A 144,179-nucleotide genomic window follows, 5' to 3' on the forward strand; every position below is an offset into this window, starting at 1 on the left:
AACAAATGCAAATCACTGTCAAAGCTTCTAACTTGCACAAGTAACAATGTCACTCAATCGAAGTTCAGTCTCGATTAATTCTTTATATTCACTTTTCTTTCAAAATGGCACTGCACAATCAAATTTATGCTTGAACAATTTCTCCAGAGCTCTCTTGCATACAACAAAAGATGATTTTTACAATGAGGGGCACTCCTTTGTATAAGCAAAGGAGTTGAGAAAAAAGTGGAAACAACTCAACTAACATTGACCCAGTCTAACTAACAAGATAAATTATTGGATTACATGTCATTACACATGTAAATCACATTACATGTCATTACACATGTAAATCACATTACATGTAATTACAAAATTTCTTGCAATACACCCTCTCTAACTAAAAACATGAAAGAAGAAGAAAGAAGGTGGAAGAGAAGGAAAACAATTCTAGGGATTATTTTGAAGGACCTTGTACTTGACGATGTCCCAGATGATCACAGGACCAGAAGTTCCTATATTTTGTGTCATTGCATTCATCTTGATAATAATGGTGTTATGTCTTTTGATAGCCTCTAACTCTCTTTGATGAATTGTCCATTGTCATTTGAAAACTTGATGTGATCAAGCTTTTCTCGCTCAAGTTGTTGTGAATTCTCCTTTGTAGATTGACACATTCTAAAATCTCTGACATTTTGAAGACCTTCTCAATGATGTCTAGATGTAAACTCGAAACAAATTTCCACCAACACCTTTAACTCTTTTTTTGAAGCAAAATGCTTAGCACATTCTCTCACGAACTCAAGTTCCAAAGATGACATTGGGAAAGTAGAGACCACATGAATAGCTTCTTGAAAATTAAAGCATGTCTTTTTGATAGGTTGTCACTGTTATTTGAAGAAATTCTAACATTTCTTGAAAAGTACGCCGTAACATAAAGATAAAAACGTCTTCCAGTGAGATTAGATCCAGGAAAACCTTTGGATTTGAATTATAATGATGAATCCATGAGGAGTGGGTATTTGAAGTGCGAATTAGATACGTATGGAACACATGATGGCTAGAAGTGAACTAGAAAGCATATGTATTTTGATGGAAAGGGCCAAAGTTGGACTTGGAAGCCAAAGTTGGACTTGGAAGGATGGATTACATGTGAGCAATAATGGGTTTGTTGTGGTATGGACGAGAATGCAAGTTAGGATGCATATGGATGCGTGCAAGTGGTGACTTACATTTTTAAAATAGTGACCTTTACCAAAATCAGGTTCTCAAGATGCAATCACATGTAAAGTGATTTACATGTTATCATGACTTGATACAACCATGTAATTAGGTTCAAAGGATGAGATTACATGTAAGCAGGTTTGGAAAATAGGTTTATATGTAAATGCATATGAAGGATGGAATTACATATAATCGCAAACGAAGAATGAGATTACATGTAATTGCGGATGGAGAATGAGATTACATGTAATTGCATGTGGGGAATGAGATGTAATGTACTCTGGCATGTAATGATGGATGTGAAATGAAATGATGCACTTGCATGAAATGGTGGAAGGTGGAGTGAAGTAAAACACACTTATGTTCTTGGGAAAGAACTTGTAGCTTCTTCCAAAAGAAGAAAAATGAAAAAGCAAGCAAGCAAACAGTGAAAACAAGCACAAAACAAACACATAATTTTGGGTTTAAACTCAAACATGTCAACAAATAAGTTGTTTTCATGTGCAAATTCAAAATTAGAATTTGAGAAAATTTTGAACACTTAAAACTGAATGGTTTTATCCTATTTAAAGAGAATTTGCACTTTACATGGCATACATTTGGACAATGTGCAACTTCAAACTAAAAATTTCAAGCTAAAATATGCATGGAAATAGCAAGATAATCATGGATTGATGGGCAAGTTTGAAAATGTCTACTTACTTGGAGATCAAAAAGAAAAAATAGCAAGAATCATAGACTTCGAAGATTAATTCTCCTCCAAATTTGGATTCTCAAACAATAATTTGACTTCATCCACACTTGCATTCAACAAATATTAATGAACAATGAAGAGTCGAATTTGACATGAGAATGTCAAAAAAATGGTCTCCAAATGCAATAGCATGCATTAAACTCAAAAATGACCTCTTAATCCAAACGTATTGGCTGGAAATGCCAATTTTTTAGTTTTTAAAACACAAATGTGTCGTTTTCAAGCATAAATCTAGGTTGTTTTTGCAAAAATGTGGCAAAAAAATGCATATATTTGAGTCATTTTTCACTTGTGAATGCAAAAATGACTTACCCAAATGCTAATACATGGATCCAAATGCAAAAATGTGGCTCCAACATGCATAAAAGTGGATTTAAAAAAATTCAAATTTTTGAGTGTTTTTAGCAAAAACATGATTCATAAAAGGCATGAAATGAAGCTTTTTTGACATTAAAGGTAGAAATATGTTCTTTAATAGTATATATGTGGATTGAAACCTCAAAACGACTTCTATTTGAGCCAAAAAGTGATCAAAATTGTCCTAAATCTAGGTGTTTTCACACAAACGTGGCTAAAAAATGCATATAAATTGATAATTTTTTACTTGGATATGCATAATCATGACCCCCAAATATATATATATATATATATATATATATATACTAAAAAAATTCCCCTTTTGTGATGGATTTCAAGCCATTATATGGGCAAATCTAAGCATTTTTGATGAAAAACGTGTTCTTAGAGGAGGAAAACATCAAAACATCAAGTTTTTTGCCCTTGAATCTTTATTTTGGGTTCTATGAGGGTATATGCATGTCTTAAAAGCAAATCACACCTTTTGGGTGCATGTGCACATTTTAAAAACACTCAAATATACATGTCTCACCTTTTGGGGGTCATTGGATGTTTTAAAACACATGTAATGGCATGTTTTATGTGTTTTAAAATTGCAATTTCAATCAAAATCACACCTTTTGGATGCATATGCATATTAATGCAAATGTGTTTATAGACATGTTATGCACAACTTAAGTGATTAATTAAGCACATGTCAATGTATTTTGTGAAGAAACATTACTTATTTGAGACATAAATAATATTTACACTATATAGATAAATATATAATATGCAATATCATTCAAAAAGTAATATTTACTAAGAAGTTCTAATTAAAATTCAAAAATTAAATCAAATTATATAATTAATATAATCACTTAAGTGACAAAATAAAAAACAACTCTACCTAAAATTATAACATAAAGTGTTAGATACTTTAAGTGAAAAATTAAAAGAATAAAGTAACTTAAAAACATAACATAAAATGAATTTATGTTATATTTTTCAAAAAGTGAATGTGAGTTTCAAAATATAACATGAAATTTTAAATTTGTGCAGTTGCACCTAAAAGGTCCACTTTTTTAGCACTAAAATGGTCATATATTTTGATTGTCAACTCTAATTACGCCCTAAGATAGATTGAATTAAAGGGAAAACTGAAAGCAATAACTTAAGCAAAACCAAAGGACCAAGAACCAACAAACACACACTCAAAAATGAGAAAAGGGACATTAAAGGCTTCAAAAATCAAGCATAGACTCAACTAACAGAAAAAACTAAAAAGAGTTTACAAAAGCCTTTAGTAAGAGGAATCATTATATCAATTGGGGTCAATTGATTGATCAATACTAATTAATTAAATAATGAACTAAACTCAAAGAAATGTGAAACTAAGTTGAAAATTTTTTGTATTATTACCTACATTTTGTGGTGATAAAATGCAGGACAACAAAATGGAAGCATAAAGAGTTTCATACTTACTTGGTGCACAAAATGGAAGCTCAACCCCTTGCTCAAGCTCTTGGAAGCAAAAAAATCACCTCCTCTTCTTGCAAAATGAAAACCCCAACCAACTGCAACAAACTCCAACTTCACTAGAAAAACCAAACAAATGATAAAACAATCAAAATGTGGTCTCTTTTAACCTTTTAGGGCATTTGGAGAGATGGGATCCACCTGGGCGACCACATTGGAGGCATTATTTTTATGTTTTTTGTTTGACTTTTTTATTTATTTGCATGAAACAAATTGGGGACAATCGGTCATTCCTAGTATGGTTGGGGGATGTCTGGATGCCCCCTTTCCATACTAAGGATGACTAGTTCTCCCTCTATTTTTTCATGGGAGTTGTTGCATATTGGAAATGTCCCCTGGTTTTCATGGTAATTTGGAGATAGTGGGGGGACATTCCATACCCGCCCCCCCATACCGAAAGCTCGACGTTTTTTGCCAGAGATGCATCTCTGAGGTATGTAGCATTCTTCCTTCTTGATAATAGTGTATGGGTTGTTCTGCATTCTTGAGTACCTTTCAAAAGAGAATGTTGGTTCAATGGAAAGTCCAACTAAATAATTTTAAGCTTGATATGAATGTGAATGTCAAGCCTTTTCTTTCTACTTTTCCAATATCAACGGTTACTTTCTACAGTGTCGGACCTTGGGATTTGTGAATCATGAAAGTCCATGCCATAGTGATTGGTCTTTGCCTCCAATTGCCTAGAGTAATTGGTATTATTGGAACAATTTTTTGATCTTGTGGATTCCAGGGTAGCCCATTATTGTTATCAATTTTGGTAATGCAACTAAAATTCTCATGCCACGCTGCCTTTGGTCTTATTCCTAATTGTGATTTAAAATTTTTGTTTGGAAGAGTCCAACAAACTTGAATCTTATTAATCTTAGAAAACTTTGATATTTTATTTTTGTTGTGCAACTATTTGTGAGCAAGTTGGCTTCTTCTTCTTTTTCGTAAATAGTTTTATCTAATTTTTTCCTATGGAATTCTTTGACTTGTTTGTTTCCTTAGATTCTTTGAGAAAAGCTTATTGCATATTGTTAGTTATTAATCAAAAAACAAAAGAATTGATCCCAACCATCATAGTATTCTATTGGCTTTAAACTAATTCTACGAGGAGATTCTGAACTTTTAAACTATTACTTTAGCATAGTAGATGTAGGCTAATCAGTTGACATCCAAATTAAATGGAGTTTTAATTGATCTAGTCACTAAATTGGGGTAGCTCATTTTTATTTGTATTGATTGACTACATTGGTTTTAGATTGGGTATCCTTCATTATCAAACTATTACACAATCTAATACTGTACCCAAGAAAATGCAAAGGCATTTTGCAATGATTTTTTTGCAACATGAATAACTTTAAGAGAAGCAAAGGATGTAGATAAATTTGGCCTTGGTCACTGCTAGAACATGACCATTTTACCCTACCAAGCCAGTAGAGTACATACTGAGAATTTGTTACTGGTGCTTTTATTATAATTAAGATGCATAGAATGGAAGTAATATTTCATCGAAAATCCTAAAGGTAGATGTGGTTTCAAGTTTTTTTTCTTCTTTTCTTTTCTTTTTTTAACGGGCACGGGGGGCGGGGGGGTGCGGTTGTGAAATTACTGAATTTTTAAGTACATTGCTAAATAATACCTTACTTGAGCCTTTGAAGCCTTCTGCTAGCACTTTCAAAGCAGTTCTGGACCCTGTGGAATAGATTTGTTCTCCCGAGCCATGTAATGCCTACCCCTACTTGACTTTTCTATTGTAGTGTCAGATTCTTTTTACGTCAGTTTTTTTAGTATGTTTTATGATTATCAGTGCTTGCTTACCATATTTGATTAAATGTTAGTTTATACTTAGTTGATTATATGTGATGAGTTACTAGTTATTTAATGTGTTTATGATTATTTCGATGATGATATAGGTAAGTTTAATTAGTGATTTTAGTTATCTCATGATAGTTAGATAGATGGATTTATTATATGCAATTTCTATGGTTATTTGCCCCATACTTACATGTGTAGGTGTACATGTACCTTTTTTTTATTTTTGACATTTCTGATGTGGTGGAGAAAAGGCGTCGTAGTCACCTACTAGTCGGGATCTATATGATGTACCACTTCCTACCATTGTTTATTTAGTTTAGATTATATGTGTTTATATATGCATGGATTTTATGCAAATTGTAGGTATCGACTATCAGCTTCCCTGAATTGCCACGATGAGCGTACCCTATCACAGTATTTCAATGGTATAAGTGGGGAGATAACTCTTGAGTCTAAATCCTAAACCCTAAGCCAATTGTCCTAGACAGTAGGACAAGTATTTGAGTTAATTTACCCAATCGAATGTGTCAAGTGACGTGAATTTGTGATTTTGACCTTGGAATTTGATTATGTTCTTTGTCTTTAGTTAAGTTGTCATATTCAATTTTGTGGGTGTTTGATGATTTTCAATTATAATTAAATCATCTTAAAGATCATTTAATGATTTAATTTAATGAAAATTTAATAAAGAAAATTCAATATTTAATTATATTTAATTAATTGAGATATTAATTAAATAAAATTAATTAAATTTAAAGATAAAATTATAGTTCTAGTTGTGGCGTAGTTTTATTTATTTAATTTAATAATTATTATTTAGGAGTTTTATTTTAATAATAAGCTTTAAATAATGTTATTAATTAAGTTAATAAATATATTATAAAAAAAGGTCTCGTGAATTAATTAAATAAAGGAATGAAATTTAAAGATAAAGTTATGGTTCTAATTGTGGCATAGTTATATTTATTTAATTTAACGATAATTATTTATGAGTTTTATTTTAATAATAAAATCTAAATGATGTTATTAATTAAATTAATAAATTTATTATAAAAAATGCTTCAAAAATTAATTAATTAAAGAGAGGAAGTTAATTATTTAATTAAGATATTTTATAATTAAATATCTAAAAGAGTTGTGCATGAAAATGTAAAAGATAATAAAATATTAAAAGAAATTGATCAGCAAGTTCCCTCGCGTGATTGCACAATCAGAGCCCCAATTTAGAGGAGAACTCTTTGTCAGAGATCGAGAGCTCATTAAGCAAGAACCGAGATTTTGGAGAAGGGATTTCAGGAAAGGAAGTTTTCAAAGAAAAGGGATTTTCTTGCGTGCTTCATGCGATTGCGTCTTTGCGGGTTAGCATCAAATTGAGGTAGAATCTAATGTTTAATTTTGCAATAGTTTTAGTTTTCCAATCATGTCTGGATAGATCCATTCTCAGATAATTGTTGAATTATTTGATTTCTTTAATGAATCCCTGTTATGAATCTGAGTTTATTTTCATTTCAAAGTTATCTATGTTTGAGGAATGATTTTTTTTGGAAAACCCTTGTGCTTGTAAATTTTAATCAGTTAGGTTTTTTGTTTAAAAATTGAAATTTAGAATTTAAATTCGATTGGTTTATTTGGGTTTTCCTATCAGATTAAATTAGCAATATTTATAAATAAATAAATGGGGGCGAGCAAGGGGGTGGGGGCGGGTGCGTTTTGTTTTGTTTTTATAAAACAAAAATAATAATAATAATAATATATTATTATTTTGGTGGGCGGGGCCACCAAGCCCCCACCCACCCTTTTCTTTCCTCGATGACGTTTTGGTCACGGCTACACGCAACAAGTGTTGCTGCAGTCGTAGACCACTGTGGCAGCTTTTTTAGGCAAGGTCGACGAGCCTTTAAAATTGCAAGTGTAGTTTGTTTTTTTCAATTAAAATTTAATTTATTTAAATTTTAATGTAATTAAATTTTAAGTTATTAAAATTTTTAATTTTAATTTTAATTTAATTATTAATATATGTGATTAATCATTTCCTTTTTATTTATTAAAGTATGTTATTTTATTAAGTAGTTTCTTTAAAATATATGTTATTAGCAATTAATTTAATTAATTAATTTGTTAATAGGACGTTAGAAGGAAATTAGTTAATGAAATTATTTTTATTATTTAATATTGTTAAATTATTACTGGTTAATTATTTAATAATTATTATTTAATATGTGATCCTAATAGAGATGATAATTTTGTGATTTAGTGGTAATTGAGTGATCAAATTTAAAAGTGAATATGGGTTAAATTGTATGGGAGATTTTATAAACTTTATCGAATCGAAAACTTACATCGAAACGAAAACTTGAACCTTACTATTAACTCAAACTATGTGTTTTCAAAACCTTATGTATTGAGAAAGCTACATTGTATGTACTATATGCAATATGTGATTTACTATTATGGGTTTCGAGGTTGACTTAGCTTCGACTAGTCAGGATGTTTACCAAAGGCTTGGGGGTTTGTCCTGTGATGTCATGATGATGCTTTGGTAATGATCTTTTATACCCAAACATGGTGATGTGTCATGTGTATTCTATGAGGAACTTGTTCAGATGGTTGTTATTGCTTTCCAGTATCTCTTGTGTAAAACTGAAGTGAATGGTGTGACTATTCTAATATAACCTTTAGAGTCTTTGATCAGCTATCTGTGATTTCTCCCCAATTGCTTGTATAGGACTAAGGTGATTAAATGATTTCTTTCATGTTGTGACATTGATTTGGTTTATATGTACTTAATTTTGGGATCAGTCATGTTAGGATGACGATCGTATTGGTGAAATCTGTGATTATGATCAGTAATATTTCAATACTTTCCAATTGTTTGTTTAAGAACTAATGTTTGGTTTATAATCATTTGAGACCTTTAGCTTTTGTTGAGCTCAGGGTAGGTTTTATGTATGTCATGTTGGGAAGTGGCTTGTAATGGACGCTGAAGCCCTAAAGAGGCTAGCAGGTAACCCATTTTAGATTATTTTAATAAGTGATAACATTTCATTAAATGGATTTAAACTGAATTAATAAAATATTGGTACCACAGAAAGTCACTAGGGAGTCTGGAGTATTAAAAGACTATCGTGGTAACCTTAGAGATGACTTGTTAATATGCCTTATTTGTACGAAAGGATATTGATGCCGCATAGAGACACTAGGGGGTATGGAGTATTAAAAGACTAGACTAGATAACCTAGAGTTGGCTCATGCGATGACACTTGCCTACTTGCATAGTAGATATCCTACATGTCTATGTTACCTTTGGGATTAGTTATTACTTGTGTCTTGGCACCCTTTGAGATAGTTTGTCTTCAGGTGATTCCTTGAACCTAGAGGTTGGTTTTGACTTGTGAGTTTGTCTTCAGGTGATTCCTTGAACCTAAAGGTTGGTTTTGACTTGTGAGTTTGTTATCTATATGGGCTTGAATTTATCTCCTCAGCGCTGTGGGAGTGGACCTTTTTGGGTTCCACGAGATTATGTGGTAGTGTTTTTTCTTATACCATTGAGATTTGACCGTTGGATGTCGTTGTTGGATGTGTTTGTACAGATGTTACTTTCTTTCTTCTCATATAATTTATGATGGATGGTTATTATCTATTGTATTGTACTTTATTATAAGAGATCTTATAAGATGTATTTATTTTATGATGTATATTATTTCAACCTTTCATACCTTATGACCTGTACAATGGATGATTGTGCACTCTATTTATTGCCAAGTGGCATCTTATATAACTGTATATAATTTAAATGGATTCAAACTTGTAATTATTCTCTAATGTGCATGTGCTATATATTGTTTTTGGTATTAATTAAACTTAAATGTGATTCAACATCATGAGACCCTTAAGAATTGTAATCTGTTTTATGATATGTGTTTGTGTGTATATTATTGCTTCAATTATTTTATAACTGTTATTATTTATTATATATTTTTAAAAAATGTTAGGCAGACTCGGTGAAACTTCAGGGTATTCTCTTTGTTACAAGCCGACTACTACAGCATTTACAACAATTTATATTTACCTATGACAGTCAATGGGCAATTTTGTGTTGGTAATTTATGAAGTGGTAACTCCGGCAACCCGTATATTTTACCCTGTCCCTGCTAGCTGGCACTGCATTCTTATCCATTTTGTGTTGGTAATTTATGAAGTGGTAACTCCGGCAACCCGTATATTTTACCGTCCCTGCTAGCTGGCACTGCATTCTTATCCACTGTATGGCATGGCGACGGGTTGCAGTTCCCGTGTATCAGGAGCTCTTGGCATTCCTGGAATTTTTTTCCAAATGGGAGCTTTCAACCACATGAGACAAATCTAGTAGGCGGTGCCCACATAGTGAAAGCCTTTAATGGGTAATAAATATCTATAGGAGAGAAACATGGCAATATCACCTCCTATTCACTCCTTATAGTAAAACACTAAATCACAAAATAAGGAATGGTGCCCCTGATTCGTGCAAATACAATTAGGTAGTTCCTTATATTGAACATCTCCTTAACAGCCCTTGTAAAAATTTCATTGCAAGTCACAAATACATTGCATCTGAAGCTTGCCACCAAAACACTACAAATACAAAGTAGGTGGGCTGTGGGAACACAGAAACCCCCTGATTGCAAAATCAAGCTTAAGGGGATTTTCTCATAAATAATTTTATTTCTTGATGTACATCAACCTTAATTTTGAAACTAAAGAACTTTAGAAGTTGAATTTTAGAACAAAGCAGATATAATGTTTACAGCTGATTTACAAACATGTAAAATATGAATTTATTATTGATGATAAAGGAACATAGATCTGAAATAAAAAACGTCCACTTCCCCATAGGCGGTAGGGAACTCTACTCTATGCACATATCCTCCAAAGTCATGGTTGAGCGTACCTAATAAATATGCGATGTGCATTTCATTTCCCACTTTAAACAACTCAAAGTTAATACAGACATATTAACATCAAAGGAATTCGTGATACAGTTGATGACCTTTGCCGCTGTACCAAACAATTGTGTTTCACAAGTGTTGGCACCCATAACTTTTATTTGTCCTGCTGATGTGAGTTATGGAAGCAGATTTGATCCATAATCAGGAAGATACGAAGATTACATAAATATCTACAAAAGGTTTAAAGAGGTAAGTTAAATTGTCCAGCCCTACAAAAATTTACATCAGGCAGAAGTGAAGGGTGTGGAGAAATTTTGAACAAGAAAAACTTGTGGGACTATTACAACAATATCAATCCCAAGCAAAAATATGTGGCAAGAGGATTGAAGGCTACTTGTCATACACATGTACACTCTTAGTCCATGTGCAAGTTGTTGCAAAATGAAAGAATTGTGAGGTTATCAAAATGATGTTTCTCTTGAACAGGAGCTCCTTGATAACAGTGCATGCAAAATTTGCCATTGTCTTTCATATGAGAACCATGTTTAGTAGCAACAAATCTGGACATTAGCACTCGATGCTGAAATTAGTTACCGAGAAACACTGTGGAATACCATCCATAAGAATCTCAAGGAGCGTCTCTCTTATGATCCACTTCTTTTCTTAGTTGAAGAGCACTCAATTGTCGTTCTAACTGTCATTTCAGCCGCACAACCTTTTTTTCTCAATATTTATCCAGGCTAAAGAAAATTATATATAGGAACAGTTCTGGAGAGAATATGATTATGAGTTTCTCAATAAAGAATATAAATAATGAATACTAACCTGGACATTTATTCTCTTTCCTTCTTGTATCTCATGAGCGATATTTGTAACCCTGAAATTAAAAAAAACTCCATCAGAATGACACGTTTTCAAAGGCCTGAAAACTCACGTCTCCTTTGAAAAATCAAATTCTGGAGAGTAATTCATGTACCTGATTTGCAACTCAACTACCTTCTGTAACAGCCCTTGTTCCCTCTCTGAAGATGCTTCAATCTGTTTAATAATTCTAGCAGTATTAGTTTTTAAGTTCAAAATATTGCAACTTTTGAATCAAGAAATAATTTATAACTGCAAAGAAATCAGCCTTGGTTCCAAAGATATATTTTATAGACAATTTGTGTACAAAATAACCATAATCATCATAATATATGCACAAAATCATAATTGCCAGGAGACTCTTATAAGTACTGGTATGGGAAATGGGTATTGATGCCAGTACATCATTTTTTATAAAATGTAGGAAATAGATTCTCTCTCTCTCTCTCACACACACAGCTGTCAAGTTCAACAAGAGGAAAACTGAAATGATTAATTGTTTGATATTTCTTTGAGAATTAATATTATGACATAGAACTTTTGGGATTGAACGCAGATTAATATTAATTTAACGATCAATTGTTTCATATTTCTTTGAAAATTTACATGATGACGATTAAACACAGATTAATATTAATTTATTAAATATAGCACCAACTTTCAAGACTCTTTACCTCTATAGTTCCACAATACATATTGAAATGCTGTTACTCATACAAAAACAAAAATCTAAAATCCGAATTATCATATTGCATCATTCACTAGATAAAGTTCTACTCCCGTATTATCTATGTTGTCAATTTCTTGGTTCTCAACTACTATATTCTCAAGATACTCATCACTCTCAAGCTTAGGTTCCTCAGACCTTTGAGGCCACCTGTGTCAACCACTTCATCCTCCAAGAGTGAAGCTGTTCTATCATGTAAAATTTGGTCCCATTTTACTACATAATCCTCCTCGTATCTAGGATGTACATAACGGAGAAGGCTAAGTGAGCTATGGATGTAGTCTAAGTTTTCTACTTTCTTTGTTCCTGATTGGTTTATCTTCAGTGAATGAGTGAACCCATAAGAACCTCCAATTCCTCTACAATATGAAGAGTAGGCCAATTTTGAGAGCAATCTTACTGCAAATTATTGCAACTTAGATGTTTTACCTTCATGGTTCCACCGCCACACTTTTGCATAAATTATATAAGGCTTCCATACAAGAAAAATTACCTTGCTCACATGAAAAGTTATTCCATTGAGTTCTAATAATTGAAGCATCCTCACCTCAGCCATAAATATGTTGTATTGCAAGCCAAAACCCTTTTAACACCTCTTTATCTTCATACAGGGACCTCTTCTTCATCATTTATATATCACACCAGTTAAGATTTAAGGTACAAGGCAGCATAATGAAGAGGTGTGTTAAATTTGTTCCATCTTCCATGTACATTTTTTTCTACCGAACTATGTAGAGAATATCTCTATCATCTGTCATTTTCTTAGTTCTCACACACAATATATTTCTTCATAAATTTATTTAAAACATGGCTTGCCTAAATTTGGAAATTTAATCACCTAGAATATGGGCCAAATAAAGTTAACATCAATCAAAAAATAGTCATCAAGGACCGATCTATTGTTTTCCATAAAAGGAGAGTGGTGATCCTTACATATATACCATCTACATTTTTCTACCTTTCTCAATGAGATTTAATACCCACCAAAATATTCCAAGGAAAATATTAGGAAAAAGAAAACAAATTGTTTATGTGAGTTTTGTTCCACTACAATGCATAGAATCAAATACTTGATGTTTCAAGGAGAAACACCAAACACTCAATCCTCTCTTGATGTAAGGTCATCTCTCAAGTTAAGCTTGACAGTAAGATAATGAAATGACTTCAAGCTTCCTTCTTAATCGTGGACTTCACTTAGGTTTATGATGTGATATGCTGGTTAGTGGTTATCACAAAGGGACTTACTTTAATTCATTTGATGGATATCAACTCTTTCTCTTATAGAATCGACTTTACAATGTGTAATGAAAATATAGTTTTGATGTTCAAACCTTTTCACTTAAACTGGCTAACTTCTACTCCTAACTATGAATGCAAGGGATCATGGATAACTTGGACTCTACTAGATGTAATCTCGCTAGCGACTCCACCCACCTAGTGCAAGCTTCCATGGAGCACTCGAATGGTTTTCAAATCAATATCCTCTTTCCAATCCCATCAAATGGATGTCGACTAAAGATTGAACATCAATTGAAGTTAAGTGGATTCAATCATCAACTTATCATACAAGACACTCCTACCATCAGCAAGAGGCTAGTGGCCCAGATTTGATTGAGTCAAGCAATTAAACATCCACAACAACTTCCAGTCGACTAAACTACTTCAACATGAAAAGAAATCTACTCCAAGTGAAAGATTGAGGAAACCATGCAACACTTAACAAAATAATTAAGTAATCCACCATGAAAAACCAACAATGAATTATCAATTACTTTGACAAGCATTATAGCAACAACTTCATCAAGTCTCTTCCTTAGCTAATTAATTCTAGTCTCTTACGCTAAGAGCTCTCTCCTACTCCAATCTCCTAAGTGTTGACGATTGTAGCTGTGATAGAGATCTTTATCTCTGATTTTTTATCGTTATAACCATTATGATCATCTTCAGCTGAAGAAGAAATTTGTGATCATATTTGAGATAATATTAAAAAAAAGACATGCATCATGCGTTGAGGCGTGCATATGAAAATATGAAGAGTTTTATATTTGGAAGTTGAAGAGACCTTTAGTTGTGTAATGAAGAGTCTCTCTATATTTTATATATTGTATCAAGCAAAAAACATTGTACACTCGAATATTTTTTTTTCTATATCACTAAAAGTGATATTTTTGGTTGTGTGGTTTGGTTTTTCCCTTCAAGTTAAAGGGTTTGCTCAAGATAATCTTGTTTGTATCTTGTTTCCTTTTTCGCTCTTCCTTATTGCTATTTATTATAATTTCTAGGGTAAACTTAACATGGTATCAGAGCCTAGTTTGATTTCAGCAATGAAGGAAACCTGTATGTGTTGAATAATGTATCTATGATTTAGATCTTGATTCAGTTGTCCTGCTAGCTATGTTCATTTTCATGGTTTCATTGTCGCTCTCTCAATTTATTGCTCTCATAGTACTCTCGTCTTTGTCTTCTATTCGATTGCTTATTTCTTTTGCTAGTGGATAATCGTGTCTCTTGGCTTCTTATGATTGAAACGCTGAGTATTTCTCATCTTTCTCTTGTTGTGTAGAAGAGTCTTTATTTCAATCAAGTGTTTGATCATTTTGTGCTTCAATTATCAAAGTTGTTGTATTGTGTCTATCTAGCATTGATTGTATTCTTTAAGATTGTTAATTATTATTCTACGCATTGAGTTTTGATTGGAATCACCTTGCAAGGTCAATGTAGCTGCCTTCAATTTTTTTAAGCTCGAAGGTATTGGCAAGCTTAAGCGTCATTTTTAGAGATCACTTTTCTTGCATAGTCTTTTGGTTTGTAGAGATGAAGAGTCTCATATTCGTTTTATCATTTTTCTTTATTACAACCTGTGTGTGATTTTCAGCTCTAGCTTCCCAAGATTGTGAAGAATTCATCGGAGGCATATAAAATATTTGTTTTATTGGGTAGCTCTTTGGCGATTGATTGTTGATGAGTTTTAAATGTCAACCTCTATACATCTGGTAATGTGTAGAGAATACTCCCATTGGCAAGTGCATTGCGACCAGAAAGTAATGGCATCAATATCTAGGGCCATTAGTGTTTATACAATCTATGATGTCGAGGTCGGGATCCTTTGTTTTTGACTTTTTGTTGTTTATGTCGCATCGGTCATATCGTGCAAATTTTATTCTATGAGTTTTTATCATCATCGTGGTATATATTTCATTCAACATGGTCATCAGTTGCATTTCATTCTTTTTAATCTATTAATTTGTAGTTTTTGTGTTGTCATTTTCAAAATTCTATTTTGTTGGTTTTAACATCATCAATTTCTTTAAAAGTCAGCAGTTTCCATTAGTGTTGTTTCTTATTCTTGGATGTTTTCCCAGAGGGTGTGTATGAACATGTATCTTTGGTTGGGCTCAAACTATGGATTATTTGTCATTTCGTTAAGCAGACTCACTCAAGCAATATTTCATTATGCCTTGACTCGAGTTGTTTTCTATTGTCTAAATGAAGAGCTCTAAGGAGTATTGTATATTAACCACCATTGTGATCTTGCATCCAACTGTGTTGACTTGGCATCAAGTGTGTGCTATGGATTTGTTGGTAGTCTATTTTGCTGATTGGTTTCAACTTGGCTACATGCGGGTTTCAATACTATGCTGCAAATGAATATCGTCTAGTAATGATGTTTATAGTATCGGCGGTTTATATTTTGTAGTGGTCAACTCATTCATTGATATTGTTGATTCTATTTTGTAGTGGTCAACTAAATGGGTTTCCAATCTCATTCAAGGCACAATAAATGTTTAGGGGGTCTAAAAAGTCCAAGTGGCTTGTTTTCGATTAAAAAAAAGAGATGATGTAAGATGCACTTGGGCAACAAAAAAGTTACAAATCGGCCATATATAGCTATCGGAAAATCGTAGCAAAGGTAGATGTGGATCTTGTCTCCAAAATGCCTTTTGCATTTGTCGCTGACTATCTTGAGGAGATTGACATTGGAGGATGAAAGACCAAGGGCTTTGGACATGAGCAAGTCCGCCAGAGCTAGGTGGACGAGGTAGGACACTGTGACATTGTTGGCAGAAAGGGCTCTATTGCCTTCTCCCTCCTCTAATCCAATTCCCCTATTCAAACATACCTACAACATTTTCACTTTGATTGCCTTGTGTTGCTGCTCTTGGTTTTCCGCAAATTAAAGAGGGAAAATGTTGTTAGAAATAAATCATATCTACTCTCTAAATCACATACCTATATAGATGTACGTATGCATATAGGTACGGTTATAGATATAACCAAAGTAGCATGATGACTCCTTATATTTAATTAAATGTTTATAGATATATATAATGTTTTTAGAAAAGAAATCATAGAACAAATAACTTTATATTATTTCTTCTTCTCGTCAAATTGGCAACCATTCCAAGTTGACGCTCTTTCCTTGTAATCAGTGAGCTTTAAAAAAAAATGATCTTTAAGAACCGACGACCTTGGCAACTGATGATCTTGATAATCGATACTGAGACTGGAGCTATAAGCCACCGCAAATGCGAGTGAGCATATTGTTTTTCAAACTTCATTTCTGCACGAGAAGGTAAAAGATTGGCACTATTACCTTCCTCTCATTCCCCTTCTCTCCTCTATTATTCTTTCTCACTACTCCAGGAATACCTCAACCAGCATTCTTATCACTCAAGTGGTGTTCTAGGTCGAGTTGATTGCCTCGACGCTATATTCAGGTTATGAATGTTAATTCCTTGATCACTGATCAGCGTTATTGATTTTTGGTTATGTCATTGTTGTTATACAGTATAGGCATGGATCAACAATGTTTCAGAGTCCTAAACTAGCAGGCAGATCCTATGGCCTCATGAATATTTAGCATCTTTTCTTATCTTTCCCTTGATCATTAACTCGTGAGAGTTTTGTTACAAATTCTTAATGTGATATGCAGTATAATGATGTACATGCGGGTGTACGATGTATATCTGATATGGATTTCTTTTTAATCAATGAAACCATGTGAAAGGATCTCAAAGTGATTGATAATCTCCAGGGACTCACCAAGGCTAGTGAAGCCATAGTTAATGGGTGAAGAGGAGAGGTAACCTGTAAGAAGGAAACGAGATACATAATGATTAGAACTTCCATATTTGACAATTTTATTTTAAAAAGAAGCTATTAAAAACAAGTCAGCTCATGATTGTCCAATATTATACTCTGTTGTCAAGTCGAGTGGTGTTGATCGGGTTATCTGATGCCCATCTAAATTGTTGGCTAAGGTTGATTAGAGGCATGCTTGCCTATTTTGGATCACAAAGAGGTCGGTGGTGCCATCTGACAGAGCAATGGTTGGTGGAGGAATATCCTCGACCTTGCCTACTACTGAACGGACACTCTAACACCGGTAAGATCAGATGGCTGGACTATGGTGCCCCAAGCCTAACCTGAGGTAGGGAGGGCCTTTCTTGTAAAAGATTGTGTGGGGATAATATAAGGTCTGCAATTCGGAGTTTAAGCCTATGTTAATGCTTCTCCTCTTCTCCAAAAGCCGAGGCTTGTACAACACATCGACAGTTATTTCAATTACATGTATGCAATCTGAATTCTTATCTACTTTCCTGATTACTTATCAGCATAGATTTCACTTCTACTTTCCTTCCAAATGAATATTAAGAAGTTAGATTATATTATCTTTCTTTATAGTAGTAGCCATTATCATGATAATACTTTCTAGGCGTAGATATTTATTCATTTCCTTTATGTTAACATCTTAACGGCTATGATTTTAGGGCATGATTTTTCTATTTATAGTATAGGGAAATAATTTGAGACCTAACCCTAGGGCACAATTATCTATTTTCAGCTTTGGGAAAATTCGTATGTTATAGAACATCATGTAGAGAGTCCATGATGTCATCACGTTGAGAGATTCCTTGAGGGGAGTTGGGTGTCATGTTGAGAGATTCCATGACAGCATCACATTGAGAGAATATGTGATGTAAGTTGGTTGTGATCCTTGCAGGCCTGCCATGTAAGTTGGATGTGATCTTTGCAGGCTTTTCATGTTGAGTGATTTCATGAATATTAATAAGTTGCTTGTTCTTATATTGTCATGTTGAGTCCATGACTGATAAATTTATTAATGAGGGACTCTTTGTTAAGAGAGAATCTCAATTTGAGGTAAAAGCCCTTGGATTAACCCTCTGCACTAAGGCATAGTGAAATTATGCTATGCTGAGATAACATGTTTTTAATAATGAGATGAGAACTTGTCGTTGGCATTTTTTGGTTGCAGCTACGTGTGATTGCTATACCAAAGATCTCTCTTGCTAAGAGAGAGTGTTGAAGATTGTAGCTCTGATAGAGATCTTTATCTCTACTTTTTTATCGTTCTAATCGTTATGATCATCTTCAACTAAATAAGACATTGCGATAATATTAAATATAGAAACATGTGTCATGCATCATGCGTAGACGCATGCATATGGAAATATGAAGAGTTTTATATTTGGAAGTTAAAGAGACCTTCATTTCTGTAATGAAGAGCCTCTCTCTCTCTCTCTCTCTCTCTCTCTCTCTCTCTCTCTCTCTCTCTCTCTATATATATATATATATATATATATATATATATATATATTGTATCAAGCGAAAAGCATTGTACACTAAAATATTTTTTTTCTTTATCAATAAAAGTGATTTTTTTGTTGTGGTTGGGTTTTTCGCTTCAAGTGGAGGGGTTTTCCCAGGATAATCTTGTGTCTTGTATTTATTTTTTCTCTTCCTTATTGTTGTTAATCATAATTTCTGGGCTAAGCTTAACACCAAGCTCATGCCTTACAAATGAGGTGGTCTTGGCCTTTTATAGTAATTTCATTACAACAAAGGGCAAAGATCGATCCAGGATCATGGGCTAGGATTTAATCCTACAAACCATAATCAAGGTTGCCAAACCTATAACTAATTACACGAGGCCACCAATTCATGGGCCAATAGGAAAATTCCAATGGTTTTGATAGCCAATGAGAAAATAGGACACTTAGCAGGTTGTGATTGATTGTGCTTGAGATTAAAATTTTCCTATTGGAGGAGACAACTTAGTGACACCTTATCCTTATCATGTGCTTGGAGTCTTGGCTTCAAAAGTTGTTTGTCAAAACTGCAAATATCTCTTGCTTAATTGTTAGAAAGTATCAATATTTGAGATTATCTCCATCCTTTGAAATTTTCTCATGGTTTTGACTTGAATCACTTGCATCTACGTGAACCTATGAACTTGTTCTTTCTTGATTCTCCTTGAAGATCCTCATATAGCTGGATCTTCTTTGCTTTTCTGAATTTCCTCTTGATTACAATCTGAATTTGTGGATTGATAGCTTGAACATGAATCTTTCCTTCTCACTTGAGTCGTTGAGCTTGAGCCATCTCCTTGTACTACCCACTTGAATTTTGAGGCCTTCATCATCACCTTGCCCTCTACCTTCACCTTCTGGAATGACTTGCAAAACAAAGGTTAAGAGCATTAAGTTTGTGAAAAAATAAACTGAAAATAAAATCACATCAATAATAAACAAAATGGATCTCTTATTCAAATTGAGCCTTTCTATTTTCTTGCAATGATCAATGTCTCAGGTATTTCTAGAGGCTTGGAAGACAAAGTTCTTGGGTGGAAATTCTAAGGAAAGAGGATTTCAACGGTGGGAATCCTTTAGTCAAAGGATTTCCACCAAGCATAATTAAGAAATTCATCCTAATTTCAATTAGTGTTAAAATTCCTTTCTTCTACAACTCTCTGAGATCTACCCATTGGATTTGTCTTTCATTTTGCATGAGGAAAATAAGGCAAAAAAGAAAGGAGGAAATTCCAAGTTGGGAGGATTATTGTGGTAGGAATACTCTAGAGAGAAGATTTCCATGGTGGGAATTCTTTGGTTAGAGGATTTCAACCAAACATGATTTAGCTTCCTCTTCAACAATTTCCAACACTTCCCTTATTATCATTCAATTTCGCCTCAATTCATCATTCTTCACCTCTAACACTTGCTTGGAGTCAATTTTGGCACAAACTACAAAGGGAGGAAATTTTCGTTTGAGAGGATTAGTGTGGTGGAAATCCTCTAGAGCGGATTTCCACCAAACACAATTTATCCTTTTCCTTCAAGTATTTTGAACCTTTCTCTTGTTATCACTAAATCTCTTCTCAAGTGGCATCCTTCATCTCAACTCTTGTTTAGAATTAGAAAAATGGAACGGGTGGAATTCTTTACATGGGGGAAATCTATGGGTGGAAATCCTAAGCTCAAAGGATTTCCACAAAGTTAACTTAGCAATTTGTTGCCTTACATCTTTCCAAAGCTTCATCGTTGCCAATCAATGTCACTTCAACTCAACATCCCTCACCTCTAACACTTGCTTGAAATCCATTTTGGTGCAAAGTGAAAACAAAGAAATTTGTGTTTGAAAGGATTAAGGTGGTGGCAATCCTTTGACCAGAGGATTCCCACCAAAAATGATTTCCTTGAAATGGCATTATCAAAACTTATCCGATTTTGCCCCCTCCTTGACAATTTATTCCTCCATTTTTAGTCATGATGTTGTGTTCATGACTTAGATCAGATTTGAGTGCTTTAGAGGGTGGTGGAATTTTGGGCTTGGAAGGATTCATGTGGTGGGAACCCTAAAGAGAGAGGATTTCCTCCAAACATGATTTTGCCACTTGAACTCCCAAAACTTTCCATCTCTCACCCCTCATGCTATTCAGTTTCAAGTTAGCATGCCTTAGCATGATTTTGGATCAATTTTTAGTTGTCGAGGAGAAGGGAAAAAATCCTAAGGAGAGAGGATTTCCATGGTAGGAATCCTCTGGTCAGAGGATTTTCACCAAACATGACTGCAGTAATTATCCTTAGGAAAAATTACCATTCTTTCTCCTATTCGTCATTTTAATATTGCATAAATCAATTTGCTACCTTAGTAAGGATCCATCGTAACCATGTTTGCACGACATCTCTTTGTCCTAAGGAAAAATCTTGAGATTTTGGGGAGAAATGATAGCTAGTGGAAATCCTGGAGTTAGAGGATTTCCACCACTTTCAAATTTGCTCACAATCCTTCTCCTATCTCCCAAGCATGTAGACCTTTCTTACTTAGACTAAAACTCTACCCGTCCACTAGGACGTAGGCTATAAAAATACCTCAAAAGGGCATCAAAACCCTCGCACAAACCCCAAACAAATATTACTTCTTAGTAGGCCAAAAATTCTCAAACTCACCCTCGGATTTGGAGGCTTGAAAATGTTGCCAACTAAAACCACATAAGACGACTCCTACTTGCTAAAGCAAAAATAGGAGGGTCCCCATTTATAATGGGACAATGGTGTGAAAACTGTAGAACACAAATTTAACAAGTCTTTGAACAAAAAATGTAAACAATTGAATTTTCATTTAGACCTGGAACTGAGTACAAGTTGTTTTGTGGTTTGAATATATTTGCAACTCTCTCTACCAACGATGTTTCTCTATGTGGAGTCATGAAAAGATGATGATGATATTATTGGATTGAAGGGAGTTCCAAATCAAGTATGCAATCCATGCGAGCAACCAAATGACATTCTCAATTAGCCCTCGATTGACAGTGATTATTCATTAGCATCTTGGCAATGTTCCTGAGGTAGAAGGAATGATTGCACAACTATGATGTCTTTGTTGTCTATAATGTTGTTTCAATACATACTAACGAGAATCGCCACAATTCGGGCGACTTTGGCGATCCGAGGAAGCATGAGCGATTTTTGCTGACTCATTAAACCGGATTGCCAATTGTCTAGACAAAAATCGCTTGAATCATCTAACTCGACGTTTTTTTTGTCAAAAATTGCCAAAAAATGGCAAAATCGGCCCCAAAAGCTGCCAAGTTGGTAAAAATCACCAAAAATCACCAATTGTTTTTATGTATGTGATGGATTTATTGTTTATGTTCCCTGTTTATGTATGTTAGGCTTTAGCTTTTATTTGATGATGTTATAGCATGTTTAAGTTATATTCAATAAAGGGTGCATGAAATAAGTTTTAAATCCTTAAAATCTTTAAATTTCAAGGGTTTTTTCACTTTGTCAACTCGTAGCCGATTCATAGGCAATTCACAATTCGAGTAGGCCTTGCCAATTCTAAGTTTTGGTTCTTTCAATGTTTTTGTCACATCTAGACTCATGATTATGTTCTCTACAAATACTTGTCCTTCCCTTGGTCTGCACATCTGATTAAAGCAGTGGATCAAGATGCTATGATGATGTTGCAGAAATTGAAATCCTTTGTGATACTTGCAGATCCATGATCTAGTATGAATACTTGGTTTAGCATCCCAATGAATAGCATTTGGCACCTATTGTGAGGTTTTCACACAACCGCCCCATTGCAAATGGTGGCCGCCTCCTTCGTTTTTCTTGCTCGGGTTGTTGGGAACTTGGGGTAGTAGTTCAGTTATAAAGTTTTGGCATTGGGTTTTTGTTTGGGTTGAAGCAAAGATTTGGGTAAGTCTGAGAGATGGAACAAAATTGGGAGTAATGTTAAAGAAAAGCTAAAATTAGCTAAGTATAAAACACATCTTGGGCCGAGACATGTTTTGCTATCCAAGCAAAAGTTGTCTCAGCTTGGCCGAGACGTATTTTGCCACCCAAGTAAAAGTTGTCTTAGCTTGGCCGAGACGTGTTTTGCTACACAAGTAAAAGTTGTCTAAGCTTGGCAGAGGTGTTTCACTACCCAAGTAAAAGTTGTCTCAGCTTGGCCCAGACATATTTCACTACCCAAGTAAAAATTGTCTCAGCTTGAGCTAGAACTTGATTTTCTACCTATGTTAGTACTGTCTCATCTTAGAGCAGTGATCTTTAAACCTTTAAATGGGAGGTGGAGCCTAGAAATTTGTTGTAAATGTGTGTGGCCTTTTTATATATGGCATTGGGCCCAAAATTTGAGGCAAAACAACCTTAGAAAATAATGTATGAGCATGGGGATTAAATGCCTTGGATAAATATTTTAATTTCAAAATTGAGGTAAGACCCATTTGTTAAAGTTTTTAAAAAAAATATTTGATAAGAAAATGACGAAAATCAGAAATAAAATAAAATAAATAAAACAGAAATGGGTTTTAAATAGAGACAAGGTTTAAATTTACCTCGATTTTGCAAAATATGGATTGATTTTAAATGAATTAATTAATTCATCCATTGTTGCATTGAAATCAAAGTAACAAGAATCGGAATCGGATCGGAATCGGCAAGGCCGAATCGAATCGTGAATCGGCAATGAATCGGCGATGAATCGGCAAATTTGAAAAAACCCTTTAAATTTAAAGATTTTAACAATTTAAAACTTATTTCATGCACCCTTTATTGAATATAACTTAAACACACTATAACATCATCAAATAGAAGTTAAAACTTAACATACATAAACATGGAACATAAAATCCATCACATATGTAACTATGTTATCTAAAATGTAAATTGTAGGCTAGCTGAAGTAAATAGAAATCAAATGACCACAATGATTTAAATCATAGAATGTATGTAAGATGATCCATAAGACATCAAATCATAAATGTATGTAAGAATCTAAGATGAAGATCCATGAAAGTTTGAAACATATGTCTATCAATGATTCAGTATCAATATCTGTAAACAAAATATAAAAAAAAGGCTCCAGCTCAAGCCTCAGACTCATAGTCATCATCATCATCCTCAACATCATCCTGAAGCTCGGCTGCAGCCTCAGCCTCAGCCTCTGAGTATCCAGTCTGCCTAGTAGCAAGGCGTCTAATGTAGGTCCTAGAGGACTGCCGAGCCATATCTCCCGCATGTAAGATGGGCTCATGAACGTCGCTAGGGCCTGTGCCTGTACGTGCATGTGTGTGTCTACCAATGCCTAAAGAACGTGCTCTAGCTGCCTCAGCCTCTATATCCACCTGGTCAACCCACACACGGTCTTCCTCAGTGAAGACTGGATCCACAACCTCTGTGAGCCACTCTGATTCTGGATCAATCTCCTCCAGAATGATCGGAGAGGAGTTAGTGCCCAAAATCTGTCTGATCCTAAGACGGAGGTTGTAATGAACAAAGACAATATCATTCAACTTCTGCACTGTCAACCTGTTTCTCCTCTTCGAATGGATGTGCTCGAACATGGACCAACTGCGCTCACATCCAGAAGCGCTGCTTGGCTGACTCAGAATACGAATGGCAATTTTTTGAAGTTTTGGGGTTGTGGCCCCAAACATTTGCCACCATCTATTTGCAATAAGGGAAAAATTGAAAATAGAAACAATTAGTCTCATTTACAAATTACAAGTTAACTCTAAAATTACATAATCAACTTTAAGATTAGAATCTAGATTCATGAACATTGAATATATTATTTAATTTTTACCTGGTTGTAGTGTTGTCTGAGCATTTATGGCCATCCTGCCAGAGAAAAGTGGCCCCTCTTTATTGTTGAACTGGTCTAGCTCAACAATCGCAGCAGTGCTATCTTCATCGCTACTCAACCTCTGAATCACTGTGTATAAGCCCATGAGAACCTCCGCATCCACCTTGAACTCAGGACGGAAACGATATGTCGGATTCAGAAAGTAAGCTGCTGCATGGATGGGTCGATGGAGCTGATTCTGCCATCTCCTATCAATGATGTCCCAAATAGAGTCATACCTCTCCTGCAGTCCTGCATATTGGGCTCTGATGGCCTCCTTGGCCCTATCCATGCCCTCATAAATGTAGCCCATAGAGGGCTTCTCCCCATTAGCAGTTCGTAGCAAAGCTACAAGGGGCTCAGTGACCTACATATAAAGTAAAACAAAAAACTTGAGTCAAAACTTAAATATAAAATAATATAACTTAAAGTAAAAGTAAAATACTAAATATTAAATTGCAATAAATTTACCTGTAGGATTTCTCTAGCGGGTTTCCAAAAACCATCCTCATCAAACATGCAATCCGCCACATCTATCCCTACAGTGGTCGTAGCATAGGAAGAGGAAATCCACTCCCGCCCAACAAAAATGCTCCTCAATTCATCCTTTGATGTCAACAAGGACTGCAAGGTGATGAAATTCGAGGCAAACCTCATGATACCTGGGCGAGCTAACTCTTTGCCTTCTGTGTACTTCCTCATTGTGCTAAGGACAAATGAATGATTATAAATGAATTTGCATATTTTTTTGCCCTTTCCACACATGACTTGACAAACTCAAGTTTGCCAATTTCCTCCAACATGAGGTCAATGCAATGTGCCGCACAAGGGGACCAAAATATGGTGGGGTGCCTCTCCATCAAAAGTTTACCTACAACAATTTTAAGTCAATTAGAAATTCAAATTTCAAAATTCAAATAAATTTATTTTCAAAACTTGAAAAGTTAAAAGTTTACCTGCAGCAACATAACTTGCTGCATTATCCGTCACCACCTGGATCACATTTTGTTCTCCCACCTCTGCTATGACTTCCTCAATAGCCTCACATAAGTATGTGGCATTTTTTACATGTGCGGAAGCATCAATGGATTTGATGAACATGGTATATCCTACAAGTAACAAAACAACGAATTAGAATATTAAAATTAAATGGATCATCAACAAATTAGCATTCAACAAATCAAAATTTACAATTATGTATGTAGGAAAGTAGAATGATCAATTACCTCCACAGGATACAAGAAAATTGAGGAGTGTTCTATTCCTCCTATCTGTCCAACTATCAGTCATGATGGTGCAACCCTTTGCAATCCACTCCTTTCGGTTCTCCTCGAGCTCAGCCCTCATGTCCTCTACCATCTCATCCAAGAGGTATCCGCTCAACTCAGCCTCAGTTGGGGCTTTAAACCCCGGACCACAAATAGCAACCGCATCTATCATGTTCTGCCAATAAGGAGCCCTGTCACAAATAAAAATTTAGATGTCAACGACTCAAATTATAAAACAAGTAAATATAATTAAAGTTTTACTTTTACTTTTAATTTTAACTTTAAAGAAAACAACGAAAAAAGAATCAATTACCTGGCTGCAATAAATGGAATGTTGCAAAAGTACCAAAATTTGCATATCTCCTTTCTGGCAGCATCATGAATTTCCTTGTTCAAACCCATGCCCTCAAGCGTGGGTTGGGAACCAGGAGTAGTGCGGGGCACAAAGTAACTATCCATTCTGTTTTTCCGCACTCTAGGCTGCAATAGGTTGGTGTGGGACTCTGTCTCAGTATGTGACCGACTAGCACTAGCACGAGCAGAAGAACTAGGATAAAAAGGAGGCCTAGAAGAACCCTCTCCAACACAACCTACAGATGCAGAAGCTGATGCAGATGCAGATGTGGATGCGGCTGCAGATGCGGATGCGGGAACATGGGAGCCAATACCCCTTAACCCTTCAAGTTGCATTTTCCTATTGGCTTTGTCTTTTTCAATTTTTTCTAATGCCATTAAGCAAGTGCGTTTTGCCTCAGGAGTTTGGTGAGTGCAAATTGTAACATCGTGTCCAGGTATAGCAGCAATGTGGTATTTCAATCTATAAATACCCCCAGAAGTTATTTTTTCTTTACAAAAAATACATTTTGTTTGATATTTGGTTCTTCCAGGAAACTCTTCGTTATATTTCCAACATTCATCTTTTCTACCCATTGCGAATTTGCAAGAAATGAAAGCAAAGGCTGCTGCAATAAAAATTTATATGTAAAATATCAAAGTTTGAAGCTAATAAAAGCTACAAAACAACAAACCCTAGTTTGCAACTTAGTAAAAATAAAGAACATTCAAGATCTAAACTAAAAATCTTGAAAACTATAAAAATTTAACAAAAAATGCATAATACACTAACATGCAAAAAAAAAAAAAGCACTTACCTCTTGCAAATGAGTTGAGAAGTGTTGAGATTGGCTCCCTAATGCTCCCAATGCAATTGATGGCCTCCCCAAATGGATTGCTGATCTCTTTTGTGCTCTTTCTTCTTGCCGGTTAGAAACCTATGGGTTTTCTTTTCTCTTCTTCTCTCTCACTTTTCCTCTCTTCTACTCATGTTAAACAAATAGAAGGCCCTTTAGGGTTATAACAAAGAGAATAGGTCAAAAACAAAGTAAAAAAAATAAGCAATTTTTTAAAATTTTACAACTCTATACTTTATTGGCCGCGGGCGATTCATGCCGATTTTTCCAGGCAATTCATGCGATTTTTTGGATGAATCGCCTGAATCAGCGATTTAGGCGATTCACCTGAAGAAATCGGCAATGGCGATTTCCGACTCCAAAAAAATCGCCATTGCTGAATCTAATCGCTAAATCGCCGATTCAGGCGATTTTATGGCGATTCTCGTTACTCTGATTGAAATTATCCCAATGGCATCGATTTTAACAAGTAGAAATTAAATTTAATAAAAAACAAATCATAAATGGTAATAAAATTAATATTTTCCAATTAAATTTGTATTCACTCATTAAATTGTTTTTTGGAAATTAAAATGGCAAGTTTGTGATGATTTTCTAAATTTAATTACAATTATTATTTAATATTTGATAATTATTTACAAGTGGTTGTTTCCCAAAATGATGAGGTGGTGTTGTCTGCAATGGGCTTTCTTCTCATGGATCCACGTGTCATTCATCCTTATTCAATTGTTATGGATTTAAAAAAATTCATTGGCCCATAAGGTGGTGCTTAATTGTAATTGGGTGAGCATTTAATATTTGTGGCAGGTGGTTATAAAACCCTAATTAGGGCTTATGTTGATTAATCTAGGCCCTTGATTTCAAATCAATCTTGGCAATCTGTTGTATTTGAGCTCCCTATATAAGGAGTGCTACCCTCATTTGTAAAAGAGGACTTTTTGGAGAATTATTGCTATATAATACCAAATTTTCTCTACTTTTCATTGTCGTGCCTTGCATGTTGAATTGTTGTGATCAAGTTTGTATTAGTGCATGGTGATCCATGTTTCCTCACTTAGTTTAGGATTTTGTTTCATGTTGTTTACAGGTAGTTTAGTTGAATGGAAATTGTTGTGGATGTTTACTTGCATGACTGGAACAAATCTAAGTCACTAGCCTCTTGTTGGTTGCAAGGGAGCCTTGCATGGTGAGCCAATGAAAATACTTACTTCAATTGTTGTTCAATCTTTGGTATGCATCCAGATGATGGGATTGGAGAGAGGATATAGAAGTGAAAATCATTGTGTATTCCTTAGAAGCTTGCACTGGATGGGTGCAGTCACTAGCAAGAATACATCTAGTAGAGTCCAAGTCATCCATGATTCCTTGCATTCATAGTAGAAGTAGAAATAGAAATAGAGGTTAGAAGTTTAAGTTGGAGTTGAAGTGGAAAGGTTAGATATATTTTCATTGCACATTGTAAAGCCAAATCTTTAGAAGTGCAAGAGTTGATATCCATTGAATGATAGCGTGAGTCCCTTTGTGATAACCAAGATATCACATCATAAAACTAAGTTAAGTACACGATTAAGAAGGAACCTTGAAGTCATTTCATAATCTCACTTTGCAAGCTTAGCATGAGAGATGACCTTATATCAAGAGGGGATTGAGTGTTTGGTGTTTCTCCTCGAAACATTAAGTATTTGATTCTGTATGTTGTAGTGAAACAAAACTCACATCAACAACACCTTTGACTCTCAATCTCTTTATTGCTGCAGCTGTTGCACATCAAGGTGCGCCAATCTCTCTTGTCTATCCAGTCATAAGGTGGTTTCTATTTACTTGAAGAGGTAGTGATAGCTTATTGTAATTCTGATCTTTGTCTCAGTTCAAACCAAATGGTTTCACAAGAACTGTGGCACTTATTTCAGTCGGGTGATTCGTTTCTGATTGATGAATACTCCTTAGGTTAATAACAATCTAAGATTTGAAGCAATAGAACTCATGCCTTTTCCTCAATCCTTCTTTGCCTACTCTAAACCTCTGCAATGGTGTCACCAGCGATTTAACACAAGGACCCATACTCCTCTCAATTTGCAACTCAAACCAAAGGGGATGCAATTTTGTGTCGCCACAGAAACTTCATGAAATTGGAGATGTGTGAGTAGACTAGGGTGACATTGCACCACTGAAACTGCAAGCAATCTTAAACTCTAAACTTATAAATGACATAAGAAGCCAAACTATCGATGCACAATTGCTCCTCCAAGAGCTCCTTTTCTAGCACCTTCACAGAAATTCCCTCCAAGCTATTCGAATTTCAAATTGGGCCCTTTTTGAAGGGAAAACAATACAATGGCCACAAATAATAAATAATAATGTAATTCATTGGACTCACCAATTAATTAATTGTTAATTACCTTATTTTAATTAATAGCCAATGGGAGTCGAGTAGGTTATTAATGAAACTCTCATTGGCCTCTATCAATTAGAATGGAAACATGTCAACCACTAAAACTTGCTATTATCTTTGATTCAACTAAAAGTAATTGGCCTGCTTGAGAAATTCAGTTACAACGATTGGAATTCCCCATTATTTCTCAAATAGACTATTAGTCTCAGCAATTCTGCAACTCAAAACATTTTTTTGCGCATTTAGCAATATTACAAGTTTCCAAACTATGCATCAATGACCCTGCAAGGCTACATTGCTGTATTACAGCCCAATCTCAACTGTTTAGAATAAGATATTGCATGTTCTAAGGATATTTTTGTTTGACTGTAGGAAAGGTGTTGCACATTGGAGAATTTTTTCTGTGATCATAGATGAAAAAGAATAAAAAGTAGATATAACAAGTGGAAACTGGGTACCGAACACGTGACCTGCCTATAGCTTGGGAGAGAACCTGACTCCCGATATTGATATACCTTGAGCATTTATTTTGTTATCAATTGGAAAAACTTACAAATATGTATCACAATCTAGTGTAATCTTGGAATGTGGCTCTAAGGCAGTTGATGTTTTGGTAGCATTAGTAGGATAAACCTGTGAGATCAAGGAGAAATATATATATATATATACACACACAAGTATAATTAAGTTTTCCATTATATTAATCATATTGATGAATAGACATGTCTCATGAAGGGACACGTCTATTCTCTTGGTTTATGCCTCATGCAAATACAAGAGGACACTATCATTTGGAAAGTACATACCAAACATTATGGCAGTGCTATTACATTTGCAGCGGTTCTCAGAAAAACAACATGGTATTAGAGCAAGGCTGCAAATGGAAGCAAGTGGTGGAGAAGAAAGCAAATACATTTGATAAAGAGCAGCAACAACTATATTAGAAATTTGTGCAGTGAAAGTTGGATATGGCTTGTTATATCAGATTTGACAATCATAATTAAGCTCTAACAAAAATTAAGTGTTCAATGATATCAACCTTGGTCTGGTTGGAAGTTCTGAGATTCGTATCTGTCTAACACATTAATATATCCCACATTCTGCATGCAAATAGAGAGATAGATGCAACAAAAGGCAAAATAGAATTGAAGGGAGGGAAGCAGCATTCCAAACAACAAGCAAAAGATGAGAGCCCCACATTACCGACCAAGGCAGTCTTGCAGCAAGATTGACACATGGATTTCTGCCACAAACCACTTATAAGTCTACAACAAAATTAACTATCCATTATTTGAGTGTTACAAGTGCATACATAGACTTCAGCTATATTATGTGGTACAAATGGCATTAAAATAGGCATTGAAATGGTTTGAAAAAAAAAGTCGGATAAATATGAATGATGCAATTTTAAAACAATTTGTGTATATGCAATTGCTATCCACCATTTTGCATATGCTGAGAAGAGACACAAAATCCTCCACATCGTTTTACTTTGTTGGCAAGGGGTTCAAGAAATTCATCGACCCTAGCATTGGGTCCTAAGACCAGACCCATTCATTTCTTAGACCAGTGGAAATACATTTAACAGGATAGATAAAAGTATAGGATTAGAGAGAATATAGCGAGAAGGGCAACAAATGAAAGCGGACTACCGTAGAAAGGTATCATCCACACCGAACTTGGACATTAAATCGGGCAACGTGTGCAAGAAGGATTGAGCACCTTGGGCCAGTAGCATTCAGCGTCGAAAACAAGGAGAGACATATAGACACTGTAGTGATGCAGATGAGGATCAAAACCATTGATTGGATTACCGCACCTGAACACCGTTGACCGAACATACTGCATCGAGTAAGAAGGCTTGGTGCGATCAGAAAGATGTCTTTTTTTATTGAGATCCCCTCCATTTGTGGATAGAAATCATGTCGAGTCTTTATATCTTATAAGGGTTTGGGAAATATCACCCCACAAGAGCACCATGACACAAAAGATGAGTCTGGCCTTGATTGTGAAAGTCATTACATGTGGCATTGACCACAGACAATGCTTAGTTGGATGAAGCAAAATATAGAAGGTGAAAACACATTATTGCTTTGACAGTGCGAAAACATTACCTGTAATGTAGATTCTGCCTATGTGGACAGACATGGAAACATGGATATTCACAATTAAGGGGACGCGACAATAAGAAAAGTAAACATAAGGGGCACAATGATGTTGAATTAAGAGGACTGACCGTCCTATATATATGCACAATGATGTTGAATTAAGAGGACTGGCCGTCCTATATATATATATATATATATATATATATATATATATATATATATATATATATATATATCAGTTCTATGTTAAAAATTGAATTTTTGTTGGACTTGTTAGTGCTCCCACTTTTGTCATTTGGAAGACGTTAAGATCTTGGAAGTAATATTTGTGTGAGGTCAGATTCATAGTTTGGTTTTATGAATCTTATATCTGCTTTAGCTAATATTGACTATTATTAATTAAATTTGACTTGATTCCTAAAATGTTATTTTGGGAAATTAGAATGTTGACTAAATATCTTATAAAGTGGATTGTTCTAATGCTGGAGTTTATAAGTGGTGTCATGTGTTGGTGGATTGAGAGGTCAATCAGTTCAAATATATATGTTAAAAGAAATGAGATGGAAGGATAAAAGAATATAGAACAAAAGGTGAAGATATGGAAATATAAAATAAGAGCTTTTCTGTGAAGATATTCATATTTATATAAAGAAGTTGAAATAAAGTCTATGAGAAGCCAAAGTATGAGTAATCCAAGCGCATCATGAAGAGGTGTTATTTCTAGAGATAAGTATTTTCTAATTATTATATTTTGAGAAATACCGTTATTTACTTTTGTAATCTCTCTCTTGTTTTTCTATATGTATTATAAGAGCTATTTGCGTTGATGTTTTTCGAGAATGTTGTTGCAAGAAAGGGAAGATTGATTTCAGACTCAGAGGGAGTTTGACACTTCTTCAAAGGCAAAGTAGCTTAGAAGATTGATGTTTAGAGAGAGTCCGACACATTTGTCTGAAGAAGCAAATAGAGGATATGTTTGAGTTGATCTTTGAAGATCTTGATCATTTCAGAATCAGAGGGAGTTTTGACTTCATGTAAACTTTTGGTATCATGCATGTGATTGCATGATTTAATGGGCCTACCCCCTGTATACATCATGAGGAAGTGATGACTTCCAAATGATGTCACTTGTATTTGTAGAAGTTATTAAAAGGTGACGATATTACAATAACTTAATTTTCTATTATGATGGATAGCTTACGATGTCTATACAGATCATGATAGATTAAAGTTAGCATGGTGGTTGTTTATGGTACACATTATGAGAATGCGTGTGCACATACCTTAAAAACATTTTTTTGTACATGGTGAATTTAATGCAAATTGATGTTCTAGAGGCCATTACATAGAGTTCTTGATGAATATCATGCAACTTGATGTTCAGGAGAGCATTACTCACAATACTTGGTGAATATCTTGCATCTCAACATTCTGAAGGCCATTACTCAAAGTGTATTTGGTGAATATCACATATTGTTATTCTGAAGGCCAATACTCAAATGTGATATCAAAATGGTGAATATCATATGTTGATATTCTGGAGACCATTGCCTTACAGAGTACATGGTGAATATCAAGTGCTGATATTCTGGGGGCCATTACTCAGAGTTTTGGCGGACATCATATGTTGATATTCTAAAGGCCAATACTCTTGATATCATATGTGATATCAAAATGGTGGATATCTTCTGATCAAAGATATCTTTAAAATTTTCCATACCTAATATTACCAATGGTGTAATATGTGTCTTGTGTTTATCCTCCCTAGCTAAGAGGGAGTGTTGATGTTTTGATAGCTTTAGTAGGATAAACCTATGAGATCAAAGAGAAATTAATATAATTATATAATTATATATATATATATATATATATATATATATATATATATATATATATATATATATATATATATTAAAGTTTGTCATTATATTAATCATATTGATGAATAGACATGTCTCATGAAGTGACATGTCTCTTCTCTTGGTTTATTCCTCATACAAATACAAGAGGATGCTGGCATTTGGAAGGTACAAACCAAACACTATGGCAATGCTATTACATTTGCAGCGGTCCTCACGAAAACAACAGGGCCAATTCCAACAAAGGAAGAACTTAGTAGCTTATAAGAAAATTCCAAAAATGGCTTGTAATTAAAAGCTCTTTAAAGCCTTTTCAATATTTACAAATTTTTCCTGGGAAAAAAAGAGTAAGGCCTCCAACCAGAATAGTATATCCTTCTCTTATAGTCCAATCTTGGTCTCCAAGAAAACTATTACAACAAGCCAATACAATTGCACTTCAAAGCGTTGACCCTTTTGCTGCATGGGATGTAGGTGGCCGAGTTAATCTGCAATAGTGGAATAATATCCTTGCATCATCCATAAAGGATTCCACTTCCTTCAAAGATGAGAATTCTACCATTACCATTGAGCATATAAATAAATTGCAAATATGCGTGCAGTCTACGTGTTGTTGCCCAGAATATAGGCCTAGTTTGCTAGTAGCATCATTCAAAGGGAAAGTTCTGCATTGATTTAGAAGAATGATCCAACTTCAAAATCAAATTATGATGAGCTAGGAAGAAAGTTTTACAACGAGAGAAAAGGAAAAAAGAGAACAGCTTCCTCTAATGGAACTATTGACTACTATCAAAGAAGCATCGAGTTTGTTTCAGACTTCAACGATGGATTGAAAAAATGGGGAAGAATAGAGGTCTTTCCATTGAAAAGTATAGCCTATTTACCTTATCTAAGAGCATTCAATCCTGAAAATTGCAATGATGATTAAGATTTATCTTCTATTTCAAGGCTGAATACTACAACGGGTAGAAATTGTATTCTGCACTAGCACAATATTTTGAAATTTTGAATTTGAATATTTGAGAGTTATTGACATATGTAATCAGTTGATTTATGATAATCAAAATAAGCCTACATATTCTCTTGATTTAATACCTAAGATAGTCATGCCTTATTTAAGTCTATTTTGTATGTCTATGTAATTATTAGCCGAGACCAAGTTTTTGAACTATGGTTGAATTTTACCAAACACACCAGAAATTACTGATGCCACTTAGAGGAGTCAATGTAATACTGACGTTTATAGGGTAAGATAAATGATCAATGAGGCTATGCAATCAAGAAGATGAATTTTCGCATACATATTTATTAAAATAGGAAATCATGAAAAGCAAATACCCTGCTTGGAGAATATAATGTGTGGTTAAACTCTTATATCAAGAGGAAGGATGAATATATTTGGCAGTTATACTTTTAAAAGCTTAAGCAGATCTTGCTTTATAATCCCATTAAGAATCTAGCTCGGGGGGTATACAGGAGCTGCCAAAGATAAGCTAAACAAGCATTAGGCATTAGCAGGACACTAATAGTATGTATCCCTCTATTGACCCAATTTATGAATGGCTGCAATCCTCTAGAAGATGGGAGAGGAACCTGATCTCAAACAGGGCCCTGTTGATGTGCACCAGTCATGGAAAGCAAGTTTTCCTGGAATTCCTCCACATTGCAATAACTAAGGCTACCTGGATTTTTTGTAGATGCTGGAAGGGTTTCGACATATCCCACTAAATAGTCTTATTGCTCATTGTCAAATTTCCATAGAAAGTTGTTGACGGTAATACTTTACTTAATCTTTTGAAAATTCAATGAATGCTTCTGGAATTTTCGATAGACCCCAGCAAGGCTTCTAGATATCTCACTAAATAGTCTTATTCATCAGTTTCAAATTTACATAGAAAGTTGTCGACATAGTAGTTTACTTAGTCTTCTGAAATTTCAATTTATGCTTCTAAAAAATTTGATAGATGCCCTAAGGGATTCAACATATCTCACTAAATAGTCTTATTCATCAGTTTCAAGTTTTTCATAGCAAATGTTGGTGGTACTAGTTTACTTAGTCTTTTGAAATTTCAATGAATGCTCCTGGTGGTATGTGAATTGGTGTCAAGACTATTGCTTGCTGGTTTTTTCATGAATTATTAGATCTATTTATAAAGTTTGAACCTTTTTCTTAAATACTAATATTTTGGAAACCAAAACTTCTTCAACATAACTGCCTACGTGTAACAATAGTAACTAAGGCAATCTTGCAAGGAAGATACTGCAAAATATAAACCAACAAATTCAGCAATGAAAATAAGATAATACACAACAGCCTCTTCTAAATATATTTGAACACAATTATCTTGTTTGAAAAGACATGGCAGGAAGTAGCACAGACCGTTAAATTGTCAAAACCATTACAAGACGATGGCTTGGAACCAAGATTGGAGAAGTACGCTGTCACAGAAAGAGAAAAGGAGTTATCAAAGTGCATGACATGAATCCCAAGCTGAAATAATAAGCATAACATTGATAATTCATAGTGGAAAAAGGCAAGCATATTTGTGAACCTGTGGAAAATTTTCCCTGGCTCAGAGACTTAATTAGGTTAACAATTTGTTCCTGCAAGAAAAAGGGACAATAAGATACTATGTAAGTCATGCACAAGTTGCTTAAGCCCAGCAACCATTGAAAACTACAAGGAAACTAATATATCAAGAAATCAACTTTACCCTTTGTGTATCATTGCGTTCTGAAATATTCTGCATAAAGGGAAGGATTGTAGCCATCGGTACATTAGATGTAGAACTTGTTGAGGAAGGCACGGCCATTGGCTGAGGCATAGTATGAAATTTATAAGAACCCATAAATTCAACATGCAAAGCATTAACAAATGAGCCGCCGACGAAAGATTGATATTTTAAAAATACTCTGAACACAATATTTTACTGTTATGCAGCTTTAGCTTTTAAACTGAAATAAAGGTAGTGACAGTTTTTAAGAGATGAACAGTAACCATTGCGAACTATGGGCAGGAAACTATATTATGTACTTGTATTTTATCAAATATAATTGTTATTAATTGATATTTTAGACAAAAACAATTAATCAACCATAATGAAGTTGGCATCACGGAGCAATACAGTATAAACCAATGCAACACAAGCACAATGCATCAATGTACAAATAAAAATTAACTAAACTAATTAGTAATTAACTATTGTGTAATATTCCTCTAGGTTTTGTTACATAATTTATAAGCATTGCATCAAGCAAGAATGCCAGTAATTTTTAGCAACAAAAGTAACTGAATAAGCAATATCTGTCATGCCAGAAAACTTAGGGAAGAAACACGACAAAAAGCATTGTTGAGTGATGGTAGCGGGTTGCAATTGATAAATAGAGCTTTGAAGAGCAATGATCTCTTAGGTTCTTTCGTCTAGTTCCTCTTCTTGTGTGAAAATGGCAACCTTAGCTCCCCGTCCTCCATTCATCTTCCCCTCTCACCCTCCTATACATTCCATAAAGAATGCTGTTGCCTTTCCTCTCCTACGTTTATTTGAGGAACCTCCTCCCTCTACTCCCAAATTGTCCCTTTGTTATGTGAAATGTTCTGTTTCTATTTGCTACTAAATTCTATAGAACAAGATAATAGCAATTTTTATGATATTATAAGTATCTAAAATGGAAGGAATATGGAATAAGCAGAAATTCACATACATACATACATAGTAGTGTAAGGTACAATCATTTGTTGAGGGAGGATTCAAAGAACAATGTGCTTCCCTGACAATGCACCCACATGACATAAGACTTGCTATCAAACTGGTTACATCAATATCAAATTCTGACAATGATCAATATAACGAGTCAGCTTGCTAACAAAACATTATTGATTTCAATGGTGTATATTATGATTTATCTCTCTTGTTAAAGAAATTAAGAGTACCTTCTAATGACAGCAACAAGAAAAGAAAGAACGTGGCAAGAAGAATTTGGAAATGGAGCAGAAAGAGGACATCCCCAGAGCTGCAATAGGTGGTAAACTTGATGAACTTGCATATTGTGACTTGATCTGCTTCAATTCTCCATGCAAGGCATAAATTCATTTGTCCTCAGCTTACGTATGTGGCTGCTTCAAGTTCACATTCCTGCAACCACTTCATCATTTTCTAAACTCCTGAAGCTTGCCTTTTGCTTGTACAAACTCCTTAGCGATTGTTAGTAAACAGTTTTTCTCATGAATGTTTATATGTAAAAACGGAGAAAAAGAATGTAAACTAACAAATGAATTCCTATAGAAGAGATTCAGGAATTCTCTGCTTAATGTTTCTTCAATGAAAACAGGCGCAGCTACCTTTATTATAATGAGAATTTTTGATCTAATAGACTCAACAGAATGACCTTTTCAGGAAAACGATCTGCTGAAAGTGTTGAATCAACTTATTTTATCTCATCAATACAAAACAAACTTTAATGCAAAAGAACCACTCGATTTTAATTATCAAGATGATCCACATAGTTGAAAATTAAACCATCGAGCAAGCAAATTCGATAAAACTAACTTCTCACAGCATCCCAAGTTCTGAATTGACAATTTCAAAATCAATAACAGACATAGCCAAAAGCTTAAATAGTATCTTCAGAAATACTGATTTAAATAGGCAGATAATAGTATCTACTTACAAAGCCTTTAACCATAAATCAAACTGTAGAGTTTCATTGTATCTTCAGAATTCTGAAATGCTACTTCTAAACTGGGAATAAAACCATAAACAAAAATAGTTTTGTCTATCGATCTGCTGGAGAATTCTAACCCCCATACCATACTAATTATTACATATATATAGGCATGGGGCTGGACTACTACCAAAATTACCCCGCCAAGGGTTAATTGTCTTTGAGTAAAGTAACTGTTAACTGAAATGCAAGAAAAACAGACGGCAAAATAAAACTTAACTAAGCGATTAAGTGTAACCGCTTGTCTTGATCAAGTAGCATTGTCTCCACTGGCCACACCTTTCGCCGTTTTCCACGTTTCATAGGCAGTCGAAAAGGCTGAGATAACGGATTGATGTGGCAAACCAATATAGGTGAACCTTTGCTTCCAGATTTCTTTCATCTTCTTCAGTTCAGCAACCTTTTCTTCATGCATTTCCAAGTGCTTTAGATTGATGATTAATATAGCCTCTGTATGCGCCACGTTAGAAAAGTCTTGCTTAGCTAGTGCCTTCTTGTCTTGCCATTCTTGAAATTTCTTTTGGACTTCTTTGATTATCTCATCCGATTGGGCAACGGAGTCGTCTTCTTTTCCCATGAACTGTTTGGCAAACCATTTAAGGTCATTTTGAATAATCTGGTGTATAACCTTAAGTTCTTGCAACGCTTCTTTAGTTTCAGTTACTCCTTGTGTCAGTGCTTCATTCCTCCATTTGATGCAATCTATGATGACATACAGGGCCTTTTCGTTTAGACCAGCTACAGGGCATTCAGCCTAGAACTTCTGTAAGCCGAGTTCTTGCACATCTTCCAACCACATCACCACCTTTACCCAATTATTCTTCTCTTTTTCATATCCTTCATTGCTTGCATCCACCTTTTTAGCAATGTTCGATATTTCCTTCGAAGCATGGTCTAAGTGACCTATGTGCTTTACGGTGTCATACAAAACATCCTGAACCCATTCCCCTGCTACTTTCGCTACCGCTTTGCACTTATGCAGATTCTCCAATGATTGCTGATTAGTCACAGTGGACACATCAACGATTGCTGACATTTCACTGATTGGCCTTGCTTCAGGATGAAGGATAGCATTAATATATTGTGCCAAGTTTTTGATTGTTTCCTTCGTCTCCTACTTATCTTGTCCATCCTTCCATACCCTATGTGCAATCTTCTTATTGGATGCTTCAAAGAATTCCATGTCTACTTCGCGATTCCCTTTTCCCAGGTCAACCTTTGTTATCTGGTAGTCTTGAGGGACCACGGAATCACGTAAGCTTCCACTTGGTGGTGTAGCTATCTCTGCTGCCCAACTTCCTGAATTCTTATCAAAATTAATCCTTGCCTTGGTTCTAGCTTTCTTTACTTTAGGTGTTTTACCAAGACAATTACTAAGCAAATCATCAATAGGCATGGATATTGGGACTATGCTTCTTTTCTTCTCCATTGATGTCTCTAACCATTTAGGCGTAGCCTAATCTTTTTCTGTAGCAGGGGAGCATTTGACCAAGGTGAGGTTACTCTCCTGGCCTTCGGTAGTCACTAACAAGTTCTGGGATTCAGGTACATTATCTGCCATAGGTGAGTCTTCTGCTACCTCCAGGTCAACGGTTATGGTGTTCTTACTTCTGACGGTTGATGCCTTCTTTGTGCTTGAACGGGTTATCCTCTTGCTTTTTGGAGTTGCCTCTTGAACTTGAAGTTGAAGTGATTTAGGATTTGCTTCAACTTCAACTTCAACTGGACCTGCAACAGAATTAGGAACACCTCGATTAGTTTGCCTGTTGGCAGTCTTTTTATCTTTGCTTTTTGAAAACTTCCCAGAAAGGTCTGGAGTAGCCACTGCCTTTAATTTTATTCACTTGACGGTTCTAGCTATTACATCTTTAGTACGGGCATAGATATCATTTTCTTCCCTCTTTTCCCAGTCAATTTCAGGAATGGGCATGCATTCAATCTAGTCAATATAAAATTGATCAAGCACTTCTTCAGAATCATCATCTTTTAGTCCATAAGTATCTAACTCCACATTAAACATAGTGATCTATTTAATGGTTAAGCGTGACCACAGTCTTTTCCTTACTTCAAATTCATTAAGGCAATTTGACCAAAAATCTTCTAATTGTGGGGAATGGACCAGGGATATTGCACTCTTAACATTGTTTCTGACAAAGCCAGTATAGTCAAAATCTAACCAAGAAATGAAAGGCTTAAAGCATAAGTGGGTTAATGATTTTGCTGACAATATGGCTTCTTTCAGACTGGGGCATCTATAATGTCCAATCTCAATTGGGAAGAATACTGAAGAAGATCTTTTTGAAATCTGAAAAGACTCAACCACAGAAACAAATTGCCTACACATCTCAGATAACACTACAGAGTCTGAACAATAACGTGGTAGCTTTAAAGATTCATCAGAAAAACCACCCACTCTGATATATGTAAATCTGGGGAATTGAATGTAATAGCAACCATAGATTTGCTCAACCTGCATAGCTTCTTTTGACATCCTATCATTCTCCTGACCTTGGAGTTCAAATACCAATTTCCCTAGAAAGACATCATTTACCCTTTTAAACTCTTTGTATAATGTAGTTTCTTGAAGATCGCCGTAATATTGGTAGATGGGCATGTCATCAACCCAAGGTGCATGTGGAAGATAGTCCCATTCTTTAGATGTCACTAGGATGTAAATTAGATAAGAAGACAAGAAAAATGGACCACAATTGTTAACAGCTATTAAACCCCTATGCAGATTTTCTGCTATCAGGTCAGACCAATCAATGAATTTAACTCCTTCAATGATCTTCTGTATGAAAAAGTACATCCATGACTCCCAGTGGAATGCATGCTCATTTCCCTTAATTCTATTCAGCAAAAGAACGATGTCTGCAATTTCTTTTATAAAATGCTCAATAGTCAACAGCTTAGGCAGTCTAGAACCTCCCTCTGCTGGTTTCAAAAGCCAAGACTGAGCTATCTTGTTATCATAGCTGCTTTTGTTTTCGGTGTACAGGCGCTCAGCTTCTTCGAACGTCCATGGCTCGTAGGGTTCCTTGTGAGGAATCCTAAAGGCCGAATGAACACTGGTTCTATTGATTCTAACAATCACTTCCCCTGAGGCTTGCTTAATGCACCCGGAAACAAGGTCATAATGGCTTGCACATTCAAGGACGAGTTTTGGGTATGTGATAGCAGCGGGAAAAGCGGCAGCTTCTAATAATCCACTATCAACTAGCTTCTGGTAAATAGGGCTTGACTGGGTGTTCTTGGCTCGTTCAATTACCTCAGATAAATTTTTATTTACCAAAAACGTGTCACGAATTTTAGGCAGTGAACTGAGCAAAGATGGCTTCTCTAACTTGGGCATTTTGGGGCGGAAAAGCGTCATGATTGCTAAGAAAGACAGGTTTACAAGATACGGCTTGAAATATCTCAAAACAAAGCAAACACAATTTGAAAAGCAAAGGGTTATGGAAATGCACTTACAATTTGGCAGAGACACAGCCTACAATTCGCCCTTCTTACCCGATAGTGCTGGAATTTCTTTGGAGAAAGTGGAATGAGTGGAAAAGGCTAAAATGAATGCATTTAAGGAATGATTTGTGCGGAAGATCGCAGGACAGATTTGGCAAGTAAGTGCAATAATTACTCATTCATGTGACACGCATTGCAAAAAACACCGCGTGTGCTTTGTTTTAAATACTCCATCAAATCCACACGTATAATGTTATGCTAAGTGATCATGACATGACAATTTTAACCCTTAATCAAATCTTGCCATAGCCGAACACGTACTGCCTTAAACCCCTTCACTTATAACTTCGCATGTCTTGGGAAGTGCTATACTGGGACCCATCTTGATTTGGCTCGAAAAGTTGAAACCTGCTTATAATTATCGTTAGTGTGCAAAATCAACATTGAAGTTGAAGTTGAAGATTTGGGTGGTCGGGTTTCAACTTCAACTTCGACTTTACTAAGGCCGACTCGAGAAAAGAAACTGGGCTTGACATATGAAGACAGATGCGGACTCGAACTTGAAGTTGAAGTAAGCTAAAACTTCAAGTTCAACTTCAAGAAAAGAAGACTTGTGACCGAAACATTCAAGGGCGCGAGAAAAGTATAAGCGCTAACAGCGATCATCAATTTGTCATCAAGCTTAACAACCTTATTAACCTGTACCTAGGTGAGCTGAGTTTGTTAGTTTAGGTTCTCCTGAAAATAGACTTTCTGGTCATGGAATATTGCTTCCGTGCTGCCCTATCCATGATAAATATTGTCATTCTCTGCATAATAGTGCTTCCAAAAAAGATTGCAGCAGAAAATATTGATGTCAAAAGACCTATTTAATGATGTCTAGAAAACCCAACCTTCTTTGCATAAGATAGATGATGAGATGGACTAAAGGAAGGGACAAGAACTGCTCATGCATTTTGAGAGTATCTTGCTTTGGCTATCCTTCATTAGCATAATTGCTAATGAAGTCAAGATGGCAACCTTCTCGCACAAACTGTGTAGGCATAAGACCTCATCCATAAATTGTCAAATTTGAGGTTGTCCAGCCACAACATCCAAACGACCCACCACCTTAGAAATGCACAAGTGCTTGAACCATGGGTCCATTGACATGCAAGAACTGAGACAAACTCTTGTATATATTATCAAGATATGGGGATTGATAAAATCAATGAAAATTCAACTAAAACATGTGAACTAATAGGAGGTACAACCTCAAGGTCCACCTTTCATTTGTCTCCGTTTATGACAATAAACAATATCACTTTCTATCTCTGATATATACAATAATATGTATGCTGAAGTGAATTGATATTTATTGCACTTAGTGCAATGATCCTTGCTTTGTCAAATATGGCAATATAACCATGCAATCGATACGTAATGGTATTGCTTATAGCAAAATAAATTGCTGTCTTTGGTATAACTCTTATAGCATGCAATTTCTGATCCTTAATTATCACTTATAGAAATATAATTTCTGTTTCTAATGTAATCCTTCAATCCTTGCAGTCAATTCTACTTATTTCTTAAAGCAATAATTGCTATGTCTGATGTGCCGATATGTTTATGCAATTCTGAAGATGCTGCTATATCTGATACAGCGACTAATACTTGCAACAAGGTGCCGTCTCTGATCTTTCTTAGGGTGTACACAGCCAACAATGCCGATAGGCTATCACTAGATATATAGCACATCCACAAGGGGTAGTAAACAAGATAAATTCCATGTTGATGATTGAATGATGATGGTAAATGCTTTCTTATGACTTATTTGAGGAATGGTACAACACGATGCCAAAGGATATGTGTCCTTAGTATCTCCTTTTCCTTAATCCTTAACACACCTCTTCATGATTGATCTCTGCATCCCAATTCTTTTAGAGTAATTACCTTTCTTCATTACTTAATCACACCATTCCATACCCGATTGATTATCTTATGTAGATCAATCAGTTCTTCTCATTAATTGACACCTTGTCATAATAGATTGCTGAATAATTACATACTAAGTAGTCCTTGCTATTAACAGTTCCTTGTTTATCCATTAGTATGATTAACCAATGAGTCAAAATTAACCATCATTTAGATATTCTGTGCTGCTTGTCCAACCTAGCCAATTGCTAATATCATTCTTGATTAATATTGATCTCATTTGATTGATTGCGTGTATACTTCCATCATCGTCAATAGTCTCTAATTGTCTCCATTAATCATACTGACTGGGTCCCTAATTATATCGACTGATCAATATTAGCCATGTGATTGTATCTGTATAGGAGCATAAGATATTGTGGTTGATACTGTAATGTGACTGTCCCTATACTCCTAAATTTATTGCCATTTCATTCTTGATATACTTAAATCCATTAGAGTGTGAGTCGCCGTAAAAACATTTGTGAAGCCTAAGAGGAGCAACTCATTTGCAATATGATGCAGAAAGGAATACCATGATATTGATCTCCTAATTACAGCGGGATCAAAGAAACATCCCTGGAATTACGGCCGTAAGTAGAGGTTCCTGATACATATTTCAGTGAGCATTCTGGTTGGCTGTGGGTTGATTAATTTGGAAGCTATGGCCATGAGTAGAGATTCCTGATACATATTTCAGTGAGCATCCTGATTGCTTGTGGGTTGATTCATTTGGAAGCTATGTCTCATTTTTAGTACACAACACCATTGTTTATCAAATTTCTGGTTTAATCTGATAGGATTGTTGTATTCATATTACAATATTGATCATTGCTAGGTCAATATATCGTAATTCCTTTTAGTTGCTTCTATTTATTCATTAGTCTCATTAATGCATTGATAACAAGTCTTGATGTGATCCAAGCAATAGGCTGTTGTATATCACAGTCCATTTGGTCTTCATACATGTATTGCTCATTCTTTTAACTTATCATCATATCTAAAATTCTGTTGATTTTCCCGATGGTTTGGATGCTGGGATTATCAACTTTGAACTCTTACTCCCTATATACAATTTGCTATTAAGTTCTAACTCTTCCCTAACTTGAGGTGCTCAACGCTTGTTGCCCTTGACCCCACCTGTAATTTATTGGAAGGAGGGGGGACATCACAGTCTTCCCTCCAGAAATGCTTGCCCACAAACATTCTTAAAACCATGATTCCTGGATCCCAAACTTTCAAAGCATAATTTGGTTGAGTAGTTTTCTGTAGATAGTCAGGAGGAAGGACATCCTCATGTTCTATATAAGTACTTTTACTATATCCTTTGTGGGTCTTCTTGATTTCACAGAAAAAATAAAGGAAAACCATCATACACGACCAAATAGGTCTCTCTTACATTCTATCTGGATTTCCATGTCATTCATAGTTATTACTGCTGAGGAATCGAAGTTTGCTAAAGCAGGAAAATTATAACTCTATATTATTACTTCCTCTTTTTTGTAAATGTACTTTGAACAGTTCACCTATAAAAAAATGATGTTCACATACATTAGCAGCATTGTAATAAGATAATAATTTTCCTGATTTTGTAAATAATTCACAATGTGAATAATCAATAAATATTCCATTTGAAGGCACAAAATCATAACTCTTGAATAAGTTCCATGATAGTCTATTAGCTAGTTAGTGCAGAAAGAAAGCGTGTAAGGCATCATGTGTTGTAAACATTGTCATTGATGTCCTGATATATAGAGGATTGGAAATTGATTGCAAAGGAGTATGGATGAGATTGCTGGCAAGATTGTCGTCATGATGTCAAAGGAGAGGTAACATCACAATGATTTAATGAGTGTCATCTAATGACTATCAGAATTGGTTGTGCAAAGTTGTGGAGACTATCAATGCTATTGGTGAAACCAATTGCAAATGGACTTGTCATTTAGAGAAACAGAAACCTTTGGAGGTTGTGACATTAATGTGAATGTTATTGAAGATCATAAGATCTGCATTCTAATGCAAGTATAAATACAAAATGTGGAAAAGAAAATAAGCAAATGACTTAAAGAATTGAACAATAGGAAAAGGGAAGCAGTGCAAAGGGGTTGATTGCTCCTCCTTTTCCAAATTGCACATTTGAAGGAAAATGTCCCAATAGGCTCAAGTAGGTCCTAAGCGTTGAATGGGGCAATGATGCTTTGCTAGAAATGTGTAAAGTGAAAATAGAAAGAGATAAGATGTAATGTAAAAGGGAAAATAGATAAATAGAGTCAAAACTGGAAATTATAGACTGATAACTGCCAGAAACCAAAATGAGCTGAAGCGGGGTCCAAACTGTTGTACTAACCAAAGATTTCAGTTTGGACTGAAATTGCAAGGTACAAAATGTTCCAAATGTTTTGTATCTAGGAGTAGAATGATTTAGATGTTCTGTTCCAGTGACTTTTTGTTGAAGTTTTCAAGAACTTTCCAGCAGTTCCTGATTTGCCCAGAAAAGTTCCAACAACTCTATAACCTGTTCCTGCACACAGAAAAATGGGGAAAACATTGGGTAAAAGGGGTTGGCCTTGGTCAAACCCCTTTTTAGGAATCAAACTTGAAAATGAAAGGAAGTTGCATAAAAGAAAGTATGTAAAAAAGGTAAATGTTTGACTCACCTTGCATAAACCCTCATGGATGGATGTAGAAATCGCTCATACCCATGAAGATGTTTGAATGTGTTTGAATTTAAGGAGTTGATCTTGGAATGTACAATAAAGTCAAAGATGCCCTCAGAAATGCATTGATCTATGAACGCTACTCCTAGATCTTCAATGTAGATATGCTCAATAATCAGTTGCAATGAAGGAGAGATGAATGATGAATGCGAATGGAAGAAAGGATCTTCCTGCTTGATTGAGAACTCCTCTACTTGGCCATCATGGGAGAGAAGCTTTCTTCAATGAAGAAGATTGGCTTGAAATTGAGTTCAATGCTTACCTTCAAATCTTGAATCCAATTGCTTGAATGCTTGATTGTGCTTACCTTCAAATCTTGAACCAAATTGAGGAGAGATAGAGTGTTTATATACCTCATCCTACATTTTGGGATTCAAAAATAAGCCAGACTTACCACGGGATCTAATTTCCCACTAAAAAATAAATTTAGGCCAAAACAAGCAGGAACATAGCATCTTAGATATTATGTTCTTGGGTACATAACGTTTGAAATGGTATGTACCTAGAATTTTGTGCTAAATTTTGGATCAGGTGTTGGGATGGTGGAAAAGTTGCAGTTAGTTTACCTTTCTTAAAGACACTGTGCTTTAAGGAAAGAAATTGTTATAAATAAGTAGTGGCTGTAATCTCTAAGAGTGGAAGACTTTGAGCTTCAAATTTTATTGTTTTGTTATATTTCAGAATAATTAGTAACACATTGAGCCTTACTATTTATCTTGAACCTTTCTTGAATCAGGTCAATCACAAGAGACTTTGGGCTCTTGTTCTTGATCTACCGTATATAATTGTAAATTGTTGTCTTAGGAGTTGTTCTTAAGTCAACTATCGAGTCACCAATATTATCATAGCAATAGGCACTTTTTGTTTGAAGGTTATAGTTGTTTGAAAATCATTCCTCAAAAAAGGGGAATTGATTAAGAGTACCATCCTTTTGTGATTTCAGTTGAGTTTCTATTGAAGCCTCCTACGGTAAGAAGGGAGCCTCCCCTATAGCTGAGAGGAGAGTTTTATCTCATTGTACATTGCCTAAAGATACAATTTTGTAAGTTGTAGTCTTAGTCAAATAATTTAGCCAACAAACACCATGTAAGAAAATGTGACCTATCAAACGCAATTTTAGAGGATAGTCTTGAAGGATTCCCAAGCATCTAAGACAATTCAAATAGAGGATCAATGATCATGAGTCAAAGCCATACAAGGAGGTGGATAAGTGACTCAATGATTGAGAGCATAAAATGTTTTCAAGACTAAGTTGGCCACAAAATGTTCAAAAGATGGTTTCCCAATTAAGGCCACTATGATGCAAAACAATCAAGAATACAAGTTCTTGAACAAGATGCCTTTGCCAAGCCCGGATTCTTCGAAATGCTAGTACCTTGTAGCAGCATGAAGACCAGACAGAGAATGATGTAAAATAGTTGTGTTTCCAAATTCTTAAATTAGTTTCAATCATTTAATTACGTCATAGGCATTTCTCATATGAAGAGAAGGCCCTGTTTTTCAAAATCAATGGTCAAAAAGTAAGGGAGAGGGTTGGACGACCATCACATCAATCTCAACCATTAAACATGCCTAAACCATTATCCTCAGCAAATGGTTTAAAGGGTACATCCAAAATCCTCAACTACTCACAAGAGGACATCAAGCATTTACTGCCGAACATATTGACTCCATCGGGAGTACAAGTACGTGTTCAAAGACTGTTTACTGCACGTGAGATGAGGGTTATTTGCCAACTAATTTCAAGGAGCCTATACCATTGTCACATATAAGTCCCTTCTGCAGCTAAATAGCCAAATCCTTTGACGAGATGAGATTTTTTTACTGAGAAGAGGTACACGGAGAATGCAAGAAGCATTTGGTAAATTCTTAGGCCCATATTCATTCACCAATCTTGCAACATACAAAATATTAACATTTCTGATTTGTTTCAACCATTATGTTTTTGATTCTGACTGTTAACTTCACCAAGGCTTCATCTTTAGTCAAATGGCATGTACTGCAAGCATTGTTCTAAGAAAGATCCCATTTACTTTCCGACTCTATGGAAATCCCCTGCATTTTGTCAATCCAATCTTACTTGATCTATATCCCACTGCACAGATTGAGAATCGACAATAATTCAGAACCAAGTTCAATGGAAGACCAGGGGAGGTTAGTTCTAGCTGAGAAATTTGGTGAGAGAGGCAATGGCAGAGAGTTTTGTGGTATTAATGTCTATGTGGTCTCAAAGACCTTAATTTGGGCTTCATGTTAGCACTCTCCCGCTTGACCCCCACCCCCTATCACAAGCACACCGACCTCACTCATTAAACATCTCTCTCTTTCTAAACAATGTTCTTTGGATGCCCAGGACATCATGATGTTGAGGGGACATTGATAGAAAAGATGGAAGAGTGAGGATGGGCTTGATACATTCTTAGAGCTCACAAATGCTTCATACTTTGTAGAAATGATAAACCCTTATTATTATCTTAAAAATTGCCATATCTATCTCATTTGCTAAATTTATATATGTAAGTAAAGTAAATTTATAATTTTGATAACAAACCTACACAAAAAAAGACTTGCAAAACCATCTCTACCATATTTCATGATTTAGAGGAAAATGAGAAGTAAGGAATGTGGGTTTTATAGTGACTTTAGATCCTCATCGTATTGTCTATGAATTGTTTTTGCAGTCCTCTTTGGAAACATTGAGCATAAATTACATCCTCTTTGGAGACATTGGACATAAATTACATGAATAGAGAGAGTTAAAGACAAACTTATCTCAAAAAACCTTAAGACGGTCTTCCCTTCTGGCAACAAGTACCACTTTTTCTCCTTTCTTAGCATTTCGATAAGCCATTTTTAGCTAAACAGAGCACAAACTTAATAGATCTCATATTTTAAAAAACAATTGTAGACATCTTAGTTGCATTTCTTTGAAATACTTAATTATCCAACTCCATAAGATGAACCACTTCTGTATGTATGAGTTAAAAACAAATCTGAATGGGGCCCATACATAATCCTCAATATAAAAGGAGGCACAGGCAATGTGATGAGCAACAACTATAATGAGGAAATGACACATTTCTATCAAATCTATCTTATCCATAACTTCCAGAAAGTGCCTAGAATGGCATGAGAATCTTCAAGATATTAATTGGAAATGTGAGAGGTCTTGTGATCAAATTCCAATGATTTAGGCTTTAGTTACAAACTTTAATGATCTATTCCTCAGCAATGTCCATCTATTCTCGATCTCAAATCTCCTTAACAAGATGGAATATATAATTGGAAGACATGCACTTGAATTGATAAGTGAATGTAGCATCCCCAACTTATTATTTACATGAGGATCTTTATAAGTGTTTTGTTAATAGAAAATAAGATTTCATGATTTATCAACAAGTATGGATACTATAGTTATAGTCACATTTATATCTAGATAGATTACCAATTTTTACACTTGCAATTTTTTTATTATAGCACTTGCTTGCTATCATAGTGTTTTTCTTTTTTTCAAAATATAATTGTAATGGTTCTATATCTACCTTATATTTTATTTAATTTTATATTTTATCTAATTAAATGATTCAAATTTAGTAATACATTGATAAGTAATTTAATTTAATATGTTATTTGATTTTTATTAATATAGAGCAAAGTTAATGAAGATTTAGATTAAAAGAATAATACCTAATTATATACAAAGATGTACAATCAATTATATTTACCATTCACATTGACCAATTCTGGTTTTACTCATGTTTTGCTTCTTATAAATAGATGTATAAGTTGATTTGAAGCTATAATTGCTACTTCTTATAAAAAGATACTTCTCTTTCAACAATAAGACAATACCTTCCTCCAATTTGAATTACACATTTTATGTTTCCCTCCCACATATCTTCAGCGTACCCATTGCACACTAAAGTGTGATTGGTAGTCAGTAATTCTTTCATACCCTGAAGAATTATAGGCGTACCCCTTGCACCTTCTTTTGGTGCAAGTGCCAGTTATAATTTCATTTTGACATATTACATGTAATGTTAGAAATTGAAATTGCAAGTGATCATATCACTTGAAAAGTTGTGATTGCATGCAATAACATTGCGAGTCAAAATACAATAGAAATTTTAATGTTGAAAAAGTCAACTACAGTTATTTGGGGAATAAGGCTTAGTTGAACTTCTCCCATTTTTTTTCTCTCAACCACTATCTATAAATAAGAGAGGGTGCTTATTGTAATTTTAATCTTTTGGCAATGCAAGAGAACTTTATCAGTTTTTATGTGCGCTCTTTGCAAGTAAATCAAATTGCTTTCAGACTTTGTGATGATTTAAGGAAATAACATTTTCTGAGTGTTGTTTTATTGTTCAAAAGAGATTTAAATTCAATATTGCAGACTTTGAGTTGTGTATTCCGTTCAAAGTTATAGATTGGCCTCAGATTTGATCTTGCAAACTTTGAGTTGCTTATCACATTCAAAGCCATTGCAGAACACTCGGACAAGGAGATAACTCATAGACTTCGTGTTGCTTTTATTTTTTCCATTTGTGCATGTAAGGTGAAGTCTACACTGGAGACTTTGAGCTGCACATATGTTTCATCCTTGTTCCTAAAGTCATATGAGAACTCATTGAAAGACTTTCAGCTTTTACAAGCTTCTTATTTTTAACTGTGTTGAATTGTACTTGAGATATTGTTGTAAAGAAGGAAAAGTCTATTATTGAATAAGTAAACACGACAAAAGAATACCCACTCTAAAAGAAGAGAGTACGGTGAATGTAACACCCATCAATTAGCTTAGTGTCCATAATCCTAGGTTTTAGTTTAGCTTTAGTTATTTTTAGTAACAGTAGATAAGGGGAGCCTTCCTTTAGGATTAGGAGAAACTAGCTCACATGTTGTGCTTGAAATTACTATTTTGCAATTGAGAATCTAGCTCACATGTTGTGCTTGGAATTACTATTTTGCAATTGATCCTTCAAATTGTTAGTTGCAAAATATCCGCCCAATAGTCAATCTCAAACAATTGGTGATAATTTGGTAGTTGCCAATGGTTGGCTCTCTCAACCAAGGTCAACCTGCCTATACATATCTTGTTGTAAATGTAGTTGAGGACTACATATATTTTTCAAACTGTCAATTGCAATATATCCACTCAATAGTCAATCTCAAACAATTGGTGATTATTGGTAGTTGTCAACGGTTGGCTTTCTCAACCAAGGTCAACCTGCCTATACATTTCTTGTTGTAACTGTAGTCGAGGACTTATTGTATGACTTTATGTGAACATTGCATATCTACAAAATGATAATAAAGCCGTATATTTCTAGAAAATGCACCACATCTCTAGGAAAACCCTTCCACAAGCTTGTTCTCAAAGGGCCCTCAACAAGCCTAAAAGTTTTAGCTTGGCATAAACTCGACAAAAACTCTGTTAGGATTTATCAGATACAAATAACAATTATATACAAATATAACCAATATTAGAAAATAATAAATCGCACAAAAGAGAACACAAGAAACAAAGATTTAACGTGGTTCACCCAATCCCTGGGCTACGTCCACAAAACAACAAGTCCAATATTCTTATTATCCAATGATTACAACCCAATTATAATCTGTAATCCCTTGCAGCTCAATACCACCACAAGAAGTTACAATCTCATCATACATCGTAAAATCAATAACCCTAAGCCTTTTTATACAAGATTTTGCCACTTACAAAAGTAGGGCTAGAATAAACTAACCAATAGAAAAAATATAACACTCAATGCCTTTTACAATATTAAATTCACTTTTGGCTTCAAAGGCGCTGCCCCTTGACCCTGCCTTGTATCGCGACAGGGTGCGCTAACCCCAGGTCCCTACAAGGGGCGGTGCCCCTTGATCTGCCTAGGGCACTACCTTAGGAACCCACAACGGGCGTTGCCCATTGACCCCTAGAGGCTTGGGGGCACTACTGCCAAACTCTTGTACTAAAATATGGGGGGAAATCGTGGCGAATGAAGTGGGGAAAAATTAACCTTTAAGTATGATTAGACTCCGCATCAAAAATATCTCCCACTTGGAGACTGATCAGACTCCAAAACAATAACCTCCCACTTGGAGACTGATCAAACTCAACAACAATGACCTCCCACTTGGAGACTGATCATAGCACCACTGAACCTGTACCTCTCACTGGAATGTAAACCACTTTCAATTCTATTGTTCTTTTATTCTGTTTAGTCTAGAAGACTAACCGAAGTTGAAGGAGTCTAGCTTCTCCCTTGTCAATGCTTTGTAAACATATGTGTTGGATTATCATTTGTATATATCTTTTCCAACTTTAACTGTCAATCATCCAAAATGGACCAAATGAAATACTACCATAATTGTATGTGTTTGTCTTCAAATGTAGAGCAGAATTCCTCGCAAGATGAATGGCACTCCTACTATATGTCAGCAAATAATTGTCCATCTGAGGGTGCCCCAACTCTTCCATGAAGAATTGAAGCCATATCATCTCCTTGGCTGCCTCTATAGCAGCAACATACTCTGCCTCTGTAGTAAATAATGCACTTACCTTTTGCAACCAAGAAATCCAACTCATTGTCGTCCCACAAACAATAAAGACATATCCTGTAGTACTTCGTCTGGTATCGAGATCTCCTGCCAAATCAAAGCCAACATAGCCTTGTAAATCAATAATAAAGCCCCCAAAATGTAAACACTTACTGGATGTTCCTCTCAAATATCTGAGAATCCATTTGACTGCATTCTCGTGCTCAATCCCAAGATGACTTATATACCTGCTAGCAACTCCCACTGAATGTGTAACATCTGGCCTAGTACATACCATGGCATACATCAAGCTCCCTAATTGAAGCATAAGGTACCTTGGACATCTTAATCTCCTCTTCTTGTGTCTTTGGACACATCTCCTTAGTCAATTTTAAATGACCAAGCAAAGGTGTGCTGATTGCTTTGACATTCTCCACTAAGAAACATTGTTGCACCTCAATATAATTAGCCTAAGATAATGTCAATTTCTGGTCTTTCTATCTCTGCAAATTTTCATACCAAGGATTTGTTTTGTTGCCCCATATCTTTCATAGCAAATGAATGTGCTAACTGTTGTTTTAACCCCTTCATGTGATCCATATTAGACCTGCCTACAATCATATCATCAACAAATAAACCAGTGTTTTGGGACTCTGCGAGTCTAAGCAGGACTCGGCAAGTCCGAGGCAGAGGCAGCCTTTCCGAGGCAAATGGCCTGTAGACTCAGAGTCAGCCGAGTCCTAGCAAAGTCCATGTGGACTCGCCGAGTCCAAGGACTCGCCAAACTCGCCAAGTACCAAGCCCAAGACTCCTACCGGCAACAAAGGTCATAAAGTGTAAAAATTAAAATAAACAAAGACTTAAGTTGCAATTTTTGGGTTGTTGTAACATCTATTTGACTTAAAAAGGTCATTCCACCATTTGCTTATGCTTGTGATAGAGAGGAAAGAGTTAAGGAAGAGTACTGGGGTATTAAGAAAGAAATTAGCAAACCGATTGGCCCTCCCATATCAATTGTTGATGGTTTGTGCAACTTTGTAGCTTGCACTTAAGCATTGAGAGGAGCTTAAGGAAGCATTTGGAGGAAGCTTCTACAAACTTACTTGCATTTCCATTGTTTGTGCAAATTTGAAGAGATAAGAAACAAGTTGTATTTATTTGTGTTGTTTTGTAATATGTTTTACATTCATACTTTTTACTTTCCATTTTGTTTACATTTGTTTTAGTCTCTACTTCTAGTATCTACTATTTAGAATCTAGATTTATCCTAATTTATCTTGATGACAAACTTGATAAGTAAGAAGGCCCTAAAGTTTAAAAATCTGATTTGATGCTAACTTTTTTCTATTTATAATATATTCATATTGTAGCAGAAAACACATTGACATCATGCCTCAAGGTGAGCCTTGTGGAAGTGGAACTAGGCCTGCATTTAACCCTAATGCAGACCCAACTGCAATAGCAAGGGATAGGGTTTGGAAACATGTCATCTTGGGCCACAAAAAGGGAGTTGTTACATGTTGGCATTGCGGTGTAATATATAATGGAGGAGGCATAAATAGATTGAAGTATCACCCGGCACATATACCTACGCGTGATGCTATGCCAGACATGTACCCCAAGATGTTATGTGAGACATGCAAACTCTTCTAAAGGGTAAAATGGAGGAAATTTTTTTTTAAAAGAAACAACAAGAAGAAATGGCACAACTAGCCCAACAAAGATCTTCTCGCTTTCGCTCTCCATTATCCCCTACTTCACCTACGAATGCTACTGCTTCTACGAGTGTGACCATTGGACCTCGCATTCACAAGCAAAGATCGACACTTGATTCTATGTTTGTTCTACGCATGACTCCAAAGGCACAACCATCGCTTGAGAGCATGGGTTGGAACGTGATTATGCAAAATTGGCACTTGGAGGCTTCTTCATCTACAACAACATTGTTGATGTTTAGCGTCAGAAGAAGCAAACATGAATGCTACTACTATTTACTTTGCATCACAAAGATATAAACATCTGCATTTTGGTACTGATATCTGCTTTACATTACAGAGAGATAATCATCAAATTTACCCCTGTCTGATATGTATCATAGAGATATGTGCATACGTATATATATTCATACTTACATATGCATACATATACGTATGCATGTACCTTTGTCATACATACGAATTGTTGACAGCAAGGTAAGATTATTGTGGATCAATTTATATTGATCGGGCTGCATATTATCAGCGCCTCATTACTTGTGTCGGGTTTCATACCCATGTTTTGTCTTGCTTGGTATTAAGCTTTGTTTGACCCTTTGATTATTATCGGGCGCGACTTATATAATTTGTTGGGCAGTTACATTAACTAAACATGCCTCCGAAGAGGCATGTCCCTACGTGGCTTATGGGCCACGTAGAGACATGACTCTTCGGAGTCATGTCTCTTCACTCATATATATATATATATATATACTTGCCTCTACCGTTGAGAAAAGTATCAATCAAAGGCATACTAAGTACCTGTGGAATAATAGCACCATTGTTTATGTTTACTGTTATCATTCTCATTCTGCTATACAGCGATCAGGAGTCTCTGCCATTACTGAAGAAGGAAAGCTAATCATAGGTTACTGCAAGTCACAGTTCAGATAAGTTATTATATTCTGCACAGTTTGATTTAGAATTTATCCACAGGCATTTGTAATTGTTTATCTATCAGTGATCCTCCAATTTTAACATGGTATCAGAGCAGTACTAATAAGAAAATTATTACAAAATATTAATTCTAAATCTAAAACAAAGTTAAAGGAAAGAAAACTTTTTGTTAAGCATTAAAATGGTGAATCATGTAAGAATTGAAGACAGACTAGATGGATCATCTAATTTTTCATCTTGGAAAACCAGGCTATTAATAATTCTAAGAGAGATGGAATTAGAAAATCACATTAAAACAAATTTACCCATGCCTGAAAATGAATCTGAGAAAGCAACATGGAAAAGGCATAATAATAAGGCAATGAAAATAATCATAGATTCAGTAAAGGATCATATACTTCCTTCCATAGCCAATCTTAAAACTGCATTTGATAGGTTCTCCAATATTCAAAATACATTTGAGATTAATAATACAAGTAGATTGCTAACTCTGAAACAAGATCTACTTTACATAAAAATGAAAAATGGAGAATCCATTACCTCTTACTTCCTAGAATTATTGAGTTAAAGGATCAGCTTGCTACTATGCAAAGTCAAATGGATGATAAGGAACAAAGCATGATTGCTCTTAGAGGTCTTCCTCTATCATGGGAAACCTTCATACAAGGTTTAAGCTCACATTCTGAACTTCCAAAATTTGATCAACTAAAGAATGAATGTACTCAAGAGGAGTCTAAGTTAGCCTCTAGAGGTCTAATTCCAAATCAAGATGGTGACATTCAAGCATTGTATTCTAAATCAAATAAGTGAAGAAAGTTTAAGCATAACAAAAGGGACAACAACAAAAATCACAAATCTCACAAACAACGTGACTTGTCCAAAGTAAGATGTTTTAAATGTGATAAGCTTGGTCATTCCTACTATGTATGTCCTGAAAAACAGAAAATTCAAGCAGTTTTAGCAGAAGTTAAAGAAGAAAATAATGAGAAAATAAATAAAGAAAATTATGCTTTTATAGCAGCTCTCTCAAGTGAGTTAAGCACTAATCACAACACCTGGATTATAGATAGTGGAGCTTCTCGTCATATCACCAGATTTAAAGATAAGTTTGAAATTCTCTCAAATCATGAATCAGAAGAAGCAACTATTGAAGATAATTCCTCTCACCCTATTAAAAGAATTGGTACGTGTTCTATTCAACTAAATTCTGAAATCACTCTTCAAAAAAGAAATCTTGTCTCCATCTCCGGACTTGCTGATCAAGGGTACAAAATTGCATTTCAAGGAGATAGAGTTCTATCTTGGACTAAGAACTCATCTATTAAGAAAGCCATCTCCATTGGGGTTAAGAATGGAAATCTTTATAAGCTTTGTAATAATCAAAATCCTAAGTTAAACTTAACCCTTAGTAATGATAAGTCAAATTCCACTGAAATTTGGCACAGAAGACTAGGCCACCTTAACTTTCGAGCCTTATCATCTATAAGTAAAATTGTGAAAGGCCTACCAAATCTAAAATCAAATCATTCTAGCATTTGTAAGGGGTGTGCTTTAGGCAAAAATACTAAACATTCCTTTCCCAAAAGTGATCATAAATCTAAAAGCATTCTTGAATTGATTTATACAGATCTTTGTGGTCCTATGTCAGTCCCCTCCCTTAATGGATGTCATTTCTATGTCATTTTCATTGATGATTACTCTAGGAGAACATGGATTTATTTTCTAAAACGTTTAAAGAATTTAAAACCTTAGTTGAAAATCAATCAGGACAAAAGATCAAAACCCTAAGGTTTGACAATGGGGGAGAGTTCACATCTGATATCTTTAAAAACTTTTGTATTTCTGTTGGGATTAAGAGGGAGTGTTATGTACCTTATAATCCTCAACTGAATGGAATAGCTGAAAAAAAAAATAGATCTATTGTTGAGTCAGCCAGGGTCATGTTACATATCAAAATCTTCATTACTCTTTTTGGGCTAAAGCATCCAATACTGCTGTCTACATTCAAAATCATTGCCCTCACTTTACATTAGAAAACACCACTCCAGAAGAAGTATTTACCGGTGTTAAACCAGACTTAAGTCACCTAAGAATTTTCAGATGTCCGGTCTATATTCACATACCAAAAGAAAAGAGAACCAAATTGGAGCCTTCCAGGAAAAAGGGAATATACATTAGTTATAGTGAAACTTCAAAAGGGTACAGGATCTACATTCCTAGTCAAAGAACAATTGAGATTAGCAGAGATGTTATATTTGAAGAAAACACTACCTTTAAAATTTCTCGTAATAGTGATGAATTCATTTCAGAAGAAGATCAAGCTCCAAAAATTGAGAGGGAGGATAATTCTGACATCTCTTCCATGTCAAATCATACAGAATTAGAGAACAACCATACCAATAAGAAGAGACTCCTTTGGGTCAGGAAAATGTTAGCTGAAAATCAAGTTGAACCAGATGATGTAACTCAGGAAAGTAAAAGAACTAGGAATCAATCCTGTTATGTTGCACTACTATCTGAACTCGTAAAATCTGAACCCACCAATGTTAAAGAAGCACTTTCACATCAATCCTGGAAGGAAGCTATGATTGAGGACTATAACTCTATATTGAAAAATGATGTATGGGACATTGTACCAAGACCCAAAAACAAATCAATTGTTTTTTCCAAATGGTTGTTCAAGATTAAACATGTTGTAGATGGCAGTATCAAAAAATACAAGGCTAGACTTGTAGCCCAAGGTTTCTCACAAAAGGAATGTATCGATTATGATGAGACTTTGCCCCTATCGCTAGGTATACTTCAATCAGAACAATCCTAGCTACTGTTGCATCTAAAGGATGGAAAGTACATCAAATGGATGTCAAAACAACATTTCTCAATGGTAAGATTGAAGAAGAAGTTTATGTTGAACAACCAGAAGGGTTCAATACCTTTGATTGCAAGACTCATGTTTGTAAATTGAAGAAAACACTTTATGGTCTTAAACACGCTCCCAAAGCCTGGTATGAAAGAATAGATAATCACTTACTGAAATTGGGATATGCCAAAAATGAAGCCAATCCTAATCTATACTTCAAATCTGAAGGTAATGATATGGTTATCTTTGTAATATATGTTAATGATTTGCTAATCATAGGTGATGAACATCTTATAGAGAAATGTAAGCAAGATCTCTCAGCTGAATTTGAAATGAAGGATCTAGGGTTACTTCACTATTTTCTTAGGATTAGAAATTTGGCAGCTGGACAACTGCATTATACTAAATCAGGGAAAATATACAATTGATATATTAACCAAGTTTGGAATGATGGAATGTAAACCGGCTACTACCCCTATGGAGATAAATCTACACAAATTAAAAAATGAATCTGAGGATGTGGATCCTACTTACTACAAACAAATTATTAGATCCCTCATGTATCTGGTTAATACCTGTCCTGACATATGCTATGCAACTCATACCTTGAGTCAGTTTATGTGTACACCTAAGAAGATTCATTTGCATGCAGCTAAATACATCTTGAGGTATCTGAAGGGAACTATTGGAATGGGAATCAAATATGACAAAGTCAATCTTGAACTAATTGGATACTCAGATTTTGATTGGGCTAGGAGTTCTATTGAGAGAAAGAGCACTTTAGGATATTGTTTCAGTCTTGGATCTGGTATGATTTCCTGGACTAGTCGGAAACAAACTTCAGTAGCTTTAAGTTCTACCAAAGCCGAGTACATTGCGTCTTCCTTGGGTGCCAGAGAAGCAGTATGGCTACGAAAGTTGTTTTTAGATCTCTTCTAAAGACCTTTGAAGCCCACCGTGATTTATTGTGATAATCAAAACTGTATCAAGCTTTCTTCTAATCCTATGTTTCACAATCGCTCTAAACACATTGAAATTCCATTTCATTACATCGGAGATATGGTTAATCGTGGAGTCATTCAATTGGAATATATATGTACAAATGATCAAACGGTTGATATCCTTACCAAACCTCTTGCTAAAGTGAAACTGAAATACTTCAAAGAAAAACTTGGTATGATTATTTGTAATGGAAAATTTTGAAATAAAAGAGTTGTTTCATTTGAGATTTTGTTTCCATTGGTTAATTAATAGTATTTGATATGTAATAAAAGGTGATGATCTTTCATGAACATATTCAAGTGTAAACTAATTATTTACAAGGTGACGATCTTGTAAATAATAAGATTATTTTGAGCTTCTCTAGACATTGCTTAAGTGCAAGTAGAGATTATTTTTGGGCTTTTCTAGACATTGCTTAAGTGCAAGTAGAAGTTTTTTTGGGCTTCTCTAGACATTGCTTAAGTGCAAGTAGAGATTATTTCTAAGCTTCTCTAAACATTGCTTAAGTGCAAATAGAGATATAAAGCTACTCTAGACATTGCTTGAGTGCAAGTAGAGATTATTTCTGGGCTTCTCTAGACATTGCTTAAGTGCAAGTAGAGATTATATGAGTTGTCTCTAGACATTGCTTAAGTGCAAGTAGAGACTACGTATGCCATCTCTAGACATTTCTTAAGTACAAGTAGAGACTATTTACTGTTCATATGATGTTACTTATATGATGACTCTGATTTAATTGATGTTTTGCTTCTCCCTAGCTAAAAAGGGAGTGTTGATGTTTAGCGTCAGAAGAAGCAAACATGAATGCTACCACTATTTACTTTGCATCACAGAGATATAAACATCTGCATTCTGGTACTGATATCTACTTTACATTACAAAGAGATAAGCATCAAATTTACCCCTGTCTGATATGTATCACAGAGATATGTGCATACGTATATATATTCATACTTACATATGCATACATATACATATGCATATACCTCTGTCATACATACGAATTGTTGACAGCAAGATAAGATTACTGTGGGTCAATTTATATTGATCGGGCTGCATATTATCAGCGCCTCATTACTTGTGTTGGGTTTCATACCCGAGTTTTCTTTTGCTTGGTATTAAGCTTTGTTTGACCCTTTGATTATTATCGGGCACGACTTATATAATTTGTTGGGCAGTTACATTAACTAAACATGCCTCCGAAGAGGCATGTCCCTACGTGGCTTTTGGGCCACGTAGAGACATGACTCTTTGGAGTCATGTCTCTTCACTCATATATATATACTTGCCTCTGCCGCTGAGAAAAGTATTGATCAAAATCATACTGAGTACCTACGGAATAATATCACCGTTGTTTATTGTTTATTGCTATCATTCTCATTCTGTTATACAGTGATCAGGAGTCTCTGCCATTACTGAAGAAGGAAGGCTAATCAAAGGTTACTACAAGTCACAGTTTAGATAAGTTATTATATTCTACACAGTTTGATTTAGAATTTATCTACATGCATTTGTAATTGTTTATCTATCAGTGATCCTCCAATTTTAATAAACATTTGATTCAATGCAACAAGGTACTTATTTATTTAAATTTAAATTTATGTCGTACTTCTCTTGCTTTCAAGTTTCAACTTTCAAGAGACAATAATATGCTTATTTTGTTTATTTTAATTTGTATTTTTTTTTCAAATGTAATAGTAATAATATAATATACTAATTTGTTTAACTTCAAATTTTATTTAATTTGTTTTAGGTCCCCTTATTGGCAAATTGCAATTGATGTTGTTACTGTTTGTAGTCTGGGGTTCAAAGCCCCTAGTGTTGATAAGCTAGGAGGCCCTATTTTGACCCAAAGGGTGGCTGATATAGAAGGTGCAATCAAGGAGCAGCCTGAGGTGTAGAAGACAAAGGGTTGCACCATCATGACTGATGGTTAGACTGATAGAAAGAGTAGAACACTCCTCAACTTTCTTCTCTCCTCATGAGGTAATTGTACTTAGACATTAAAAATTTTGAAGTAGAACTTGTACTTAGGTGATTAAGTTTATAAATTATGATTCATCATTGATCATTATACAAATTTGTTTCTTTTTCTTTAAGTGCCACAATTTTTTTGAAATCAATTGATGCCTCAAGAAAAACAAAGAATGTTGAATATCTTTGTGAGATAATGGATGAAGTAATAAAGGACATGGATGAGGAGAATGTGGTGCAGATAGTTACAGATAATGCAGCAAATTATTCTGTTGCAGGAAAGCTTCTTATGGAGAGACACCCTCACATATTTTGGATCCCTTGTGTTGCTCACTGCATTGACCTCATGTTAGAGGATCTTGGTAAACTCCCTTGGATAACAACAATTATAGAGCAAGGAAGGAGTGTATGTAAATTCATATATAATCATGCATAGGTCCTCAACCTCATGAGAAAATACATTGACCAAAAGGAGTTGTCTCGTCCAGGGGTCACTAGATTTGCAACCAATTTCTCACATTGAAATCTTTGCTTGATTCAAAGGGAGGTTTGAGATGCATGTTTGTTAGTGAAGAGTGGATTGCATCATCATATGCAAAGATCATTGCAGGAATTGATGCAGTTGATCGCATTTTTTATGAGGCTTCCTTTTGGACATCGATTACTGATATTGTGACAGTAATTTTCCTTTTTGTTTTCATTTCAACTTTTTTTGTTTATGAAATTATGTTATAAATTATTGTTCATTTTTTAAACAAAAAACTTAAAACTGATTGTTTCTCTTCCAACTTTCATAATGATTGCAATTCATAAAGTCATTTGTTGTTCTCCTACGAACTGTTGATGGAGAGAAGCCCTCAATGAGCTACATTTATGAGGGCATGGATAGGTTGAAGAAGGTCATTCGCTTTTTTTTTGTAGGGAATCGAGATAGGTATGAGCCTATATGGGATATCATTGATAGACATTGGCACAGTCTACTTCACAAGCCTATACATGCAGCGGCCTACTTGCTTACTCCAACATACCAATTCAGCCCACATTTCAAGGCTAACGATGAGGTGTGGAGTGGCCTTTATGATGTTATAGAGAGAATGCCACCTAATTCAAGAGTTGGAACAATTGTAGTCCATGAGTTATTTAAGAAAGCTCAAGGGGACTTATTTGCACAGGAGTTATGCAAGAAAAATAGGACAGAATTGATGCCTGGTAAAAATCTTTGATTCTACATACTAATTTCTAATTCTATTCCCATTTTAATTTGATAAAGTCAAAGTTATTGAATTGATTTAAAATTTTCTTGTTTCAGATGCATGATGGGAGATGTTTAGCACTAAGGTGCCAAATTTACAGAGGATTACGATTCGCATCTTAAGCCAGCCATCTAGTGCATCAAGATGCGAACGTAATTGGAGTTTATTTGAGAATATACACTTGAAGAGCTGCAATAGGTTAGCAATGAAAAATTGAATGATCTTGTCTTTGTTCACTACAACCTTCGCCTTCACCATAGACAGATCCTGGGCACCTATACATCATCGATTGTATTAGAGAATGTTGATCCACATGCAGAGTGGAACACAGAGATTGTTGATCCTATCTTCAGTGATGAAGACGTGGAGTGGGTTGATCAAGTGGATCGGGAGGCTGAGACAGTAGTGATGGCAATCGAGGAGGCTGGAGCGCAAAGAGACAGAGTGCAGGATCCTAAGGCTAAGAGTGATGAATCTAAGTCTGATGATGAGGATTGTGTGAGTGAGGATGAGGATGAGGTTCAACCTTAGACACAAGGAGAGAGGATGGCTCTATAGTCTTCCATGACTTATCTTAGGCGTACTTGTAGGACATAGGCTACTATGAGCCTTAGTCTTCTACTGTTCTACACTCTAGTTGTTATTTTGATATATGTTTTGAATTTTTGATACTATGGATTTCATAATCCATGAATACTATAGACATTTGACACTGCAGTAACACTGTTTATTACTTTATATTGTGTTATTCAGTTTTTTTTCCTTCAAAAATTCGCTTTTATACTTATGTAATATGCAAAATTGTGTGTGTATTAAGTAGCCTTTATTTATTTCAATTATTGTGTATTTGATGTTAATTGACTAAAAAATGCATGAAAAAATCTTAATATCCTTAAAAATCTTTGAATTTCATGGGTTTTTCAATTTTCGGAATCCTTGCCAAGTCCAGTCGCCAAGTCTGAGTCTGAGTCGAATTTTGACTTTTCGAGTCAGAGGCGAGTCCAAGTCCCATAACTATGAAATAAACATAAAATAATGTAGGTAAAATCATCCAACCTCTTAAAATAAACACAATGATCTCAATAACACCTAGTGTATCCATGCTCATGCATAAAACTGTCAAATTTAAGATACCATTGCCGAGGTTCTTGCTTCAAGCCATATAAACTTTTCTTCAATATGCACACTAAATTCTACATACCTTCAACCTCAAATCCCTGTGGTTGTGTCATATATATTTCTTCATCCAAATCACCACGAAGAAAAGTTGTTTTAACATCTCAATAACACCTAGTGTATCCATGCTCATGCATAAAACTGTCAAATTTAAGATACCATTGCCGAGGTTCTTACTTCAAGCCATATAAACTTTTCTTCAATATGCACACTAAATTCTACATACCTTCAACCTCAAATCCCTGTGGTTGTGTCATATATATTTCTTCATCCAAATCACCAAAAAGAAAAGTTGTTTTAACATCAAGCTGCTCCAAATGCAAATCTTCAGTAGTCACAATACTTAAAACAAAGGTGAATAGAAGTCATTTTAATAACAAGAGAAAATATCTCATCAAAATCAATGCTCTTTTTTTGTGCAAGTCTTTTTACAACTAACCTGTTTTAAATTTTTTTTACCTCCACTCTCTTCTTTCATCTTGTAAACTCATTTATTCTGTAAAGCCCTTTTCCCTGCAAGTAACTTACATAGATCCCAAGTCTAATTTTTCAGCAAGGAGACCATTTCTTCTATCATTGCAGACTCGGACTAAATCTATGTCCACCTACATAGCTTCATCATAACATTTAGGTTCACTAGCATCAGTTAATAAAATAGAATACAAAGAGGGAGAAAATCTTTTTGGAGGTCTACCTAGCCTTGTTGACCGTCTAATATTCACTATGGTTTGTGGTATTTGTTGTTGTTTTTGCTGCGGAGCATAAGGAACTACTAGAACATCCTCTTTGGCAATACTAAATAATCATTTTATTTCTTCTCATGCTGCTACAACAGATCTTTCTACAACATTTTCTCAATGAATATGACATCCCTGCTTCTTACAATTTTATGATTTTCAAAATCCCAAAGCTTATAAACAAAATTCATCAATGTCATATCCAACAAATACACATTTCTTTGACTTTGCTTCCAACTTGGTTCTATTTTCAGAATCTATATGTGCAAACGCTTCACAATCGAAGGTTTTGAGAAAAGAATAACTCACCTTCTTACGAGTCCATGCTTCCTCTAGAATACAATAGCCCAAAGGAGTAGAGGGACCTCTATTGATCAAATATACAACAGTATTGACAGCCTCAATCCCCATGTTTAAAGGCATTTCAGCATACAACCTCATTCTCCTTGCACGCTCCATTATTGTCCTATTCATGCATTTAGCCACTCCATTTTCCTGTGGAGTCCTTGGAACAATTTTTTGTCTACGAATACTATTAGTGGAACAATAATCTTCAAATTCTTTGCTACAATACTCACCACCATTATCAAATCTGAGACATTTTAGCCTTTTACTAGTCTCATTTTCAACCAAGCTTTTCCATTTTTTTAAAGTTAAAAATACATCAAATTTTTGTCTAAGGAAATAAACCCATACTTTTATAGTTGCATCATCAATAAATGTAACTTAATAATGAGAGCCACCAAGGGAAGATACCTGAGCTGGTCCCCATACATCTGCATGCACAAGTTTTAATTTTTCATTTTTTTTCTTTCTCACTCTTTAGAAGCTATAACTTTCACAAAAATCCATATTAACACATTTCAGACCTGGTAAAAATTTCTTTGAATGAAGTAATTTCATACCTTTCTCACTCATGTGCCCAAGTCTGTTGTGTCATAGTGTTGTTTCAGAATCTACAACAACTGTTTGTTCTCCTTGTTCAACTGCAACAATTATTCCTGAACATTCATTTTTCTTTGAAACAATTAAAGTAGAAGGAACAGTATGACCTATATAAAGATATAAGGTGGCTACTTTCACACATTTTTCTACTACTTAGAACCTTTTGAAACATTCCAATTTTTATCATTAAAAGTGACTGTGCAACCCTCATCACCCAATTGCCCTGCTGAAATTAAATTCTTACTCAGCCTTGGAACATGTCTTACCTCTTGTAGTAGCCAATGATTCCCATTCTGCAACTTGATCTTAATTTCGCCCTTTCCAACAATATGACAACGTTCATTATCCTCCAAATAAACAAGCCCAAAATCCCCTTGGATGTGATCAATAAAATAACATCTATGGGGAGTAGCATGAAATGAAGCCCCTGAATCTAAAACCCATAAATCATCAACATTTTCTAAGGAAAGAAGCAAAGCATCCTCTTCAGATTTGTTACCACATTTGTCTCCTTGTTTGCCTCCTTCATTTTTCTTTCAAGTCCAACAAACTTTCTTCTTATGCCCTAGTTTCCCTTAGTACCAACAATCTCTTGGTTCTTTGTACTGAGATCTCTTTCCCTTTGATTTTCCTCTTGATTTCCTATGATTTCTAGAATTACTTCCTCTTATTCATTATGCCTCTGCTTTGTGTTCAAAACACTTCCTGATGTAGATCCACCTGAGGTTTTCCTACGAGTTTCCTTGCTCTAAATAACACCAATCACATCATCAAATTTTAGGGTATAAGATCCAGAAAAAAATTTGCTCATAGCCATTACCAAGTCATTCCATCTTTTAGGCAAAGAACACAAAATCAAGAGGAACCCTAATTTCTTCATCAAAATTAACATTTACATAAGATAATTGATTGGTAACTATATTAAACTCATTTAAATGATCAGCAATACATCCACCTTCTACCATCTTCATATTAAATAAACGCTTTATGAGAAACACCTTATTTGAAGCGGAGGGCTTTTCATACAACCTTGTTAGGCTTTGCATCAACTCTTCAGTCATCTTCACTTTTGCAATATTAAATGCCACCAATTGCACCAAGAATAAACGAATACTACCAAGTGCCTTTTTGTCCAAAATATCCCAGTCCTCCTCTGTAATACTCGCTGGTTTCTTGAAATTTCCTTCCAATAGCCACCGTAAATCCTTCTAGTAAAGATAGTCCTCCATTTGCATTTTCCATAATTGAAAGCTTTGACGATTAAACTTCTCAACCTTCAACTTACCCTCGTCTGCCATCGCTCTCATTCAACTGTGAGACTTTCTTGTAGAGGATAACTGAAAACAACCTTGCTCTGATACCACTTGTTAGGATTAATAAGACACAAATAACAATTAGATGCAAATATAACCAATATCAGAAAATAATAAATCGTACAAAAAAAAACACAAGACACAAAGATTTAACGAGGTCACGCAATCCCTGGGATATGTCCACCAAATAGCGAGTCCAATATTCTTATTATCCAGTGATTACAACTTGATTACAGCTCGTAATCTCTTATAGCTCAATACCACTGCAAGAAGCTGCAATCTCATCATACATCATAAAATCCCTAACCCTAATCCTTTTTATACAAGATTTTGCCACTTACAAAATTAAGGCTACAATAAGCCTACCAATAGAAAAAATATAACTCTCGATGCCTTCTACAATATTAAATTCATTTTTGGCTTCGGAGGCACTACCCCTCAACCCCGCCTTGTATCACGACAAGGGCCACTGACCCCAAGACCCTGCAAGGAGCGCTTCCCTAGGAACCTGCAAGGGGACCCCTAGAGCTTGGGGCCCTGCCCCCAAACCCTCGTAGTAAATATGGTGTCCTGAATTTTAATGTAATAATTAATTAATTAATTGGTCCCTAGAATTAAATTAAACAATAAAGGAAATATAATTAATTAATGAATATGGGACCCAAATTAATAAATTAATCAAATTATTGATATTATTAGCCTATGCTTGTAAATTTCTAGATGCTTCTATGAGGCCTTTATAAGGAGATGGATGGCATTGTTATTATCAAGGATTGGATTTGATTTCGCTTTGTATTTCCAGAAGCTGAAGGCTGAGGAAGATTGTTCACAATTTTGGAGGTGGAAGATCCTCCCTATTCTACCTGTGCGGTTTCGATGGTTCAGCGCTACCCTATTCCGCCATTGGAAAAATATCATACAGATATTTCATTTGTGCACTAGATTTGTCAATCATCTTCATTTGAAGGTTGATCTATATTTTCCATGATTTGTATTTTTTGAGATCTTGTCCGAGGCTTTGTAATCTGAATTGTTGTCATTATTACATCGACATCATTGGCATTCCTAGTGACTATCTTCTCTGCATTTTCATTGTGCCAAATTAGAAGTTCATTAGATGTGATGGAAGCTCTATAATAATAATACTCTTCGGCAATATATTTCTATGTTTCACATTACGAAGCCCACCCTCCATTTTGTGCATCGTACTCCCTCCATCCACCATACTCCTCCCTCCATTCACCGTACTACCTTCCTCTGTACTCCTCCCTCCATCCACTGTACTACCTCCCTTTGTACTCCTCCCTCCATCTGCCATACTCCCTCCCTCCGTACTCCTCCCTCCATCCGTCCTACCTCCCTCCGTACTCCATCTATTGTACTACCTCCCTTTGTACTCCTCCCTCAATTTGTTGTACTACCTCCCTCCATCCACCATACTACCTCCCTTCGTACTCCCTCCATCTACCGCACTACCTCTCTCCATACTTCTCCTTCCATTTACCATACCACCCTGTACCACTAGTCACCATACTGGTATTCACCCTATCACATTCACTGTAAATCTACATTTGCAAAGTTACACCGTACGGTAGTCTATCAAACTACGAACAAAGATATCTCTTCATACGGTCTTTTCTCCATACTCCAACATTCATACACCTTCGAAACATTGCAGAGGTATCAAAGTTGGTGATCTTGCTAGCCTGTTGGGTGTTGAATTTGAATCATGGTGTCGAGTGATGGTTTGGTTGATGTACTAAGAGAAATAGGAAGAAGACAACAAAGGCTCTATGAATGCGTGAAGGAAACACTCAACCTCTTGGCGAGAACAAGGCCTCAAACAGAGCATCAAGATTGAAAACATCCAATTTGACTACGACGCTGAAACACATCAAGCAAGATTGGGTGATGAGTAAATGGGATAAGGACATATCTCTCAATGATTATATAGAATTACAAATGAAGTATTCGTCATTTCAGCATAGTAAACTCTTCAACAATGGTTTGAAGCAAGCGATTGATAAGTGGCTACAAGATGATATGGACAAGCAAACGACTTTAATTTCCCCTTCAGATGGAGAACAACAAAGGTCTCGAGATAATCAGAAAATTGAAGATGGAGATATTGTTAATGATTCAGGTAAGATTGATGATGGAGAAAACATTGACTATTCAAAGGAAAAGAAAGAGGTCAAGGAACAAGACAAAATAGAAAATTAGAAACAGGATGACAACCAAGCCAATACAAAAGTGAACCCTCACAATGTTGTCAGTGTTGGGAATAAGACTAAAAATCTTTAGGAGAGCACGAATAATGACCTGGAGTCCCATCAAGGGAATCACGAACCTAAAAGTGAAGATGTTACCAACACTCATGTGCAAGAACAATTACTACCTTTGACTAATTATGGATATTATCCTTTAGTTGTGCCTAAGTCGTGCATGATTACAAATTTTCCAAGTGAAGAACTTCCTCATAAAAACAATAGGATCTACATGAGCTGTAAAGTTTTTGAGGAAATTGATTATTATGTGAAGGTTGTGGATCTAGACATCAATATAGTTTATGATTGGCTTCTTTGGGATCCTAATGATTACGAGCACTATCTCTTGACTGGTGTGGTGGAAGTGTCATTGTGGTGATGATTTTTACAGCTACATGGGTAGAACACCTGAAACACGAAGAGGTTTCTTATATGGATCTTGCTAAGACAACACAAAATGATCGAGTTGCATCCATCACTGAAGTATTGACTGAGGCTGCCTTGATCATTGAGGTTGTCACCGAGGATGTTCCCATTGCCGAGGCTCAACCTGTCACCAAGGTTGTGTCACTCATTGAGGCTCTATACATCGCTGTTGTCAAGGCTATGTTCGCCCCCAACGGTGTGATCATCAACGAGGTCATGTCTATTACCGTGGTTGTGTCTATTGTGGCTAGGGCCTTCACCATGGAAATATGTGTTCCTAAGACTATGAGTCTGTCATTGTGGCTCTATCCACCATGGTTGTGCCCATCATCAAGCGACATGGCTATGCCCGTCGTCGTGGTTGTCGCTAGTGTTTTCCACTGTAGCAATGTCTATCATGTCCATCATTGTGGTAGTGTCTATCAAGGCTACATCCATCATCGAGGCCCTATCCATCGTCGTGGTTGTCTATGTCAACATGGCAGTGTCCCTTGTCGAGGCCATGTCCACCACTTCCATTGTGTCCATCACAATAGTTGTCTATAATCGTCACCGTCGTCATGTCCAAGTCAATTTTCGTTGTCATCGTTGTGTTTGTCACCATCGTTGAGTTTGTGTCTGTCACTGTAGTTATGTCTATCACCATCATTACCATGTTTGTCGTTGAATCTGTGTCCATCATTGTTGTTTTGTTTGTTGCCATCATCGAATCTATATCTATCATCGAATCTATATCTATCATCGAGTATGTCTCAGTCGTCGTTATTGTGTCCATTGTCATCATCGTGGCTATGTCCGTCACCATCAACATAATCATAGTTGTGCCTATCATCATCGTCGTGGCTGCCTCCATCGCTATTGTGTATCCATCATTGTGCCTATGTCCATCACAGTAGCTACATATGTCCCCACATACATCACCAAGGTGCTCTTCATTGTCGAGACTCTGTCCATCGTCGAAGTTTCAATCGAGGTTTTGTGTACTACCGAAGTTCTATCTGCAGCGAAAATTTTGTTAGTCATCGAGGTTCTATCTTGCACTGAGGTACCCTCCGAGGCTCTCTTTCCTAAGACTCCATTGGTCGAGGTTCTCATGGTCGAGGTTCCATTTGAGTTACCCTTCATCGAGTTTCCCTTCACTGAGGTACTCTTCGCCAAGGCTTTGTCTGTCGGGAATATTCTATAGGGGTTATCGAAAGGATATTTTCCAATCATGAATATGATGGTGGTCGTTGTGGTCATGTTTGTGGCTAAGTTTTTGCCAACATCAGCATCTGTGTCTATGACCATTGTTAAGCATGATGACATGAAGGATTTCATCAATTAGTATCGTTGGGATCATTGTGAACGACATGACAATGTTTATATCAGAGTGGCGCAACAGAAGTTGGATGACTATTTGTTATAGCGGAGGCTTGATGTCAACTCACATGCTCTGCTTGTGTGTTTGATTTGGCATTCAAGCGTTGATTATGTGAATCGGATAGCAAATTGCTTGAGGCCAAGCAATCTTTCAGTGGCGAGGATTTGTGATGTCCCCAATTTTAATGTAATAATTACTTAATTAATTGGTCCTTGGAATTAAATTACATAATAAAGGACCTTTAATTAATTAATTAATATGGGACCCAAATTAATAAATTAATGCAATTATTGATATTGTCGGCCTGTGCTTGTAAATTTCTAGATGCTTCCATAAGGCTTTTATAAGGAGATGGATGGCACTGTTATCATCAAGGATTGAATTTGATTTCACTTTGTATTTCCAGAAGTTGAAGGCTAAGGAAGATTGTTCGCAGTTTTAGACGTGGAAGATCCTCCCTGTTTTGCTTGTGCGGTTTTGGTGATTCAGCGCTACCTTATTCTACCATTTTGAAATATCATACGAATATTTCATTTGTGCGCTATTACTATCAATCATCTTTATTTGAAGATTGATTTATATTTGCCATGATTTGTGTTTGTTCGGATCTTGTCCGAGGCTTTGTAATTTGAATTGTTGTCATTACGTTGACATTGTTGGCATTCCTGGCAACTATCTTCTCTACATTGTCATTGTGCCAAATTGGAAGTTCATTGGATGCGATGGAAACTCTATAATAATAATATTCTTCGGCAATATATTTCTATGTTTCACATTACAAAGCCCACCCTCCATTTTGTGCACTCTACTCCTCCCTCCATCCACTGTACTACCTCCTTTCATACTCCTCCCTCCATCTACTATACTACCTCCCTCCGTACTCCTCCCTCCATCCACTATACTACCTTCCTCTATACTCCTCCATGCATCCACCATACTCCTCCCTCCATCGACTATACTACCTCCCTCCGTACTCCTCCCTCCATCTACCATACTCCCTCCCTCCATCAGTCGTACTACCTCCCTCCGTACTCCTCCCTCCTTCCACAGTACTACCTCCCTCAGTACTCCTCCTTCTATCAACTGTACTACCTCTCTCCATACTTCTTCCTCCATTTACCGTACCACTAGTCACTGTATCGCCATTCACCCTACCACCATTCACTGTAAATCTACATTGGCAAAGATACGTCATACGACAGTCTGCCAAAACATGAACAAATATATCTCTTCATACGGTCGTTTCTCCATACTCCATCATTCATACACCTTCGGAACATTACAATAAAATATGGGTGAAACCGCACCAAATGAAGTGGGAAAAAATTAAGCTCCAAGTTTGATTAGGCTCCATATCACAACAATCTCCCACTTGGAGATTGATTAGACCCAAACCTAGAGCTTACAACCTGATTACAATCTAGAGCTCGGGGACGTTGCCCCAAACCCCTGTAGTAAAATATGGGGGGAAACCACACCGAATGAAGTGGGAAAAAATTAACCTTTGAGTCTAATTAGGCTCCACATCACAACAAACTCAACAAAAACTTGGCAACTTAGAAAGTTAAAAAAATAAGAGTTTCTTAATAATATATTTTGCCAAATTGAATTACAAAAAAATATATACATTAAAATTTGACATTTCAAAAGAAATAGTGCATGGTTTTATAGAAAAAGGAATGTGTGAAAAATGCATTTTGACTTGCACATTACCCACATTGGTGGTTTTTACTTATATTATTCTTGTGTCTATAAAAATTGACGAGTTAAATTTGTAAAAACTTGTGCAGTAAAAAAAACTAGAGAGTGCTTGTCCATTCAAAGAGTACTCATAGAGTTTGTGAACTATGGTCTAAATTAAAATTGACTACATTTATGTGCATATTATTCTTTTCATATGTGAAGTCTCCTAGAGCCATCCTTGGCATTGGCATGTCTCTATCAAGAAACATGTGTCCATAGAAATAAGTTGTTTTCTCCTCTTTTGTAAAAAAATTGCTTGTTTATATGGCATTTGTCATTCCTTGAACACAAGCATGCTAACACATATATGTTTTGTCTTGTCTGTTTTTATTTTTAAAGCAAAAAGCTAATCCATTATACACCATGTTGCATTCTTTTTAACACTTCCATGCCAATACAAATAAACTGTCTTTCTTTTTTTTGCAAAAAATTGCTTCTTTATTTGATGAGCATCATCCCTTTAACATGACACTACAAACTAAAACAGTCCCATCTTAATGTTGGTCCAATTGTTATTTTGAAATTTTATTGTATCTATGGTATTCGTCCAACTTCAAAATCACTGAGATCATTAGCAAAATATAATCTCCACCCTACTTCATTTAGATGCATGCCACAGACTATTGATAGGTGGATCAATCAATTCCACTAACCCATTCATGCAGCAAGTTACTTTCTCAACCCTCATTTTTGCATCTCTCCATCCTTGGATCCCAATGGAGAGGTCATGGAGGGCCTCACTGCATGCATTTAAAGGACAAAGGTTGAGGTGAGAGGCCTCATTGTGTCTGAATCATACACTTACTGATATGCAAGGGGCAAGCTATTCTCTTCAAACTTGGCCAAGAGAGGAAGAATGACTATTACCCTAAGTACAATATTTGGAATTTTGGAGTCTTTCACAAGCATGATAAGCAGATATAAATTATAATATGTTTTCACCTTGTTTTCTAACTCTTAAATATTTTATTTTGCAGATGCATGGTGGCAAAATTGGGGTGGAAACGTCCTAAAACTGAAAACATTTGCCCTTCAAATCTTATGCCAGCCTTTAGTTCCTCCAATTGTGACTGCAATTGGAGCTTGTTCGCACATGAAGAGGAACAAATTAGTGCATAAATGGCTCAATGACTTTGCCTTTGTGTAATATAACCTTTTGTTGCACATAAGGTAGAGAATACACCAGTTCTCCAGTTGATTTGGATGTAGTAGATCCTTACAGTGATAAGACATCATGTGAGTAGCCTCCATTGTTTATAGAGGATGAGATCTATGATTTGGAAAGGTAAGCTATGAAGGAGTGGGGTGGATTAGGACTAGATGATATTGAGGAGGATGAGACGGTTGAGGAAGATGAGGAATAATTGCAAATGCCAATGCCATCTACATCCAAGATGGAGACTGAGTCATAGCCAGGATGTGGAGCAAGGAAGTACAGCCACAAAGGACTCCTGCGATTAGACCCCCTACCCCTCCCGTAGTTTTTTATAGAGCTTTTTAGAAGGGGAAAAGGAAGATGTAGATTATTTTGACGTTGTACTTACTTATAGTTTCACAAAGACAATTTGCTAATTTGATTTTTCTTTAGACTATCACGCTACAAGTCATTAATTTTCCACGAGGATGCCATGTTGTACCCAATTTGCATTTAAATATATCTAGACTCAGCTTATTTCTTTAGTTTACTTATTTAATAACTCATTAGATGCATCTCCTCATTGAATTTTGCAAAAAGAATGCATTTCTAATTAAATTGAAGCAATGTTTTAAGTGGCCGAGTATTTTTTGAGTCTTGACAAGAAGTCATCGAGTATTCCAACTATGGGCTCAACAACTCAGCTAACAGCCAATCCAGCAAATAATCTAGGGTATTCTTGGGATGGCCAATACTTGCATTGTAAAGGGTGTATGGTGCTATTTGTAAATTCTGACATCAAAATAAATCGAAAGCATGAAATTTATAGAGTCCATGATTATTTATCTAGAAAGCTTTTGGATTTAACTGTGTGAGCAATTTTTTCATCAAAATTTCAGATCATTCCCCATGATCCATTATCTGGTTGTAAGTATGAAACAAGAAATGAAACTAGCCGCAGATCAAGGGGACTAAAAAGAGGAGCAAGGAGAGGAACGAGTTCCAAGAGTAGAAGGAAGGAAAAAGGAGGGACAAAAAAAGAAGAAAAATAGAAAAAGGGGGCAAAAGGGAGACAACGAAAAACACCTAAGAGAGGGGACTAATAAAAGATAAAGATAAAGAATATAGGAAATATATATATACACACACATACACATAATATTTATCCAGATAAATCAAAATAAGTTTTTATAAGAATTGCATGCTTTACCATCCATAGGGCATTCCAATTTTTTATAGATACGTAAAAAAGAAAAACAAACCTTCTAAGATGGCATGAAGTGTGATATCAAATAATTTATTGAGTGGGTTATGTCACCACAAATGAGAAACCATCACAGCTCGAGGCACTCTATAGTTGTTACAAATTCCAACTATAGTATTGATGATCATCTCTTTAGATTCTATTGATGGCTTGCCTAAGTCAAACAACATTTTTTTTTTGTAATTGTTGATCATGAATCTAGGTCTTCCTTTAGCAAATCTTCCATCTCCATGGTGTAAACACTTCCACAATCTAGGGACCACAATCCCAACCTTCTTTAGTAGCTTTTAGTAGGAACTACTTAAGCTACAAGGAAAGAAAATGAAAACAAGATTATCACCCACAAATTAATGGTCAAACAAAAATAGTCCACTTTTGTGTTTTTATGTTGTTTTGTTTTGGAGCAATAGACTTGTTAAGTGGCTACCTCTTTCTGAATGGCAGTACAACACATCTCATCATTCTTCAACCATGATGACATCAAATTAAGTTGTTTATGGTCAACCATCACCATCTCCCCATATTACCTTTGCTGCAATTCTAAGATAATTCAACTCTTCTCCATTGAGAAAACACTCACATAACTCACAAGGGCAACTTGATCTTGGCTGAGAACTATACGAAAAAAACAGACCAGCATCGTTCAAAGTACTCATTCACTAAAGGGGGCATCACTGAAGCAACCTTAGCAAGTCATATAGTAGATAGAAAAAATCAATTATAAAATTGGATCTCTCTCCTTCCATGATAAATCTTGTTGTTCTTGCATCCTATGTAACAGTCCTCTCACAATGTGTTCATGTTAAGTTGACATTTCCTGAATTGGACAATGAAGGTTACATCATCTTCAAACTTGTGGCTATTTTGGAAAAACATTCGCACCAACTACATACGACACCATCATATATCTGTTGACTTGCAACCAGAAGAAGCAACTTATGAATCTGTCCACTACCTTTGAAAACAATTTCTATAGCTCAAGCTTTGAGGGCAATGATTTCCAAAGGGAAAAAGCATGTCAAGACTAAATGCTATTTTATTAAAGGGCATGTCAAGATAATAATTTCTACTTAAATTCAAATGTAATTTATTTTCCAACAAAGAAGCAAAGTAAGGTTAAAAAAAATGTTAGCAATGCTTCTTCATTGTGATAAACAAAAAAACTAGTTACCAGGTAGATATTTAACTCGTGATAAGACTGTCACTAAACAATTAAACTCTATATCTACTAGCGGCCACTGATATTACACCAAGCCCATTCCTTCCAGAAGTTCCGCTAAAATTTTCCAACCATGGAGGATTTGACATGGGTGGTTGAAGCAGAAAACAGAATAATAAATAACATTAAGAAATTTTCTCAAAAAAGCTACAACATTTTGTGTGACAGACACTATTTTAAAAATGGCAATGGTGACTATAATGAATACTTGTCCTATATATTTTGTTACAGTTTTCCAGAATATTTATTTCTTGGTGTTATGCACATTATACTTGCTAAATTTTCCGCCCTATTTAAATCGGTTGAGGACATGAATTTGAGCTACAATTTTCCAGGTGCTAGTAAACTTCAATGGGACTGAGGCTGCTCAGAAATGAACACACCAGAAAAACATTATTTATTTTTAAAAATTACTTCCTTGAGTCCGAGTTACAATCTGATTTCTGGTTCTTAAAACTACTTTCTTAAATACTGAAAAACGATGCTTTTGATATAGAGCTACAAATTCCCAAAAATAACGGCTAAATATATAGTTAAAATACTCTTAACAGCATTTTTTCCTTCCCATGGCAGCAACATCAAATAGGTTTTTTTTAGAAAATGGTAAATGTTAGGCTTCAGTTTGAACAACTGAATCAGGTAGCTTTGAGATAAACGCAATCAGATCAATGCTGATAAAGTCTATTAATATATATCAGCAATAGCGAACAAACAACATAGATTGTCTTGAAATCTTGTCATGGTTTTTGTTGTGTCTATCTGAAAAGTTATTTCATATAAATAAAGGGCTTGTTTTCAAACTCCCCAAAATAATTCAGCCACATTTTATTTTCGTTTTAAAATATTTTATAACTTATTCATAAATTTATATCAGTTTCAAATTTCAGGTAGAGATTGTCAGTATCATAAGATTTTAAAAACTTTTCTCAGCTATTACCTTGAAGCCCCTTTATTTTTTTCATTGTTTCTCTTTTTGATGTTCATAAGGGCCCTGGTCATCCATGGATGGCCAGAAGTGTCCCCAGTTGCCACTCCCAACCCACTCCAATCTTGTCAAACATTTCTGGTCAGCATAGGAGCGCAAGGACAGGAAAATGGACATTTCAAGGCAAACTCCATTTCCAGAACATATCTATGATAAGGAGACATCCCCATATAATGTAGGATTTCCACACTTTCCTGGTGATACACACCTCAGCCCTACATATAACTAGAAATTTGTTCTAGGTTGAGGTAGAGTCTTCTGGTATCAGAAACTCAAACTAGGTCTTTACAGTATGTTTGAGAATGCATCTCACGGTATAGCTGACACTTAGTGAACATCAGATATGGTAAAACAAAATGCTGAAAAACAAATCATTGGGGCATCGGAAAAAAGAACAGTCGCAAGAAAAGAATGGATATTTGAATATATTGCATCTAGAACAATGGTGGGAAGAAACAAAAACAATTAGAGAACTATGAAACGTACTGGTTCTGGATCTAAAGTTTCTGATGTAACTTTAAAACGCCCCTTTTTCTGTACAGCAGGTACAATTGAAATTTCCCCTGAACTGTCTCGGTTTCCTGCACTGCCGGTATGTCATTACATTCTCCTACAGCCCATATTTAAACAAGCATGCAAATTTAAAATAGAGATAGAAGCTGTGTAATACTAGTTTCACCTGCCACATTGGTTCGCCTGCAAATGCAATCAGCAGACTGTGTGACATTGACCCTATGGAAATTTGCCGATCTGCTGGAATTTCGCTCCAACTTGAGCTGATGTCGATCCCTGTTACTGCAAATAAAATATTAGACAAAGATGAGATTTATAAACTTAAGGATCAGAACTATATGTCTCCTATATGTCAATAACAAAATGGACTGCATTCCAGGCTTTTTGAAAAAGAAAGGCTGCTATTTCAGGGTTTTAAACTTTGAATGTCCAACTGATCTATTGCATCATCTGAAGCTTAGATTAGTGCAACAGTCTTCACGTATCTGATGCTTCGGATGAAAGATTCCCAAATTCTTTAAAATTCAAAAGTAATGAGAGAAACACAGGTTAGTCTACCAAAGGTCATCTTTCCTCCTTTACCATGTTCTTATGTTCATTTCAAGAATTTTTTAACCCTTACAGTGATATTCAATAATTTCAGCCTAAGTTACACGATACATCAAATTTCATCCATGAAAGTCAAATTTCAGAAAACTTTCACCCTTTCCAAACCTCATCCGAATTTTACGATATTTAACAAAATATTGTTATTTAATATAATAATATTTTATTTTAAAATAATATTAAGTTGTTCAGTTTAATTATTAAGCAATGTCAAACTATTTTGACAATTTTGTGGATATTTATTTATATTTAAAGATAAGTTAATTTATAAAAAGTAAATTAATTTTTTTTTCAAATTTTTATCCTTGCTGAATTCTATGATCAACGAACCCAAATTCTAATTCGAACCTTGTGACTTAGATATCAGCTATTCAAGAATTTTCCTTTATGTTGAGCTAAAAAATTATGTGCTGGACACAAAAGATTTTTTTTCAGTATAAGTCCTACATAATGAAGCTTTGTCCTTTTGAAAAATTTAGACAGAATTTTGATATTTTTAAGATCATTTTGAACATAATGGACTTTTGATTTGGAATAAATTTTGATAGGAACCTGGAAGAAAATTATTTCTGATATTGCTAGCAATGCTATCAGTTTGCTTTAAAATCCAGTATTTTCCTGTCAGTCTAATCTCTGATTGCATTGAATTCTTAAATTCTGAACTGGTTAGAAGTTAGAACAGCTGCTAGACCACCAGATATATTATTTGTTTCCTTCATTAATACTTCTTTCTGATACAGTATAAGCCCTTTTGAGAAAGGAAAAATACACTCTAGTAGGGAGAAAGCCAGAAATCATACGGGTAGCTTGACTATGCAGATAGATTTGCAGCAAGATAAAGCAGCTGCTTTAGCTAATCTTTTTTCATATATTTTCAATATTGTAATGATTCTGTATTGACTTCAATTAAACCTTGATTCAAAAGCACAAAAATATTTCAAGTCAATTTGGACTTCCAACCTCTTATTTCCTGCTTGAAATTGACAGCACACTTTGAGACTTTGCACAAAGTAATTATGGTTGCCCTTGTGAACAATGCACTCATTTGCTGAAGCATACCCATAATCATGAGCCCTTAATTTATCATCCTCACAGGCATGCAATCCTGATGTTTTCCATCCCAGGCTTGCTATAAGGATTGATATCAGCTAAAGACATATTAAGTTATTAACATATTCTCTGTGTTTGTTTTTGCAGCTTATTTGTTTTAGATTGTTCTCTATATGTAAGGTCCAAACTATATTTACCCTTAAGTATTCTTGTTGATATTCGATACACCAAATAATTTTAATTAAGCTTGTCAAAGTGTGATCGAAAAAATTGAATGGCATTTCTCTTATCATTAGTTGGTAACTGCTATTTTTTCCAGCTAATCCTTTTCTAACAATAATTTACTTTTGGACATATCCATTCTGACCCTTCTTTATGACATGCTAAAATTGTCTTCTAAACTTGTTATCATAATAAATATTATAATCTTGTAACAAAGACATTGTGTTTCCTCCAGCAAAGGTGGCAGTTCATGATTCCTCCTCCAATTTGTCATTTTAAGTGATGAATCTTACAGTGAAATTCTTTCTTCCCTCAAATGGTTTGATTATTGATTTTTTGCACTTGTCATTTTAACATATTCTTTCAGTCAATGAAGTTGTGAACCATACAATTTTTTCATGGTGGTATATCTATGCGGATGACTTTGCAACAGTATATGAATGAGGCAATCCAAACTATTATTTATTCAAAACTATTCCAATGTTTTCATAATATGTTACTTGAAATTGAACTTTGATTCAAAAGCAAAAAACTACAATTCAGCATGTGCTTCCAACCTTTTATCTCCACCTGGAGGATCATTTCCAGCATTGTGACTTTGCTCGGAAACATGATGACCATTCTCCAGAATATTATCCTTTTTCTCCAAAGCATGCCCAAAATCACAAACCTTTGATGCATCGTCCTTCTGCGCCTGCAATACCACCAATTTGTGGTCCTTAATATGCTCCATTTCAGGCATGCTGTAAGGATTGATATCGCCCTCAAAAGCATCAACAATTTCTCTGTGAAACATTCAAGCAAATTTTACATTTTACAACGTTGCTTTTGCAACTTAACTCACTCAGATAGGTGATTAGTTTGCCCACCAGTACTAAATAATCCATTTCATCAAAATCCACTGTTCAACTATGAATTTACAACACACAAATTAAATCAGAAACATACAAGAATTTAATATTTTTGTGATAAATTACATAAAGATAAAAGGCAGACAACACCAAGTGCAGGGAGAATGATTATTGTTCATGTATATCAATACATAGAATAACGATACAACAGGCTAAATAATATATGCAAATCCACTTCAAACAAGCAAGCCACTCATTATGAGGTTGTGCAGTAAAGTGATGATAGATAGAACTGTGGGAAATAAAGGAGCTCAGATAAACCGTTGCCAAAAGAGGCATACTTTATTCCATTTGGAGACTGTAGAGGCACAATAGCTTCTAAAGGGAGTGAATGAACTTGTACCATATGATCTCCACCCTGCCAACATAGCAATTCATGAGATTCCACCAGAACTAGTTCTTAGCTCTTAAATATGAACAAAGAAGTTCTAAAACAAATTATAAAGTGCATCATGTTTCAAACTACCAATATGAAGTTAAATGGATCAAAAAACATGACTTATATTCCTATCCATAAGATAATAGGTGTTAATAATGCAAAACCTGCAACCGTATCAGTTGGGCCATTTCCTGAACTACTAAACTAGAGACTTACCAAATATGCACTTACTTGTTCATTATTCTCTGCTTCAACCAATTCTCTTTTTACCATAGACTCTCTTTCTGTCATGGGATTTGGATTTTCTATTGCTTTTGTATAATGTAATTCTTTGTCATCTTGTATCTATGAAAGACAGAAAAGATTATCATTACTGAATTCACAATACCAATAAGAGGGAGCGTTACAAGAAATGCTCTTAATCTTCAAACAATAGTAACCAGAAATGTATGCATAAAGAAAAAGGAATGAATTCAAACAAAACAAACAGAATATAAAGAGAAAAGTAATGTACTGAAGAAGTCTGAAAGACTTAACATAATTCAAACATGTAAGACTTAACATAATCTTATTACAAAAACCAACATTTTAAAAAGAGAGAAAGAAATTAAAATGTCCACAAGAGAAAAGTGTAGGTCAACGAGACTCATAACTATTCGGATATTGTTGGATTGTGGCAGGAGATTGCATTATATGTACTAGCATTAATGTTTTCTCATTGATGTCAACATATTTCTTTTTCCTGGCAGTGTTCTTAGTTTGTTCAGTGGAGAGACTGGATCAGTCTGGTTTATGTTTTATATATCAAATCATGCGCAGTTACAGAGGGTTGCATAGATGTCTGTAGATGATCATTGTTGGATCGCAAAGGTTGATAGAATGTTTCGAGTGAGCTATATGTGTTGATTAGAAACTGGTTACTGGCTTTTTCTGGTTATTCTGTTAATGACAGTGTTGCAAATTTTGGATTGGTGTGTCCTCAGTTGGAGTGGTTCATCATTTGGAGACTGGCAAGCTACATTTCTTTAGGACAGAGATTTCTATGTGATGTTCATGATGATTAGTGTAGAGTTGTTTGTGGATTCTAAGCCAGAGATGTTATTGTTGCTAATGTGGTATTTTATGATGCTTGTTATCGTTACATAATGGTGTCCTGTTATTGTTGCTGGGTCACATTGAGCTATGGGATTGAATTCAGAAAATTTCATGAAGCATGTTGGAGTGCTCTTGGCCGATTCGGTGATGTTGCATGTTACATCATTTTATCTTGAACATGATTAATGGATCGTGGCATGCTGGAGATTATTTGTTTTGGGTCCTAGTTGTATCTCAATTGACATCTCTTGGATAGCATTGGTTATTGTAATTCATTTTTGTAATTAAGGTCATAATTAAGGCCCATTTTGTTTATGTTGATGTAATGTAGATAAAGATAAAATCATTTGTGTAAATAAAAGTGATGGATGATGCAATGTGAGAATGAGATGCGAAGGTGTGCTAGCGTGTTATATTAGAGACTGAGAGCTGATCTATTAAGATAGAGAGTTGATATACTTCATTGGAACTAACTTGACATATTAGATACTATCAATCGGTTCATAATTTGATGGATTGTTGCCCTTGTTGTAATCTCAGGGTTGTTGCCCTTTTGTATCTTTGATTAGTGAGTTCTGGGCATTGTGTCTGAGTGCGTGTACATTCCCCTTCTACCTTTAATAAGGTATATGTGCTAGTAAATTATCTAGTGTGTTTGATCCCCACCGTCATTTTCCCCTAATAGGGTTTCCACCCAAAAATATTTGGTGTTATGTGTTTGTGTTATGGTGTTGGTTTCTGTTGTGCATTAATGTTTATCTTTCAATGTTAAGTTATTATGGCGGTGAATCGTTTAGTCACACCACTAATTCAACCCCCTCTCTCCACCCCTCGCCCCCCCAACCCTCTCTCAATCGTCAGTGCTGCCTTGTTATTCCTAACAATACTGTAATGTCCCCATTTGTTGCCAGCATCAGAATTTCAGGGATTAGCCTAATATTGGATCCTCGTAGGCTAATGAGGATGGTTAGAGGGTCTTTTGAGGATTGATTCATCTCCAACATTCATGGATTTGTGGATTTGACCTTCGTTCAATATCATTTGGATTCCATTTGGCATACTTACTATGTCTAGTAAGTCAGGAGTAATAGAGATGGACCCTTTCTATTTTTAGAAAGTGTATTTGGTCACATGGGGAATTATGAGGAGAGATTCCTATTTCAGACGGCATGGCAATCAGACAAGTATTTCAAGAGATATTAAAGTTCAAGTGACTTAAGTGATTTATTTAAATATTTTGATGTTATTATAAAGTTATAAAGTAACTTATAATAAAAAAGTCACTTTAATATTATAAAGTGCAAATATGAAGTTACTTTATGATTTGAAGTCACTTTATGACAAAAGTAACTTAAGTGACTAAAGACAAAACTGGCTTTTTATCCCACATTGCCTAATTGTTTGTGTCTTCCCTCATATCAAGGTTATAAAAGCATGGAGCTACATTGGGATTGACACCATGAAATATATTATTGTGCAAACAAAAAGGTTGCTTAAATGTGATTGGTTACTTGTGAGGACGAAACCCTCAAGACATTTGAGAAGTTGGATGTAGCCCCAGCATCTCATTGAAAGTTGTTCTCAGAATCAGGCAAGAGAAATCAGGCTTCAGTCAGCTCCATTTTCGAAGTAAGTTTGCTAACATTTCTAGCATTTGGAAGTCTTCATTATACTGGAAGGTAATCACGCTATTTGTTCCACACAATACGTTTAGACACCAAGGATCAGTTGGCTTTCAATCCAAATCCACTAAGACGTCAAGGGAAACCATAATCACTGCTCTATCAATACAGAATTGATAGCAGAAATCTTAAGATTGGTGTTAGGATTGGAAAGGCAATGGCTGTGATAGTATTTTAACGAGTTGACCAATTTCTGGAAGTGTATGCCTGCATATTAACTGTGATACATGATACTATGAATGTCGTACAAGTTGGAGTTGTCACCTAGATGCTGTGCAGGTTTCAGAAGTGTTACAGCAGCACCATTCTAGCCATAAATCGGACATAAGGAAGTTGTTGTTGGGCAACCATCAACAACAGTGGCAATGTTGGACATGCAGTCTGTTTGAGAGTCATTTGTAGCCATCATATTGCTGTCATTACGCTATACTAGAGCCATGATGTGTAGTGCAAGTTCCAATCGGTCCTTGGAGTAGCTAAATCAGGGTTCAAAGGCTCTACACATGTTAGAGTGAAAGATCCTTGATGGATCTCTTCTACTAATCTGCTGTAATTTTATATTTTTAAATTTGTTTTCCCTGTTTATTAAAATTTTCTTGCAAAACTAGACAGAAGTTGCAGAAGGGTTTGATTGTTTTATATTTTTGATGATTTTTCAATAAGTTATAACAGAAGTACAATAACATGAACCAGTTCTGAAATGTATTCCAAATACATTTAAAGCAAAGTCATTTCAAGCAGATTTTTTGAATATACACCTAATATGTAGCCAGATGAAGATTTACAATAATATCTAGATGATTACAACCAAGAATAAAGCCAACCTGAAGGCGTGAAGGTGAAATATGAGCCCAGAAGGAAGCTACGGCCAGAATCCAGCTCTCAAATGCTGCACGTGGGAAAGAATATGGCTGCTAGGCACGGCCGTACAGCTGCAAAGTGCTCACACGTGAGTAAAATGCCCAAACCCCAGCTAAAACTCTAACTCAATACTGTGTTCCCTAGAAGAAACAATGCACAATCTCCAAGATGCTTCTGACTGCAAGAATCTAAACCACCGTTTTGGGTTCTACGTCCCAAACAAGCAAAGCAAGTGGGGTTGGCATCCCAAATGCTGAAAGCTCAATTAGAGCCCAAAACACAAATCCAAGATGTAATATGTCAATAATGCTTTCGAACTTTGTCTTTACCTCCTTATAACCCATCAAACTTAGCTCGAACCCTAAAAGTGTCTCCATGTGGCATTGGGTTATAAAATAATATATTTCTCATTTTTAAAGTGGTCAAGTATCCAAAAAATGACCTTTTTTCCAATAGAAAAGAAATCCGTTTACCGAAATGCTCTGAGTCAAAAGGGAAATATTTAGAAAAGTTCAAGACCTTTCCAATGAGCTATTACACCAAGGGATAAGAAATCCAGATGAGGCCAAAAACCCCTTATTACTCCAAAATGGCTATAACTTAGCCTTATTTAAATATTAAACACTAACTTTGGAAATATTAAAAATATAACCCAAGTAGCTACAAAATACCCCAAAGACGCCACAAAGTATGAAATCATCCTGTCACCTATCTGTGACTAAAGTCGGAAATCAAGGATCCACTAGCAATCTCATCCCTAAAATCTAGGGATGCTCCTAAAACTTAGGAAACAAACCCTATTCCTCTGAAACTGAACTCAAGGAATCATCTCATGGAGAACCAACCCTGAGCCTGATCATCCCTCCTAATTTTTAGGAATCGCCTCCTAAAAATAAGGAACGTCTCCAAACTGAACAACAATTGCCAGAATACCAAATCCCCAACACTGTATAACCATACTGGGTCTCTATCCAAACCTGTCAGCCTACAGGACCCCATAATAAGCTGACTCACAAGTCTTTGCTAGATGGAGTTAAAAAGGGGACATGACATAGAGAAGTTCTAAAGTTGTTATAGTGTTGCAATATCAATCATTGTTTTTGGTATGTAAGAAATAAGCACCAACATTCATTTGAAAGGCATTACTATGACTGATTGATCTAAAAAGTTACTGTTGTTGTTTACCAATAAATAAAATACAATAAACTTCTATGAGTTTGTATTGAATGTCGTATCTATTTTGTGAAAATATCGTTACATGGCACTTCCCTTGATTCTTGAACTAAACTACTTAGTAAACACCAACATCATCACTCTCTCCTACTTCAGCTTACAAAATCAGTTTGTAACTAAGTTTCCAGATTGCTCACAAACTGTTTGACAAAATTCAGAACTGCTGAAAGATAAACATTTTAAGAGCAATAAAGAGGGCAGGTCATTACAAATACATACATTCAATTATTATAAAAATTTATTTACAGTGAAAGAGAACCCCAGAAACTGAAGAAGTGACTAAGAATCAAAACACTAAACCAATGAAAGATCCTATAGGACATAAAATGGAAGTGGCTAATGCAACTACAATATTAAATAACCAATATGAGAAGAGAATGCTTCAAAACAAAACAAGAAGCAAAATGAAAACTAAGACCAGAAATCAAGACTAGAAATAAGCATTGTAAGTTTGTAACACATTTGTATTACTATTCACAACTGACTAAGAACCACCAACAACATCATCACGCACAACCACAATTAGACCAATGAAAGATATGACAATGTCCGTACAAGAATGTTCTAGGATGTAATGTCCCATCATTAGCCTGATCAAGACTATCATTCAAGTTCCCATCGGTCAACAGCATGGTTAGGGACTCATTCTGAGGGTCACGGAGCTCTGTGTGCCATTTCAGACTTTTAGGCGACAATTCTATTTTTTTTAAAGGATTAGCAATTGATTGGTTGACCACTCAGAGAACCATGGAGTAGAGCAAGATCCCTTTTGGGCAGTATTAGTGGATTGGAGATAGTCTCCTACTTTTTAGGGAGATCCCTACCTTTTAGGATCAACTGTCAATTGGCATGCAAGACTCAAGACTTAGGTATCATCAGTGATTACAGGGATTCAATCATATAGTTTTGAGTGTGAAATAGCAATTTATGAATAAATCGGTACATATTTAAATATTTCCAAAGTTGGGTAAATAAATTAAGATGAGTATTATATATACTCTAAGATTATATTATATAATAAATTATCTAAGTTGCTGGTTCGGATGTGGGTTTGACATTCGGATTTGAAATTCGATCAAAAAAATTTTGGGGTGGCTTTGGGTTCATTTTGGGTTCGTCCGTACAAGAAAAAAAAAAATTTAATAAAAAAAAAATATGTGTAAAAATATGCTGCAGCATACCAGTTCATGCACCACTATGCTAATCTAAAGCAATTTAGCAAATTCAACCACCACGTATATTAATGATTTGTTCGAATGGCATGACAAAATGTCAAAATATACCACCATATGAATGTTTTAGTTCAAAACTTTAGTCTTTAAAACAACAATGTCAACATTACTAATTAGTAATCAATAACTAATCAGTCATAGACTCATATGTGATCAAATATCAATGCATCATCAAAAATCATCAAAAATTCATCATTATTAGGCAATTTCTGATTAGAAGCACAATTAGTACCACTAGCGTCAACAGTCTCAACTGTAGTCTTAGTCGTAGCCTCAGGATCAGCTCCATCAATACTATGTGTCTCAAGATCACCATCTTCAATCATAAGTGCATCAAATTGGACTTCCAACTCCGCGGCCTTTGGTTCGACATCCCATTGTTTTGCCTCCCCCTTTTTGTACGTATTCTCTTTGTGAGTTGTGAGCCTCAAGTTTGAATGCACAAACACCAAGTTATTTGCTTTCTTGGAGTTTAGTCGGTTGCATTTTAGCGAGTGGATGAAGGAGTATGTGCTCCAATTTCTGTTAGATGATGATGAACTAGCAACCTATCAAGATTTACAAATTTACCAACAAGAAACTAGAAATTAGAGTTTAGAATATTTACCAACAAGAAACTAGCAATTAGAATCTTAAGATTAAAAAACTAACCTGTGATAAAATTGTGATCGCAATGGGTTGCAAGTGTTGGTATTTTTGTCCATGGAAGTATCACCATTTATGAGCATCAGCATTGTTCTTGTCTTCAAGAGCATCAATACCACAATCATCGGTGCTCGCAAAACTCATAAATTCATACCTCACTACAGGTCGTAGGAGCTCAAGAAAGAGTCTTCGAAGGGCAGTCTTGTACCCTTGATCAACTTCAGGATCTTTGTATGGGGGAACTCTAGTGGTACTCCCCTTGAGGACCGATTGGCTATAGAACCTGGGGCTCAATGCAAAGGCAAGTAGATGCAAAGGGGTAGTCATTTTGTTCCATCTCTCTATCATGATCAACTATAGCTCCTTGAAGAATATTTCATCAGGATCTTGCGCTTTCTCATTTATGATACTTCTAATGTCCTCAATCATGGAGTCAATGCCATCATATACTTTACCCAAGCAAGGCCTATCCATGTCAGTGTATCGGATCATGCTGAATATAGGCTCAGTGATCTTCAAAAGGTACTCAACATGATCCCACCAAGATTCATTTAGTAACAAACCCCTTATGGCAGTTGCTTTATCAGTATTAGATTGCCTCCATGCACTCCAATTAGCACTACTTACCATTCTAGTCAATGCGTCTTTAACCTTGATAAGGCGCCTCAAAACAATGGTGTTGGAGGTAAAGTGGGTCTCAGCTATTTTAAATTCAAAACAGTAATAGATTAAAAATTTGAAAACATAGAAAGTTTACTAAAGTGGCTAGATTTCTAAAACATGTTTAAATTTTAAACAATTCAACTTACCTTCAAGAGCTCCAATTTCGAGAATTGTCTAAATATGGCTTGCATCATATGGTGGTTCGTGACAAACATTTGGATCTCTTGTGCCTCTTCATACATTTTTTTTATCCACTCAACCTTAGTGCCAATTTTTCTCAGCATTAGGTTGAGCGAGTGTACTGCACAAGGTGTCCAAAAAATGTGTTCATACCGCTCCTCAACCAATGAGTCGGCAGCCCTATAATTCTTCGCATTGTCGGTTATTACTTGAGTAACATTTTGAGGGCTCACTTGCTCAATAGCTTGGATGAGAATGTTTGCAATGAAAGGACCATCCTTTACCTCTCCTTCACAATCCACTGCTTTTAGAAACATTGCACCTCTTGTAGACACTGTAAGAACATTCACCAAAGGACGGTTCCTTGCATCTTTCCATCAATCTGATACTATTGTCACACCTGTTTCAACCTATGCATCCTTGATGGGCAACATGGCACTCTCTACACAGGTCACCTCATCATCCAATAAAGTGGTGCATAACTTCTCATACCTAGGGCCCTTGAACCCGTTTGAAGCCACATTAATTGCCGTCACCATGTATTGCCAATACGGTGAGCGAACAATATTAAATGACAATCCATTTGCATAAATGCATCTAGTTATGGCTTGATCAGCAATGTCTCTAGCTTCATTTTGGAATGATGATTCCAAGGGTCTCGCTACTCTTTTACTTACAATCTATTGTTGAGGAGGACGCAAGAATGGATGGCCCTCTACAAGTGGTTCACGAGGAGTGGTAGTTGAAGACATAGATGATGTTTTTCCTTTCTTTAGAGGCCTACCACTTTCCAATGGATGCGAAGAATTTTCCCTCCCAGCAACTTCCTCTACTTGCTTATGTTCTTGAATATATTTGTTTACGATTTGATTTGGAAGGAAAGTTTTAGGTAGCACTCCATTTACTCTTGGCTTCCCGGTACAAAATTTGATGCCTTTTTGAGGAATAAAGCACAAATGTGTTTTTACTCTACTATAAGAGCTACTAAATTCCTCTCTGCAGTGGCTACAAATCCACACATAACCTTCTCCACCTGGCATCTGTTGAATCATTTACACATGTCTCCAAAGTGGGGAACATCTGTCGATTTTGAAGTTGGGGTTATTGACAACAGATGCCATGATAGAACCTACAAAAAAATACACAACAAATAAAACATAAAATTAAAAATCAAAAAAACTATTGTCAACTTCAAGCTGTAATGGATTCTTAGTATCTATCAGTAACTTCAGAATTAAAAAACTAAGACCAGTTCAAATCCAAGAATCTCAAAATAAAAAAAATGAACAATTTCTCTTAAATTTCTACTATCATAGACTCAGTTAATTTCCCTTAAATTTAATATATATTATATGCTAAGATTCAAGAACAATTTAAGAGAAATATGAAACTATCATCCATAAACAACTATCAACTATCAACTATCAACTATCAACTATCAACTATCAAACTGAAACTATGATGCATAAACAAATCATCAGCAATACATTATATTTACTTACCTCCTTTTTTATCTCAGGAATTGGAAAAGAAATCGTTGCCTCTTTATTGTTGTTTTATTGAATGACTCGATGAAGGAGATGTGATTACCGCTAGCAGAAGCAGAAGTAATCACCTCAAATCACGTGTCTTCCTCAGCCTCTGATTGCAGAAGAAACCGTTGCCTCATCCTCCGTTTCAAAGCATACTGCCCCTCCATTGCAAATAGCTCTCCATACCAGCGGCGCAAGTAGACACGGGCGTAGTCGTGTAAGTCATAACAACCCTTTAGGGTTGGGTCAATCACGCAAAGAAATGAAATTATAATAAAGTTCTACTTATAAATTATAATCTTGTAAATGAAACAAATTTCAAACGCCTTTTTTGGATTATTAAAACATTAAAAAAAAGTCAATTTTTTTGTCACCCACCCAAAGTCACTCCAAAGTCGTCGACATTCTTCCCGGGCTCTTCCATCTACCACGAAATTCATTATAAATTCTCCAAAATTCATCCAGGGTGCAAAATACAAAACCCGCAAGGAATTCAACTGGCAAATCATGAATTTGACACGAATGAGAACTGACTGCGAATTTTGGCGAATCGAATGTCAACTTTCAGGTTTCCTGAGCGAATATGATAACTTAGTAAATTATATTAAAGCCATGGGCCCATCTCCCTGGGAAAATAACTAATTAAGTTGTTTTAAATATGGGGCCTATAATTATAATGAATAATTAGGCCTTGGTGGTCGAACTTTTGAGAGAGCATTAATTTTATTAAAGAGTCAATAAAATAAAATGTGCAAACCCTAGAGCTGGTTGACTTGCTTGGAGGAGAAATTAAAGAAATTTGGGAAACTCATTTGGGCATCCAGGTTTATTATTTTGATTGCATATTGTAGACAGAGCTCTGAGATCAGGATTTTTTCAGTAGTTTGAAACTTCAAGAACGAAAACTCTTGAGGTTGCCAGGCTGGACGTTCTACCAGCTTGCTTGTGGAATGTAATTTCATCATTTCATCAGCTAGATAGAGCATTGTGGTATTGTTTTGTGGTGAGATTAATACCCTTGTTGAAGAAAAGGCAGAGATTTGGTTCAGATTTGCAAACAGATTACTTATAGTGGAGTGTGATAATTGCAGCCCATTTATTATGGCTGTACACTTCTAGGGGAGAGAGTCGGCATAACCTACAGCTGGAGGTTTATTATTACAGACCGGGACAGGAAAGAATCAATTCGCAGTTGCAGATCAGAGTACTACAGCAAATTTGACATTTTATGAGCCTCCAGACTTAACCATGTAGCCTCTGCAGTCTACACGTCATCTTCTAATAGAGGTGTTAGAGTTTGTGGCGGCGGCAGCATGCCATCAAAATCTGGGGAAAAAAGCAAGAATTACCAGCAGATCAGAATTACCAGTGATTGGAATCAGCAATTTGCAATTGAAATTCAAGCCCGAATTGCTGTTGACAAATTCATCAGAATCCTTCAGCCTGGTGCAGCTAGAATAGAAATTATTTTTTAAATGAAACATAGTCCAGAATTTGCTTGTGCTGTGATCAATTCCTTGTAAGATTTCCTTTCGACATTTCTTCTTGTTTATGTTTTGTATTCTACTAGTCAAAGCTAAAAAAGACAATTATTTTAATAAATACCAAAATTAAAAAAAAAGAAATAGACATTCCTCATTAATCACTGGTAAAAGGGAAGAAATTCAGAAAAACCATCAGCTATTTGCTAGAAACCCTATTCGGGATCTTTCATAGGATAAGGTGTTCAGTTAGGACAATCCTAGGATGAAGTAGAATGCTTCATATAAAACCTCTTCTAGCACACATGTTGTTGAGTCTTTAATGGTAGTGAAAACATTGATGTAGAATTCTGCCCCCACTCCCTGGGATGTGAGCAAAGAGAACAAGTTGACAACTGCACCATGTAGAAGATCTCAAACACTTGGGTATGCAATTTGGAGGATTAAATTATGCTAGTTGTGCAAAGTAGGCATCATTATATCAATTAGTCACCATCCATATGTAGGTTTTATAGATTTTATTATTTTCACAAGCAACCCTTTGGGCGAAAATTCCTTATTCCTTCTGCATAAATGAGAACAGTGATAGTCAATTGGAGCTATATTGGCAAACGAGTTGCCAGTCTCAAATGAACTGAAATGTTTCCATGACTTCATAAAAATTGTCTCACGAACATTTGAATTTGACACAGTATGCAACATCTGACTGACAATCTACATCAAGGAATGTTTATTAGCAAGGAAGATCTAAAAACACCTAAACAGTCACACATTCCCAGGGGCAAAGAAGAGGGAAGTAAGGGCAGAAGTGTGATTTCAAAAGCAAACCATGAATGTAATGCAAATAGGATCTTTTTATAATTTTATATTTATACTTCTACTATCCTAAAACTGGAATTGTGCCAGAGCTATGAGAAAGAACTTAAAAAGAAACAGACCTGGGATTGATCTTTTTGCTCCTCGCTGGAAACTTTCTTTTCATCAATAACGCTTGCTTCTTTTAGCTAGAGAAAATAACATCTAATGCCTTTACTATCTATTAAATAATAATTTTAAAGGATAAACAACTGAAGAAAACTATGAAACTTGAGAAGAAAGTTTGTAAGGAACTATTGATAACCTTAGCATAAGTCCCATTATCTAACCTTTAATGCCTTGATCTGATCTCCCAAAGGAGGTAGACCGCGTAGAACAGTATCTGCTGCGACCTCACTGTTTAAGGCATTATTGAAGAATGAATGTCTCAAAAGCTTTATTGCAGATGGTCTCTTTAACGGATCCTTTTCCAAGCACTTAGCAATCATTTGCAGGAAAGGCTGGAATAACAACAGAGCAACTGTTAACTTGAAAGAATTACACAGTTCATATATGCATTTTGTTCCTAGCAAACCTTTGCAAACCTTAGAAAGCTTCTTGTCCCTTTCATTATTATTTCTTCCATTTATTTGGTGCAAGGATGTCTGCAGAACCTGGGACAAATCCATTTTTAGATTCAAAATAGGTGATAAATGGAGAGAATATTTTTTATTTTTCATTTTTACGATTTAATTTGTATCAGTATGTGAATATACACCTTTGTAGGAGAATCCTTATTAAATGCATCATGCCCGTGAGACAACTCCAATGCTGTTATCCCAAAGGACCATATATCAACTCTGTAAGGAAAATAATAACATAAGAACATAACATTGACCAATAAAAAGTGAATGTTCTCTACATGGTTAATGCATAAATGCAAGTTAGAAAAAATGCAAGGTGTAAGTATTAGATTCCCACCCTGGGCCACAATTATGACCTTTCTGTTTAACCTCTGGAGCTATCCTGTAAAATAAGCAAGCAAGAGGCAAACATAGTCATTTTCTTCACTGATGAAGAATGTATCCTGTTAATTGAGGTGAAATGTAACTATTGCATGTAAAACGTTATTCACTAGTTCATCAGGTAGGACCATGGCAACAAAAATATTAAGAGAAAGATGCATTTACCAAGAATATGTCCCCATAAATGCTTGAATGGAGCACTGTTTGTCACCATTTTCAAATGTGCATGTAGAAAATCCAAAGTCACCTAATATAACTGCCCCATTTGCATCAACTAAGATGTTTCCCGCCTGTCAAAGAAGATAAGTTAATTCTCCAACATGAAATGATTATTAAAATAATATCTCCTAAGTTATTTTATTTCTATTTTAATGGTCACTTCTAGATATTGTAAATATTTTGTATAATAGATTCTTTCTATTATTTGCTTTTTAGAAACATCTTGATTGTAAATTCTATAAGAACAAAATCATTCTTTTTAAATAAATTATCCATTCTTTTACCAATTAGTTTGTCTATCATGGTATCAGCCATCTCAAAAATAATTTCGAAAAAATTCTAATCCCTGTTTTGAAATTATTAGTTCTTCAGATTTGTGACAATATTTTCCTTGGTGTCTTGAAGTCTTCATGGCTTCTTTTTGGTGATTCAGGAAGTCTTGTTTATTTTAGTCCAGCTGACTTCCTCTGTGCAAAATCACCGTACTTCTTGGTGTAGCCCGTAGTTCTTTTTTTCTGGTTTGCACGACCTTTCCTCTGATTTGCACCTCCCACACAGAAAACATGCAGCTATGTAGCTTTTGTGTCAAAAGGATATAATCAACAACAAACTGTGTATGTCTATTATGTTTAACATTTAAAGTTTTAACAATAATGCATGGCCCAGATGTGAAATTTGATTACAACAGATGTTATTGATATGAGATAACAATTCAGGTGTTCTAGATTCATAACTCAGATAATACTTAATACTATAGTTACACCACTGACAGGGACGGGCAGACAGCCATCATAAATTGAAATAGTATTGCAAAATATTTGAACCCCACAAAGTCAAAAATAGATAATGAGAGGAAGTTCAATTAATGGGTGCTTCTTGTATCTCTTTCTTTCATTCATCAAGAAGAACAGCACGTTTCTTATTTCACCATTAGTGGCATTATCACAATTGCTCAAATCCTGATGTAACTCTCTATACTGCTGGTCCTCTCTGTTCACGTCTGCCTCCTTTTCTCTTCCTCTGATCCATGTACTCATTAAACGTTAAATGGTTCTTAATCTCATAAGAAGAGTAATCCATGTACTCATTAAATGTTAAATGGTTCTTAATCTCATAAGAAGAGTAATATACTCTCATAAATATGTCCTCACTTCATTTACCAATGGAAGAGAAGTCTCATGAGCAACCTGAACCTCATCTCTGTGTAGGAATGCGGGTTGCAGGGGCCCCAGCACAAAACCTGACCCTGCTGTTATAGTTTGTCTCTCATCATTACCCTGTTGATTTGAAGAACTAGTTCCCTCACTTTGTGTCTGATTGCCCTATGAGTTGTTCTGACTCACCTGAGATATATTTTCAGATTTTCTGATTGATCTTTACCCAATTTTGTGACATCATAGCATCAAATTTTCTTTAAATCCTTGATTTGGACAAACAGACCCAGCTCTCCCCTTGTTTCTTTTTGTCACACCACCTGGTTGGCTTGACAAATTTGATTTTTTTCTGTTGGATCGTACCAAGGCTGCTACCGTTGATTGTCTGCGAACAGGTCTCTGTATTTTGCTAGTTGGATAGGCAAGTGGGAATTTGATTTGTAACTTTTCAAGTAATAATGATGTGTAATTGATGATTGCATAAGTCAACGTGCTGGCAAGAATAACTGAGCTCCGATGCCAGTAATTTATACCCCTAATTTTTTTGAACTTTGTGTCTAAGTTTATGAATAAAAGCTTGTAATGAGACAACAGATACTTATGCTGATTGGAATGTTTTTCCAGCTTTCTTTCATTTGCTTTTCAAGAGCATTTGCAAACACAATGCATAATGTAATGATAAACAGGTACATTAAGCAACCAACAATACAATTGTTTATTCACTTTTCTCATTGCGTAATACTTAACATGGATGATTTTCAGACATGGCAGATCTGTAGCAACAGTGTCACTGCTGTTGGTACCCAGCTATTGTTTGGAGCTCCTTTTTGTTCAATCCTTGCACAAAACCAAGGATCAATGACCCCTTACTGCCCTCGAAGTAAAACAAAACTCTTTGTAATGTTTCAGACCTGAAAAAACATATTCCATGGACTGTTTGGGCAAACAATAGACTGAAAATGATGCTCAGAAATTCTGTTCCAGCAAGCTGATGCACTCAAGAACACAAAGGTGATTCAACAAATGTCCAATAAACCTTGTTGTCCTCCCAAGCTGCGAGAAAAACTTTCATTTGTCTTCTCCATGCTCAAATGCCGCAAAAGATGATAGCCTGCAATCATTAATAGCAGGCCTGTGGGAAAATTCCCACATGCTCAAGGCAGAGCTAGCCAAGAAGGGGTGATTTCATCTTATAAATTCAAATGCTCATCAAAAATAACAAATAACAAATGAGTTCATATTGATTTGCTGAGAGAAATGCTTTAGAACAATACCCAGAATCAGAAAGAGACTTCTTCAAAAGATATGAACCAAAACGTGAGTTTATGTAGCTGAAAATGTATGGATAGGCTGGAAGATTCAATCAAAGCTCTCTGAAGTCAAAATCACTTGAAAAATCATCCAATCACACCAAAAACCTTGAAGGTACAACTCAAAAGACTTCACAGATCTTTATTATTTGCAAATTCAAATCACCAAATAAAAAAACTCGAACAAACCTGTGTACTCTGACTGAAAGAATAACCCAGCTAGGGTGGATCTTTCGCTACCAAAAACAAACAAATTGCAGAGGTTTTTGTAATATAACAACTATTCTATCCCTAAATAAGTAGGAAAATAAATTTTCGCTTAGTTGGAAAGGCAATACGCTTTAACAACATAACTGAAATAACTGGCTTCCGTTTCCTATGAGCATGAAAAAGAATTTCATTAACTTACTAACTAATTTCACAAAATTCTAATTTTAATAACTAACTTATTCCATTACTTTAGCAATATTAAGTTCAATAAGGAATGTCGCATTAACTTTCTTATGAAAAGAAACTAACAAAATGTTGCTATGAAATGTAAACATCACAATCAATTACCATAGAATAATTCATAAAACCTGAACTTGTTTGATCAATCTTTATTGTACCTCTTTTGGCTCCCAACATCTATAGGACGAAAGAGTATCATCAGGGGTTTTTGCCACCCAACCTTTGATCTTACGATCGTGACATAATGGTCACTCACACAACTTCAACACAGAAGTTGTTAGGATTAACCATGGACATAAATAACAATTACATGCAAATATAACCAATATCAGAAAATAATAAATCACACAGAAGAGAACACAAGACACAAAGATTTAATGTGGTTCGCCCAATCCCTAGGCTACATCCACCAACATGAGGTCCCCATAGAATTGAAGGGTAAGGTCCCTTCTTTCGCATCTTTGTTGGCTTCTCACCCAGTAAGTACGATTCCTTTGCCAATCGAGTCTCCGTACCCATATAGCCGAGCGAGTCCCCCTACCCATATAGTATATTAAAATCCGCAATCCTTTACAACTCAATACCACAACAAGAAGCTACAATCTTATCATACAATATGAAATCCCTAACCCTAAGCCATTGTGTACAAGTTTTTTGTCGCTTTTTACAAAATTAGGGCTAGAATAAGTCGTCCAATAAAAAAATAGCAGCCGACGCCTTTTGTAATAATAAAGTCGGTTGGAGCAGTTTGATGTTAAAACAATTTTTCTTTATGGTGATTTGGATGAAGAAATATATATGGTATAGCCACAGGGATTTGAGGTAAAAGGTAAGGAGAACTTAGTGTGTAGATTAAAAAAAGTTTATATGGCCTGAAGCAAGCACCTCAGCAATAGTATCTTAAATTTGACATATTTTAAGAGGTTGGATGATGACAACTACATTATTTTATGTTTATATGTTGATGATATGGTTGAAGATGGGTCTAACATGGATCACATTAAGAGGTTAAAACAAAACTTAGCACATTTATTTGCTATGAAGGATTTGTGGGCAACAAAACAAATCCTTGGTATGAAAATTTGTAGAGATTGAAATAACAAAAAATTGACATTATCTCGAGTTGATTATATTGAGAAGGTGTCGCAAAGTTTCTCTATGGAGAATGCCAAAGTTGTCAGCACACCTTTGCTTGGTCATTTAAAATTGACTAAGGAGATGTGTCCAAAGACACCAAAAGAGAAGGCTAAGATGTCCATGATACCTTATGCTTCAGCTGTAGGGAGCTTAATGTATGCCATGGTATGTACTAGGCCAAATATTGCACATGTAGTTGCACTTAAATGGATTCTTAGATATTTGAGAGGAACATCCAGTAAGTGTTGACTCACATTTGGCAGAGGATATTGATACCAGGCGGAGTATTACAGGTTAGGTATTTATTGTTGGTGAGATAGTAGTGAGTTGGATTTCTTGGTCGCAGAAAGTTAATGCTTTATCCACTACAGAGACAGCCAAGGAGATGATATGGCTTCAATTCTTCATGGAAGAGTTGGGGTGCCCACAGATGGACAATTATTTGTTTACAAATAGCTAGAGTGACATTAATCTTGCAAAGAATTTTGATCTACATTTTAAGACAAAGCACATACGATTGCGGTACCATTTTATTCAGTCAATTTTGGATGATGGACAGTTAAAGTTGGAAAAGATACATATAGATGATAATCCAACAGATATCTTTACCAAGGCAGTGACAAGGGAGAAGCTGAACTCCTCTTCAGCTTTGTTTGGTCTTCTAGACTAAACAGAATAAAAGAACAGCAGAGTCTAGGGTGGTTTGATATTCCAATGGGAGCTACAAGTTTTGCAGTGCTATGATCAATCTCCAAGTGGGAGATTGTTGTGATGTGAAACGTAATCAAATTCGAAGGTTAAATTTTCCCCATTTTATTCAGCACAATTTCCCCCCAGATTTTACTACGAGGGTTTAGGGGCAGCGCCCCCAAGACAAGGTCAAGAGGCAATGCCCCTTGCAAGGTCTTGGGGCAAAATCCCAGGTGTGCTCCCTGTCGCAGTACAGAGTGGGGTCAAGAGGCCACGCCCCTATGGAGGTTTTTTTGGAAGCATGGGATAGGATGTGTGGATTCATAGTGATTTCTCTATGTAGTAAATGTAAGCACCAAACTCGTTAAGAGTCAAAAAGACCTCTAATACCACATCCTGATGGAGTCAATTTGAATGTTGTCTACCCCAAGATTACAGCCAAAAGCTTTTCCAATTCTAGGTAGGTAGAAGATTGAGGTTAGATAGAAGATTGAGGTTATGTGAGGATACAAGCGACTTGATCAGACATATCCAATTCAGTAAGAACCAGCAAGACATGCATACAAAGACACAAGGGGTCCAACTGGAATGCCATACTTCTCTTTGGCTACAAACCCCAGTTAGTACAAACTGTTTTCCACATTATTACAGAAAGAAACTTTACTAAGAGAATCAACCAATGACATTTATTAATAAACAAAGGAAAGATAGACCAAACTCAACATGCAGAACATATAATTATCATTCATGGGTTTGAATTGTGCTTACTTTTCTTATTATTACATGTAATGCATGGCAAGCCATGCTAATTACATCTGCTCCAAACAAGCTCATATTGAAGTCTAATTCTTTATTATCTTTGTTATAAATGTAAGACACTTAAATCTATATTGTCGTTTATACATGATCAAGACGAGCTCGTATTGAAGATGCATGCATTATAATAGTGCAAAATAATGGGTGATGACGTGACTGGTAAGATTAAGAAACAGAGCCATTCTTTTAATGATTGAACTGTTAAATATGAAGCTCATCATGAGAACAAACCAGATCAACAAATATATTTTTTCATTCCCCAATGCATAAGTTCAATGCTAACAAGAAGTATATAATGCTTAGCAAACGCAGATTGCAAGTTAATAGTCACAGCCTTTCCAATGCATAAATTTGAATGAGCTCAAACAAAATTAAAGTTGAATACAATACATCTCGTTGTAGATTTGACAAGTAAGATAATAAAACATGCTTGCGATCAAATATCAACATCCAGTTGAGATGCAAAGCAAACAGAGAATGCTATTGTCATGAGCTGTAATTGACATATAGACAATATAAATGTACATATAATTATAATGTATGTATAATTTACTTAAACTATAAATATATAAATAATTCTTTAAACATTAATTAGTACTTCATTTAATTAAGAAAATATATTAAATCAATAATAATTATAATCAGTATTAAAACAATATTAATCAACACAATATATTTTAATAATAATACAATCAATATAACATTAATCAACAATAATAATCCTAATCAATATAATATTAATATTATATCAGGCAAATATCCTTAATCAACTATACTAATCAATAATCATAATTTATTAAGCAAAAATGCAAACATGCATATGAACTGACGTGACCCATTATCCAAGGCATGTATTATATGGGATCGACTATTGTCTTCGGAAAAGGATAGGAGGTGACATTACTAAAATATGCAGCCAACAATAGAACAAGCTGAGACAGAGAAAAGAAATTTTGACAACATTAAGCAGCAGTAAGGGAATGAGGAACAATAACATCCATGACACACGAGACCACCACCACATCCTTCAGAAAGAAATATAAAATATCATATGCAGCGAAAAGGAGCTAATACAAGCAACGATCAAAACAGGGAATCCTACGTATATAACATGACCATGAAAGGAAACAGTGGGTCAGTGGGACTCCTTTATCTACCACCGATAGAAGAATATATCAAGTGATCAGTAATGGGGAGAAATAGGAAAAGATCTAGAACAGATCGAGAAAGGTTATAAATACAATCTATGTGCTTAATATAGAACATGAGCCATGCAAGGCATCAGAAGTCATATAATCAACGGTATCTACAAAGGTAAGGTGATCAAACATAGTCTAGGAAGATGCAGGGGATGTTGGCACAAGCAAAAATGAGAAAATACCAAAATCTATTTTTTCGATATTTTCTATGTTTTAGTATTTCGCATTTTCGGAGGCCTTCAGAGCATTTATGGGCCCTAAAAGCTTCCAAGAGACTTGACTCTTGAAATTTGGCAATAGACAATTCGATTATCTTTCCAACAGTGTAAATGGCATGCATTTTCGAGCTATGTGTAGAAAGTTATGACTTCTAAAAGTAGACATAAGTTTTAAAATAGTTTTTTATTAGTTTTCATAGTTCTGGTATTTTATTTTGTAATAAACATTATGTCGACTATTCATTTCATTTCGAAGGGATGTTGGTGACCCTTTAGATCCATCATACTTTGTATATACTTGATTTCTGAATGAAATGAATCACTTTTTGGCTTGCAGAAATCTATTGTTGCATTTTAATTATTTTCAAATAAATCACAATACCGCAGGTTCTACACTAGCTATTGTAATCTGAATTCTTAATTCTTATCAATGGTATCAGAGCTTGTTTGCTCCTGTATGGCACATCGTACGTGGTCAGCTTATCAAAGGTTGGGATTGGGCACAAGAGATCTCTCAAATTATCTTCCTTTGAGATGCACACAATCGCAGATGGCAAAACAACAACCCAAGAGGATGGATGAATCCTTCAAAACAGTAGTGGAAGAGGCATTAAATAAAAAACGTGAAGAAATGATGGAGCAATTTTTACGAATGCTTGAAAAACGAGTCACAAGCCAATTCAAGGAATTCAACATTTGGCGAGCAAACCCCATTCAAGGTGCAGGTAAATGTTGATATTCCAATTTTTCAAGGGAAAATTGATGCAGATGTTGATGATTAGTTGTCCAAATTGGGAAGGTACTTTTGTGTTAATAATTTCTCAGTTATCAAAAAAATTATCTTTGCCCTCCTCAAAGTTGAGAATCACGTAAAGTTGGTTTCGGAGGTTCACATAACAACTAAAGAAACCCAAGAAGCTCAAGATGGACATGAATTTTCTATGTTATTTGATGGAAAACCCACATGGGAAGAATTTGTAGAGCATATAAAAAATGAGTATTACTCTGAAGACACCTATGAACGGAAATATATGCAATGACAATTACTCCGATAGAAGGACCAATAAGTTCAAGAGTGCACCAACATATTTCATTCTCTCTCCACAAAGCTTGGGATCAAAAATTCGAAAAAACATCGAGTTTTGAAGTATAAGAGTGGTCTTCATAGATACATTCAAACTGAAAAGGACTTCTTGAATATAGAGACATTGTCTAGTGCTTTCAAATATGCATCAAAATTTGAGGATAAGTTCAAAAATTCAATAAACAAAAAACGGAAAGGTGAAGGTAATAAGCCTATAGGGAAACAAATAGCCAAGGAGCCATCTCCAAATTCACTAGCAAAGAAGACATGGAGTGTGAAGAAGATAGGGCAAGAATCAGGTAAGTGGTGTGAAGTCCATAAAAATCCCTCTCATAATACTAAAGATTGTAAAACTATAAAGAATTTAATGATGGAAACCCATGAAAAAGCTATTGAACATGAGGTGACAGAGTTTGGAAAACAAAAGGAAGATGAACCAATCATTGAGGCTGACCCATATGCCACAACGGTCACTGCTAAGATATTTTCTCGTGATGATGACGAGAGATTATTCCATTCACAAATGTGGGTAGGAGGAAACGCTTTGCATTTTATTGTTGATGAGTGGTAGTCAAAAAAAATTGATATCTGTTGAGACCATAAAAAGATTGAATTTGAAGGCAACAACACTCCTGCAACCATATTCTATGGGGTGGGTGAGCCAAGGGCAAGATATTCAAGTAAACAAGCAATATTGTCTTTCATATTCCATAAAACCATTCAAAGATGAGGTGATATGTGATGTAGCTCCTCTTGATGTGTGTGATACTGTGTTAGGGCAGCCATACATATATCAACGCCATGGGGTGTATGAGTCTAGGCCATGAAGTGTGACAATCAAATTGGGTGAACAAAAGTACCAAATACCAGAGGTAAGTCTTGTACACTTTGCATCTTTGATTAGTGCAAAACAATGTAGAAGATTAATAGCCCATACTAGTACATTTGTGTTATTAATGATTGAGGAACAAAAGAAAAATGTGTGTAATTCTCATGTCATGGTGTCCATCACAACAAAACAACAAAGGTCAATGGATCAAATTTTAACAAAATATCAGAATGTGTTTGAGTTACCAACAGGGGTACCCTCATACTGCCAAGTTAGACACTATTGATTTGATACCAAAAACTCCATTGCCTAATGAGCCAGTATATAGGAGGTCAATTTTAGAAAATGATGAGATAAAAAGGCAAATACAAGAATTGATTCAAAAAGGACATATCCACCCAAGTGCATCTCCCTATGGTAGCCCAATTGTTCTTGCAAAGAAAAAGGATGGTACATAGAGGCTTTATATTGATTATAGATCATTGAATAAGACCACTATGAAAAATAGATATCCAATTCCTTGGATAGATGATCTCTTGGACCAGCTTAGAGGGGTACAATTCTTCACTAAAATTGATTTAAAATCTGGGTACTGTCAAGTACCAATTGATCCAGTAGATGATTGGAAGATTACTTTTAAATCTAAGGAGTGACTATTCGAATGGTTGGTGATGTCTTTTGGCCTCACAAATGCCCCAGCCACATTTATGAGGATAATGAATGATGTACTTAGGCCATTCATTGATTCTTTTGTAGTTCTTTATTTGGATGATATTCTGATTTTTAGTATAACTTAGGAAGAACATTTGCAGCATGTGGAACAAGTATTTTGTGCATTACAAGACCATGGACTCTGCAAATAAGGAAAAATGTTCTTTTGGTATGTAGAGTATTTTATACTTATGTTATTGATAGTGAGGGTGTTCGTGTTGATCCTGAAAAAGATCCAAGTAATTAAAAACTGGCCTGCTCCAAGGAATCTCACAAAGTTGCATAGCTTCTTGGGGTTTGCTAACTTTTATCACAGATTTGTGTTTGGGTTTGCATCTTGGCCTTCAAATCAGTCGCTACGAGGAGGTGTAAAAGCAAAATTCAAGTGGATACGTGCTCAGTAACAAGCATTTAAGAAGTTAAAACAAAGGCTATGTTATGCACCAATTTTATCTCTTCCTGATTTACAACAATCTTTTGAAATACAAACTGTTGCATCAGAATATACCCTAGGAGCAATCCTCATGCAACATGGACATCCAGTTGCCTACCATAGTGAGACTTTTCTGATATAGTGCGTAGGTCTCCCACTTATGATAAAGAATTATATATTATTGTTCAAGCTTGTGAGAAATGGAAACATCATATATTGAGAAATGAGATTATCATCCACACAGATCACAAACCCCTTCAATTTTTACAAACACAAGGCAAATTACAAAATGATAGGCACCAAAGATAGTCAGCTTATCTTCAACAATTTCATCTCAACATTCATCATAAGAAAGGAAGCATCAATAAGGTAGCAGATTGTTTGAACAGGCCTCCAATTGCAGGAATAAGTATGGTATTAGAATCATGTGGTCACCAAACAGAAAATTGGGCCCACTTGAATGGACATGATAATGAATTTTCTAATGTTTATACTCAGCTTGTGGAAGGTAAGCATGTGAATGATTATTACTTGCAAGATGGAATGCTTTGTCACCTTGGCCAAATCTATGTGCCTAAGGTAGAACGTAAGAAGTTAATATGGGAAGCTCATTATAGTAAGATTGCTGATCATTTTAGAATACTTATACTACTGCTATACTTCAAAGATTTTTTTTTGGCAAAAGATGAAAAATGATGTGAGAGTACATTCAAGCATGTACAGTGTGTGCCATTGCAAAGCCTGCAAATTGTAAGCTTGGTTTATATTTACCGCTTCTTATTCCAAACAAACCTTGGCATTCAATTTCTATGGATTTTATGTCTGGTCTTCCTACCACTAAACATGGGCATGATTGTGTATACGTTGTAGTAGATAGATTTTCAAAAATGGCAATCTTGGTGGCTTGTAGAAAGACACTCTCTATAGAAGAAACTGCAAAACTCTTTTTTGAGCATGTTTGGGTTCATTTTGGGCTACCAAAAAGCATCGCTTCAGATAGGGATAGTCGATTTCTTAGTAAATTTTGGTCTTCATTATGGGCAATGATGGACACAAAACTAACAAAGTCTACAGCAATCCATCCTCAAACAGATGGTCAAACAAAGGTTGCTAATCGAATGATTATTCAAATCTTGCACATGTATCACTCCAAACATCCCTGTACATGGGATGAGAGCCTTCCATATGTACAACATAGCTATAACAGAGCAATTCATAGTTCAATTTGCCATAGCCCATTTGAAGTTTGTCTAGGATATCAACCTTTAGCACCAATAAATGTTTCTATACCAATTATGCAACCTAACTTGGTACCATGCTTGGATAAGGAGAAACACAAAGCAATGAAGTTCATTGATAAAATTTATCATTTGCAGCAGCAAGTTCATGAAATTTTAGAGTAGACCACTAAGAAGTATAAACAAAGGCATGATGAGCATCGAACTTCTCATAATTTTCGGGTTGGGAATAAGGTATGGTTGCATTTCCAAAAGGAATGATTACAAGGCCCTCATAGGAAGCTTCATCCTCTTCGCTATGGTCCATATACAATCATCAAGAAGTTGGTGAAAATGCTTTTGAACTCAACTTGCCTCCATTTTTGAGTGTTCATCCAATCTTCAATGTAGAACTATTGAAGCCATATTTCCCTCCTTTACTAGACATTGCAGATGTTGTTGAGGAAATCAGTCATATAGAGTTGAATCCAGAAGTTGTCAATCCACTCCAAAGTGATCAAATTGTGGAGGTTGTTGTGAAAAATTTGAGGAACTAGACAATCTATTTGTACCATGTGGCAAAAGTAGGACAATCTATTCAACATGGAAAGTGGCTTACACGTGAACAAATCTAGCTTCGTTTTCCACATATATTGCAAAGTGTGGATGAAATGGGGCCCATTTCCTCTCAAAGGGAAAGAAATGATCAAAACACAATCCAGGAAGATGCAAGGGATGTTGGCACAAGCAAAAATGAGAAAAGACCAAAATCTATTTTTTCCATATTTTCTATGTTTTAGTATTTCGCATTTTCAGAGGCCTTCAAAGCATTTATGGGCCCTAAAAGCTTCTAACGATGTAAACAACATGCATTTTTGAGCTATGTAGAAAGTTGATTTCGACAAGTAGACATAAATTTTTAAATAGTTTTTTGTTAATTTTCATAGTTTTGGTATTTTATTTTGTAATAAACATTATGTGGACTATTCAATTCATTTCAAAGGGATATTGGTGACCCTTCAGATCCATCATACTTTGTGTAAACTTGATTTCTAAATGAAATGGATCACTTTTTGGCTTGCAGAAATCTATTGTTGCATTTTAACTATTTTCAATTAAATCACAATACCGACAGTTCTAAACTAGGTATTGTAATTTGAATTCTTAATTCAAGTCATAAGGATCGTAGACTTTCTCCCCGACTATTTTGAATATACAATTAATCTATAATATAGATACAATATTCTAATGTAGTGAATGAGTTTGGAATGGAAGTCTAAAAGAAGGAACTGGAATTAAACAAGACACCATAATATTATGATATATGGAGAGTAAATTAGTAGGTGATTGATGTGTATTTCATAATGATAATTAGAATTAAATAGATATATTTATATATGAGATAGATATTGAGGATATATGCATATTTGGTTTATATAATTGAAAGATTCCTTTAAAATATAATAATTATCTTATATGTATATAAATGACTCATACATAGAATGAAAGCACCACTATGTATCACTTATGTGATGCATGTTTATTAACATATTTGTAATACATTAAATAAAAATATATACTCGGCTAAACCTTTAATCAATCATTAATACAACCTTGTGGATAGGGAGTTTGTGAAGGGGAGAGTAATTTGGTCACAGTGATGAGAAGATTTCCAAAATGGGCTTTGTTCATAAAGGAGCCTCTTGGAGACTGTTTCTACCCAAGCACAATACTTCTACCATCTGCATTACTATTTGTTATTAGGAGAGGATTAAGGTATTGAGGAGTAAGTATACACTTTTGCTAAATGTGATTTAGATGCATAATGACATATGATAATTAGAGGAAACTAAATTACAATTCCCAAGTATGTCTCCAACCCTAAATTAGATATTTTGGAAAAAAATAAGTTACTTAGGAAAATATTAAGTAAAGCCCTATGAGCTTATGTTCCCCCGAGTTTTTGGGATGGGGACAGCGGAGGATGAGTTTCTAGGACGGCAATTTTTTTTGGCGATTTTGGGGACAAGGGGACGACAAATGGGGATGGCTATATATATAGGAAAATTTTAAAATATACACTGAAAATAGCAAATATACATGTCATTCATATGAAACTAGGCCCAAAGCATGTCATTTAAACATTATAGAACCTTAACATACACTATTTGAATGCCATCTAGGAAATAATAACTGATTGCGGTACTTAATTGTCAATATGTGAACAAAAATATTTGAATATAAGTTTAGTAGTGAACAATATCATAAAAATTTGGAAATCTAAATATGCCCAAAGCCTAGAGGGTTGTCATAAAATTTCATCATCATGTTCAAGTTCAACATAGAAAACAAAATATAGAAAAATGAAGTAGATTGCTGCTCAAGCTCTTGGAAGCAAAAAAATCACCTCTTCTTGCAAAATGAAAACCCCAGCCAGCTGCAACACACTCCAACTTCACAGGAAAAACCAAACAAATGACAAAATAACCACAATGTGATCTTTTGTGACCTTTTAGGGCATTTGGAGAGGCAGAGCCCACTGGACGACCAAGTAAGGACAAACAAAATAAAGTTTTTTGTTTTAAAATTTTTTTAAAATTCACAAAAAATGGGGATGGCTGGTCGTCCCCGGTTGTTAGGGGACTTCTAGACGTCCCTTTCCGCACCAAGGACGGCTCTTTTCTTTCCCAGAAGTCTCCGAGTTTCGGAGACGTCCCCTGGTGATTTGCAAATTTTGGGGACGGTTGGGGGCCATCCCCTACCCGTCCCCCCGTCTCGGAAACATGGGCTGCTAAACATTTATTTTGTGAGTTTGTGTAACTAAATGTATACGTGCATTATCAACTTAGTGTCAACTTTCATCTTGCATACTCAACTTATCAATCATTGTGCAATGTAGATACATCCACCTTGTCATCTTGGAGCACAACAATATGCATGGATGCTTGCATGATTGTTTGGTTAGCATTTATATGTTCAAAGATTGTCGACATAAAAGTTTACGTTTATCCACATATCATATACATTAACTGATATATATATATATATATATATATATATATATATATATATATATATATATATAACTTTCATCTTGCATACTCAACTTCTCAATCATTGTGCAATGTAGATACATCCACCTTGTCATCTTAGAGCACAACAATATGCATGGATGCTTGCATTATTGTTTGGTTAGCATTCATATGTTTAAAGATTGCTGACATAAAAGTTTATGTTTATCCACATATCATATACATTTACTGATATATATTTATATAATGCTTAAAGATTGTTGACATAAAAGTATATGATATGTGGATAAACGTAAACTTTTATGTCAACAATCTTTAAGCATTATATATATATATATATAAGATTGTTGACATAAAAGTTTATGATATGTGGATAAACGTAAACTTTTATGTCAACAATCTTTAAACATATGAATGCTAACCAAACAATCATGCAAGCATCGATGCATATTGTTGTGCTCTAAGATGACAAGGTGGATATATATATATATATATATATATATATATATGTATGTATATTTATATTTATTATATATATATATATATATAAAATGACAAAATAGATCACCATGGTTGTTCCTTAAAATTGAGAAGAAGGGTTCAATGTATTTAATAATTTTAAATTAATTATAAAGCCAGAATTCTTAATTATACTAGAAGAGAAAAGCAAGCATCTAAACATCTAAGGTAACTCCTCTCTCGCACTTGATGACTGGAAAAACAACTATGGTTCCAACTCAAATGGCATTCTCAACCTTCACCATGCGTTCACATCCCCTTACGCGGATTTTTACTCTTCCCCTACTTGTAGGATGAATCTTCTCTTGCATCCACTAACAAAGAAGGATTATATATCATCATCACAATAATAATAATTCATTAACAGATTTAAACTATACAATAATTGTTCTTAATGAAATCCATCATAATACTTTCCCAATATTCCACATAATAAATTTAAATCATCATTATCATATTTTAAGAATAAAAATAATCGATAAATCACATAATCGTCGAATTTCACATGAAATAGTTATTACAGTTATTTAGAAATTCACCAAATAAGATAATAATATTAATGTCCAACAAAAGACCACCAAAAGGTCTATGGGACTGGAAGATTACAACAAGAGAGCTGATAACAGTAGGAGCACCAAACGGTGTCTGAGACAAGCGTACAACAAAATTAAGAAGAAGAAAAGATACAGAGAGAGGCAAAGACAAGGACTAGGAGTCCTTTCTACGCAAAAAGAAATCCGTTACAAAAGGAGACGACTGCAAATGGATAGAAGCTCTGATCTGTCTCTGTGATCTCGTAGAAGAGTGTCACTGGTGCAAGAAGCTGCTACAGGATTTGACAGACCTAGAATGACCAAAAGAGCTGGTAGAAAGAGATGTAATAGTTTTTGTCCTCAACAATCCCATGAATAACTCCAAAGTTCATTTTCATAGCATCTTGATATGTGTACAAAACATCAAAACCAAAATGAGAGCCCAAACCCCAATATAGAGAACTTGGTGGGAAAATTTAGGGCAATTCAGATATTTGAATATTTTATTCACTCTAAAAAGGCCCTCATATGTCTCCCTTTGTCGAGGCATCTCTTTTGGAGACACTTTTTAAAAATATTGATCTAAATATTAAAGTTACTTTTAAAACAAGAGTAAAAAATATGAAATTTAATTTCCATCACCTTAGAGAATTTTGCCATGGCAACAAAAAAGAGAACACTTCACACTGAAGTGAAATCAGAATTAAAGTAGATGCAAAGTGCCCAAAATAGCACTTCCTAAAAATAGCATGTACCAAAAATAGTGCTTTTGTCAAACCCCACTGAAACTAAAAACTCAAGCTCTCTACAAAACGTCAAGTCCCCTGACCTACTCCAAATAGGCTAGAGGAACTCAGGAATAGGCTAATGGAAAGAAAAGCTGACAAGGTCAGAGGAGGCATCACAAGGGAAGCCTCTTTGATATCCTTGGTTTTGAAGACAACATAAGTGGTTTTTATGGCACTTTCTCAAGTTGAATTTTTTCTCCCTTAGGCCAGTGAATGAGTTTAGCATGTACATGAATTTGTGCTAAGCTCTTGTTGCCTAGGAAGCATACTTAGTTTTCAATTTTGGAGTTCAATCAGAAAATACTTGCCCTTCTTCCTTAGGTGAGAAGTCCTACAATGCCTTGTTCTTCTTGGTCTAAAGTGTATTCTTCAAGCAATGTAAGAGCTTTCTTTTAAAATTTGATTTTTTGAAGGAAGAAACTCAAGGAGCAAGCACTAGCTAGAATAGCATAATCTTGTAGAAAAAAACACAATTACATCCCAAACAAAACATTGGTTGACAAGTACACTACCTACCAACTTACAACCCAATACACAAATTACTTCAATGGTTGAAAACTACACTAGAAGATATAGCTCCACAATTTACCCATCTTGAGAGCTCTAAGAAACATGAATAAATGCGGAATATGTTGTACTACAAATGAATAGACCTAGTTTTAAAAAGTTACATGCTTGTAATAGGAATATGATCATTCATGTTTTTGCTTTTGTTCTAATTAACAAGGTTTTCTTTTTTTAGTTGTCCTTTTCTTAACCAATACACCTAACTTTTCAATAGAGAAAAGCTTAAACAATTCAGTGCAATTTGTACCAGACATATCCTTCCTACAAGAAAAAAGTGCTTGTCTTTCAGGGGGGAACATGTTATTTCTGCCCTGATAAGTACGCACAATCCATTAGAAGAATTAGAATATTTCTAGACTGAAAAATGATAATTACCTTGACATTTCCATGTATTTGTCCCTGACTGTGAAGATAGTATAATGCCTTTAACACTTCTCGTAAGAAAGATGCAATAACCGACTCTTTGAATCCCTCTTGTTGTATAGCTTTCATTAAATGAAGACAAGATCCCCCAGCAATGTATGGCATTACAACCCAAAGATTGCAATCTACTACAAAAGAACAATGGGCGCGCAGAACATTTGGATGGCTAGTCAAGGCCATAACCTGCACTCCACGACATATTGTATCCTGCACAGAGAGGGGAAAAGCATGCGTAAGAGCATAAGAATTGTCTAAATGGCTCGCCAAGTGCATTTAATATGATGCCACTTCAAAACCAAAGAAAATCAGATTTATAAATGATGTTAATCTCATGACCCTGACCTTTTGCAGGTATGTTGCGTGTTTCAACTCAAGCATCTAGGCATAGAGTTACAATGCCCTTATTTTATAGTTACCTGGAGACGGGTAAGCGAACTGGTACAGATATATGGATGTCATTCAAAAGAAGGTGCATGAGTAAATAAAAAAGGTTAATGGGTACTGGTGCAGGGGCAAGGATGTCATTCACATCGCTGTACAAGCAAATAAAAAAGTTTACAGCTATATTATATAAAATTATAGCAATCAAACAAAGTGCACACAGAGACAAGAAAAAGTATACTAACCTCAACCATATATTGGAGTTTCCTAGTAATTATGCATTTTCACAAAACATCAGTGCATGGCATTCAGAACTAAAAGCAAGAACTGGTGACAAATTCCATAGCATTCAACATTTTGCAACATGGTTTTATATACTAAAAGAGATTTGCAATTAAAAAAGCATGCCAAGTGGATGACGTATTATGAACCCAATCCATTTATTCACCTGCCTTGTATTTAAACTACATGTGCTGCTGAAAATGGGTATTAATAATAATAAGCATATAAATATTATTTTCTTTAAAGAACCAAGAACTTTGAACATGAACAGCCATAGAAGCAACACAAATGATTAACTTTTCTAAATGCCTGAAAGGAAGTCAACCACAACATTTGGACTATGATAACAATTTGTCCATTGAATGGTTCCTCCAAAACTTTTGCAAGTTCAATTGCAAAGCAATTTGCTAGTCATACATGTTACAACTAAAATAGCTCATTTCAACTACATCATATTGCATTATGTAAAACATGAAAGGCAGATGGACTTAAAGTTCAAAAGATGACCTATCTAGTGACAAAGCAACAAATTAGGTACAGATCATAGTTGTTATATAAACTTTCTAGCTAGCACCTACAAGAGAAACAAAACCTTGGAAATGTCATTTGAAAGTCAGAAGATTATCAATTTAATAAATTAATTAAAGATCCATAGCCTACTCTTTATTTCCCATATGCTAAGGGGTAAAAAACAAGGGAAATAATTTAATAATATTATTGTAAGTTTAGCCAATCAGTTTATTTTCAAGAGGCCAACATTAATATTATAAATTTATTTAATAAAGCTGCCATCTAAATAAAACATAAAAGGCCTGCATAATATTTTATTTTAAAGTTTTAAACACTTCGGAGGGAAAAGTAAATTTAAATCAAGGGCCCAAAAGGTAACTATAAAAGAAAACCCTTTGCTCAAAGTAAATCATCCATTGTCATTTTGTAATTCCTTTCATTTGGAGATTGAAGCATACAAGAAAGAAAACCCCTGGTGTAGAAGATTCAGAGTATGAAAACCTTCTTGGTTTCCATTATTTGATTTGATGATGAAAGACCTCTTGCCTATGCGAGGTGATTCCATCAGGGGATCTCATTTGTACTGATTTAAGGAAGATTTGATTGTCTAGAATTGGATTGATTGAGTATTTGCAAGAAAATCTTATCAGTATTATCCAATTACTGATTGCAAAGATAATTGAGAATCGTTTGTTGTTGTACAGGATCAGATATGTTGGTTTTTAGTAATCTGTATTGCTGATTGTAAGGTGTTTGCTGCTGTTGTACACTATCATACCTTTTGTGAGAGAAATTCATGCTTAGTAGTTGTTATGCAGCCCCTCTCCTAGTCGTGCCAAGGTTAGAATTTCCCTCAAAAAAGCATTTCCAGTGCCACATTCACTGCCATACATTTTCCTTGAGTCCCCATACCACATAGGAGCATGCTGTACCCTTGGTTACAATCCATAACAAGATAATGACAGTTGTGGATCAATCTTACACTAAGGATAACTACTTTTTCAAAGAAATTAAGAATCTATACATCTATACAGAAAAGTTGTGAGTGCACAACTATGTGAAATTTACTGAAAACATAATTAAGAGTGATTTATGACGTTATCATTGTTAATAGTTGTTGTATTTGCCAATTATACTCACTGTAATCAATAATTATCAGCATTAACCATCACATATGTTATTCATGAATAGTTATAAGCTAAGTTGCAGGATTCGTACCCACATGCCCTTAACCAGATTTGGGTACACACTTGGTCAGGGTGCATCTGTGGGTATGTGTTGGGTGCGCACCCACAGTGTTGGGCATGCACCCGTGCAAACCCACAGACCTTAAAAAAAGTGGGCTCGAACATGATTAAAAACTTCATCTTTTTTTAGTTTTCTTCCTAACCCTATGACCGCCCAATATTTGGCCTTCAAACACACAGATTTCATTTTTACCTCTCATTTTGCTCTCACAATATTTTCTCTCCATCTTGGCATTTTGAAGGAAGGTGATTGTTATCGAAGGAGATCAATTATGATTTCATGAACTAAATTTTGTAATTCAGTAATTGTAATGATTTTCATTAGAATGGTGAACATAGACATATATGATATCATTGATATGCCTTATTTGAATATTTTTCAACTATCAATTGGCATTTAGTATTTCTCTATTTTTAAATATATATTTATGTATACCCATATGCACCCAAACCCCTAAACAAAAATTTCATGAACCACATACCAGGATCGTGTACCCACACTTGTCCCCAAACTCTAACCTATAACATAGGTTGTAAGGTGTATATGAGGGTTTAGTACATCAAATATGTTATAATATTTATCATATTTTCCTATTATAAGTGTTCCCATAAGCCATCAATATTCACAGTTCATTTTATAGTTGAGTACTTTTTGGTATTTGAGGTTTCCAAATTCATATGGTAGTCATCATAAAACCCCTTTATTATTGTTTTGTTAATATAGTTGTATAAAGCTATATATTAATTGTTTGTGTGCTTTTCGATAGTTATAGGAGTTGATTGATAGATGCTGTGTTCTCATGGCAATTGTGGAGTCTTTTAAATAGCCTTAGCATAGTCAAGGAAAGTAGTCAAACCTCTGGCTAATTATCTTTGGTATATTTTTTATAGCAATTCAATGTGCAAATAAAGATATGTTTTTACTCCTCTATCTAGAATGCATTGTTATTTCTTTTGTTAATTCAGGTTTTGATTTGATCAGATAAAAGAGTAGACATTTGCGGACTTTCCTTCAAACAAAATGGAGCTAGATTTAATGGATTCATGCCTTTAGACCCAAATAAAGGAAGGAAAAGACCGAAATGTGGCCAAGATAAAAAGATTAGACGATCCTTAAGGATTGTAGAATAATAATAGAGGCAACTATGAGAAGAAACTGAAGAAACTCCAGCCTATCCAAAGTTAGAGCCCATCCCGAGAAAAGAGTCAAGCCGGAGTGTGAGTTGAAGTCAGAGCCATATTTGAGGGAAAAAAAATTTCCTCTACAAAGAAGCATACAAGAGCAGAGTGGGAGATACCAAGACACTTACCACAACCCAAAAAAGCATTTGTCAATCTTTCTAACCAAGCAGAAAAGTCAATACAACCATCATTAGACAAGGAAGAATGGGAGATAGCATCAAAACATTCATTGAGAAAGCATATGAGAGTAACCTTCTGCACAATGAAAAGTCATTGATTGAACAAGAATTGGTGATTCAAGGAATCAAACCAAAAACTACTAGGTCAAGGGTTTATAAAAGAGAACATAAAGGCAATACATTCGTGTGCAGAACACTAAAGAAAAATGAGTTGATTTTCACAAGACTGAGAGTACAAGCAAAACACCAATCGAATGAATTAAGACTCTCTAGTGAGCACATTCCAAGAGCTAAGAGTGCATCAAAAGAAAAGTATGGTGATGCCACCATCAAGCACTAGAATAAGGGGCAAAAATTGGCCAACTCATAGGTAATAGATTGAAGGATCTCATGGGGCATTACAAGACTTGTCAAACAATATGGACAATGAACAACCAAGATGACAAAGCATACTAGCTTCTGTCCTTCCCAAACACCCTAATGGGTTTTTCCATTGGTTGGTATCCCGAAATTGAGCTAGCTTCAAGAGCACATGAGAAAGATTGAAGAAAGCTTATGAAGAGGAGTTCAAACTGCTACAAGAAGATAATGAAATCATAGCTCAAATATATAGTACTCAACATGACAACTAGGAGAATGTATCATTTAATTGCAAGCTCAAGGAAATCCTAGTAAAATTTAAAAACGAATTGTCTGAATGCCTCAAGAAGAGATGTCTCATCAAAGGTCTTGTTCCTTCAATTGCAAAAGTTGAAGGTAATTGCCCTAGTGCAAATGAGGACCCCCCTGTGTTCGCTTAGTTGTCCCATGTAGTCTTATTTAAGGGGCAATTTTTGAGTCTCTGAGTAATTTGAGCGACTTTGGCTCGCTAGGGAGTCAAGTCAATCAAGGATATGAATGAGAGATGGACCAAGCTAGTCAAGGATGTGAAATTAAAGTCAAGAGATTTGTGATCAAATGAATTAGAATTGTTAGAGAATCCTTGTTCTACTATCAAATTTATCTAACAAAGTCAAGAAAACTTATGGAAAAGAACATTAATGGAAGCATGTTGATTACTTAAATTTGGTTGAGTCTAAATTTTTTTCAAAATCTAGAATCTCCATTACAACTTCTATGAAAAACATCTTGACAATATATACCAAAGTTCCCAAACTTGGTGAGTCGTGGGCCACATGGTCCTAGATGAGTCCCAAAGTCCCGAGCTCAAACTCGGACGAGTCTAAGCCAAGACTCGCTGGACTCACCAAGTGGCGAGTTTAAAGGTGACTCATTGAGTCCCAATGATGAGACTCGGCCAGCAATCTATAAGTTGTTTTCAAAAAAAAGGATAAAATATATAGGAGATATTCATTGACTCTTGTTTCATAAGTAGTGATTCACGTGAATTCATCTCTCATGATAATAAATGGAACACTTAACACTCATTGGATCTAGGTGATGCTCATAGAGGTGAAGCACCGGGACTTCCCGGGAGGTCACCCATCCCAGTACTAACCAGCTTGAGCGCGATTAACTACAAAGTTTCCTCCATGGTTAAACCCACTCTACTTGCAACCCCATTTGCAAAGCCTTCACCAAGTGTTGTGCCTTATGGACCATTCATTAGAGAGCCCCTTAAGCTCATCAATTGATGAGTAGGAGATATCTTTCTATAGCAAGGCAAATTGTGATATTGCTACCAGGGTTTAACTGTGTAGTTTTTGACTCAAACTCATTGACTCATGTTTCATGAGTAGTGATTCACACGAATCCATCTCTCATGATAATACATGGAACACTTAACATTCGTTGGATCTAGGTGAAGCACCAAGACTTATTGCGAGGCCACCCATCCCAGTACTACTCCAGCTCGAGCGCGCTTAACTACAGAGTTTCCCCCATGGTTAAACCCATTTTGCTTGCAACCCCATTTGCAAAAGCTTCACAAGTGTTGTGCCTTATGAACCATTCAATCGATGAGCTCAAGGGGCTTTTCAATGAATAGTTCATAAGGCACAACATTGATGAAGGTTTTGAAAATGGGGTTGCAAGCAGAGTGGGTTTAACCATGGAGGAAACTCCATAGTTAAGAGCGCTCAAGCTGGAGTAGTACTGGGATGGGTGATGAAGAATTGGAAGGTGAGGAATATTTTTCCTGAAAATGCAGTGATCTGTCATTTAATTGCCCCATGGCCTACCACTCTAGAAATACACAACTGGTTGTCCAGTGGCTGGCTACTTACAGGGAGAACTATCTTAAATTTATCCCAATGTGCAGGGTTTTAACTTTTTTTTATTGTCATGTTTGAATTCCCGTAAAGACACTGAATTTATTCTTAATGATCGTATGTGGAGCTAGGGCATTATTTTGCTTCATATGAAGCCCTGGAACCCAGAGTTCAATTGGCTATCAAAATCTTTAAGGTGATACCAAATTAAGCCAATCTTCCAAACCTCCCCTTGTAATTTCATACTGATTCCTGCTTATTCGTGATCTTCACTATGGAAATTCCTGTCACTATATATGTCAACTGCAGCTTTCTCTCAACTTACTTTGTCTATATTCGGGTTGATCTCAATACTTCTAAGGATCTAGCAGCAGAAATTGTGCTGAAAGTGGTGGATCACTCATAGAAAGAGTCTTTGGACCATCAAGGACTTTCTTTCCATTGACACAAATGCTTTGGAATGGGCTATATTGCTGCTAACTTTCTTAGCTTCAACCATTAATCTAGTAGCCAAGCTTCATGGTGAGGGATGCTCTTTCCCATCACTTAATTGTTAAGATTTCTTTAACAGGTCTTAGACCTCTTCAAAGACCATTCAGGTAAAACCTTCCTTTTCTTCTGAAATAATTAGTGAGAAAGTTCCTTCGAATAAATTTACTCCTGCTCTCATGGTAGAGACTCCGTTACTTCATTCTTTGTCTGCTGAGCATGTTCCTCTCATGAAAGAACTTGTCTCTTCATTCTTGGATCTAATTCATTGTCAGGAGCAGCATTTGTTGCCAGTGCAGCAAGTTTTGGAAATTCCAAATGGAGTGCATTGGATTGTGGTTTCCAATCAGAAAACAGGGAAATCCAAGAAAATTACGTTTGCATACTTAGATCTAGAAGTAAGGTGTAAGGCTTGCTATGATAGTTATTTTCCAGCTTGCCTGTAAATAGATCCCTCAAAATTAATCTAAAATAAATGCCTGCCTCAAGCTCTCTCACTACATCAAGATTGGCTATCCATACAAACCATTAATCAACTCAAAATTTAAGAAGCAAATGGAACTGCCCATAATTCTTTTTCCCCTTATCATTAAGAGAAAAAGTGAACCCTTGATCACTCTAACTCAGCTAAGGCATTCCTAAGCAATCCACATGAACACTGAACAATATTAAGATTGGTGCCAAAATATGAAATATTCAATTTATGATACACGCTTTTCCCATCTTAATGCTTCAACAAATTCCAGGAGGACCCATTGCCAAAAAAAGCATATCACATTTTCCTGTATACCAAGGCAAAAAAATCCTATCATTATAAGGAGATATACTCTTCAGTCTTCTAATGTTGTAACTCCAACTCCTTAATAATTTAGTAATTTGTCTAAAATGATGCATTTTTCTCTAGGGAGATACCTTATAAACAGTTAATTGTGTTCAATTATCATCATTACTTAGATATTTCTAATTTCATTTTCTTTCTTTGTGCTTAACTGAGTGAAGATTGAAGATAAACTTGCATGAATCTACTTGATATTTTACCCATGAAATATTGAAGACATAATAAGGTTTACGAATGAACACCTCTAAAATCTCATATATGTCTCTCTATTGGTCCTTGTCCTGGAAGAAGATTTGTTGTACAAGGCAACTTTTGGTTAGTTTTTTTTATGACAGGTGGAAAACAGGCATGGATACTTTTTCTGATCCCCATCACCATGGGTGTAAACTTGTAAAGACAATATGATGAATAATTGAATTGGTTGGAACAACAATAAACTGAGCACAAATCTCAATGAGAAGTTTATCAATGGATATAAATACGTGCGTAAAGACAATATGATGAAGTGGCCCAATGAGAAATTAATCAATGAATATCAATATATTCCTACAATGGAAGGTCCACAGCAACTTTAGATTTGGCCGTATTTTTTATCAAAAATTTGGAATCAGTAGAAGTTACTCATCCATCTCTATGCCTAAGCAGGGATGCATTGCATGCTAACATATTTTTTCACAAATATTGTCATCATGTGTATATGAACAAGTGCATGAGAGGTGATCCACAGCCAGCACCTCACAACTATTGATCCTGTGAGTAAAGGTCTGATATGGATGGATGAAGGAGACCCGCATATGGATGTACTTCAACTATCAGGCACCTCCATTCTACCCAATTAAACATCCAAATTCCATTCCATTGCATCAAAAAGTCATATTCATTCAATAAGACAGTCAATTACCAGCCACAAACCAGCACCTCTTTATACTTTATTGCCCAAGCAGATGACAATTGCAGGAAGGACAAACAAAGACGGGATTCTTGTGGGAAGTTGAAGGAGGCACTGATAAATTTAATTCAATGAAATAGTACACTTATTCTGCTCAATTAAATGTTAAAAATCCACTCCGTTGCCTTAGATGAAGTCGATGATAAATATGGTTGTTGTGCGTAGTTTAAAAGACCCTTCTATATCGTCTGAATCAGATAGATGAGACATTTGTTCTACACAAGTAAAATATTCAAATTTGATTCCATGTGTCATAAAGACATACTCTCATTTGATATTCTAGCCAAATATGTGTGATACGTATTTTATTAGCTTATTGTTTTGAAGTTTTCCTAGCATCAAACACAAACTGGAACCTCTCCACACTTGATCCTCAGGGAACATGGTCATGGAAGAACAAACGACAGTGATATATTACTAAATAGCATTGTTGTAGATGTGAAGATCGACTTCAAATACAGCACATTATTATACTGGTGAATTTACTTTATTTTTTCCATTGCATCCAATAGCCATATCCATTTGATATCCTAGCAAAGAATTATCAAATATTCAATCTTGGTTCTATTTTTCACATCAAAAACAAGCACGAGAGCTTCTACATTGATCCTCTGAATATACAGAATGAAACAGAGGACAGTAGCATACAGAGATGTTGTACGCAAGCGAAGGAAACCAATACCCATTTGAAAATCTAGTTGACATCTTTATCCTATCTAATCGGATATCCAAATTTCTATAGTTATTGGACATCTTGATCAAATATTGGTCATATGATTTTCCTCTTCCTGATGATGGACCACTGAGTGTGATCCCAAACGTCGAGTAACAAAAACATATACAGTGCAAACCAGAAGCTTTTATCTTTATTCATATAATTTTCTTTCATTTTCAGATTTTAAACCGTAAACAAACCAAGAGGAGACATTATGCCTACCAGAGTAGCGCTGGATTTGTCAAGGTCAACGACTTTGATTGCAACAATCTCATTGAATGGAACACAGCGAGCCCTGTATACTATTGCACCAGTACCCACACCCACCTCCTCATATAGCTGATAATCAGAAGGCTTCACTGGAAACTTCTTTCTAGATCCCTGATGAACCACAGTTAGACTTCGAATAAGTTTTCTCTTGGATGGCGAGGGCAATAATTTCCCTCCAAAGCATCCCGTATTGCCTCCATAAGTACCCATTATACAAAGGATTCAATCAAACGGAAACCAGTACTCGGTTGAACAGAAAATCAAACAAAAAAGCTCTGCATGTGTTATGTTTAAGCCTTTTTCAGTTTTTTGTTCCTTTCGCCTCCAATCATGAACCCCATTTGTCATCCCAATGTTTGTTTTTTCTTGGATTTTAACATCGATCTGATTCAACATGCTCGTTACTCTAGAAACTAAAAAAAACTCGGTCTTTAAGAGCGGCAACTGTCGAACATGTGGGTCTACATTGTAATTGGCCTCAGTTTTTGGTCAGATGCTAAAATGGGTTTTGAGATTTGGGTAAACACCTAATGTGAAGACTGCCCAGAAGATTTAATTTACATTAATCGAGAGAATCTACGTGGAGAAAGATGGAAGGACAAATCAATGAAAATATTTTCATATTTATATCGTAAATAGATAATGAGAACCTGATGATTACCCTGGGGAGGTCATTCCTTCGGCTTGTTTTTAGTTTTTTAAAACAGCCAAAATCATTCATTCATTCAATTCAGAAATTTACTGGGAGCAGCTGCGACCAAAAAATTTACATTGGTAAGTTTCGAGTAGTGATATCGCTATCAGGATTTAACTCCTACTCATCAAGTTTCGAGTAGCTACGTGGCATTCTTGTTCACACAGGGTAACTATGTAAATATGTTGTTTGTGTCTTATTATCTGTCATTTTATTTGAAATTCAGATTTATGAAATAATTTCACTAAATATTATATATATATGAATAGCAAAATCTTTGAAAAAGAGTGACATGCTGTCAAATCTCAGAGTCAAACATACCTGGTTAAGGAAAATTATAACTACCTTAAACAACGCCAAACGAAAAGACCTGATTATAAACATTTAATATATAAATTATAAATAAATGTTAAAATTCTAAGTTTTGAAAATCATTAATAATGAGAATAATATACTTCGATTTTTGTATACATATTTGAATATTATTATTTATGGGTTCACGGTACCAATGTCTATGTCACGTTGTTGCAATATAAATTTTATAGAATTTGCAGGCATTCTTAGTTTTCAAGGTTATATTATTTATTTATATAAGGGATTCGTTTTTCCCTTATATAATCTCACCTATTGTTAGATTTCAAAATAGGGTCTCTATCTTTAAAAATTTAATGTCTTTATTATCATAATACCATTCCAATTTAATAATTTTATATTTTTTTCTATAGTTTTCTATAATTATTTTTTTAAAATATATTGTATATAATTTTATTTTAAATGTGTATTTGGTTGTATGATTTTAAGATATATTTTGATTATTTTAAGGTGTTAATTAATCTAAGATTTAATTTAGTAGTATGATATGTCAATTTTTTGTATGGAGAATCTTTTTAACTCAAGTCTCAATAGCCTACTTATTTCAAATTGGATTGTAACATGTGTCCTAGAGAAGATTGTTCATTTGGTTGCATTCTTGATTTTACATTCATATATTTGAAGTTCAACAACTTTAGTATATGGTCATATCGATCAATGTGGGAACCAAATTCTTTAATCACCTGTCTATGATTATGTATTTATAGATGTGCATTTTGACAAAAAGATCAAAAGGTGTTTTGACAAAGCATCGACAACATGCTCTCGTCTTGCAAGTAATGAACTATTTTTTGAAAGCATCGATAACACATCAATCTCCCGACACTCAATAAAAGAAATATATTATTAATAAACACTTCAAAAGAAAACTTCAACATAATCATCAATTAGCTTGCATTGGGATTCAATAGTAATCAACTAAAAAACATTCATAGTCACATCACATTAGCATCCATTGTTGCCCCTTTATCACTTATATTTATATTGTGCATTACGTCATGGGGCTTGAACAAGGTGCAAGGAAGTCCCTATAATTAAACTTAACATAAGAGGATTTGGAGTGCTTTGTAGCACTCTTACAATTCCTTGCCTTAGATATCAATCAAACAAGCATGTATTATAAGTATCAAAGTGTTAGTTATTCTCAAGACTAGATCATGAAATTAAGACACGATTATACATTTGGATAGGATAAATGTCATGATAACATTGTAGACACTTGAATTCTTTAATTTTAATTATCCTATTAGTAATATAATACCAATTTAATAGTTGCAAACCTTTGTTGTAATGTGATATTAGTTGATTTTTAATTTTGATAATTTCAAGTTACATAACTTTAATTTTATCTTGTTACCATCTTGTCACATTGTGATATTGATATCGGGATTCAACTGTGTAGTTTGACTCAAAAACTACATAATTGAACCTAGATAGCAATATTACAATTTGAGTTGTGGAAAATATCTCTTGCTTATCTTAACACATGTTTTGATAAAACAATGCAACAAAACAAAGGTGTTGTCCCTTTATAAGCCAGACCAAAGGGTCACAAACAACAAATTACCATCAACAACAAACGAACAAAGTTAGCACATTTTAGGAGACACTAGAAATTTAACCACCTAGAGAGAAACATACTCATCCACCCAAGCACCACTATCAAAAACAACAAAAGGAACATAGTAGAACCTTTAGAAACCAAAAAGACTAAATTATCACTGGTATAGTACAAAATAACTAGATTCATGGCATAGTCCATAATCATAACAATCAAAAATGACCATAGTCCATCATAGCATTAAATATAGAAATAACAATTATTTTAAGCCTCAACCACTTAAGGTCATACCCAAAAGTATTAACAACATTGTGTTAACATTAAGGTCAATTTGTTTATTAATGACTCAACACTTAGTCAATTGGTTACATTGCTACCAACCTCTATAGTTTCTACTGAGCTTATCATTCATCCAATAGTGTCAACCAATTGTTTTAGTTGATACCAAGCTAAACAGTCAAATTTTAGTTCATGTCGAGCTACACAATGTTTACTAAGAAATTGAGACTGTTTACAGTATAGTCCGAGCGTAGCAATGTTTATTGAGCTATCCAGTAGAAGTGACGAAGATCTTAGTGTTAACCAAGCTCTATAGTGTTAACTAAGTTCTACAGTGTTTACCAAGCTCATAGTGTTAACGAAGTGAATCCAATGTTGACCAAGTCATAATGTGTCAACTAAGTGATTCAACATCTACCGATTTTCTCAGTGTTCACCGAGTCACACAGTGCTGACCAAGTTCAAGCTACTCGAAGTGATCAGTATGGGCCGAACTTCAACTTCAACCGAGTGCCAGAGTTTGTCGAGCGTTGACAATGTTTGTCAAGTGTCAAAACATCACCGAGTTTGTCTTCAGAACCTGAGTTATAGTAGTTGGGTTGACCTTGTGAATTATGATGAATTTGGTATTGTAGCCAACTCCAGTAAGTAATTATTTGGATTGATATATATGTAACTTATTGCATCATATCCAAGTGTGAAAAAGAGAAGTAATATGAAGTGTATGAGTGTGAATTGAAGAAGTTTGCAAGCAGTATAAGGACAACAGAGATTTATCTATCCCAGCAAAGTGATCATTGCAATTCAAGGAATCTTATTTAGCAAATCATAGTTGTAGGTCAAAGATTAGCCACTGATTCATTCTAACAGGTGCATCAGTCAAATCCTGTAACCAGGTGGACTTAATAGTCTTTTGATATATCTCCTAACAGAATGGATACTTCATTGTATGTTTGTAAATCCTTTAACAAGATGGACCTCACAGTCCTTATTGCTCCTAATGGGGCAGATCACCATAAGTGATCAATTATAAGCCTTAACAAGTCAACTTTATACAACAATACTAAAGCTTGTGGGTATCATCCCCACCCCAGTTTTACTTTCTAATTGGAAGGTTTTTGGATCACCATATGTTGTGTCAAAGTGTTATGAATGTTTTATTGCTTTCATTCTTCCATGCATGTAATTAGATCAGAATAATTTATGAAGGATTAATTGGTGAAGTAAGTTTAAGTTTTATTGGTTCCTAATTCACCCCTCCTGTCTTGGTAACCTAGCCTACCTTATGTTTCTAACAATTGGTATCAAAGCTATTGGTTCTCATATCAGAAGTTTAACAACTTGATATAAGATCAGAGGCAATGGAGGTATATAGGCTAGATAAGGCTATTGAGAATGAAAAGATGGATCTTGAATTAGCTATTGGACAACTCAAGATGACAAAGGAGCAACTCTCTCAATCATTGCAAAGAAGGAAAGATCTTGCAGTACAAATGGATGAAAACTCTACATTGAAGAAAGAATTGAAGACTTATGTCCAGAAAGAAATTTAGATGAAGCTGATGTAGCAATCAAATACCTACTTGAGAAGAATTCCAATATTCAAGAAGTCAAAAAGTTGAAAAGAGAGCAATAAATCCAATCAATTGGATTATGTGAAATCGTGGAAGAAAAATACAAAACCAAAGAAGAGATAGAAGCAAAGGATAATGAAATTTAACAACTATCCCTTCAACAAGCAGACTTTATTTATCAACTCAATGATGCAAATCAAGAGCTTATCAATCTAAGGACAAAGAATGAAAGACAACAAAATGATCTCAGTATTGAAAAGCAAACCAATGAGAGAATGATGAAATCTCAAGAAAGCATGAATCGATTGAATGTGAAAACTCAATATAGACAAAAAGGGAAAGCTAGATTAGGATATATAGAAGAAGGTGAAACATCTCAGCAAGGAGCTCAAAAGAACAAAAGACCTACTTGCAATCATTGTGGTAAGATAAGTCATACATCAAATAAGTGTTGGAGCAATGGTAAAGAAAAATTCAATGTAAAATGTTACAATTGCAATAAGCATGGTCATAGAGAAAGTGAATGCACGGATATACCTAAGTTTGAAGGAAAGTGTCACAATTGCAACAAACAATGACACAAATCTTCAAAATGTAAGACCAAGAAGATGATAAACAAGATTATAGGATTGCCCATGTTGAATAAGGTGAAGACCACTAAAACCCTAGGTTAGGTTGAATTGACAAAGAAAACTTTTGTTGAATGGGAGGTAAGAGGCATGAAGCTATGTGGTGTGACTGAAATGGAATTGAAGTTTGGCATCCATGTGATAGCTCATAAAATCTATAGCTCAAGCCGGTTGAACAACGTGTCATGTGAAGCAGTTGACCTAGCATATAAGGTGGTGAAGAACAACTTATCCTTCAACCTTGTCGAGCTATTGTTGAATCAATTGAGCAAGAATATGGAGATCATCCAAGTATCAAAGAACAATCTGTGTCCTATGATAGTTGAGGAGATGAACCTGAAGAAAGAAGAAAATAGCCTGATGATTGAGTTTTCTTCTGTACTAAATGATGTTGAGTTTGATGATGTCAAGAGTTGTGCTACTGCTAAAGAAATGTGGGACAAAATGATACTTGTGTCTATGGAGATCAAAATGTATTAAGAGTCAAATTTTAAAGTCTAAGAGGCAACTATGATGATATGAGGATAAAAGAAGGAGAAAACATTGTTCGATATATTAACTAAATCAAAGAAGTTGTGTGTGTCATCAAAGCTACTAGAGAAGTCATCGGTAATGAAGAAGTTGCAAGTAAGATTATCAAAACATTATTACCTATTTTCCTATAAGAGTATCTTCTATTCAATAATTTTGAGTTATGTCTCATAATGATCTTACTCTTGATGGTTTGGTCAATAAATTAACTTCATTTGAATTAACTTTGATAATAGTGTGCCTAAGATTGAGAATGCTTTTAAGACATCACTAACTATTTGAAATTCAAAGAAAGAGAAGTGTAACAAGGATGAGAGTGATTTAGATTTAGATGATAAAGAGATGGATGAGATTGAGGCACTATTGGCATGAAGGCTACCAAGAGGTAAAGGAAAATTCAAAGGTAAACTGCCTCTAATATGTTTTAAATGCAATGAAGTTGGTCATATTGTTGCTATATGTCCTAAGAGTGACAAGAATAAAAATAAGGAGAAAAAAATATAGAAAAAAACCATGACTATAAGGACAAAGGAAAGAAGTCATGTTATATTATTGAGGAGGATCATACCGAGTCAGATTTTGATGATGAGAATGACAGTGAGGAAGTGGTATATATTTTTGTTAAAGAAAACTCAGATGAAGAAAGGTATAAGGAAGGAAAATGTGAGGTCTCTCCTCGATCCATCATAGCTTAGATGATACATGATGATTCGACATTCTGAAACATTATTCAGTGAACTAGACATTGATCTGTATTATCTATGTAATGTGATGATTACTCTAGTATGCTTGATTATTTATGATGTTTCATATAGATGAATGCATTATGATGGTTATTTTAGTAATTAATTTGAATTGATGAATATGTTATGGTATTTCAATTATGAAAATCAGATATATTTAATCAATGTGCAAAATTGGAAAAAGATTACTAAAATGAGGCTTATAATGTTTTGGTTAAATTTGATTATGCAAATTAATTTATTATATATATATATATATATATATATATATATATATATATATATATATATATATATATATATATATATATATATATATATATATATATATATATATATATATATATATATATATATATATATATATATATATATATATATATATATATATATATATATATATATATGTATGTATGTATGTATGTATGTATGTATGTATGTATGTATGTATGTATGTATGTATGTACATGTATTTGTATATATATACATGTATACACACACATACATATATATGTATATACATGTATATATAGATACATATAATATATATATATATATATTGTGTGTGTGTGTGTGTGTGTGTATTTTTTCTCGAACTACTAATATACAAATTGAGTGTACAGGAAAGTTTAATACGGAATTAATCAAAAAATCAATAACTAACCCCATGTACAAACTCTAAACTAAGGTTGAATCTAATGAAGAGATTAAAACCTCATTGTTATGTAATTTATTTCATAATTGTAATTTGAATGTATGTATTAGGTTAATTTATTTTGTATTTAGTGACATATCAATTATTTATGTAAAGTAATTTCTATAGTGTCACTTGACACTCATCATGTAAATGTGTAAAATGACATGTCAATTAATGTTGGAATCTAACCCTTAACTTAAAACTGACATAATTAGGTGTCTATGTTAATCCCCCTTTGTTAGAGATAACTTGTGAAGTCCAGCCAATAAAAATTTTGAATTCAAAATTTGAATCACTTTTAGATATCAAGGTGTATTCCTAGGAGACAAATTTAGTAAAATCTAAGTGCCTAAGTGGTAGGGGTATGAGTTGGGGACCTTTTTAGCACTACTAGAAGGCCTGGGTAACTTTAGTGACCCTTTAAGCTTACCATTTTCTAATAATTGAGAAAATGGAGTGACCTTATGAAATTGCCTATGCCCACACTCTTGTTGAAAAATTTCATTAATGGTAGCATACACATATGATCAACTCAACAGTTATTGCTTGTAGGTAGGTGAGATTTGGAGGCCTTTTTAGAGGCCCTTAGAGAAGTTAGTGGGTGTTCACCCACTCTCTATCTTTAGAGACATTAGGTTTTGGAATTGGAGAAACCAAAGGATATGGATCTTCTTAACTTTCTATTCCATAACACATTGAGAAAGGTGGGTGTTCTTCCTTTCCATGGATGTTTGTTTCATTCTTGCAATAGAGTAGTTTATGTTTGAAGTTTCTTATTCTTGCATTTTTTTGCATTACATGTATTGTTGCATTGTGTTTGTGAGGGATGGGAAGATGCTATTTCAATCTTGTTCTGGTTTTTTATACATTTTCTTGAGGGATTGTTAATGGGAGTGATGGCATTACTCACCCTTGGATAGGGAAGAAGTAGCCATGTGTGAGTGAAGGGGTTAGTTGTGACTCCATGGATGTGTAGAGTCTCTTCTCATGGAAAAGAGGGAAAAAGGAAAGGTGTATGGGCCCTTATTTGCCAATGTATTGTGATGTTAATTGGGAGAGATAAGGAGAGTATTATTATGGAGAATGTGTATGATTTTGGGCCTTGGGAAGGCATAGTTTTGTAAATTTTTAATTGGGATATCCTTCATGGATGTTCCACCTTCACCCTTTGTCATGGGTTCATATGTGTAATCCATTGTGAAATCCTCAGTTGGATGTTCTTGTAATATTTATATGTTTGTAGTTTGAACTTGAATGTGACTTGGTTCATTATTGTTTCTCCTAGCTTGGTGGGTGGCCTCTTTGCAGCCTAGGTACGAGGTGAGCTCTTTGTGGTATTATTCATTGTATTTGCATATTTTTATGGATTCAAATGTTTTTTCAAGCTTGTAAATTGATCTCTTGATGGTGTCTTTATGTCACATTGTGTTTGGAGAATTATCCATTGTTATTCACCTTCTTGTTGCATTGTTGTGTCCTTGTAATCAAAGGAATAATGGTAGTTTTATTGCATCGTATTGAATTGACTTATGATCTACTGCATATAAATTGTTGGAAAATTATAGTTTCAATATGTGAAGAAAATTGAAATGAAATGATTTAACATTCCAATAGTTACTTTCATTGTGTTTTTTAATCTCAAGTTGAAATGAAGGATATATTGTTGAATCATTGAGTTATATCATTGTGTTAATCCATTCCTTTGTAATTTTGTAATAGTGATAAATGAATTGTTAGATTTATTCTACTTTATTGGAGATCATTTTAATAACATGTAAAGTAATATTATTTTTGAATTCATTTGCAATTACATATTGTAGAAATAAACAACTCATTTTCAAACTCCATTCATAAAAACTTAATCCAATAGATCCAATTGGCTATATAGGTTTATTAACTTGATTCTTTAAATTCTTTGGACATTATGTGTAAATCATACTCATAGTAAATATTATGCGATCTCAAATCCTATCAAGTCCCTAAAACATTAAATGAAATAGAAAAGAATTCAGAGGAAAGAAAAATTGCTAGTTATGTAAATTGCCCATATATTTTCTGGGAGAGCATATTTACTCTTTGAAAAATGTATGGAGCAAATATTAATCTTCCCCAAAAGAGAATTACATAGAGAATATTCTCTTAAATATTTCTTTTCAAAATTTCAAATATATATTAGAACCTAATAAGAAAGTGGAATAGAAATGCTTAAGGTTGTTGAAATATCCCTTCAAATAAAATCATCATCAAAATAATTTAATAAATGGAAAAGAAAGGGAAAGTAGAGGAGTGGGGATGTGACCCATGTGGGGCTCACATCACAAAATCTCTCTTCTCTTTGGAAATTTATGAGGGAAATAGAAAAGAATTCATATGAAAGAAAAACTACTAGTTATGTAAATTGCCCATACATTTTCTAGGAGAGTATATTTTCTCTCTCAAAAATGTATGGATCAAACATTAATCCTCCCCAAAAGAGAATTGCATAGAGAATATTCTCTTAAAGATTCCTTTTTAAAAATTTAAATATATATTAGAACATAATAAGCAAGTGGAACATAAATGCTTAGGCCCTATTTGATTGCAGGAATTAGGCAGGAATAGGAAAATCTAAATGCCCACATTCGCCAATATGATGTTTGTTTGCACAATAAAAAATTGGAACTAGAATTTGTCTATCCTAATTTGACCCCAAAATGAGCATAGCGGAATTCCTTTAAAAAGATGGAATAAAAATAGCTTATTCTTATTCCAGTTTTTAATAAATCCAATTTGATGCGTTGTCGGGTCCGTGAATTTATCATTTGATTGTATTTTGTCACTCAAATGCATTTTTGGACTATTTTCTCTATTCATCATAAGATATAAACTAGGTCAACAATATTTAATGTTTAATATGTGCTTTTTGAAAAATGACAAAAAAGACTAATATCAGATTTGATATCTTTACAAAACTTTCATAAAATTATCTTTACAAATAAATCTTGTGTTTAGTCTTATAATTAAAACTATGTTGAAGGATAATTTACATATCATATTAGTGATCTCGACTTATTTGTATTTTTTATTTTGTTTAATATATTTAAAAATAAAATGATTTTAGTTTTCATCTTATACTCATTAAAATAATTTGATTAAATTTAAATTAAATTTATAATATACAATATAATATGGCCTTTGGATTTTGATAAATTTCACTTATAAAGTCAATTAAAAAAATAAAATAAAGGCTAATTAAAATAATTTGGCTTTAAAAAAAAAAATGAAAAAAATAGTTTTTATAAATAAAAAATCTTGTTTATTTAAAATATTACCAAACTAAAAATAATAATTTGATTATTAAAATCTTAAAATAAAAGTTATTCCAATTCCTATTTCAATTGTTGCAACCAAACATAGAATATGCATATTTCAAGTCCTCTTCCAGGTCAACCAAACAGGTCCAAATGATATTCTAGAACTTATTTTAAGAATGCAGGAATACCAAAAGAGAGCTTATTCCAGCATAGATGAATGTCGCATTCCACAATTCTTGTAGCCAACTAGGCCCTTAAGGTTGTTGAAATATCCCTTCAAATAAAATCATCATCAAAATAATTTAATAAATGGAAAACAAAGGGAAAATAAAGGAGTGGGGATGTGACCCATGGGGCTCACATCCCACAACCTCTCTTCCCTTTGAAAATTGAGGGAAATTTTGAGTTGGCATTAACTCTACCCATTTAAATTTGTTAGGAGGCCCTTTGTTTGAGGTGGGGCCCACACCATTTTCTCCCACACTTTCCCCAACACCTCCTCATGTCTCTATCCTCTCATTTCCCATGCATACTAGGCATGCATGCACATTGACTTGGCATGAGGTTAAGTTTGGAATCTATTTATTTTTACCCCTCAAAACCTTGTTATATGGTTCCCTTGTTGTGGTTGCCCGACACTTTTTTTCTAATTCATTCCAATGACCCTTCCATAAATAACATGCTCCAAAAAAGGAGTTGAAGGCTTGGGAAATGTAGCAAGGACTTTGAGAAAAGTAGGGATGCATAGGGAGAAACCCATGTGGGATGGGACATGTCACTTGGAAAATGGGAAAGCATGTGGGCTTAGAGTTGTATACTAGGTTAGGGTAGGTTAGGATTTAAGTTAGAACTTAGTAATTTTATTATTATTGATTAGGAATTTAGTTTGACTTAGTAATTAGTATTATGATAAGTTATTCATCATGATTTTTAGTTAGTATTTTATACTTGGTGGATAACATAGAATTTAGGAATTAGATTTAAGTATTAAAGTAATTTGGCCATTAGGAAGATGGTATACTATGAATTAAGTGGGTTAGTTGGTTCAAGTTTTTTAATTTGTAAATTGCCTTTATTAATGTAGTTAATAAGTGTTATATAGTTAGTTATATGGCATTATATATTAGTAATACTAGATTTAACATTTCAGTAAATAGGTGCTAGAAGGCTTGTTAGAAGAAGGTATTTAGGAGATAGGCTTTTAGTAATAAGATATGTTTGAGTGATTAAATGAGTGTGGAATTAATTAAATTATTATAGTATGTTGATTTTTGTCAGTAATGGATGGAATTTTAATTTTAATAAAATTGCTTAATTTATATTGTAGAAAATTGTTAGCATGTAGGAGATTCGATGGTAAGGTGCTTTGGACTATTAAGTATGTATAGACCATACTTGCACCTTTAATTAGTCTTTTTTGAATTAGATACACTATAAAATTATATAACTATAATTGTTACATGTTGATTGTAGTAAGGTTCTTTTAATGTTAGGGAATTGAATCCATTAATAGTTGATTATTAAACACATGAATTTAATCCTTTAAATGATAACCTAAATAGATCAAACTTGTTTAACAAAATTGAAACCTAATTATTCCATTGTCTTAATAATGTACATGTAATCCACGATAGAATAGTTTAATTCACTAAACCTTATCAACCTACATCAATGTTCCTATAACAACAACCTTATGGTCTTTTGAACCTAGTAAGGTATGGCTCCAAATTGACTTTGAATCATAATGAATTATTTAATTGAATTCATTACTATGTCTAAACCTATAAGCGAGAATGAATCATTCATATGTACCTTAAATGCACCTAATTACTATCACTTGATCGATGATGTAATTTTGAAACTAAAACCTTAAACACTAGTAAACTAATTGTGAAACCTTGAGACTTGAACTCAACTTGGTCATGTCATTATCTTATATGAAACTCATTCAATTTTCATATACAAAATTTAGCTATTCTCATCTTTCAAAAAAATTGGTATATTTTTTCCCTAATTTTGGGCATGACATTCTTGTATCAGAGTCTAGTTTTAACACTAGGAACCAAAACCCATTACATTTTATCTTATATGAACATAAACTATAATGTAGGATACCTATCATCAGATGAGTTGGTTGATGTGGAAGAGGTTTTGAATTTGTACATGTTGGATTAGGACAAGAGGATGGAGCACCACCTCCACCACCACAGAACCCTAACAAGGACATTCTCAATGCCCTCCACAGAATAATTGGGTTAGTCTAGCAAAGGTTACCACCTATCATCCAACCAAAGCAATAGATCCTTGGGGGCAATAGAGCAATTGGTAGAGAGGGGAGTTGGAGTCCTCCACTAAGATAGGTCAAGGGATAGGACAATTATGAGGGTGAGTCAGTTCATTAGTTAGAGCCATCGTCCAACATACCTCCTAGAGATGTTGAATGAGATCAAGTAGTTGTTTCGACTCCAGCCACCCTTGTTTTTAGGATCCCTAGATGGTTCAGAAGTAGAGGCCTGGTTACAAAGTTTACAATGATTCTTTGAATTGAGCCTTTATGGGAGTAATCTAAATGTATGACTTGTAGTCCATCTTTTGTGACAGAATACCTCCACTTGGTGGTAGTAGGAGGAGTTCATAGGTGGAGTGAGGATTGACACACTTGCTTGGGAGCCTTTTGTAGCCTATTTATGAGAGAGATAGCTCTATGAGCATTTCAAATAGAGATGGATAGAAGAGTTTCATCACCTCCATCCAAGAGGTCACACCATGACCCAGTATGAGAATTGGTTCCTTGAGCTCCTTCCTTATGTTGATTACATGAAGGACAAGAAACTATGGATCCATAATTTCATTAAGGAACTTAATATGTCTCTTCAGGTTATAGTATGTTTAACTTTTCTACTACTTTCATAGAGATAGTTGAGACTGCACTTGTGGCCAAGGATATCCATACTTGAGAGGAGTCTTCAGATCGGTCTTAGCACTAAAACCCCTCTACATAGTAGTTAGGATAGTAAAGACCAATCATATACATTCAATAGGGTCCTTTAAGGGCTAATAGTCTCAACAATAGAGATCTCAATAAGATTCTAGATAGAGGTCATCACAGGGTTATCAAGACTCTAAGCCCAAGCAGTGGCAGTCTTAGGGTCCTAAATGGGATAAGAGCACATAGACCCCATAGACATAGCCAGCTAGGACTTAACAGTCCTCTAGGGGTGATTATAATGGATCTAGTAGGATTGGAGGTCCATAGAAGTCCAGGGCACAGGGGGTGCATATTCAAAGTCGTAGGCCATGTTAAAATTGTTGTGGCATGGGTCACATAGCGAGAGAGTATCCACAAGTGTAAGGAAACTTGTAATAAAGAATATAACCATTTGAACATAACCCATAATAGATTTGAAATAAACATGCAATTAAAATCCACATGCAAGAGAATAGACAATATACCCACAAAAATTGTGACACAAGATATACCCTAGGAAACCCTTATTGAGGGAAAAACCTAGCCTCCAAAAGCATCCACCACCATGAATTATTCAGCAAAAAATACCATTGCAATACAATCATGGAAGCCTTCAAAGCTATAGCCACTACCAAACAATCTATGTGAACAAGCATGAATCCACACATCTAATGCCATGCTTCTAACCTTCCCTAATGCTCCCTTGGCTGACCTATCAAGCCTTGTCTTGCTCAACTCTTGTCATTTTTCCCTTCTATATTCTCACACAACAACTACCCTTGTGGTTGCTTATATACTAGCAAGTCCCACAAAACCACCAAGTGGTATTACATAAACCATGTGCTAAAACCCTGTGCTACCTAACCCCTTGACCCCACATTTAATATTGAAATTTTAATTCTTTTCCCCAATATTAAATAATTACATGAAATATTATCACAATGTTACAATAGAACTCATCAAGTATATCCCATGGGAATCTTTACATGTTGCACATCCATCTAGGTGCTCTTAGATGAAACATTACATAATAAAATAAAATAAAATAATATAACAATATTATGCAATGTGTGCAACACCCATTATCTCAACAATCTCCCAGTCATGTTTGTTATTAGTGACATAGACTTATTCAGATTGTAAGCTTATATCGATCATATTGTATAGTTAACAGTGTTAACCAAGCATTTCAGTTATTACCAAGTTCTACAATTGCTACCAAGTCCTTTGGAAAGATTTTAGTTTGCACTGAGTAGTTACTACTATAGTGATGATCAACAGTGTAAATCGAGCATCTTAGTATATAATGAGTTTACCAGTACAAACCAAGTTGTGCAGTACTTATTGACTTCACAGTTGATTTGATGGGAGTCTAGTGTTAACCAAGCCACTTAGTGTTAACTAAGACACTTAGTGTTAACCAAGTGACTTAGTTTATATCGAGCTCATAGTGATAGCATTGATTGAGCTATGCAGTGCAAATCAAGTGATTCACTTTATATGTCAATTTTCACAGTATTCACCGAGTCACTAATGCAGATCGAGTTCAAGACTACTTGGAAGTGATTAGTATGGACCAAGCTTCTACATCTACTGAGTGCATGATGATGCCGAGCATTTACAATGGATGTTGAGTATCAAAACCTTACCAAGTTAGTCTTTTGAACCCAAGTTTCTACACTTTGGTCGATGCTATAATATTTGTGTAAACTTGTATTGTCCGACTTTATAATTGTGTCATTGGATTGGTATATATGTAATGTAATGTATTGTATCACATCCAAATAATCAAAGAGAAGTAATGTAATTAGAGAAAAGAGTAGAAGAGTGAATTACAAAGGCTACAACAGTATAAGAAGTAGCAAAGATTTATCTATCACAGCAAGGTGATTTGTTCACTTAGAGGAATCTCATTTAGCAAACCAAGTTGCAAATCAGATTTCAACTACTACTTCATCCTAATAGGTGGATTAGTCAAATATTTTAACAAGGTAGACCTAAAAGTCTTATGTAAATCTCTCTATCGAGTGCATACTTCATTGTATGTTTGTAAATCCTTTTACAAGGTGGACCTAGCAGTCCTTATTTCTCCTAATAGGGTAGATCATTAGAAGTGATCATTGTAAGCCTCAACATGCCAACTTTATACTACAGTACTAAAGCTTGTGGGTATCATCCCCACCCTAGTTTTACTTTCTATTTGGAAGGTTTATAGGTCACCAAATCTTGTGTGTTAAAGTGTTGTGTATGCTTTCATGTTTTTAGTTTCTCATGCATGCAGTTAGATCAGAATTCACATAAAGGATTAATTGCTAATCAAGGATAAAGTTTTATAAGTTACCGATTCACCCCTCCCCTCTCAGTAACTTAGCCTATCATAATATTTCCAACAATTGGTATTAGAGCTTTGTGGTTCTCAGAGAAAAAGTTTAGCAACTTGAGCAAAGATCAAAGGCAATGGAGGCATTCAGATTTGACAAGGCTATTGATAATAAGAAGCTAGATTTGGAATTGGCCATTGGACAACTCAAGAAATTGAAAGAGAAACTCTCTCAATCCCTAAAAAGAAGAAAAGATCTTGCAATCCAAATGAATGATCCACTCTACATTGAAGAAAGAATTGAAAACATCCATTCAAGCAATTCAAATGAAGCTGATGAAACAATCAAAGAATTATTGGAAAAGAATAGTACTCTTCAAGAAGTAAGAAAACTAAGAAGAGAGCAAGAAATCTAGTCAATAAGATTGTGTGAAGTCATGGAAGAGAAAAGAAAGAGAAGAGAAGAGATAGAAGGAAAGAACAATGAAATTCAACACATATCCCTTCAACAAGCAGACTTCATTGGTCATCTCACCAATGCAAATGAAGAAATCCTGAATTTAAGATTAAAGAATGAGAAATTGCAGAATGATCTAAACACTGAAAGACAAACCAATAAAAGGATGATGAAATCTCAAGTAGACATGAATCAGTTGAATGATCAAAGTCATTACCAAAAAAAAGGAAAAGTAGGAATTGGATATATAAAAGGTGAATCATCCAAGCAAGGAGCTCAAAAGAATAAGAAACCTACTTGTAGTCACTATGGTAAGATAGGCCATACATCAAACAAATGTTGGAGCAATGGGAAAGAAAAATTCAATAGAAAATGCTACAATTGTAACCAGCATGGTCATAGGGCAATTGAATGCAAAGAGAAACTAAGATTTGAAGGAAAATGTCACAAATGTAAGAAGCATAGGCGCAAGTCATCAGAATACAAAACTAAGATATTGAATCCAGTAGAGAAGATTGTAAAAGCTATATTTGTTTGGGACTATAACACTTGGTGCAAATGTCATTACTGTGGAGAATTTGGACACATTGGAATGAATTGTGTAAAGCATCACATGAGGAAAAAAGATACTACTAAAAGATGTTTCATTTGTACAAAACTTGGTCATCTTGCCAAGAACTGTATGAATATTGGAAGAATTGAAAATGAAAAGAAGACAAAAAATGATAACATCAGAAAGTAGATGAGACAACAATGGGTTCCAAAATCAACTGAGAATGCATGTCTGAGAAATGATGATCAAGTCACTCAAGAATTGGGTGACTCCACCATTTCCACTTAATTTCTCAAAGAAGAACTAGAACTAGGCTACTAAAGAAGACATCTAACATCAATTCTAGTTGACTAGACAAAGATCCAAATTAGCATTCAAGATGCAAAGGGATCGCCAAGTAAGAGGTACTAGTTACTACCGAGTTACCTTCCATACTGAGTGAGGTCGGGTTTAGACTTTATCGAGCAAGGTCAAGAGTAACTAAAGTTTTGTATGGCTACCAAGTCATGAAAGACTCCATCGAGTATTCAATGCTAGTGAAGTGGATGATAACCTATCAGTTTGATCTAACATTCGTACCAAGCATTTATGGTGAAATTTGATAAAAGGGGTGAAATTGAAGTCATTTCTCACAGTGAATTTTTAGAGCTATTTGTGTAGAGTGATTTTCAAATATTCAAGTGATTTGAGTGAATTTTTGAAAGAGTCTCAAACCCTATTGAGCAAAGATGATAGCAACTAGTAGCAAGGAAAAAAGAGGTTCAGACATGTTGGTTTGAGGTGTGAAATGGAAGGTGCTAGATTTTAAGCTTACTCCTACCATTGTGAAAACCCTAGATTTGAGCAGAGTGCAATCTCAAATCCCTCCAAAGGTACTCTTAATCAATGAGATCAATTCTCATTTCAAATGTGCAATTCAAGATATTGGTACTTTGGAAATGGATGAAACCCTAGAGAAACTATGTGTTAATGGCGTATTAAAATTGGAACACCAACATTTGGAACGTAAAGGTTTAACACATATTCCACATATACCATGAGATTTTCAAATTAAGTGGATAAGATACATCCTTAGTCATGTGCATAATGGTCAAATGTGGTTGGAGCAACCAACTTTGATCATAAAGGAGATGATCCACAGGATCACCGATCTCCCCATGTTAACAAAAGCCAAAACAACCAAAACCCTAAGTGGGTTTAAACTAGAAAAGAAAACCCTTGCTGAGTGGGATGGAAGGGGAATGAAAATAAGTAGTGTGACTGATATGGAACTAAAGTTTGGTATTCACATCATCGCACACAAGATATACAACTCTAGCAGGTTGAACAGTGTGTCATGTGAAGCTATCGACTTGGCTTATAAGGTAGTCAAGAATAACCTTTCTCTTGAGCTTATCAAGTCACTGTTGAACCAGTTAAACAAAAACATGAAGAACATCAGGACTTCAAAGAACAATCCATGTAAGTTTGGTTCACCCTTGACATGTTTATTTTTCTATGTTTAGAAATTCTTCCCATCAAAATGTATTGTTGTTTGGAGAAAAGATGTACCAATCCTTTATCAGATTAATGTGTACATTGCTAAAATGTGAGAGAATTATACAAGTATTATGGACAACTATTTTGATGCATTTAAGGAGAAAATGAATAAAAAATTTTGGATTCCAAGGAAATTAGTTGAAGATTACAAAGATGATGTTTGTTTCATGGTAGATAGTGACAAGGTGTATATTCAGGCAGTTAGGCCAAGAATTGCATGGGTAAAGCCTCTAGGATATGAGGTGAATATTGATGAAACCAAAGACATAATTGAGGCATTAATAAATGAGCTTTTTTATCCTAATGCTACTTACTTTGGCACCTATGATGAAGCAAAGGCTAGAATAGAACTAGAAATTAAACGTCCTCAAGTAGTTAACAAGGGACAGAAGAGGATTGCCAAACTAAATAATAGTTCTACTCTTTATTAACTAAAGGAAAAGGTGAGGATGAAGAAGCAAAGGATGAAGAAAAGTTAGAAGAGGAAGAGCCACTAAAGAAGAAGGGTAAGGTAATAATTACTAAGCCTGCCAAAACATCCACTACTATGTTCATAAGGAGATCATCAATGAAGAAAGTAGATAAAGAAGGAGGAGACATAATTTTCAAGAGGTCTCCACTCACATTTGAGGAAAGAATGAAAGAGTTGGAATCAAGGTTCTAGCATCACAAACTTCAAGGCACTAAAATATGAGACTAGGATTGCTGATGAGAAGAAGCAAATAGAAGATATATTGATATCCAAGATGGGTAAGTGGAAGTACTCACCTGACTAGCTTACTTAGCAGATTCCTAATACTTTAATGAATAAGATTAAGCCAAGATGGGAGCATGCCATGCAAACTACAAAAGATATACATGAGTAGACATTGAGACAACTTATGCCAAATTTGAATGACAAGGAGGTGAAAGAATCTTTGAAGAAAAATGAAGAAAAGTTAACTTTAAGATTCAATACTCATCTTATTCTATTGAAAGAAATTGAGCATGTTGTGAAGAACTCTACAAACATATGGAAGAATGCCTATCTTCTTCACAAACTGAGTGATTTTGTTGTAAGTGTAAGTGATAAAGATGACGATGATGATCAGAAGGATAAAGATGAAGAGAAAGATGATGAAGAGGTGACTCATTTTGATGAAGAGGAACATGGCAAGAAGCTACCGAGGAAGATACACAAGATGCTGAGGAGATTGACCCAGTTAAGATTGCTGCAATGATCATAGCCTCAATTCCTCATTTTCCCAGCAAAACATTGATAACAATGGCCTAGAGACAACTTCAACAAGATTGATTGTGACTAGCATTGAAGACACAAGCACTCAATCAATCTCTGCACGAGTCTAGCTCAATACTTCATTGATAGTAGTGCTAAGCACTTTGTCTACCAAGCTGCAAACTCTTCCCTCTACATCAATTGTGGCTACATCAAGTATTTCTACTAGTATTTCAATGAGTGTTGTATCCATTTTTGCAGCGAGTCCTACCATTTCTACAAGTGTTTCCATTCCTAGCACGCAAGCAATAAGTGCAAGGATTGTTGAGACCAAGCCTCAACTAAGCATAAATTTTTTGGGTAAAGGAAAAGAAAAGGAGGAGGATATAGATATTGATGAGGAGATTATCATTCCTAAATGGGACATCTTAGATCTAAATCCAGATCAGATGCAAATTGTTGGTGAACTACTTCAAAAGAAAGCCAAGTAGCAAAGGCTTAGAGCAGAAAGAAATAAAGAGTTCAAAATCATTAAAGATGCTAAAAATATTCTAGTAGAGGCTCTAAGCATAGAGGTTGACACTTCTCAACCAATTTTGTATCAGTTATTAGAGGCAATCCAAAAATATAATGAAGATTTGGATTGATAGGAAAATTTTTGCAGAAAGCCAAGAAAAATTTTGAGAATAAATTTTTAGAACTTATTGCTCAACAAATTGTCATCCATCAAGTAGAGCTATCTACTATTTTAGGCTCTCTAGAGACCTCTTGCATTAATGTATCTTTACGTTTTGGTAAACTATGTGATACATCAATTTTCACAAAAGAGATAAAAGATAAATTATCAAAAATTGATGAAGATCTGAAGGCAAGTTGCACAACAATTGTAGCTTGACTTGAGTTCATGCTCTACCCACTTCAATAAGATCAGACTTCTAACATATATGTAGGTAGAATTGCTTAGAGAAGAGGCAAGAACTAGATCAACTTTGATAGATATTCAAAATATGATTCTCCCTAACATGGATGCACTACAAAAGCACATTGCACATTAAAAAACACTCATCCATGACAATGACTTCTCCATTGCAGACCACATGATTGAATTGTTAGTAGAAATGCAAGTTGCATTGCACACATGCAAGATCTTGCAAGAGAATTGGGTCAAGACTTTGACACTTATTTTGAAGGTACATTCAAATTTCTTGTCACATTTTGGCATTATTGTGTAAACTACATATAGCATAAATCTTTGGTATTAATGTCAAAAAGGGGGAGAAGCTATAAGAAGAGAAGATGTGAGAAGATATAAGGAGAAAAGGGGAGAAAATTGAAAGAAAATTGTAGATTGTAGAGAAGATGTATATTGTATGTATAGTATGCTGTAAATTATGTATGGGGGAACATTACCATGTACAACAATATATCTCTTACAAAACCAAATTTGAAAAATCTCAAAAATGGTATATTCTACTAAGTTGGAGACATAAGGTGATGAATAAAGATGTTTTTGAACATTCTTGAATTCAGTTTTGAATGATAAGTGTTTTTGTCACTAATGCCAAAGGGGGAGATTGTTGAGATTCTAGTCATGTTTGTTATTAGTGACATACACTTATTCAGATTGTAAGCTTATACCAAGAATATTATATTGTTAACAGTGTTAACTAAATATTTTAGTTGTTACTGAGTTCTACAATTGCTATCGAGTCCTTTGGACATATTTTAGTTTGCGTTGAGCAGTTACTACTATAGTGATGATCAGTAGTGTAAACCAAGCATCTCAGTGTATGATGAGTTTACTAGTGCAAACCAAGTTATGCAGTGCTTACTGAGTTCACAATTGATTTGATGAGTCTAGTGTTAATCGAGCCACTCAGTGTTAACCAAGTGACTCAGTTTATACCGAGCTCATAGTGATAGCATTAACTGAGCTATGTAGTGAAAATCAAATAATTCACTTTATATGCCAAGTTTCATAGTATTTACTGAGTCACCAGTGTAGACTAAGTTCAAGACTACTTGGAAGTGATCAGTATAGACCAAGCTTCTACATCTATCGAGTGCATGATGATGTTAAGCATTGACAATGGATGCCGAGTATCAAAACCTCACCGAGTCAGTCTTCTGGACCCGAGGTTCTACACTTTGGATGACTCTATAATATTTGTGTAAACTTGTATTTTGGTTGACTTTGCAATTGTGTAATTGGATTGGTATATATGTAATGTATTGTATCACATCCAAATAATTGAAGAGAAGTAATGTAATAAGAGAAATGAGTAGAAGAGTGAATTACAAAGGCTACAATTGTATAAGTAGCAATAAAGATTTATCTATCATAGCAAGGTGATTTGTACACTCAGAGGAATCTTATTCAGCAAACCAAGTTGTAGATCATAGATCAGCTACTACTTCATCCTAATAGGTGGATCAGTCAAATCCTTTAACAAGGTAAACCTAATAGTCTTATGTAAATCTCTTTACTGAGTGCATACTTTATTGTATTTTTGTAAATCCTTTTGCAAGGTGGACCTATCAATCCTTATTGCTCCTAATAGGGTAGATCATCAGAAGTGATCATTGTAAGCCTTAATAGGCCAACTTTATACTACAGTACTAAAGCTTGTGGATATCATCTTCACCCTAGTTTTGCTTTCTATTTGGAAGGTTTTTGGGTCACCAAATCTTGTGTGTAAAAGTCTTATGTATGCTTTCATGTTTTTGATTTCTCATGCATGCATTTAGATCTGAATTCATATAAAAGATTAATTGCTAATCAAGGGTAAAATTTTATAAGTTACTAATTCATCCCTTCCCTCTCAGTAACTTAGCTTGTCATAATATTTCCAAAAAATCTATAGCCACATAAATGAACAAGGGAACAATCCCTCCTAACACATCCAACATCATGGATCAAAGTACACAATGTGCTCCATCCTGGTACCTACAACAAAATCAAATTATCCAACATCTCAATTATGAATGATCTCACCTCCTATTATGTCACTGCCACAGAACATACATAGAAGCCATCCAAAGAGAAAGCCACCCAACCTATCGCAATAGAAGATTATAAAATCTTGTAACAACTAAAATACTAAGCACAAAAGCTTGATCCAAAGGTAATCACATGTATCTATAGTTGTCAAAATATCCATAGCTGAAATAGCACTCACAACAAGTGCCAAACCCATCCAACTATCCATACCTCCAAAGGTATACCAAGTGAATCTCACATCATCAACATATCCAATCTGTAATCTATAATCACAAGTGTCAAGAGTAATACCTGCCACATATATACCAAGACTCTCCCACTGCAAAAGAAAATGTCAAATCTATAACCAATCCACTCACAACATCTCAAAAAAGTGAATCCATATATTCTCAAGGACATCGACAACACATAGACTAATAACTTGCAAGAAAAATTCTCATAAGAAGTCTCCAACACCCTCTTAAGTTCTCCACAACCAGAAAAGGAAAGAGACAAAGGAATAACCATGTCATCTCTCACATGACATACATGAGCACAAACTAGTGATCACAATCTCTAACCAATCTCAAATCCAATGTAAGAAAAATCGAACATCTAGGAAGATAACCAAGACCAAAGAGAAACCATGCAAATCAAAACTTGTATCATGTCCTTCTACACACACACACACACACACACACACACACACACACACACACACACACACACACACACACACACACCTCTAGATGCAAACTGTGCAAGTATGATCTCCTCCATAAAACCCCAAAAAGAAGCCACAATAACACCTAAACCATACCATATAACTAATCATGGATGTAAGCCTCTCACAAGAAGATCAAACTCATAAACCATTCCCAATCCAAGGAATATGCCCAATATAAAACCATCTCCCAAACTCAACCAACATAACAATATATGAAAATGGAGATAACCAATGCTAAAACATCTCTCAAATGAACCATCTAGAACTAACTCATGTACCATAACTCAAGATCCATATCCATGAAAGACAAGCATAAATTAAATGCACCCGAGTGAAACAATGGGCTATACCTCTCAAGTAGCAAACCACCAAGAAGACCAATAGTAGGGAATGAGAATACTCATCAAGATATCCAAGTCTCCAACCAAGAATCATCTAAGAACAATATCCTCTTAAGTCCATATAAGGTGAATGCCCCTTAGACTTCCTACTGAAACCATCAACTGTCCCAACAAATACTTCTCTAATCCAAGATAAATCAACATCATCATCGTCTCTAAGTATCCATGAGCACCTGTAACTAATCAATCCATGCCACATCCAAATGTAACATAGCAATATCATGAAGTATCCAGCTTATGATCAATATACTTAATACTAAGAAACTAAATCAAGATCAATGTCAAAGTTCCAACCATGGCCTCAAGAACATAAACATGACAACATGATCTAACCATCTCAACCAAAGAGACAACATGCTCCATATGAAAATACTATAACATGTCAAAAATTTGAACGTGTATCAAGAGTATACCATGACATAAAATGAAACCATCCTAACACCAAGGATAACGTGTCAAATGAAAGCATAAACCACACCTTTACCAAGAACCCCATTAGTCCTTAAGATGCAACCATCTCCACACACCATGAAGAAAACCATCTCCACATACCATGAAGAACCATCTTTGCACACCATGAAGATAACCAAGAACCCCATGAGTCCTCATGATCTAACCATATTCACATACCATGAAGATAACAAGTGCACCATGCAAATGTTAAAGACGCTTCTGCAACAACATGATCTAAGACAAACCTCCAACATTTGCAAACAGTCAATAAATATATCAATGCCAAAAAATCCCACTCAAATGTGGTACCAAGGCATCATAAAACCCATCTCCTACATGAAGATCCCATAGGTCTACACTCACACAGCCAAAACATACTTGTTAGTACTAAGTGGAACC

General features: G+C 35.0%; 2 protein-coding genes across 4 annotated transcripts; both read right to left on the reverse strand.

Moving 5' to 3' along the window:
• Window positions 1–10,422: 10,422 nt before the first annotated feature.
• On the reverse strand, window positions 10,423–120,477 carry LOC149540381 (uncharacterized). 3 transcript variants are annotated; one of them, XM_089801474.1, is made up of 19 exons: window positions 119,746–120,477; window positions 110,494–110,748; window positions 93,378–93,502; window positions 93,169–93,213; window positions 92,966–93,047; window positions 92,793–92,852; window positions 92,538–92,708; window positions 92,331–92,396; window positions 81,005–81,133; window positions 80,691–80,767; window positions 80,056–80,283; window positions 77,787–77,902; window positions 77,594–77,688; window positions 36,115–36,216; window positions 35,953–36,004; window positions 35,781–35,839; window positions 11,534–11,595; window positions 11,383–11,434; window positions 10,423–11,251 (listed from the first exon to the last, which is right to left on the reverse strand). In XM_089801474.1, the coding sequence occupies exons 1-19, from the start codon at window positions 120,001–120,003 to the stop codon at window positions 11,186–11,188; spliced, it is 2,100 nt and encodes a 699-aa protein (XP_089657600.1). In that variant the 5' UTR covers window positions 120,004–120,477; the 3' UTR covers window positions 10,423–11,185. The 3 variants fall into 3 exon arrangements, with proteins under 3 accessions (XP_089657600.1, XP_089657601.1, XP_089657599.1); XM_089801475.1 differs by having other exon boundaries at window positions 81,020–81,133; window positions 92,793–92,861; window positions 119,746–120,327; XM_089801473.1 differs by having other exon boundaries at window positions 92,793–92,861; window positions 119,746–120,327.
• LOC149540382 (uncharacterized) lies at window positions 25,162–26,812 on the reverse strand. Its single transcript, XM_089801476.1, has 4 exons — window positions 26,165–26,812; window positions 25,810–26,042; window positions 25,555–25,692; window positions 25,162–25,454 (listed from the first exon to the last, which is right to left on the reverse strand). The coding sequence occupies exons 1-4, from the start codon at window positions 26,779–26,781 to the stop codon at window positions 25,282–25,284; spliced, it is 1,161 nt and encodes a 386-aa protein (XP_089657602.1). The 5' UTR covers window positions 26,782–26,812; the 3' UTR covers window positions 25,162–25,281.
• Window positions 120,478–144,179: the final 23,702 nt, after the last annotated feature.

Source organism: Cupressus sempervirens, chromosome 9, assembly GCF_028749045.1.
Source record: "Cupressus sempervirens isolate cs-2001-9-10 chromosome 9, ASM2874904v1, whole genome shotgun sequence".
Lineage (NCBI taxonomy): Eukaryota > Viridiplantae > Streptophyta > Pinopsida > Cupressales > Cupressaceae > Cupressus > Cupressus sempervirens.

Excerpts from the sequence above, each read along its gene's own strand:
- LOC149540381 (XM_089801473.1), bottom strand. The coding sequence starts at position 120,003 with ATGGGTACTTATGGAGGCAATACGGGATGCTTTGGAGGGAAATTATTG. Across the intron at positions 92,862-92,965 it reads ATAAGGATTCTCCTACAAAG|GTTCTGCAGACATCCTTGCA; the intron begins GTGTATATTCAC and ends GATTTGTCCCAG. Across the intron at positions 80,284-80,690 it reads CAGTCTCCAAATGGAATAAA|AGAAATTGTTGATGCTTTTG; the intron begins GTATGCCTCTTT and ends AATGTTTCACAG.
- LOC149540382 (XM_089801476.1), bottom strand. The coding sequence starts at position 26,781 with ATGGGTAGAAAAGATGAATGTTGGAAATATAACGAAGAGTTTCCTGGA. Across the intron at positions 26,043-26,164 it reads ATTCCATTTATTGCAGCCAG|GGCTCCTTATTGGCAGAACA; the intron begins GTAATTGATTCT and ends TATTTGTGACAG. Across the intron at positions 25,693-25,809 it reads TTTTCTTGTATCCTGTGGAG|GATATACCATGTTCATCAAA; the intron begins GTAATTGATCAT and ends TGTTACTTGTAG.